General features: G+C 42.5%; 4 protein-coding genes across 4 annotated transcripts; 1 reads left to right on the forward strand and 3 right to left on the reverse strand.

Annotated features, from left to right (window-relative positions):
- Positions 1-8,712: 8,712 nt before the first annotated feature.
- LOC147444488 (uncharacterized) lies at positions 8,713-69,461 on the forward strand. Its single transcript, XM_086527088.1, has 5 exons — positions 8,713-9,322; positions 10,195-10,256; positions 10,332-12,347; positions 67,761-67,839; positions 67,932-69,461. Exons 1-5 carry the CDS (start codon positions 9,139-9,141, stop codon positions 68,717-68,719), a joined length of 3,129 nt encoding a protein of 1,042 aa, XP_086383214.1. The 5' UTR covers positions 8,713-9,138; the 3' UTR covers positions 68,720-69,461.
- Positions 46,300-46,831, reverse strand: LOC147444489 (uncharacterized). Its single transcript, XM_086527651.1, has 2 exons — positions 46,538-46,831; positions 46,300-46,443 (listed from the first exon to the last, which is right to left on the reverse strand). The coding sequence occupies exons 1-2, from the start codon at positions 46,829-46,831 to the stop codon at positions 46,300-46,302; spliced, it is 438 nt and encodes a 145-aa protein (XP_086383777.1).
- A 5,982-nt stretch (positions 69,462-75,443) lies between the features above and the next one.
- LOC147444490 (uncharacterized) lies at positions 75,444-77,619 on the reverse strand. The gene is made up of 3 exons (XM_086527869.1): positions 76,875-77,619; positions 75,855-75,959; positions 75,444-75,770 (listed from the first exon to the last, which is right to left on the reverse strand). The coding sequence occupies exons 1-3, from the start codon at positions 76,923-76,925 to the stop codon at positions 75,672-75,674; spliced, it is 255 nt and encodes an 84-aa protein (XP_086383995.1). The 5' UTR covers positions 76,926-77,619; the 3' UTR covers positions 75,444-75,671.
- A 36,793-nt stretch (positions 77,620-114,412) lies between these two features.
- On the reverse strand, positions 114,413-115,366 carry LOC147444491 (xyloglucan 6-xylosyltransferase 1-like). The gene has a single exon (XM_086528113.1). The coding sequence runs from the start codon at positions 115,208-115,210 to the stop codon at positions 114,413-114,415; it is 798 nt and encodes a 265-aa protein (XP_086384239.1). The 5' UTR covers positions 115,211-115,366.
- Between the last annotated feature and the right edge of the window lie 28,813 nt (positions 115,367-144,179).

The raw sequence follows: 144,179 nt of genomic DNA on the forward strand, positions 1-144,179 counted from the left end.
GGGTTTTGCCCCATGCATCAACCATTAGCTCTATGAATTTATTAGTAGACACCTTGAATGAATGTATCTCATCTTCACTAAGGTGTGGGCGCTCAAGAAGCCTCGCCATCTCATCTCATGCTTCCCACACACACACACTCTTCAGCCCTAGTGCTGCCTCATTTCCAAGGTAGGTTGTTATGTCACACACATGCTTCCATATATGAAAAGGAGTATGGCTTTGAGCCTCGTCATAGTTTGAAAGAAAGTCTCTTACCTTTGCACCACCCTTACATATCTTATTAGGGATATCTTTTGTGGGTGTTGGGTTCTTGCGGTTCCTTGAGAGGGTTAATGCACCGGAGTGAAAACCCACCGATGACAAGGCCGTTGCAAGCGCTCAAATGCACTCCTCTTGCAGCGACTTTGGCTCCATGTTCCATGCATGATTAATGTGGAGCATTAGCAACTTGTTCAAAATCCAAAGCCTCAAATGCAAGGAACACACATGTACTCAATTAAGGGGAATTGAAAGAATGGGATGCCAATTTGGATCCTCCTCTGCACGAGATGGTGGCTTGCTTTGGTCGCAAGTCATGATGCCATTGAACCACACGTGCCCCGCTTAGTGCACAACATGCATTTTAGGGTCTTCAAGTCTCCACCAAGGTGCCACTCTATTTTAAAGTCGCCAATTCCAGGGACATTGAGGAGTTCCCCATTGGATTGTCGATCTATTGCCTCTTGAATACCTAAACAATTGAAATACCACATCAAATTTTCATGGTCCTCCCGTGGGAGTGCCCATGCCGCTTACCACCATATGTTTTTCTCTGATTGTACCCCATAAAAATCTTGCCTTTGCCTCTTCCTGCCAAGTGACTCAGCCTCCTCTTCACATTCTAACCCATTTCCCACGAGTGCCCTGCTCATGAGTGCAAGGTTTGTCCGCTCCACCCTTTGGCCTTTGCCAACATGACATCCATCTGATTCTAACACATATATAGCTTTTCCACCTATCCCCTCTATTGTGATATCGTAATATTGGATCATATCTCGTTGTAGCACTTCTACTTCAACGTAAACATTGTTGAACCTGTTGTAAACAAATCTCTTTGAGGGAATTGGTATGTTTTCATCCACCCACTTGTACGCGCCTTGCAGGGTTGAAACGTTGTTGTTTGTGTTTTTTCTTGCCATAGTCATACTGTATGGGCTTGGTAACATTGATCGAGCCATTCCCTTGCTGCGTAGATGCCCTGTGCTGCATGCATATAATTCTAAGTACCCCTTATCACTTATACCGGCTAAGTCGCACACTATAAGCATGTCACAAGGGGGAATAATATTCTGCAAGTTCTTGAACATTAGTTTTTGAAGGGATTGTCGCAATGTAGCATGTGCGGGATCAGAGATCATATTTAGAATTTCTTTCTCATCAACCACGTACCAAAGTATGGATGCCTTCACCGACTCCTCGGTACTGTTGCAACCTACAATTGCTTTCGCAAATTCTCTACAAAAAGCAAATAGAAAAGGAGTCAATTACTAAATTCTACTAACAAATTACACTCTTACAACTTGCAACTACCTTGTTTGGCACACATGTCTCTTCTGAGCATCTCCAAGTTTAGCAAGGAGTCCCATAGCCTTGCGCTTTTGTTATCTCTTTTTGAATCCCATAGGAAGGTGAGTAAAGTGGTCGATGCACCGTTTGAGAGTTGAGTGCCGAAGACGCATGTAATTTTCTATGACCCAATCAATGATTTCTTTATCATTGTCAAGCTTCACCTTTTGCTCTGCAAGTTGCTTCCTTAACTCCGCTATTTGCACCATGAATATCCTTTGCCGTCAAGGTTGATGCCCAAAATTGTTCCTTTTAAGCTAAGCTTGCGACTTGCAGCATGTCTAGTTTTGTTTGAATTTGATTACGTGTCGAGAGATCTTGCAAGAACAAAGTGTAAAGCCTATGTCATTAGCCTAACAATCCGTGATAGCCATCACCCAAAAAGCGTAAAAGCTGTGTGATGTTGTGGAATGGTGGAGATGCACCTGTCTGAGGATCAAGGGGGTAAATCGCACCATCCGTCCAGAGGTCAATGGCTTTCCTCCCTTGCAATCGTAGCATGCCCATCGGAATAGACCCACTGTCTCGATTTCTTCACAAAGTTGCAACTCCTGCTCCAAATTGACATGTAATCTAAACTTTGAAGTCTTGTTGGTGATGTCTTGCACAACCATTGTACCTGGAGATGGAGATGAAGATGGAAATGGAGATGGAGGTGCAGCTAGAGATGGAGATGGAAATGGAGATGGAGATGATGGTGCATGTGGAGGTGGAGGTGGAGGTGGATATACCAATGGAGATGGAGCTTGCAAGGATAAGCAGGTTTGGACCTATGCACAATAGAGATGGAGATGATGGTGCATGTGGAGGTGGAGGTGGAGGTGGATATACCAATGGAGATGGAGCTTGCAAGGATAAGCAGGTTTGGACCTATGCACAATAGAGAGTTAAAGAGCTATGGTGAGCTATTACATGAGAGAGAGAGAGAGAGAGAGAGAGAGAGAGAGAGAGAGAGAGAGAGAGAGAGAGAGAGAGAGAGAGAGAGAGGTTGGAGAGAGTGAGGGAGGTAGAGGAGCTTCATATCTGCAGGCTATGACTTCTAGAGAGGGAAAAGGAGCCTAACCCAATCATAACTCCCAAACTCGTTTTAAAGAGAGGGTGTAGAGAGAGAAATATATTTGCAACACCTCCAAATGGGGGAAGGGAAAAGTGACGAGATTTTTCAAATCAGAAGTGGGGGAGTGGTATGTAGGGCTACACTAACACCCAAAAGTACATGGAGGGATGTGGAGGCCCAAAAAGCTAAGAGGAGCTAGTGACTAGATATGATTGAGACCTGACCTATTTCCTTTTTAGAAGAAATGCAAATATGTATTTTCAGGCCTAGGCCATTAGCATGGTCAAACCTTCATTAGCATGGTCAAACCTTCATTAGCATTTTAAGCACTTCTCTAAGCGTCCAATTCAAAGGGCCCAAGAAGACCCCAAACAAGTATTAATGTTAATCCCTCCCTAGGTAGAAGTCTACTCTAGCCAAGTGCATCACCTGAAAGTCAAGCAAAGCTTCGTAGTCTTGCATGGCAAATGGAACTCCCAAGACTACGATATTACAAACCGTCTTATCATAATTGTTTTTCATCCCAATAGTATACTCATGATCGCTAGCAATCTAGGTCAACCTTAACTTCTTAACTAATTAGTAGTTTAAGAAGTTATGGCTAGCTCCATCACCTACAAAGATAGTGACTCTACGGCCACTGATGGTGCCAAATATGTGCACCATGTCATGAGGATCTACGCTAGGTTGACAAATAGCTTGTGTCACATCGAACGAGCATGACACTCATCACAGTGGTACATAGTCATCTCCTTGAACTCTTTGGAACAACTGAGAGGAAGACTTTGCACCGTATGGAATTGCCGGAAGGATTTACCATCTCCCTTGGGCTCATTGCCACTAGTGCTAGCTTTTATCTTTAGACACTTTTCCTTGGTGTGTCCTCCCTCATTGCAGCTAAAGTAACGATTTTCCTTTCGTGCTTTAACATAATTCTCTTTTCTTTTTGAATGGTCACATTTTTTTAGTATAATGACCACCCTAACTCCCTTGGTCTGTCCTCTCCCCTTGCTTATCACTACAAAACCCTTTCCTTTTAAACCTTGACCCTTTTCTCTTTATCTTGAACCCTATCTTGAGCACCACGGTGCTTGATGTCACCATAAATTTGTGCATATTTGATTGCTTTGTATAAGTCTTTCGGTTGAAGAGGCTCAATGTACTCAAGATAATCATTTATGAGGCCTCTCCTGAAGCCCAACAACATCTGGAATGCGTCAATCCCTTTCAACTTGACTACTATCTCTTTATAGTCCGTGATGTACTGAGTTAGGGACTTGTTCTCCATCAAGCACTTGTCTCATAACTCCCAATTTCTCTCTTCTTTGTTGCGTGACAAGGGTTCATTTCAAAACATCGTTTCAAATTCTTTCCAAGTGGTAGGATGAGTAGTCCAAGTCACCCATCACTTGTACGCCTTGCTAGTCAACAAGAAGCTAGTCTCTATGGGTTGCATTTGGCTAGACTGCTTTTGCAGTACATGAATGTCTGACCACTTTGTTAGGAACATATTCACTGAATCTTTGTTACGCTCTCTTTCCTTGCCTCCAAAGCTAAGCAATTTAGAGTCTCTAAGTAGGGATGGGGTTGTCTATATGGACAACCCCGTAGGCACATGGGCCTGGATTTCTGTGACTACGGCTGAGGCTATGCTCACTCACACAACGGGAGCTCTCCTACTACAAGGAAGAGGAGAACCTATTAAAGCAACTATCAACACATCTAGTCTTGCCGAGATGCTCTGTAACATCGTGACTACATCAACCCAGACTTTTTCTAAGGTGGTCAAATTTGCGTTAAATATTTAAACATCCTGTAGATAGCTCCATCTTTGTCAGGACATAGGAAGGGTCAACTACGTCATAGTCATCATCATCATAATCCAAGGGGCCCTCATCGTCCCGCTCGATGATGTCAGTCTCCATAAAGTCTCGCTCATCATCCAGGGGAGGGTCATCAGGGTTGGCGGCCTCTATGGGCGCACTAGGTCCAAGGCTAGGGTTTATGGATGTGGAGGGCGTTTGTGAATCACGTGACGTGACCGGCGAGTGCATTCCGGAATGAGAGAAAACTTTGCATCTATGACATGACAGTTCGGTCGGGGTTAAGCCCACAACTGATGAGAGCAAGCCCAAAAATCCTAGAGAACTAGAGGGAGACAGGGAGACAATACGACATGCAAACGTTTTTTGATTTTTCTAGCAAATTAGATGTGAGGAGAGACAAAATAGTGGAGATTTGCAAAAACAAACGCTAACGAATGCGCAATAAAGAGGAATACCCCCCCCCCCCCCCCCCCTTCTCTCTTCTGGGAGTCGCAAACTGGTGTCGAAGTCGGTGTGTCATAATATATCCATTGAGGGAGTATGTTGTGCCAAGAACTTTGTCTTCCGTCCAAACTTCGTAGTCGAACTCCTTGCCCGTACATGTGAAACTCCTCTACATGTGAAGATCTCCTTACTTGAACTTAACACCTTGAAGCCTTTGAATAAATAAGGTTACCTTAAAGCCTTTGCATTAATCAATGTCCTCTATTAATACAAAGAAGAGAGAGAGAGAGAGAGAGAGAGAGAGAGAGAGAGAGAGAGAGAGAGAGAGAGAGAGAGAGAGACACTTTGGGCATATGCACACACACGCACAGAGAGAGACAGAGAGAGAGAGTATTCGTGGGCGTATGCACTTGGTGGCGACGATGGCTGTGACAATGATTGCAATGGATGGCACAACGATGACGTGAGAGAGGCAGTTGCATGATGGGCGTCCCACGAGGACGGATTGTAGTGGGATGGAGCGGATTGCAATGAGGCAACAATGTCGGCGACGAACAGACAACACCACCTTGCTGTGCGCAATGGATGTGTCTAATGATGGGGGGGAGCACAATGGTCACCTACGGGAAGTTGCAGTCGATTGGCGACTGTAGGTGGTGGTTAGAAGGTGAAATAGGCATAGACGATGGCGCTAATGGGCAGCGCCAAGGGCAATGGATCAGAGCATTGAGGGGAACGCACAACGGTGGGCAGCAGGAGCGTTGGAGCGGGCGAGGCTAGTGCTACATGGAGCGGCGGGAGCGCCAAACTGCAGCAAGAGGCCGGGCTAATGTGAGGGCACCGATGGGCATCATCAACATCAATGGAAGGGGACCATCAACAGTGCCAAGGGCTACGTAGGAAGGTGTCGACGGCGACGAGTGTGAGAGAGAGAGAGAGAGAGAGAGAGAGAGAGAGAGAGAGAGAGAGAGAGAGAGAGAGAGAGAGAGAGAGAGAGAGATGGCGGTGACGTGCGAACGAGTGAGAGTGCTCATTGCGTAGCCATGGTGCATGAAGCTCTATGCAATGTCTTTCTTCTCCCTAAGCTTCAAATTCTCCTTATCCTCTCAATCCCCCTTTAATCAAATCACTCGTGGGTTAAGGTGTGTGTGGGCCCATTCACACTCGGATCTACATCCTAGTCTATACCAATGTCACATCCCTGTAACCTCACACTACTCTGAGTGTGCATGAGGAGGGCGATGACCTTGGCTCACCACCCAGCTGTAGAGGAGAATGGGGAAGCCTTTCCCATTTTTGGGCCTTATAATGTGTGTCTTGCCGTTCACACTTGCCCGACCGCTCGTGCACTCTGGCACGGCGTCCTCACCCGTTGAACCTCGTATGGCACCTTGGTGTGGTGTTCTGACCACGACCTTGGCCATCCGATCGATCATCTGTCATGGAATTACAGCCTACGTGACATGCTCAATCACACAAGAGGGCCCTGTGTGTGTGTGTGTGTGTGTGTGTGTGTGTGTGTGTGTGTGTGTGTGTGTGTGTGTGTGTGAGAGAGAGAGAGAGAGAGAGAGAGAGAGAGAGAGAGAGAGAGAGAGAGAGAGAGAGAGAGAGAGAGAGAGAGAGATATGAAGGAGTACAAGCGGAAGTGCGACGCGAGAGAGAGTGCGAGAAGAAGAGCACGACGATATGGTGAACTCTCTCTACTGTAATGTGTAGAGCATAGTGAGTTCTTATAAGGTTTTTACAAAAGAATATGTGTACATACCTGGCGGCCCGCCCACTTACCTGGGCGACCACATTGGGCTTTATACCCCAACGAGAGAGAGAGAGAGAGAGAGAGAGAGAGAGAGAGAGAGAGAGAGAGAGAGAGAGAGAGAGAGAGAGAGAGAGAGAGAGAGAGAGAGAGAGAGAGAGAGAGAGAGAGAGAGAGGTGCCTCATGAGGCTAAAGAGCGAGGAGAGCTGCCTAAGCCCTTAGGCCCCTGTCAGACGCAGCCATTGGACAGGGCAGTGAAATGCACGATTTGGTGCGTTTCTTGTCACACAAGGTGGATAACGGTATATAATTTATTATGTGACTTAATTGAATGTCGAATGAGCATAGCCCATTTGATATGGCGCCCGTCTGTTGCGCATGGTGCCTACGGCTCGATACCTATTTGTGCACTTCACGCCATCGCTTTAGAGCTTGTCCGCCATGAAGCAGGGATGGATGAGGGGTCTGCCCTGGTTGATTTCACACAGCGATAGACAGATTCTTTGACGAACCACCTTTTGCCACCTTAGTCTCACACACGTCCGAGCGAACGTGTGTGACACATGCCTTAGACTCTAGAGAGACCGAAGGGCCTTAGTTGGTACCTTTTATTCTTAAGGAAATATGGTCAATAGTCTTCAACAAATAGTTTTGCTCATCAATATTCCAAAATATTTTTATTGATTTAGAAGCACCCTCCACGGTCATGAGGAAACCATGTGTCAACAAATAGTTTCGCTCATCAATATTCCAAAATATTTTTATAGATTTAGAAGCACCCTCCAAGGTCATGAGGAAACCCGCTCATCGATACTATATCAAACTCATCGCCAATATTCCAAAATATTTTTATTGATTTAGAAGCACCCTCCAAGGTCATGAGGAAACCCATGTGTCAACAAATAGTTTTGCTCATCAATATTCCAAAATATTTTTATTGATTTAGAAGCACCCTCCAAGGTCATGAGGAAACCCATGTGGGCTACTTTGTGGTAGAAAATGCGGGATGAGTAAGTTGATCTCTGTGGAGCAGATTGCCAGCCCCACGACTAGCCACTTACATTGGATTCAAACTGAACCGGCAGAAGAAACAAGCATTCGTAAATCTGCCGCCACCTAGTGTGAACAGTGTGGAGGAGGAAAAGTGAAAAAGTGAAGGGGGTTGAAAGAGGCCATCAACTCTTCCGAGGGGGATGGGAGTCGGAAGAAAAATGGAGGGACCGGCAAAAGAGTGCCTCAACTCCAACCAATTAAATTTCTCCATGGAGGATCGATGCCCCTTTCCATTTCTCTTCCACCGCCTAGTTTGAACCCACCCTTAGTGCTGTGTTATTATAGAACACTTCATGCCCTCCGTCTCATGTGAACATGAAGGGTGGATGCAATGAGCAAAGCAAGAATGGCTCATCTGAACCCACACTAAGAGCAAACGGGTACTAGCCTCTAGGTAGGATGCAAATTGCAATGCGTTAATGCCAGGTGCCAATAAAGGCAGACTCATGAGTTACTGGAAAAGGGCATGGTCACGCGAGGCTTAGTTATCAGTTATTGATAACTATGCCAACTATGCACAGACAAAGCATTTAATGAAAAACTAAGCCTTTTGCATGGTCACGCGATGCTTAGTTATTCATTTATCCTCCCAACTATGCCTTCAACTTCACAACTATGCCAAATTCAGCATAGTTACAGAGGGTAAGCTTAGTAAGTCATTTAATGCTTCTTTTTGCGTGTGACCAAGAATGAGGCTTAGTTATCTGTTCAAATAACTGATAACTAAGCCTCGCGTGACCATTGCCAAATTCGACTAGTGTGAACAACCATTTGGCAACCACAGTAAAAAATAAGGTTCAAAGTTCAAACTAAAAAGCGTTATTGCTATCATCAACGGCTCTTCAAATGTAGCAATGACGGGGCGCTGTCGGACGGTGACGTGTACCAGTAGACCAATGGATAGTTTCCACGTGGATTTATTTTTCCTCTTTAGCAGTACTATAGCCTTTATCTATCCCGACTGTCACTTTCTTGCTCTCTTCCTGCTGCCGCTCTCTCAGCAAGCAAGTTTCCGCCCATATGCTCTTCTAGCTTCTACCTCATTTGGTCTCTTTCTTCTGCTTCCTGTTTTAGATTTGGGCAGGTGTATGATCCATCCATGGATACGGAGCTCACAATCGGTATTCTGCTTCTTCTACAACATTCATCGGGCTCAATCTGCGCTCGAGCGTTCTCTGGTTTTTGTTCTGCTTCGTTGTTGCACCCTCATGATGCAAAGCTTTGGCAGACTTCCGCCCGTAATTTTTCAGAAAGCTGACAGTTTCTCTTGATGACCTGCTGGAAATCTCTCTAGCTGTACATATTCGTGGATGCTGCCCGGCACTAGACATTCCGATTTCAGCATGCGATCCTGTTGCAGTGTATAAGCCCCTCTTCATTATAAGACTCAAATTGGCAATGTTCGATCAACATCCAGTGAAACGTCGTTTGCCTATGTTCTATTCTGTTCCTTCATCCTCTCCATTGGACCAAAACGTTGCTGACAAGGGCTCATGCCCAGGAACCTTCTTCCATCTTTTTGATTGGAACTGCCATTCACATCATGGAAGACGATTCTTTGGTCACAAATCAAATCTGTTTGGTAAGAACATAACCTTCTTGCTCTTTGTTGATAGAGTAACTATTTTGTAAGCCTGCATCATACATTAACTCTGAGTATCTAGAATTTGCTGACTCTCACCCTAGTAGAAGGACGGAACATTGTTGGAAGCTCTAGCTTTCTTTTGTATTTACAGCAAAATTATTTGTGCAAAGCAATCACACGCCAAATATGCAGAAAGCTAGGCAGTTGAAAGTGTGCTCCGAGATTTAATTTTAAGCCTTGGCTTCCGAATGGTGACACTGTTCTTACATTCTTCCTACGAAGACGTATGGATTGTAGTAATTTGAAACTTGCAGGAGGATATAGCAAATGAAGAAGAAGTTCATAAAGTGACATGCATATTTGGGAAAAGAAAAATCTAGTGTAAGTGCACTATCATAGAAAAATCAAGTAGAAACGCAAATAGCGGGTCCTAGATATGCATGTTGGCATCACATGCTTAACCGATTCCCAGAAAAAACCCAGTATGATTGATCATGTTTTTGACAATGTATTATACCAAGTTTTTGATGGCTTTTCATATGGGCATTCGAAAGGTTTACAAAATAGCTCTTGTAACATTGTGTTTCTCATTGCATAGAAGAAAGTCTGACAACATAGCTATTGGTACCATTGTCTTCCTCCTTTTGAGAGGAACACTGTTTATAAGCATGAGTTTCACAAATGCAACACAGTAAAATCATCAACATAAATGGTTAGGAATGGCTCAGACTGGTCAGATTATGCATTGAAGGTGACTTCCCCCATCTCCTACTATAACTTCACATCCATCAAATCTGATTTCTACCTCGTATTTATCCAAACTTTACTTCTCCACTTCAATTCATCTGAGTAACTTTGCATCACTGCAGGAAAGAACCCCTCAGAGACAACAGATAAGGCCTGTAATCACGAGGCACTCCCAGGTGCCCTTGTAAGTATCTTTACTCTCCAAGGTGATATCATTCAATAGATGATGGCATTAATGTGATATTTCTTCTGTTTTTAGGTTGCAAATGATGAGAACAGATGTGAATTTTCTCCTGCAAATCAGACTAGTCTGGAAAATCGTTTGCTGAAAGATCAGAAACCTGAAAAGAGCAAAAAGAAGAGTCCCAATGTGGTTGCAAAGCTCATGGGCCTTGAAACTATGCCTTCACCAGATCCATGTCGAAGACAAAGGCGGCCTCTGGACTTGCAACATCCAAACCTAATGCGAACACCAGACAAAACTATTTATTTCCCAAATACAAGAGTTGCAAAGCTTATGGGTCTTGAAACTATGCCTTCACTAGAAACATGTCGAAGACAAAGGCGGCCTTTGGACTTGCAACATCCAAACCTAATGCGAACACCAGACAAAACTGCTTATTTTCCAAATAGCAGAGTTTTGTCAATCAAACAACAACGAAACCATGAAGGTGATGGAAATTTACAAGGCTGCTCAATCAGATCCGAATCAAGTAGGAAAAATCTGCTTGCCGATCTTTCTTGCAAACAGGGGGTTGAGAATGAAACCACAGATAAGCATCAGAGTCATGATGAAATACAGTCAGGCAATGACCCAGTGATCTCCTCTCAAACTAAAGACAGGGTCCATAACAAGGTACCATCAGCCACAAGGCCAGCTCAAACATCATTCAACAACTCTGAAAGTGCCCAAGGAAACATAAAAGGTGATGAAGAAAAGCCAACTGAACCTAGAAGTAAGAAAGTTGAATCTCTTTCATCGCCTGCCAGCACACAAGATGACTACAAAATGGTAAAAGGCAAGGAGTTTACAAGTGTACAAACATCACTCCCTGCAGTAAGAGCCCAAGCAGAAAAAAACAAAGCGGGTGCTGTCTCAATGGGGCAGGGGCAAGTTAAACATGTCAAGAAGGACAAGTATCGGGCTGACGGTCACAGTGGCCGTCAGCATTTTGGCTCTGCTGCCAAACGGACGCAAGGGTTCAAGAAAACGGAGCAAACTAACAACCAGCTATGTCAAATAGCAGGAGTGAAACAACAAGATACAGGACTACAGAAAGCTAAAGCCAAGATCAGTTCCTCCCCTCTCAAGGAAAGTTTCCAAAAACCTGAGAACTTCAATAACCAGAAACATTTTTCTGTTGATTCAACCGTTTCATGCATTGAGGAGGCTGGCTCCAGCTGCAGCACCAAGAGCAATTCAAGGCACAAAAGGCTTTCTAGCACTGCAAAAAGTACAAATTCTAAAGAACGGAACAAAATCAAACTTTGCAAAACAGGTACAGGTGAAATCACATCTCCTGATCTAAGATCATTGGGAGCTGATAGAGGATCTACTCATGCCTCAACAGAGGTTGCACCAAGCTGTAAAAGTACCGTCTCTTCAAAGCACGCACAAAGAAGCCATCGGCACATTTTGAAAGGATACCATGAAGGTACAATTGATACCTTGGAATCTGATGTGGATTGTGTCAGATACGAGGAAAATCACTCAAATCCTTGTGGTGTGGAAGATATGCATAGTACAGGAAATTCTGTTTTGTCAAACCTGCAGGAGAAAAGCGAGTTGTTGGGGAGTTCTCTTACATTTGAAAATGGCATTTTGGAAGGTCAATTACATGATGGAGATGTGCAAGGATCTTCAGATACTTCCATCAGTTCGACCTTTCAAGGCAGTAGTGGTAATGAAGCTGTAACAAGCACCTTGAGTGTGTCAGAAATTCCCACAAGCACTTGTCAAAGTTCTATTGAAGATGTTGGCGACATTGGCTCTTCCTATGAAAACAAGTGTCACAGGCAAACTGTCTCGTACTCTGGAAAATCAACTGCTACAATACTGAAAGAGCTATTGATGGCTTTAAATCCATCAACAAAGGAGTTCATAACAGGAAAAGTATGTACATCAGAGGAGGACAGTTCCACACTCGAGCTTAATTATTTCAGGAATGCAGATAGGGCAGATTCCCCGGGTATTGATTACTCCAAAGGATCTGTTTGGAACAGCTATGCTGTTGAAGACACCCCCTGTGAAGACCTGTTCCGGAACACATTCCAGGTTGACTTAAATTTGCTTTGCTGTTTTTATAAAAAGAATTAGGCAAAAATGTCTCTACATCCATAAGGTAGCCAATTGATAGTCGAATACGTCTGATGAGTTTTCTGAATTATTTAGTATACAAGTCTCAAACGTCCTTTTCCTTTCAAATTATACTTCTAGACAGAAAAATTTCTAGGTAGCACACCCAAACCTTTAACTCTGTTTTCACAATGTACAAGCTCTCCTACAACGGTAATATGTGCATATGAGCAACATATTTTAATTTTTGTCATGTTTGCACAACGCAGCACCCTTGGAAATTTAACAGAAATTTTAGCTCTCTATGTGATTGTTGTGGAGGGTCAGATTTAGTTCAATGGCAAAAACTAAGCATGCCCGGAGTACATACATTGTGTATGAGGTGTATGTACCAGGAAGTCTTGTGCTTCTTTACTAAATTTGAATTGAAGCTCCCAAGGACTTGCTTAGAAAAGAGACGCCGCAAGTTTCATTCATTGTTGGATGACGATCTTGAATGCATGTGCTGCAGGCATGCAACCAAGCTTGATTGATGTGCTTTGCTCTTCATAGTAAGCAATAGTTGATTGATCTACCCTCTCCTACTAACTTGCGAGTGTCCACACCAATCCACTTGCAAAACAGGACTCTAAGCTCTCAGAGCACACATGAGACTAGGTCCACACCAATTACTTGAAACAAAAGCTCTAGCCTCTAGGCTCCTTAAGAAAAATGGATAAGTCTTGAGAGTTAGTTTGATTTGTTGTTGCTCTTTCCTAAGCGCTTGGGCTGCTGTGGAGTTCACCATTCAAATTTCTTTTTTGTTGGAGGAGAAAGTGAGCCTAGTTACTAAGATCTATTGTTTGCAGATGACCTCCATCTTCTGCAAGATTTCCGATGCTCATACTAGCCGAGGGAAGTTCATGACTTATTGTCAGCTCACCTTATTGTGAAGGCAAACAAGAACATTGATCCACATATCTTGGCCGTGGCAACTGACAGATATTGTTTGAGACCCACACATGGTAGCCAAAGTGTTTCAGATGAGCTCTTTTGATTTGGGTGCTGATCGGACACACCTTCAACTCCGCTGCCATGGATTTGATCTAGTAGTAGATGCTATTGCGCCGAGGAGGCGGACTTTCCAGTTTTTGTGGCCTGCGATGTCTTTCCCTGCTTCCTTCACTCAGAGATCTCATTGATACCTTTATTGAGTCCCCTTTGGTTGTCACTTGAAATGTCGTGAAAGGGGTTGGGAACATGGGGCCCCCACCATTTGAGTCCTTGAACATGAAACCATAGCTACCCGAAACGGGGAACAGGGAACGGCAACATGCATGAAATGCCATTCCATGTTTCGGATACTCACGTTTGAAACACGGAACGGGGATTTTGAATGGGAACTTGTGATGGGAATGGGAACGGGGACCTAAAAATGGCCATTCCTTGTTACTATGCGTGAAACCAATGCTGTCCAAAGAAGGTGCTCCCTATGGTAAATGGCAGGTGGACCATGTAGCGAGTAGAGTACTTGGTGCTATCAAATCTGTGTCTCCATTTATGACCTGATGAGGCATATCGAGGAGGTTTGTCCTCACTCGAAACCATAGTCACAAGAAATAGCCATTTTTGGGTCTACTGCACCCGTTCCCCATTCCTATTTCCTATTTCGCACCTCATTTCCCCTTTCTACTATGTGGTGTGGATTAGCAGAAGTGGACCACTGAGCACGTTGAAGGAAAGTTGCAGCAGCAAAGGTCAGCTCCCGTGTCACTCGAGTAACCATGGTGTGATAGAGGTTTTTTGACCTTTAGCCAGGTTTTGCGTATCATGAGTGGATGATACAAGTTTGTGACACTTTCCCATATGAGTGATTGTGGATATATATTTAGATATAAGGACTCTTGGCTAGAGGCACACGCATGGTGCACTTTCTCATGGACGTGGGCTCTTGTTGAACAGCAGGCTCTCTTACTCGATTATCATTGCCTTTGAGTTGGCTGAACTTAAATCACTTGTCGTGGCCCAAGATGCCTACAAAGATTGCATGATTTCCTAGTGCAGAAGTCTCCATGTCTTGAAGCTCCCCATGAGAATTGTTCATGGAATGTGGGGGCTTGGTTGACCCCACTTTGTGCGACATCGTGGTAGATTTGAGGCAGGAAGAGAGGCAAAGATGCTTGGTTGGGGCTTGCATTTGTACTATGGGAGCCAATGGTTATATGTGTATGTATGACTTGTAGATGGTGGTGTGCCATTGTGGATGGGCATGGCTGAACCCAGTGGCTCACGTTGTGGTTCGATTAATCTACACGCTTCTTTCTAACCTTGTTATTCCAAGGGCAGAGTTTTGGACCCAGATTACAAATTCCTTGCCAACTATTGAGTGTTGGTGCGCTGAGAGTGATTTCTATATGCTTGAGGACCCTACTCTTTCAAACCTCGCTAGTGCGAGAGCAGAGTTTTGAACCTAGATTACAAATGCCTTGCCAACTGTTAAGCATTGGTGTGTTGGGAGAGATTTCTATATGCTTGAGGACTCTGCTCATAGGATTGGCGATGTCATATCGCTTTGTGGGCACGGGATGAAAGACAAAATCTATATGCATTCGGGAGTTTTGATTGCCTTATGATTTGTTCTAGATTCCGTTATGACAACAGGCTGATTGAAATGTATGCTAATTGTGGGTTTTGGGGCCATTAAATGAGGTTCGATGCCTGTACGCAAGGATGTAGAGATGTTGTCAAAATGCAGGTTTATAGGCCAAAAGTGTAGTGCTAAACTCGTTTTCCATGCCTGTCTTTACAGCTAGACAATTGGAGTCCGCACGAGGAAGATATGGATAGTACAAGACTTTTTGAGGGTTGATTTTATTAATCTTGTACCCACTTCTGCATGTGTGCCAAGAAATCGGATCAAGCTTAATAGGGGTTTCGTTGCTAGTGCTTGGCATGGGCTGCAACATGTGCTTTGCAGTGCTCAAATTGGGTATTAATTGCTCAACTTATGGCTGATACAATTCTCTCCACAGTTTCATCTATGAGCATTTTTTTTTTCCCCCGAGAGAAAGATCCTTCTATTTGTAACATTTAATGGCCTAATAACTTATGTGTAGCGGAAATTAGCATGAACATAGTGGGCATTTCATTAGAATAGATTCCTAATGAGAATTACAAGAGTGCTTGGGTGGAGAGAGCAACAAAAAGCATAACACCTAGTTAGATAGCATCGACAATATTTTCAAAAGAGAGAGAAATTAAGCTATTGACAACAGTTGAGGACCGGATTTTCATGGAGCCGGTCCCCCCTCCAAAAGGCTTTGTATTATGGTTTCTCCCATCAAGAGAGACATTGTACAATACAATTCTTTGTGTTCCTTCAAGACTAGCTAGTGCAATGAAGATGGAAACTTCATGCACTAAGCAAAACACTTAACAAACACAACTTGAATTATCCCCGTTCTCAGACCCAAGACCTCACACACCTTCGAAGATGGTGAGAGCTAGCAGGGTATGAGAGTAGATTGAGAGGAAGAAGGAGTATCTTACGAGAAAGATGTACATCTCCTCACATAATCACTCATATGTAGCATAGCTTAGCTTAGTAATTAGCTTGGTAGAGGAGATGAGCATGCATTGAAGCTTGGCTCTTGGTTGGATTTGCATCCACATGCCAAGAGAGTGTTGATGTAGGCTTCTATTTCACAAGCTTGGAGTAGGTGATGAGTTCTCCATTAAAACTTGGGAAGAGATAGTCTTCTCTTTCTTCACACTGAGCTTGTGTGAGTGTGTGTGTGATAATGCCTTGCAAAAATCAGCCCCCTCTCTCTCTTGGGCGAGCCCTCTTGCTAATTGCTCTTGCTGAAGCCTCATTGGCCCTCCCCAAGTCAAGCCAATTACAATTAAGCAGCATAAGTGATAGCCTTCTGACATGTGTCCCCCTTTCCCCTTTTGTGAGAGCTTTAGGTAATTAAATAATTAAACTAAACTCTCATTGGACCCCTTTGTCTCCTAGCCAATAGGAATCAGGCAAGCCATGGGGCTCCTGAATGCTCATTGGACCCCTTGGGAGACTGCCCAATAGTCTTCTAGGAGACTTAATTCTCATTGGTTTCTTTTATTAAATGTTTTTAAATTAATTAAACTAGATTTACTCTAGCTTAATTCTCATTGGTCCACTTCAAGGGTCATCCAATAGAAATTGGGCACACCTTGTGGGCATCTGGCCTAGGGAGCTGACGTGTGTGCCTCATTCCCTTTGTGTAAAGGGAGCCTGTGTGTGTGTGTGTGTGGCTTTCTCTCTCATCCCCTACCTTTAGGGCTCGCCCCCTCCCATGTAGGGATGTGCAAAGACTTTTAGGGCACACACAAAGCATCCAATTTTCCCTAGGGTTGACCTTTGGACACAACCTTTGAATTTTGGAACCTTAGCATTTTGGAAGTCTTAATGGGCTGAACCTTAGGGTCTTTTTAGCCCATTGTTGCACATGGCTCTTTTGCAGATGGCCCTCCCTTTGGATCCCTATTTTCCCTCCTTTGGATCCCTACTGTGGCCGGTCTGCTAGCTTAACCAATATTCTAGCTTTTTCTCCCCTGGCCTTCCCCACATTAAATGATCAGTTTAATATGAGAAAATCATTTAGGAGAATTAGATGTTGATTATTATGACATTACCTCTCTCTTGAAATCATAGTCGTCCTCGACTATGGTGTAGAGAAGATTAAGCATGTTCATGAGTCCTTTTCTTAGCGGGTAGAGGATCCCTATGTTACAATACGACATCATTCCACAATGGATGACTAGTCCATTTGGCGCTTGAGAGCCTGAGGTTGCCGCAAGCATGTCTGCACATTAGTCCTATTAGTCTTCCATAGTAGAGTGACAAGCTCTACTTGGTGTTTGGGAGACGTCGTCTCCGCAAACTTGATCTAAGCATGCATACTACTTCATTTTTGTGCACAAATAAAGAAAAAGAGAGTCTTATAAGACAAAAATTTTGTTCATTTTTAACATTTTGTACATTTGCTTACTCTTGGGAAGCATTGTAAGCATTGACAAGGTTTAGGTTATCCTTTAATTGTATGCCTTGCATCCATCTAGCATCTTCAAAAGGATAATTCTTAAACTTAATAAGATATCGTCGGATAGTCTTACCGCCTCTTAGTACCTTGTCTTCATGTCGGAGAATGGACTCGGGCTGCAGCACCTCTTCTTGGTCCTCGATCTCCGGTGGGTCTTCAATAGTTGGTTCTTGAGGTGGCTCTCCTTTGTAAGGCTTTAATAGGCTCACATGAAAAGCATTGTGTATGAGCCAATGATTGGGCAACTTGAGTTGATAGGCCATCTCATTGATTGGCCTAAGAATCTGAAAGGGACCATAGTACCTTTTTGCTAGTTTAGCATAGTACTTTTGGTGACCTTTAGGATTCTTGCCCGTTGTGTGCCTTAATCGAGCCTTGGGAAACTTTAACAAGACCCAATCGTTTTCTTTAAAGGCTTGGGCTCTTCTGTGCTTGTCAGCAGCAGCCTTTTGCCTTTGCTGTGAGATAGAGATAGCATCCTTAATCTTTTGGAAAGATTCTTGTAGGTCTCGGCTATACTCATCTGCAACGAAGATCTTCCCATGTACCTTAAGTAGCAAGGGACTTTTTGATCTTCCCTCAATTACCTCGAAAGGTGCTTTTCCCGTGGAAATATGTACAGTGTTATTGTAAGCATACTCCACTAAGGGTAAGTACTTCTCCCATTGGGATCTTTGATCTACTTCCGTTACATAGGCTTTTAGTAGATCGAGAATGCTTAGGTTAGCTATTTCACTTTGGCCATCAGTTTGTGGATGATAGGCCGAAGAGAAGTTTAGCCTTGTTCCTAAATTCTCAAAGAGACCCTTCCAGAAATTACTGGTCATTCTAGGATCTCTATCCGACACTATGGACATGGGCAAGCCATGGTACTTGAAAATTTGTGAAATAAAGAGGGTTGCCATTTGATGGGCTTTGATAGTCTTTTTGACAGGTATAAAATGAGCTTGTTTACTAAACTTGTCTACTATTGTCCATATTCTCGTATTCCCATGGATAGACTTAGGCAATCCAAAGATAAAATCCATGGATATGCTCTCCCATGGTGAATTAGGGATTGGCAGGGGTTGAAGCAATCCAAGTTGCTTCCCTCTATGAAATTTTGTCTTTTGGCATACCACAAATTTGGAAACATACTCTTGTATGTTCACTTTCATGGTAGGCCAATAGAAATATGTTTCAATTCCCTTTAAGGTAGACTGAATCCCTCTATGCCTTGCATAAGGTGGAGCATGAGATTCATACATTACTTTCTCACGTAGTGAGTTAGTAACGCATAGTCTATTGCCATAGAGAAGATAACCATCTTGTAAAGTAAATGGTTCTTCTTTCTTCCCTAATGCAAGGGCTGAAAGCACATCTCTAAAATCGGGATCAATAGCATACTCATCTATCATTGAAGATAGATCATTGTGAGTTGCTATCGAAACCGCATTCACTCTCGGCCGTCTTGAGAGTGCATCAGCTACTTGATTATGCTTGCCAGCAATGTGAGCAATATGAAAATGAAATTGCGAAAGGAAATTTGCCCACCTCATTTGTTTGTCGGAGAGCTTGGTCTGCGTTATGAAGTACTTAAGACTTTGGTGATCCGTTCGCAGAATGAAAGGAGTCCCCAATAAATAGTGCTTCCATGAGTCTAAGGCATGTAGAACTGCAAGGAGTTCCTTTTCGTATATGCATAGAGCTTGCTCAACAGGGTCGAGCCTTCGACTCTCATAGCCTATGGCGTGCCCTTCTTGGAGCAAAACAGCTCCAAGGCAATCACCACAAGCATCGCATTGGACCTCAAATGATTTTGAGAGATCCGGTAGTGTAAGCACAGGTTGAGAGATAAGCTTTTCTTTAAGCTTTTCGAAAGCATTGTTCTCCTTAGCAGACCATGTATACGAAACGCTTTTCTTTGTTAGGTCATGTAATGGTCCCGCAATCTGTGAGAACTTTTCTATGAAGCGTCTATAGTATGCACACATACCTATGAAGCTTCTTAGTTCATGAAGATTCCTTGGTTTAGGCCATCCTTTTATTACCTCTAACTTGGATGGATCCATTTGGATGCCATCTTGAGAGATAATGTGACCTAAATACTGAATCTCTTGCAAGAAAAATTCACTTTTCTTTCGATTAACATAAAGTTTATTCTCTCTTAAAACTTGAAATATTACCTGGAGGTGTTGCTTGTGTTCCTCCAATGAATTAGAGTAGATGATAATATCATCAAAGAACACTCCAGTGAAGGTTCGATGAGGCCTGAACAGCTTCTCCATCAAGCGGTTGAATGTGGCTGGTGCATTGGTCAAGCCAAAAGGCATGACAATGTATTCGTAAAGACCAAATGTAGTACGAAATGCGGTCTTTACAATGTCTTGATCAACTATCCTTATTTGATGATAGCCACTTTTTAGGTCAACCCTACTGAAGTAGGTCGATCCTTGTAGCTTATCAAATAGGTCTTCTACCCGTGGAACGGGAAACCTATTCTTGATAGTGATCCTATTTAGTGCTCTATAGTCGACACACATACGATATGTGCCGTCTTTCTTTTGCACTAATAGCACAGGTGAGCAAAATGGAGATGAGCTTGGCCTAACCATACCCTTCTCAACTAACTCATGCACTTGCCGCATAATCTCCTCTTGTTGAGCTTGAGAAACTCTATAAGGAGGTTTATTAGGCGGTGAACTTCCTGGAAGAAGTTCAATTGCATGGTCATCATTACCTCGTTTAGGAGGTAGCTCACAAGGGATGTCGTCAATAAAAACATCTTGAAACCCCTTGAGAAAATTGGATAACTCTAATTCCTTTTGGTTGCTTTTATTTTCTTTTGCTAAAGCATTAGGTTCATTTTGAGAGTCTTTAACAAAAATCATGTACACGGAAATAGAGCTCTTTATTGACTTGTTGAAAGCTGGTGTATGTACAAGGGGATGGTGTTACCCATTTCCTTAGCATCTATATACATGTCTTTTTCCTTGAACTTAAAGGAGATTCTCCTTTCAGGAAATTTAACATCGGCAGCCAGGCGGTCAAACCATGGTGCCCCTAGGATTACATCCTCATGCTTGAGAGGAGAGATAAAGAAGTCCTCTTTGTCCACATAGCCTTGGACATGAAGCCTCAATTTCCCAATTAAGGGAGTGACTGAAGCTTCTTGCCCCTTGAAGGCACTGTCTACGGGTAGGACATCTCTCATCTCGTAGGATTGTATTCCTAGCTTGGTGGCCAACTCTATAGATATAAAATTGTGAGTAGAACCATGGTCAAAGAGAATAAAAGCATCATGTTCTCTTACCTTTTCCCAAGCATGGCATAGAGGAGATCCTTTGTGGTGAGTTTGGTGAGTCTCCTCCTCTTGGATTTCAACCAAGGAAGCTCTAGGAGGATCTTGGCGGTTGTTCTTTTGGGGACAAGCGCGGTATGCATGCCCTTGTTCGCCGCACTTGAAACACCGGTTATCCTTACGATAACGCTCAAGCTATTCAGGAGAGAGTTTATTCTTACCTTTGTAAACTCCCTTCTCTTTAGCTTTGTTGGAGTTGCCCTTAGGAGACTTTTGGACATTGTCCTTCCCCTTAGGCTCATTGGAACCCTTGTTTTCCGGGGGCTTATTATTTCTTTTTGCCCCCGTTTGGAAATTGATTCGAGAGGCGACCATAGTGTGGTGTATTACCGCCGATATGGTACGTGGTCTTTGGGAGTTGACATACTCCGCCGTTTCTTCGGTTAAGCCCGCACAAAATTGTTGCTTTTGCTCTCCAAAATCCAACATTTTGAAGACAACGGCTTTGAGTTGTAGGTCCCAAAACTTGTCTACATATTTGTGGATAGATTCATTGGGAGAGAGCTTTAAGCTTCGCCATTCGGTGAGTACTTTGTCTTTGACATCGGTGGCCAAAAACTGCTTCATAATGGAAGCTCTTAAAGCTTTCCATGTTCGTGAGCTTCACCGTTGGCTGTAGGCTAGACCACCATTGTCTGGCGGACTTTTGAAAGTGCATAGCTACATGGCGTAGCTTAGAGGACTCCGTGAAGCCCTCATCTCCAAACGCCGCATCGAATTGTTGGATAAAGGCCAAGACTTTGTCCGTAGCACCAAAGGTACCATCATAGGTAAGGAAAGAGATGCTCTTCCCTCCCTCTTTGAATTTCTTCAACTTGGATGACCTCTTCCATGCGGCATAGGATTTCCTATGGCCTCTTCTTTTTGATGGTTCAAAGGTTGCACCATCACTTTCTTCAGAAGGTGAAGAATTTGAAGAAGGTGGAGAAGAGGGTGACCTCTTTCTCGCCTTTTTCTTGTCTTGATCTTTGTCGTCTTCACCATAGCTTTCATAAGAGAAAAAGGATGAAGAAGATGGAGAAGAGGGCGTCCTCTTTCTCGCCTTTTTCTTCTCTTGCTTTTTATCATCCCTCTTTGAATTATGGCGTGGAGAAGAGTGTGATGGTCTTCTCCGCTTTGGTGGTGATGGAGAGCGTTTAGCTCGCCGTCTTCGTGGAGCCATCTCCGCCGAGGTGGCGGGAGACTCGCTTCTTTCTCGTTCCTTCGGTGGAGGCTCTTGAGTTCTCCTTTGGGAAGGAGATGCATCATCAAGAAGTAAATTCTTGAGCCCTTCATATGGATTCTCTTCTTCTTCCGAATCGGAGAGAGACCTCTTTTGGTAGTCTCACAAGGAGGCTTCCTAGGTGTTCTCTCGTCATGGTGATGAGCTTGGAGAATCCCGTGAGCACGGAGCTGCCGTTGCACTTCACTTTGGAGAGATGGATTGCCCATGGCTTGTTGAAGCCTAGAAACAAGATAGTTAACAAGCATTGAAGCATCATTAGTAGCTTGCTCATGAGCAAAATCAAAGTTATCAACATTAATTTCACTCTCTTTACTATTGTCAGCCATTCTAACAACTTTTAGGTGTAAACTTTTTAGGTGTACTTTGGCACTTCAAGCCCTAGTTGCTACTCCTCTTTACCCCTTTAGAAAAAGCACTCAAGCTACTGTACCCGTGGCTCGAATACCATTAATTGCAAGGAATAGAAGAGAGGGTCTTTCGACACCAAAACAGCACCGGCTCCTGTCAAGCTTCTAATAGCTCAATAGTGGTTAAGCCGTAGGCAAGCCCCGTAGGACTCCACTATTAAGACCATAGCTCTCGACGGTGATGCCCCGTTAACTGCACGAAGGCAGGCGCACTGCAAAGCTGAAAAATCCCTATTCTACTTACTCACAGGCAATTAATAATACCAACCATTTGTAGCTAGCTTGAGGACCTCCCTTCTTGAGCAAGAAAAGAGAAACCTTGAGCTCTGATACCAATGTAACATTTAATGGCCTAATAACTTATGTGTAGCGGAAATTAGCATGAACATAGTGGGCATTTCATTAGAATAGATTCCTAATGATAATTACAGGAGTGCTTGGGTGGAGAGAGCAACAAAAAGCATAACACCTAGTTAGATAGCATCGACAATACTTTCAAAAGAGAGAGAAATTAAGCTATTGACAACAGTTGAGGACCTGATTTACATGGAGCCGGTCCCCCCTCCAAAAGGCTTTGTATTATGGTTTCTCCCATCAAGAGAGACATTGTACAATACAATTCTTTGTGTTCCTTCAAGACTAGCTAGTGCAATGAAGATGAAAGCTTCATGCACCAAGCAAAACACTTAACAAACACAACTTGAATTATCCCCGTTCTCAGACCCAAGACCTCACACACCTTCGAAGATGGTGAGAGCTAGCAGGGTATGAGAGTAGATTGAGAGGAAGAAGGAGTATCTTACGAGAAAGATGTATATCTCCTCACATAATCACTCATATGTAGCATAGCTTAGCTTAGTAATTAGCTTGGTAGAGGAGATGAGCATGCATTGAAGCTTGGCTCTTGGTTGGATTTGCATCCACATGCCAAGAGAGTGTTGATGTAGGCTTCTATCTCACAAGCTTGGAGTAGGTGATGAGTTCTACATTAAAGCTTGGGAAGAGATAGTCTTCTCTTTCTTCACACATGAGCTTGTGTGAGTGTGTGTGTGATAATGCCTTGCAAAAATCATCCCCCTCTCTCTCTTGGGCGAGCCCTCTTGTTAATTGCTCTTGCTGAAGCCTCATTGGCCCTCCCCAAGTCAAGCCAATTACAATTAAGCAGCATAAGTGATAGCTGACATGTGTCTCCCTTTCCCCTTTTGTGAGAGCTTTAGGTAATTAAATAATTAAACTAAACTCTCATTGGATCCCTTTGCCTCCTGGCCAATAGGAATCAGGCAAGCCATGGGGCTCCTGAATGCTCATTGACCCCTTGGGAGACTGCCCAATAGTCTTCTAGGAGACTTAATTCTCATTGGTTTCTTTTATTAAATGTTTTTAAATTAATTAAACTAGATTTACTCTAGCTTAATTCTCATTGGTCCACTTCAAGGGTCATCCAATAGAAATTGGGCACACCTTGTGGGCATCTGGCCTAGGGAGCTGACGTGTGTGCCTCATTCCCTTTGTGTAAAGGGAGCTTGTGTGTGTGTGTGTGTGGCTTTCTCTCTCATCCCCTACCTTTAGGGCTCGCCCCCTCCCATGTAGGGATGTGCAAAAACTTTTAGGGCACACACAAAGCATCCAATTTTCCCTAGGGTTGACCTTTGGACACAACCTTTGAATTTTGGAACCTTAGCATTTTGGAAGTCTTAATGGGCTGAACCTTAGGGTCTTTTTAGCCCATTGTTGCACATGGCTCTTTTGCAGATGGCCCTCCCTTTGGATCCCTATTTTCTCTCCTTTGGATCCCTATTGTGGCCGGTCTGCTAGCTTAACCAATATTCTAGCTTTTTCTCCCCTGGCCTTCCCCACATTAAATGATCAGTTTAATATGAGAAAATCATTTAGGAGAATTAGATATTGATTATTATGACATATTAGTTAATGAAACTGCCCATAGGGCTACAACCACCTTTGCGAGAGGGCTAAACAACCATGATGGAAAGACTCTCCCAATGAAAAAACATCAAATGTACAAAAAGGCTAATTCAAGAGATGGGAGGAGGGAAAAGCCACACAGGTGGACGGTAGTGCCATCTGAGTACACCTTGGACCATGGTGTAAAAAGGCCTAGGACGTCAGAGTCGAAGGAAAGCCTCTCTGCACTACCGCATGCGGTCGGAGCTGCCCTGGAGTCTCTCAAGCTGTCCTCTGAAAGTGTGGATCAGCTCTAGCCAAAGATCGCGAACAGTCTCTGCTGATGGCACAGGGCGAGCCGCAAAGATGCGGAAGCAACGGGCTCGCCAGATGAACCAGAGTGTCAGGCCACTGATGAGCTCCCAACACTCCTCCCTCTCACTGCACCACTCCTGTGGAGTAAGCTCTGTGGCAGGCTGGAGTGTAGGTCGTCCCCCTTGCATCACTATCATCCTGTTGGTGAAAGATAGCTCAAACTGAAGTGCCGAGCTCGTGAGGGTGGACCAAGCAGCTGCTCCCCAAGTGTACTGTCGAGCCGTGGAAAGAGCAGGCATCAGCCGAAAAACACGAAGCCACACCTGCTGTGCCAAAGGACAATCCCAAAGACAGTGACGCTGACTCTCCACAAGATGGTCACAAGCTGCACATGCGGCCGAGAGACCTTTATGCACTAGCCAGCTCCCAACTGTTGTAGCTTTGTATGCGACTAGCCACTGAAACACGGTGACTCGCCTCAACTGTCTGGAGTCCCACAACCTCTCCCAAAAGGTTGCCAAGAACTCAGCTGTGAGATCCTCCTCCTGTCAATGAGGTGCTGCAGCGGGGTGAGCCTCTCTCTGTGCTGCTAGTATGTGACGTCCCAGTCGAACAGTGTACTGAAAGAAAGGGACACCTGGGTGGTCTGTAGAAGAGAAAGGGTCCCTTCAAAGCCACTCTCTAGGATCTCACTGTACTCGTGCCAGTGGACAGCACTCCCAAGCCCACAGTCTCCAGTGTCCAGTCTCAAGAGCTGCTGGGTCAGGATCGATGACACAAGTCCTCCCACAGATGCCCATCACTCGGATCCTCTAAAAACAACACTCTGCCACCTGCGGAGCCTCTACTGTAACTCGCCGTAAGCGTCCCTCACCGTGTAACTCGAAAAAAAGGGAGGGAACAGTCTCTGAGCAGGCCCGAACTGAGATGAGAACCTCCAGTCGTGTTAAGGCTCCCATCCACCTGGGTGCTATTGGTTGGAGAGGTGTGAGCCACTCAGCTGGAACTGCCTCTGAGATGTCCTGGCACATGCTCTGCACCCCTCTTATGCCCTGTGCTGGAAACCCTTCAACTCCTCTGACAAACCTGAAAACTTCAACCAGTCACCTAAACAGCGTGCTGGACCCGCTGCCATGGGACCTCAGGAAACATGAGGCCGACTACCAACCAAGTGGCCTCTCTGAGTGCTAACCATGGGGTTCCAAACAAGGGGCTGTCGTAGGCGCTCCTCCGTGCAAGTAGGCTGTCGCTGCTCTAGGCCTCGCCGCAAATGCTCCCAAGATCGAAGCAAACTCACAGCGAAGCGGTCCTCCAGTCTCTTGCTCAAACCAACTCTACGCATCTCTGTGAAGATCCATCTCGTCGAAGGTCGCCAGGGGCCTCCCGCCTGAGGCACCCTAGCACGAAGCTGCTGTAGCAAGAAATCCTTCCAGGGCTCCTCACCTGGAAGGAGTCCTCTTACTATGAACTTCCCAAGAAGGGCTCTGCTGTGCTGTGCTGGGTCAATGATCCCAAGCCCTCCCTATGAACAAGGAAGAGTGATGACCTGCTAAGCCACTTTGGCCCGGGCTATCTGAGTGTCACGTCCTGACCAAAGGAAGTTCCTGATCAGCCTCTGTACCTGGCTGATACAAGAACTCGAGAAGATCCAGCAAGAAGTGATCTACCACATAGTCGCCAACAACACCTGGTTGGCCACTACTACTCTGCCAGCCAAAGAAAGTCGTGCTAAGCTCCAATGTAACAACTTCCTCCTGATAGACAGAAGGAGGGGAGCAATTTGCTGCTCGAGAGACAAGTCCAGACCAACCTAACAACCCAAGTACCGAACTGCAGTCCCTGGGGGAATCCACCTGAAACCCTCACCTGGCATCCAATCGAGCACAGGAGCACTACCAACCGAGAAAGCCACTGTCTTTATCCAGTTGATCAGTGCGCCAGATGCACAACAGAAGGTCTCAAGAGCCTGCTCACACCTGTGAAGGTTGGCCTCCTGGCCATCCAAGTACAAGGCTGAGTCGTCAGAAAACTCAGCGCCGAATAGGAAGTGCTAAGTCCCCCAAACCAACCTGCTGCGACACCAAAAACCTGCTCATCGCCTCAGCATAGAACAGAAAGAGGAAGGGGCAAGAGGGCAGCCCTGTCTGACGAAACGTGTAAGCATGAAACTGTCATAATAATCAATATCTAATTCTCCTAAATGATTTTCTCATGTTAAACTGATCATTTAATATGGGGAAGTGCTAGGGGAGAAAAAGCTAGAATATTGGTTAAGCTAGCAGACCGGCCACACTAGGGATCCAAAGGAGGGAAAATAGGGATCCAAAGGGGGGGCCATCTGCAAAAGAGCCATGTGAAACAATGGGCTAAAAAGACCCTAAGGTTCAGCCCATTAAGACTTCCAAAATGCTAAGGTTCCAAAATTCAAAGGTTATGTCCAAAGGTCAACCTTATGGAATTGGATGCTTTGTGTGTGACCAAAAAAGTCTTGCATATCCCTACATTGGAGGGGGCAAGCCTAGCAAGTAAGGGATGAGAGAGAAAGCCACACACACACACACAAGCCCCCTTTACACAAAGGGAATGAAGGACACATGTCAGATGCCTAAGCTAGTTGCTCCCAAAGTGTGCTCAATTCCTATTGGATGACCCTTGAAGTGGACCAATGAGAATTAGGCTAGAGTAAATTGAGCCTAATTAATTTTAAAACACTGAATAAAAAGAACCAATGAAAATTAAGTCTCCTGGATGATTATTGGACAGCCCGTGAAGGGGTCCAATAAGAATTGAGCAGCCCAATGGGCTACTTAATTCCTATTGGTTAGAATGGGGAAAGGTCCAATGGGGATTTAATTCATTTAAATCAATTAAGTTTAATTGATTAAGCTCTCACAAAAGGGGAAAGGGGGACACATGTCAGAAGGCTATCACTTATGCTGCTTAATAGCCATTGGCTTGACTTGGGGAGGTCCAATGGGGGAAAAGCAAGAGCAAATAGCAAGAGGGCTCGCCCAAGAGAGAGAGGGGGATGATTTTTGCAAGGCATTATCACACACACACTCGCACAATCTCATGTGTGAAGAAAGAGAAGACTATCTCTTCCCAAGCTATAATGGAGAGCTCATCACCTACTCCAAGCTTGTGAGATAGAAGCCTACATCAACACACTCTTGGCATGTGGATGCAAATCGAACCAAGAGCCAAGCTTCAATGCATGCTCATCTCCTCTACCATGCTAAGCTAAGCTAAGCTATGCTAATATGAGTGATTATGTGAGGAGATGTACATCTTTCTCGTAAGATACTCCTTCTTCCTCTCAATCTACTCTCATACCCTGCTAGCTCTCACCATCTTCGAAGGTGTGTGAGGTCTTGGGTCTGAGAACGGGGATAATTAAAGTTGTGTTTGCTAAGTGTTTTGCTTAGTGCATGAAGCTTTCATCTTCATTGCACTAGCTAGTCTTGAAGGAACACAAAGAATTGTATTGTACAATGTCTCTCTTGATGGGAGAAACCATAATACAAAGCCTTTTGGAGGGGGGACCGGCTCCATGCAAATCTGGTCCTCAACTGTGTCAATAGCTTAATTTCTCTCTCTTTTGAAAGTATTGTTGATGCTATCTAACTAGGTGTTATGCTTTTTGTTGCTCTCTCCACCCAAGCACTCTTGTAATTCTCATTAGGAATCTATTCTAATGAAATGCCCACTATGTTCATGCTAATTTCCGCTACACATAAGTTTTTAGACCATTAAACGTTACAGAAACGATCGCCTCTACGTCCTAACCAAAGTACGTGACTGTGTGCTCGTCTGTACAAAGCTAACACCCCTCTGATCCAAGCATCTGAAAAGCCCATCCTGCTTAGAGTGCCCTCCAGAAAGTCCCAGTCAACTCTGTCGTAGGCCTTCTCAATATCGAGAAGAAGAATCACCAGATCCTCATCACGGAGCGTCGCTAGGGCAGAAGCCTCCCAAAAAGTAAAGATGTTGTCAAGGATATTACGCTCCTTGACAAAGCGAGTCTGAGTCCATTTATAAGTCTTTCTAGAAGTGGCTGGATCCTCAAACTCAGAGCCTTGGCAAGAATTTTGTAGGCTGAGTTGAGGATGGTGATGGGGCACCACTGTCGAATCTCATCCAAGGTGCCACCCTCCTTGGGAATGAGGTAGATCAGACCCTCACTCATGCTGTCAGGCATCTCTCCTGTGTGCAAGATGTACTGGAAAGCACTACAGAGATCTGGGCCAAGCAAGTCCCAGTACTCCAAGAAAAAACTGGGAGCCAAACCATCCTCACCTGGATAGCTACCACGGGGGAGTGTACTAAGAGCCGTGTGCAACTCCTCAAGGTGAAGTGGCAGCTGAAGTCTCTGAGGTATCTCCTTAGTCACAAGGCAAGGCATCTATGTCCACACCTGCTCCCTGCATGCATCCTGGCGCTTTGACTGAGGCTCTGTAGATAGTAACTCACGGTAAAAGTCAGTAGCAATTGCACGCATGTCCTCTGGCTCAGAAACGACTGAGCCGTCGGGTCTCCTCAACCGACTGACCTTGGTATGCGTATGCCGAGGTCCCACTGCCTCGAAGAAAGCACCAGTCACTCTGTCACTCACCTGCGTCCACTGAGATGCCTGTCGATGGAATGCAAACTCATGGCGCCGCTCCTCTGTGCTAACAAGCTCCTGGCGAGCCTGCTGTAACTGCTCCTCCAACCACGGACTGTCTGGATGTTGCTCCTATATCCTCTGCAAGGAAGAAACGCCCCGTCTGAGACGTTGCTCCTCCTCTCTCGCTGCAGTCAGGGAAGCCAGGGACTCCTGGAGAAAGAAACGACTAAGCTGAGCTAGTCCTGAGGCCACTCTCTCGCTGCAGTCAGGGAAGCCAGGGACTCCTGGAGAAAGAAACGACTAAGCTGAGTTAGTCCTGAGGCCACTCTGTGAACAGGAGAATCTTGCATGTCGAAGCTCTCTGTCCAAAGAGCCTCCACTCGCTCTCTGAGTGCAGAGTCCAGCAAGGCCCTCTCAGGGATGCGTAGCATCGTGCTTCCCGCCTCTGCCTATCTGTCACTGTGAGGATCACTGGTGCATGGTCCGAGAAGGAAGTCCCTGCCAGAATGCCAACTGCCCCACCCAAGTCACCGAAGAAGTCACTAGTGTAGAAGCGATCTATCCGCGATAGATTCACTCCTCCCACTCTGCAGTCCGAACGAGAGAAGGCCAGGCTGTCTGGGGGCCTCACAAAACTAGAGTGCTGCCACACATCCGAAACCCTGAGTCATACAAAACCTCCCTCAAGGTGCCAACTCAACTCCCTGCACAGTAGCATGGCTACCACCAATCTTGTTAGAAGGGTCCTCCAACATGTTGAAGTCACCCCCAATGCACCACTGCTTTGCTTGCGGCAGAGACTCAACAATCTGTGACCAAAACTCTGCTTGTGCAGTCGCCACATTGGGTGCATATATGTTCAGGAAGCCCACAAGGCAACCGTGAACCTGCATAGTGATCCACTGAGCCTTGCCTGGCACAATAATCCCTCTGTCCACAATGGCCTGCTGTAGAGACTCCGCAATAGTCATACATACCCCACCCTGAATGCCTCCAGGTCCAAAAGCAGCTGACCAAAAAGTATCATATCGTCCACGCAAGAGCTGACCACATCATCTAATGCGGCTCTCGCATAGATTATGCTCCTGTAGCATAAGGAGATCAATCTCTCCTCCCACAAGGCAACGCTGAAGCTCCTGACGCAATCGACCCCTCTGACGCTGAAACTGAGGCCCACCTAATCCCTGCACGTTCCATGAGACAATCCTCATAGAGAGCGAGAGAGAACAGATGCTGCCGCAGCAGCTAGACGTGCTATCTTCGAGGCTGGCTTTGATGGGGAGTAATCCGCATCCGAGCGTCCTCTAGATAAGCGTGACTGCAAAGAGTGCCGGGCCCAAGCCCAGGTATACCGAGCCGTGCGTAAAGCAACCTCCTCTGTCTAGGAGTCCTCATGAATGTATACATAGCATAGCGGGCAGTGCGTATCAGCAAAGAAGTGAACCACAATGTGTCTACATCTTGCTGCATCTTGAGGGGTCACAACAAACTTGGCCAATGGCCACAGAGTCTGAAGCATGTCTGTAACTCCTAGGTCCCCCATGTGGTGAGAGAACTCTAGGGCCTGTGTCTGTAGCCACTCCAACACTGAGTCGAGAGTCCACTCAGTCTGGTCCCTGCCGCAAAGGGGAAAAGAGAAGCCAACCGTTGAGTCCAAGGCCTCTATCCCCCTAGTTGCAAGGAACAGAACATGAACCCTGAAGTAGATTGTCTCATGGTCTGCAGAGGAATCGCCGAGAAAGCGTGTAAAGTCGTAGTCAAAGAAGTCCCATCGGCGCCGAATGTCGAAGCTCCTCAGACCTCGAGGGACTGCTGTAAATGGAGACGTCTGTACCTGTAGAGGGGGTCGCAAGAAAGGCTGTCCCTCTCTCGGCGAGCGACTCGTGGCAAAGGTGCTGCCAAGAGATCTCCTAGCAGCCGGGGATGACCCTACCCCCTGGGTCAACTGAGGAATTGGAGCGGGAGCCGGGAGGGGGGGGTTGTAGGAGCAGGGGGAGGGGGGAGTGGGGGAGAAGAGGGGCGAGAATAATCGACAGACGTAGAGGGGCGAGGAGGAGAGGCGGCGGGAGCAGGGGGGGGGGGGGGGGGGGGGGGGGTTGATGAGGAGGGGAGGAACTCGGCGGGAGGGGGGGTTGTCCAGAGTGAAGCTGAGGTGGGGACTGGAGCAAGGTCCTCGTCTTGCTCAAGAGGACCAAATCGGTTCCCCCACTGCTGCTGGGCAGGCGCCGCTGGACCACCCTGAGTGCCAGGCTGTCGCTGTGGCCCCTGCCGTCGTCGATCGCGGACCTGCTGCCATCCCTCCTCCGCTGGAGCCCCAGGCTCGGAGGGTGGCTCTACCTGTGTGCTCTGTCTCTGTCTGTGGCTGCTGGCCAGCCCTTGCAGGCTGGGGCTGAGCCTGTGGTGTAGGTCGGGGCCTTCTCCATGGACAGGCCTTCGTGAGATGGCCCATCTGTCGACAAATGAAGCACTGATTCGGGAGGCCCGAATACTCCACGCTCTGTCTAAACCAACCCCCACTCACCCGAGGAAGAAGGATGACCTTCGGGAGAGTGTGAGTATCCCTAACCAGAACGCGAATTGAGGGAATGCCGGCCGCCTTGGCAGCTACTGAGGCTGCCGTGCGAGGTGTCTCCAGGACAGTCCTAATCACTGAGCCTATCCTGCATAAAAGTGGTAGGTACTCCCGTCGCAAACCAGGAAAGCAGACGAGATAGGAATGTCTACCTCCTCTACCAACACATATGAAGCAGGGTCAAAACCATGTCTTCACTGTCGAAAGTGGGCTCGAACTGCTCGGATGGTCAAAGGGCTCATGGAGATGACCTTGGACGCCATCTAGGAGGTCTCAAACTCGATATGGTAGTAGCCTCGTCCGAGGATTTGAACGTCCAAGATATTGCCCACCTCCGCGAGAAGGCGGGCCTGGAGAAGATCATGTAGCTCTTCTCTTCTATGTCTAGGCCGAGAATCTTGTAGATGATAGAAGTCGCCTGCAGGCGCTCTACCTCTGCGGTTAGGCTCGCTTGCGTTGTCGGTGAAAAAGCAAGTCAAATGGTGGGCTCAGCGGGGTCGGTCGAGGGGAGTTCCTCTATGGCGGAGCATGAGCCTCCATCTGTGTCTACTGCTGTGAAGAAAAGACGGAGAAACGTCGATGAAGATGTCAACTCTTGCGGGACCGAGCACGTCAAGGATTTAGCGAGGCTTGACAAGCAGAAGAGGTCGAATACAATGAAGCGGGGGGGGGGGGCAAAACGTGAAAAGCAGGGAGGAGGGCGCGGCACAGGGGGCGGTAGGCGGAGAGGGCTGCGGCGGAGGGGGGACAGCGGGCGGGCAGCGGGACGAGGGGGGACTGGCGATGGGTAGCGGGGAAGGGGTGGGCATAGGTTGTTGCTGGCGACGGCAGCGGGGATGGCAGCGTGCTGGGAAACGCACAAGGGGACGGGCCCTGAGGACTATATGACACGGGCGTGGGGGCATGGGATCTATGGTGAGAGCATCGAGCGCCGTAGATCTTGTCGGCACCGCAAAAAGTAATCTCGGGTATAAAAAGTAATCTCGGGTATCCGAGATTACTTTTTATATCCGAGATTACTTTTGGTCACATTTGGTATCAGAGTAATCTTGGGCCCATACCATCACAATAAACACGCGGGTGCTCATGGCTAGGGCATGGGAGTCGCAAAGGTGAGGTCTAGGGTTTGAGGGTCGGTCGCGAAGTAATCTCAGGTGCGAAGTAATCTCGGGTGCGAAGTAATCTCGGGTGCGAAGTAATCTCGGGTGCAAAGTAATCTCGGGTACGGGTACTTTGCCGCGCTCGAGATTACTTTGCCTAGATCTACGGCTCTCCTTCATCCCACCGTAGATCCCACCCCGTCAATGCTCGTGTTAGATAGTCTCCAGGGGGATGGGCATGCTGCTGCGCGCGAGAGGGAATAGGCAGGGGGGCAGCACGAGGGCAGTCGGGGGGGAGGGGGGGAGGCAGCGAAGGCGACAGGGGTGGGTGTGCGGGCAACAATTGCGAGCATGCTTGAAAATCGAGCCTGCGCCATCTATGAGAAAAATTAATGGGGATGGCACTGCTTTGGTCGATATCTGGGCCAAATAGAGTGCTTGGTAACGCCTTGGTTGATTTGTATGCCGAATGCAGTGCATTTGTCAAAGCAAAAGCTGTGCTCAACACAGTGCTTTAGTCGATATCTGTGGGTGCTTGGTAACGATTTGGATTAAGATGTAGGCCGAATGTTAAGCTTGGCTGTGTTAGGAGTTTTTTGAAAGAAGTGATTGCGCATATGTATATACACATGCATGTATATACACATGCATGGTACATCGAATAAAGGATTGCCCATTTTCCAGAGCCAGGTGGTTACGTGGGGGCCACATGTGTACAGGTAGGACAACATGTACATAGTGCATCGATTTTCATCGTTACCAGTATCAGTGTGTTTTTTCTATAATAAAGAGGAGTTGGTAGCGCGTAAAACTTCTCGAAGAAGCTATCTGCGGGTCGACGATATGAGGTAAGCAGGTGCATCAGATGGCATCTAGTGGCGTCAGGAGGTCGCATGGGGTCAATACTTGCACGTGGATAAGTACGGACGCAAAGTGGGTGTTTTCTTGTGATAATTATGCAGAAAGGTCATCGTGAGGACTATATTTGGGGGCCACTTCACGTGGTTTCGGGATGCATTATTGAAAAAAGTTGAGTGCCAGGTGTGTGGACGATGCAAAAAGGTAACAAAAATGCAAGTTTTTGGCCTGTTCGGGGTCCGTTTGAGGTCAACTAAAAGGCCAAAGTTTCCCAAGGGATAAAGTGAAGTGTGGACACTGAAAAACCTGAGAAAAAGATCAGCAAAACGTGGAGAGAAGAGGAGGAACAGCCGCAACTGAGTTTTTGCTGTTTTTAGACCGTGTTTTGGCCATAAACTGCTCATCCGAGGTCGGATTTGAACACTTTGATATTGTAGACTGGGGTTTTTGGCCGCTTCGGACGCAATGGCGCTATCCATTTTGCCAAATTCCTCACTTTTTTTTGCTGTTTTGACTGTGTAAGGTTCTCTTATGAGCAAAGCCTCTGTTCAAATTTGTGACTGTATCTGACATATTTCATCCATATTGTGTGAGCTATTTGCCTCATTGGTGTTGGCCCAAGCTCAATTGTACCTAAACATCAGAAATTCTCCTCTTTTGAGCTGAGTTATTTGTGTGTGTGTGTGTGTGTCTCTATGTTGAGTGGGAAAATGGATAGTCTCTCTCCTCTCACTCCATCGGTGTGTTCCTTGTCTCGGCCAGGTGGGTTGTGTAAGCCGAGTGGTGCCCCATAGTGTGTGTGTGTATCATTTCAAGAGTGTGTATCGGGTGATTATAGAGGCGTTGTGTGTGTTTCCAATCCGCTCACATTCTTTTGGTGTCCTCATGGAGGATCTTCTTCAAGTACCTTCAACTTCGGGATTACAGGTTGCAGATTACAGATTACAGGTTACAGGTATAGGTGCTTCACACAGGTACAGGTAGTTGAAGTAGAGTGATATACTGGCAAGTGGAAGTCACGTGCAGTTGCCGTGGGTATGCATCATTTGGTGCCTGTTTGAGCGCATTTTCTGGTATTGTACGTTACTTGTGGATTCTGCCATTGCACGCCTTTGTGGAGCCATACTTGGTTTTACTTGGCAGTCCCAGCCATTTTTGAGACTTGGTCCGAAAGATAGTCATTTCTGAGACTCGATTATACGAGATTTGCATAAGCTTTCGTGAGAGAGTCGATAGCGTGAGGTTTTATTGAGCTGGAGGATTCTCAAATGTGAGATCCTTTCGGTGATACAAGTGGCTGGAGTACCCTTTTCGTGACCTCGTCATAGGCTATGCACTAGTGATTCCTACTTGATGCTTGAGTTTTATTGTAGGCAGGTTACGCATACATATACAATCTATATTTTGGGTTCTTACTGCTCTATTTCTGAGGAAACTTTGGTAAAATTTTTCCAAGTTGTGATGGTTGATTTTTTGGTCTTTTGAGCCATTTATGTTGTTATGCTGTTGAAATTCTGGCAAAATCAGAGGATAAGTCAGGTGTGCCTTCTTGGGAGCTACATGGTTGGCTTTAATGGATGATCAAAACGGACCTCAATTCACTCTTTTTCATTTAACACAAAGAATCCAAATAAATGTTATGTGTCCAGGAAGATTTTTTTACAGCAACGCATAGTCTTTATGTTCGGGCCAAGAAGATTAAGAGAGATAGTGGAATGTTCTTTGCCTTTTGTAATTCCGATGATTAACTATGAAAACTCATTTGATGTGCATGTGTTCGTCCTTATCTAAAGTTCGGGCCAAGAAGATTAAGAGAGATACTGGAATGTCCTTTGCCTGTTGTAATTCCGATGATTAACTATGAAAACTCATTTGATGTGCATGTGGTTCGTCCTTATCTAAAGTTGAGCTTCATTGAAGTTTCTGGGGATTGGGTCAGTAAAAAGTTTGGGTTCTTGCACGTGTGTTAGAAGAGATTCTCAACGCATTAAAACTTGAGTAGCCATGGCTTTTTCTTATCCGGAGTTTCATGGAAGAAGTGATGAAGATATGGAAGACTTTTTGAAAAAGATGGAGGTTGCCTGCATTAGCAATCAGATCCACGATCTTGCACAGATGTTACGTCTTCTCCAAATCTGTTTGAAGAGTGATGCACGAGTTTGATCCAAAGAGGAGTTGCGTGTGGCTGATCCACCTGTAAGATTGAGTTGGGACAATCTAAGGCATGGATTGGAAGTGGAGTTTGTGAAGACAGAAGATCCTGACAAAGTGTGGCAAGAAGTACAAGATTTGGTGCAAAAGGAAGGTGAGCCAGTAGATGCGTACATACGTAAGTTTTTATTGGCATGGGAGCGGATGTGCAAGGCCTTAGCACCACAAGTACCCCCACCGGAGATGATGAAGAAGGACAGATTCTTGGCTGGTCTTTGGGAGAATATACGTTGGAGAGTGGAACTAAAGAAGCCTAGAACATATGAAGATGCATTGGAGGAGGCAAGGAACAAAGAGTGAAAGCTGAGGAAAATGAGCCAGCGAGGGGTGCAGTCTTTGCCCAGGAGGTCTGAGTTTCAGCCTATGGACTCTTTACAAGGTCGCATGCCAGGGGTTCATCATGAACCAGTGGTTTCTATTACTCCTCAAGTTATGTTAGCAGTGGTCACTACAACAATGCAAGATGATAGGCTAAGGCAAGACAGGAGGCAAGTGGTAGATTTAATGAAGAATCTCAGCCTAAACATGCTAGGTAATGTGGGAAATAATCGAGCTCGGGGGAGGTTTGCAAATCATCCAGGAGGTGAAGAAAGACTTAGGAATGGTGTTGGACAAAGCAATGGTAGAGTTTGGAGGCAGACGCCCACATGTTATAATTATGGAGAGTTGGGACACATTCATCCGCAATGTGATAAGCCACCAAGGATGGGGGGAGACATGTATCCATTACCAAGACAGGTGCTAACTAGGTTAAATGATTATGGTATTGAAATTAAGGGAGAAGAAGGAACCAGTGGATTAACCTAGGGGGAAAAGGGAAAGACAAAAGTGATAAATGTGGTCACTTTGGAGAAGGCAGCAAAGCTAGAGGATACATTAGTGATCCCTATTGGGAAGAGGACCACACAGGATAAGGAAGGAAGAAATGCCCCAGGTCCTAGTAAGAAAAAGGGAAAGAGCCATGAAGGCAAAGATGTCAAGGCCAAGAGGAAAAGAAGGGCTCGTCGCAAGTTTCATGTTTCAGATTTTCCACTAGGGGATGGGCAATTAAGCTATGACTTGAAGGAGGATCTGACAAGCGGGAAAGCAGATGTTACTCTTGGGCAGCTTATAGAGATGGTGCTTAAGCTAAAGCAACAGTGGAAGAGGATGGTTAACCCAATGGAGAAAGAACCAGAGAGAGGTTCAGTGAAGGTGTTGGCAATGGATGAGCTATCAGACATTTGTCCAATAGTAGATGTGTGGCATAAAAGAAAAAATATGGGACAAGGTTATGTTGATGGCGGAGCCTAAATATGTGTTATAACACACTCATGCGTTGAGAAGATGGGTCTTACAGTGACTTGGGAGTCAGGCTTCCGGATTAGATTGGCAAACCATTAAAAAGTAAAATGTTTGGGTGTTGTAAAGAGCTTAGTAGTGGAGGCGTATGATGTAAAGACGGTGGTTGATTTTTATGTGATGCTAGCGAGGTTGGGAGCATATCCTATTATACTGGGCAGACCATGGTTACGTGCAGTGGGAGCTGTTCAAGATTGGAGACGTGGTACGATTAGTCTCTATGGAAAGACAGGAGCCAAGAAGCTATATAATATGGACACAAGAAAAGTATTTGAGGAACTTTATGAAGATGAGGATGAGTCTACTGATGAAGACTATTCCACTGTGACCGAGGGGAATAGTGAGGGTATTACCAGCAGTGATGAGGATGTTGATGTTGCATTTCTTCTCATGGACAAAGAAATCTATAAGTCTGGTTTAGTTGCATTTGCAAATGATATTGAAGATGAAAGTGAAGGTCCTTATGAAGTGATTGAAGGGTTGATGCAAACCAAGGTTGAATTGTCAAAGAAGCAAGAATTGATGACACATGATTAGTGGAGACCGCTCAGCTATGTAAAAGGAGATATATTTGCACATGCTGGCTAGTTTTCTTGATTTGTTTATTACTTCATACGAAGAGATTAGAGGGTTCAAAGGAGAAGAGATCCATATAGAGCTGAAAGAAGGTGCTAAGCCAGTGCGACAAAGGCTAAGAAGGATGGGTCAAGAGCAAATGGAAGCCTTGCGGGAAGAGGTGGACAAGTTATTGAAGGCAGAGTTCATAGTCCCAGTAGAAACCACTAAATGGGTGAGTCTAGTAGTAGTCAGTCCAAAGAAGGATGGAAAGTGGAGGATTTGTGTAGATTTTAAACCCTTAAATGTAGCCACTAAGAAGAACCCATATCTTCTTCCATTCATTGATCAGATTTTGGATTTAGTGGCAGGTTATGAGAGGTACAGTGTGTGTGATGGTTTTTCAAGCTATTTTAACGTGAAGATTACTCTTAAAGACCGAACAAAAACAACTTTCATTATGCCATGGGGCTGTTATTGCTACACGGTATTGCCATTTGGGTTGTCAAATGGATCATCCTTCTATCAAGAGAGAGCAAATTGGGTATTGGAACCATTCAAGGGTAGTTGTGTTAAAGCTTTTATGGACGATTTTTGTGTCTATAGCAGTAGGGCTGAACATCATGAGAAGCTGCAGATGGTATTGGCTCGATATGATGAATGTGGAGGACAACTAAATCCAAAGAAATGTCATCTAGCACAGCCAAGGGTGAAGTTATTGGGCCATATGGTGTCAGAAAATGGCATTGAGGCTGATCCAGACAAGGTTAAGTCTATTATTCTTCTTCCGTCACCTACGAGTACGAAGCAATTGGCAACCTTTATACACAAAGTGAAGTACATGGCGCGGTTTATTCCATTGTCTTCACAACTCCTTTATCCATTACAACAAGTGGCAAAGCATGATCCATTGCAATGAGATGACAAGTGTGAAGAAGTGTTTCAAGAGGTGAAAGAGGTGTTAGGGGGGTTGTCAGCCATGCAGGCTCCTAATTGGGAGAAGTGTTTTATGTAAATCCATCAGTAGGGGATGATGCCATCGGAGCCATGCTATTTCAAAAGAAAGGTCAGCCATTATATGAGGCCAGTGTATTGTGCAAGCCGAGTGAAGTTGGTAGCAGAGAGAAAATTCTCGGAAGTAGAGCTAGTGATGGCCAGTGTAATATTTGCTTGTCGACGATTTCATCATTACTTGCTACCACGACCTTTTGTTTTCTTGACAAGTTATACCTTTTTGCCACAGTTAATAAATGGCACTAACATGTTAAATGTGGTCAAGAAATGGATAATTGAGCTGCAAGAGTTTGAGTTCTCTTTTTTAGTGGAAGACAGTACAAGAGCTACCCTAGCTGATTTGTTAACTTACAAGGAGAATCCTCTTCTTGTTAAGGAAGAGGTGGTGAAAAAGGTAGTTGAAGAAGTGCCACATATCAGCAATGCACATGTGTTGTTCTTTGATGGCTCATACAGAAAGAGCCATGATGCGGCTTCAGGGGGTATAACACTTTACGATCCAGAGGGGAAGCTAGTATGTAAGAGAGGGTTCAAATTGGATGTGCATAGTAACAATGAGGTTGAATATGCTACTTTGGAAGCCGGATTACACATTTGTTTGAAGCATGGGATTAGAAGGTTGAGCATAAAAGGTGATGCCTTGTTAGTTGTGAAGCAAGTGTTGGGTGTGTGGAAGAGCAAGAACACCTCATTGAAGGAAATGTGTTTCAGAATTAAAGGCATGTTAAAAAAGTTCGAAGCATGGAGCATCAGACACATTGAGCGTGCTCTAAATGGAGAGGCACATGAAGCAGCTCAAAGCATGATTGGAGAGCTATTTGTGTTGAGGACCAATTTACCTCTTTATCATGGCCGGGAAAGTTTGGCTCAAGAAGAGGAGTTTTTGCTAACATGAATCATTCCGAAGGACATTCAGAAGTCTAAGAAGTATGGTTTTGTACGTAGAGCATACAGGTAGAAATTGATTAGTGATGTCTTATACATGAAAGGGGATGATCTCTTGTTGAGATGTGTACCTTGGCGGGAGGAGCTTTATAGAGTGTTGGAAGAGAATCATGAAGGCACATTTGGCGGACATTTTGCTCTAAAGATTACCTTACATAAGATCTTGCAAGAGGGGTATGTATGGCCTAGTTTGCACAAGGATGTTCACCATTGGTGTAGGTCTTGTAATAGGTGTCAAGCATTTGGGAAGAGAGTGTTGAAGCCAAAGCTACGAAAAACCATTATGACTTTTGATGTGTTTGAAAAGTACGGGATTGATGCAATAGGCCCATTATCTATCACAAGCAGGGACAAAAGCTATATATTGGCTGCAGTGGACTATCTCTCTAGGGGCAGAGGCTATAGCAGTAAAACAAATCACTGCAAAGGATGTGGCAAAATTTGTATATGATGAAATATGTTGCAAGTTTGGGGTGCCATTAGAGCTACTTTCGGATAAGGGGCCAGGCTTTAGAGCTAAAGTGCTAGACTTTTTATGCGCGAAGATGAAGATTAGGCACCAACATACCACTTCTTATTATTCCCAATGTAATGGCTTAAATGAAAGATTCAATGGTGAGTTGGTACAAATTCTTTCAAACGTGATAGAGCACCAAAAAAAGAATTGGGATTTGGAACTGCCTAGTGCATTATGGGTTTACCGTACTTCGGTGAAGACAGGTACAGGGTTTACTCCATTTCATATTTATATGGAAAGGAAGCACTATTGCTTGTGGAAGTAGAGTTACCTGTGGTCAAGATGTTAGAGAAGTTGCTTGGGCAGTCCAATGATGCATTCAAAGAGAGGCTCTTACAATTACAAGAGGTTCAGCTGGATAGGATGAGCGCATTGGAGCATTATGGACAGATGCAAAATAGGGCTTTAGCAAAGATAAATGAAAAGGTCAAAAGTAAAGGTATCAAGAAACATGACTTGGTTTTGCGCTACAACAGTAAGCTGGATAAGACATTCCAAAAGAAGTTTCAAATTAAGTGGGAAGGCCCTTTCAAGGTAGTGGAGTGTTTCCCGAATGGTGCATATCGGTTGGCTAACCTGGATGGGATTTTACATAAGTCAAGAGTAAATGGATTGCGTCTTAAATTGTATCATGCTAGATTGATGATGGTGGAGCAAGATGAGTTGTCTGCAGAACAAGTAATGTCACAAAACGAGAGCGTACACGAGCACTTAGAAAATCTGAAAATTATAATTCTTTGAAAACATGAGAGAAAGGAGAAGATCGACACAGTATTGGGGACCAGAAGATGGGTTGGTCCCTCCCCGTAAAGAGTATTCTTTTATTCAGGGAGAATTCGTATACAAGCACGAGAATCCGAGGAAACCCCTCCGTTCTGTAATCTTAGACCCGAAGGTCGTGCTTTCCCGTAAAGGGCTTGGGCACAAGGCCGTTCCTTCCCGTAAGGGACTTAGGCGCGAAGCCGTACTTTCCCGTAAGGGACTTAGGCGTGAAGCCGTACTTCCCGTGAAGGGCCTTCCCGTAAGACGGGAGATTCCTGCAAAACAAACCACACAAACACGTGACAACAATTCGTATGGCGACTTCCGTGCTTCGTAGTTTCGTGATCTCTTGCGGCAGAGTCTTCTCTTGCTGATGTTGGTACCCCCTATGAGTGAGGGCATGCGGTGCTTTTATAGCTCCCTGGCCACGGCACGAATAGCTGCTAGCGTAGAGATCGCGGCCGTTTTGTTTTTGTTTTGTTTTGTTTTGTTTTTTTTGCGCTGTTCTACCCGAAATAGGGAGAGAGAATTCGCTGGCTGGTTTTGTTGCTTTATCTTCTAAGTGGCTGCCCACTTATTAAGTGGGCGGCCCGCATATTTTAAAATTGGTCTGAACCTGCTCAAAAACTCAATAAAACCTTATAAGTTAAAACCAATGCATTTCACAACACTTCCCAGGCGTCCCTGGATGCAACCACATGCACGAATGCAATGCAAACATAGATTCCTCGCGGGAAAGCGTCTGCCTTCCCGCGATTGTTCGTGCTTTTCGTAAAAAGCTTCATTGAACCCATCTTTATTCTTGTGCTTGCGTTCTTACGCGTATTTTCTTACTCAGTTCGGATTTCCTCTTTAGCCTACGGGATGCCCCCTTACTGATGCACCCGTCACCCATCATGTGACGCATCAGAGGCACTCGTAATCCGGCCCTTTCCACCGAACTTACGGAAACTCCTTCGCGATGTTTACCGTCACCCATCAAATGACACATCAGTGTTGTCCGTTCCTGATGGTAGTTCCTGTAGCTACAATCTTTTAACAGTTCTTAGTGCACATAATAAAATATCCTAAAAAAGAAATTAATGATTAAAAATAAGAAAATAGTCCAATTAGCAACAAGTAATGTATGTGAGGGATGAGGAGACTTGTGACGCGGCGAGTCTTATATCTCTTTTTGCTGCTGTTGAACATGAATGATCTAGTAGGTTAGGGGATGGGAAAATTATGTTAGGAGTTTTTTGAAAGAAGCGATTGCGCATATGTATATACACATGCATGGTGCATCCAATAAAAGATTGCCCATTTTCCAGAGCCAGGTGGTTACGTGGGGCCCCCATGTGTACAGGTAGGACAACATGTACATAGTGCATCGATTTTCATCGTCACCAGTATCAGTGTGTTTTTTCTATAATAATAAGGAGTTGATAGCGCGTAAAAATTCTCGAAGAAGCTATCTGCGGGTCGACGACATGAGGTAAGCAGGTGCGTCAGATGGCATCTAGTGGTGTCAGGAGGTCGAATGGGGTCAATACTTGCACGTAGATAAGTACGGACACAACGTGGGTGTTTTCTTGTGATAATTATGCAGAAAGATCATCATGAGGACTATATTTGGGGGCCACTTCACGTGGTTGCGGGATGCATTATTGGAAAAAGTTGAGTGCCAGGTGTGTGGATGATGCAAAAAGGTAACAAAAATGCTAGTTTTTGGCCTGTTAGGGATCCGTTTGAGGTCAACTAAAAGGCTTAAGGTGCCCAAGGAATAAAGTGAAGTGTGGACACTGAAAAACCTGAGAAAAAGACCAGCAAAACGTAGAGAGAAGAGGAGGAACAACTGCAATTGAGTTTTTGCCGTTTTTGGACCCTGTTTTGGCCATAAACTTCTCATCCGAGGTCAGATTTGAGCATTTTGATATTGTAGGCTGTGGTTTTTGGCCGCTCCGGACGCAATGGCGTTGTCCATTTTGCCAAATTTCTCACTTTTTCCTGCTGTTTTGACTGAGTAAGTTTCTTCTGAGCGAAGCCTTTGTTCAAATTTGTGACTGTATCTGGCATATTTCATCCATATTGTGTTAGCTATTTGCCCCATTGGTGTTGGCCCAAGCTCAACTGTATCTAAACATCAGAAATTCTCCTCTTTTGAGCTCGAGTTATTTGGGTGTGTGTGTGTGTAAGGGGGGGGGGTCTCTGTGTTGAGTGGGAAAATGGATAGTCTCTCTTCTCTCACTCCATCGGTGTGTTCCGTGTCTCGGCCAGGTGGGTTGTGTAAGCTGAGTGGTGTCCCATAGTGTGTGTGTATCGTTCCAAGAGTATGTGTCGGGTGATTATAGAGACGTTATGTGTGTTTCCAATCCGCTCACAAGTCGTGGTTGGGTCAATATGTATGCTAAATGATGTGATGCTCTCACGAACACTACAAGAGGTGCACTTGTGACGCTTTTAGTAACGGAAATACACTGTGTTTTTTTTCCTTCCCGGCGTCACTACCATCGTCGCTAAATGCGTTGCTACGAGAACTTCGCTTTAATCGTCGCTATCAACGTCGCTATAGGTGTCGCTATATGCGTTGCTGAATAGCGACACATATAGCGACGCCTATAGCGACAAATGTAATCCTTATGTAGCGACGCTTATAACGACGTTGCAGAACCTTATATAGAGACGTTTATAGCGACGTTCGAGAATAATTTTTTTTGGGTGGTAGGGCATTCAACCATCAACCATATTAAATGTTTCCATAATAAAGTATACCTAAATGAATCCACGATAAGCACAGATTCACCTTTGAAAGAAAGTTCAAGGTATAGAGCCAAAGTAGTCACTCAGAAGACAATATAGCCATTAACTTCATCATGCCTATTATTGTTTGCAGAATAAAGATACAAAACTGACAAAAGTAATTTACGAAAGTGAATTGACGAAAGTAAATCAATGACAAAATTATACACATCATAGACAAAATCACTTGATTATTAAGCTTTGCAAATGTAATAGTTATAACACAATTGTCATTATTGAGAAAATACATCGTTTTTCAATAGTTACAAAAAGACACACACACACGTTGTTGAGAAATTTGCGGTTTTGCCAGGAAAGCACCGGGCTTAATGGTTGTGAGAGTTTGTGAGAGAACTCAACAAAAACTATATGAAGGAGTTAAACCATAGATTCCATGAAGATTAGGGTTTTGAAAGAAGTACAATCAAAGAAGCCCACGTATTCTCTCTTGCACTCACACGCACAAAGAAAGAACACAAAAGAGAATGTCAAAATAACACAACGATGAAAACATCAAGGCTATGGTCATATCGTATCATGGGTAATATGAAAGGGTTAATAGATGAGTTAATGGCATTCAATCTTGGCTGACCAAATATGCTACGAATTGTTCTTTGGAATTGTAGTTTTGTGTTTACCATAATATATATATTTTTTCTAGTGATTGGGATTAATTGTGTGTACAAATCCTCTTGGTTCATAGCAAGATAACTATGCTTACATCAAAAGAAAAATTATAGTCTAAGAGAGGTAGTATGATGGGATCTGGTGTTAGAAGTATTTCATTGAGCCTTTCTGGGCCAAAGAGAAACACTATACGTTGTTGAAAGTGTATTTTACGGCTAATCCATACGTTAATTCTAATAGATCGTACAGAGTGAAAGCGATAGAAACTATTATCATGTGGATTATTCATCTAGGATAGTATGTGGGAAATGTAGATATGAGAGAAGTGAAGAGATGAGAAGTTTCCCTCCCAAGCCCTATTCTTGCCCGTAGGCAATAAGGATACTGCGGGGAGAGATGTACCTGTAGCAAAGAGAACCTAGAATTTGTAGAAAAGATGAATTACTAAGAGTGAAAGAGAGATTTGGTTAAGGATATGAGATTAGATATATATATATATGTTGGATTAGAGATGAAAAAGAAAACAACAAGAAATAAAAAAAACATCAATGTAGAACACATCTTACTTGATAAACCCTTCAACACCATTATTGATGGAGAGAGAAGAAGAGAGGAGAATTCAACGTTGATTGATACGTCAAGTCCAAGACCTTCTTTGATTAGAGTTTATCTTCCAAGGATAGCGTACAAGAATGGCTAGTCTTCCTCTAGGAGAAAGTGTAGGCTTAGGCTTATGTTAATGGCTAAGTACAATTAGGCATTACTACTCACTCCCTCAAGAATTCCTCTCATCAATGGTTTGAATGCTTGAGTTCTTTTTCAAGGAAGAAAAGGTCTCCTTTTATAGTTGAAGGTAATCCCCAAGGGTTTACACAAGAAGAGACGAGCCAGTGTGAACAGAAATTGGAAAAGTTGGAAATGAGCTGTTCCTGCATGATGTGGGCAGATTGGGGTCCAATATTTTGATCATATCTCCTCAATCGTGGCTCCAAATAAAAAAGTAAAAATATGGACAGAAAATTCAGCTCATTAGCTACGATTTTCATTTTAAAATCGTTTTCCAATTCGGATTGGAACCTTGTGTAAAAAATTCATCAAAATAGGGTCCATTTCTGGCAGCAAAAGTCTTCCCGTGGTCCCCTTAGCCTAGACTTTCATTTGATTCCAAAGGACACCTCATGCCATATGAAAGCATGACATTGCTCCTTGACAAAGTTTTGTAATCATGCTTGCAATAATGCATTAAAATAAGTGTATCTTTGAAATCATGTACCTAGTGTCCCACTAGAACTTGATTCCCTCCTAATAGCTATTTAAAAATAAATATAAGAAAAATACATAGAATATATATATATTGGAGTTTACCCTAGATATAGGATCTAGCTAGGGTGTGAGATGATAATGAGATAGTAGAAATAAAGAATCAATGCTTTTTGCCCCAAGTTAAAGAGGCGGAGCTATTGATGCTTTTCCCATAGTATTTTCTGATGGTAAAGTAAGAATGTTACCCTTGAGAAAAATAATAGGATTAGATAGAAGGCTTATTATTATACTTAAATATTCATATGTACATTGTAGGAAAGATAATTATGTATCTAAAAAATTACAAGATAGATCTTGTAGCATGCGTTCCCACTATGTACGTGTCACATCACGACAACGTCATCTCATTATACATGCTATGACAAAAGAAAACTAGTGCTATCTGGCTACGGTTAGACTGACGTCGTTTAATCAGACGTCTCATCGTGTCCAAGCGGCGTATCTGTCGGACAATCTATTTTCTTAGTTTATCATTAAAATACAACAAATGTAAAAGAGTAAAGTGAAATACTAACCTTGCCGCCGCGAGAACTAAGAATGTCCATCAAGACGTTTAAGCCCTTTCTGCCCGCGTACTCGCGCTCGCAAGGTGTGGGGTCACGTCGTGTCAACGACCACTGTTCAAAACATACAAAGAATACATTATGTTAGAATTTAAAAGTACAAATAGACGTAACTACCAAATCTAAAGGGCAATGCAAAAACACTTACAAAATCGGCCTCAAATCCACCACTCTCCAAGTAGTGTGATCTCCCTGTCTCTATTCGTGCTTTGGCTGCCTCCTTTCGTTGCTTCCACTTGTCAGGATTCTCGCGCGGTGCTTGCTTCGCATTCTTCCAATCTTCTTTGGCTAGCCAATCCGGTCTGTTCCACTGATGCTTTATTGCTTTTTGTACTTCAGAAAGCTTGTGCTTGCAGTATTCGCGCATTCGAACCTTCATCAGGTCTTTATTGAAGCTCTCATCTCGACTTGACACGTGAAACTTGTAATGCAGCATGCGCATGACTGTCTTTTAATTCATTTGGCACTTCACTCCAGGTGTTTAGTATGTAGTGTCGAAATACCTAAGAGCAAAGGCCGCGCATGCGCGAGATCACCTTCTTGTCTTCGTCATCCAAGATGATGGCGCCGTTGATGTCGACCGAGTACGGTAAGTCCTCTTGCCTCTGACACGTGAACCTAGGTGTCTCCGCAGAGGTCTCGAGTAGTGTCTCTAGTGGCGTCTTGATGGGGGTACGAACGACAGGTGTCTCCACTAGAGTCTGGGCCCCGAAGCGAAGAGTGTCAATTGGGGTGACTCCCGGAGGAGTAGCTAGTGGTGTGTAGCCAGGAACGGCCGATAGCCGCGTAAAACCTGACGTAGTTGGCGATGCCGTTGCTCGTATGGGGGCGGGCAAAGAAGGGGAAGGTAAGGAGCCTCGTCGAACACGAGGTGGTGTCGAGGCATCAGCGGCGGCATCTCCACACCAACCGCCGCCGCCACCACTAGAGCGTCGGTGCCTAGAAGAGTGTGAAGATGTCTCATCGACACCGAAGTCTTAGAGCGCGCTGAATGCTTCGAAACAGAGGGAGACGCTGAAGGAGTGGAACGACGTGATGGTGCTCCCAGAGCGATGACGCTGCTCGTATCACCTCCTCAGCTGGGGTGACAAAGAAGAAAGAAACTCATCATCATCCATACCTGCATTAAGATTAAATGTTCGTGTGTTTAATGCAAGTATGGATGATGATAAGTTTCTTTCTTCTTTGTCATCCTAGCAGAAGAGGTGGCACGAGGAGCGTCATCGCTCTGGGAGCACCATTACGTCGTATCACTCCTTCAGCGTCTCCCTCTGTTTCGTAGCATTCAGCGCGCTCTGAGACTTCGGTGTCGATGAGACGATCTTCACACTCTTCTAGGAACCGACGCTCTAGTGGTGGCGGCGGTGGTTGCTATGGGGATGCCGCCGTTGATGCCTCGACACCCCCTCGTGTTCGACGAGGCTCCTTACCTTCCCCTTCTTTGCCCGCCCCCATACGAGCGACGGCATCGCCAACTTCGCCAGGTTTTTCGCGGCTATCGACCGTTCTTGGCTATACACCACTAGCTGCTCCTCCAGGACTCACCCCAGTCGACACTTCGGGGTCCAGACTCCAATGGAGACACCTGTCGTTCGTACCTCCATCGAGACGCCACTACAGACACCACTCGAGACCCCTGTAGAGAAACCAGGGTCACGCGTTAGAGGCGAGAGGACTTATCGTACTCGATCGACATCAACAGTGATCTCGCGCATGTGCGGCCTTTGCTCTCAAGTGTTTCGACACTACATACTAAACACCTGGAGTGAAGTGCCAAATGAATTAAAAGATAGAGTTATCAGCATGCTGCATGACGAGTTTCTCGTGTCAAGTCGAGATGAGTGCTTCAATGAAGACTTGATGAAGGTTCGAATGCGCGACTACTGCAAGCACAAGCGTTTTGAAGTACAAAAAGCAATAAAGCATGGGTGGAACAGACTAGATTGGCTGGCCAAAGAAGATTGGAAGAATGCGAAGCGAGCACCGCGCAAGAATCCTGACAAGTGGAAGCAACAAAAGGAGGCAGCCAAAGCGCGAGTAGAGATAGGGAGCTCACACTACTTGGGGAGCGGCGCGGGTGGGCATCATTTGAGGCCTGTAAGTGTTTTTGCATTGCCCTTTAGGTTTGGTAGTTACGTCTATTTGTACTTTTAAATTCTAACATAATGTACTCTTTGTATGTTTTGAAGAGTGGTCGATGACAGGACGTAACTCCACACCGTACGAGCGCGAGTACGCGGGCAGAAAGGGCTTAAACGCCTTAATGGATATTCTCAGTTCTCGCGGTGGCATGGTCAGCATTTCACTTTACTCTTTTACATTTGTTGTATTTTAATGATAAGCTAAGAAAATTGATTGTTTTGTAATTATATGTTTATACTTACTGAAAGTCTTATTGTTTTTTTCTACAGAATCCGTCAGATACGCCGCTTGAACGCGATGAGACGTCTGATTAGACGACGTCAGTCTAGCCGTAGCCAAATAACACTAGTTTTCTTTTGTCATAGCATGTATAATGAAATGACGTTGTTTATAACATGTATAATGAGATGACGCTTTTTATAAATTTGTATATATGTGTGGCTTTATTTTTGGTGGGGCTTTTAGCTTGCTTTAGTGTAGTGACAACTGTCGGGTTACTTTAAGTGCCCATGAGTGAATTTTTTGAAGAGAGACTTGTATATAACTTAAACTCATGTACAAGCTTAAAAAAGTTCTGCCAAACTCCAGAAATTTGCAAGTTTGAGCTCGTTGTGGCTCCTTGATGGTTTCTGTTGCATTTTTTGCCTTCGCCTTGTCTACTCTACGTGTAGTTGTGTCGGGACAGCTCCCTGCTCGCATCAATTTTGCATGTAGTGGCTTGTAGATTCAAATTTGGTCATCTTCAGCTTTCTCGCCAATTATTTTTCAAGATATCTCTCAAGCTTTAAAGTGCCCCATTTGGAGTTGTGCTCTTTAGGTTACGACTAGTTCTCTGCAGTTATGGCTATGGCGGCAAATTGTGTGCAGGCAGATTGAGAGGTCATGTATCTATGAATTTTGGAATTGATGTTGAAGTTGTGGGTTTGTGATGTTCAATTGTGAAAGGAGAGGCACTTGTCTTCATATGCATTGGTCGGCGTGTGCTGTAAATCCGTGCTTTGACAGGGTTTTGCTCCTATGTGACATAGTCTCTTGGGTGGGTAACGGCCAGTAAATTCTTGTTGGACTTTGGTGTTTTAAAGGGATTTTCCAAAGCTTTTGGTATTCTTGTAGTGCTCTTTCAACGCTCTTGGGTGACATCGCGATAGAGGTGTTCCAGTTTGCTTTTTTACCAATAGTGTTTTGGTGCCCGCCACCGAGGAGTTGCTTCAAGTTACCTTCAATCTTGTTGGTTCATACATAAAAGTGCAGCCATGGTCAAGTTTAGTGATGCGTTGTTGAGGATGAATGATATGATCAGTAAGTTGAAGCTAAGAAGCATAGCAGGGTTAGACCTGCACTACATGAGGTTTTGCTCTCTAGAGCAGGAGCTAGAGGTTCTTGGCACTACAAGAGGTTTTGCTCTCTAAAGCATGAGCTTGTTTGGGCATTGAGGTTGCTTGCACTGACTTGTTGGGTGTGAAGAGCATTGTTAATTTCTTGAAGCAAGGAAGATGGTTGGAAGATGTCAATCAATCTTCTACTTCTTCATGCATTTCACATACGAGCTCCTCTGTCACTAGTGATGATTGTTGCAATGATGATGAGGTTGAGTTAGATGCAGAAGATGAGGTTCTCTCTCTTGAAGATGTAGATATTGATGAGGAGTTATGTGTAAGCAATATTGTCAAAGAAAAGACCTTAGAGGGCATGCATGACAAAGAGAGCAATGACATGGCTGATTTGGTTTCTTATACAAATGCTTGTGAAGATGAGGTCTTTCATACTTCTATGTATTTAGATCACATGCTTATCGGTTCTCCTGCTTGTGGTGCAAATGAAATGCATGTTGACATTCTGGGTGATGTTTTTGCTCCTCCATCTTATGAGTTGATATGGTATCCAGATGAGTTGTGGGCATCTGGACCCATTTGGGATGTTGAGAGTGATGTTATTGGTTGCACTGAGTTTCTTGCTAGTTATGAATTTTATTGTGAGAAAGAGGTTGATTTAAGTGATGTGGAATGTGATGGTAGTCTTGATCGGGGCTTTGATGATCCACAAGTTAAAATGGATGAGGAGATGCAAGTCAGGGTGTCTCATGCATTGTCAAGGGTGAAAAAGCTTATGAAAACCTTACATGCATGTGTGGATGTTGAAGAGGATTGTAACTTGGAAAGTTGGGACAACCATGATGACATGGATATCATGGATGTTTTGTCTTGGTTTGATGTGAGTGATACATGTCATGATGGTGAGAATGTTGATCCATGGCCTTTTGGTTTGTATGACATGAGCCGGGATGGTTGGAGCTCACTTGTGATTGATGATTGTCCTTATGACTTTGAAGGATGCCATTATGTGTGCACGATGGATGCAAGGGATAATGCTTTTCCATTTGATCGTGGTAAGGGTATATGGTGTTGACTCATTTGTACATGATGTATCTTTGTATATAATCTTTTGCATAGTCTACTGCTGAGCATGAATGCTCTAGCAGACTGGGGGTTTCAATCTATGTTGCGCGCATTTTGAGAACCCCGTTTTTTATAAATTTGTACACATGGACATGACGCACGATGTCAAAAGGGTGTGTGGGCTTTATTTTTGTGGGTTTTTTAGCTTGCTTTAGCAAACATATGTACATGCATTGCAAGTCGCTAGTCTAGTGACAGCTGTCGACGCTTTTAGCGACGCCAGGGAGTAAAAAAACACTGTATTTCCGTCGCTAAAACCGTCACAAGTGCACATAACCTCTTGTGATGGGCAATCTCTTTGGAATGTCATCATTTGGAATGCATTGAATGCAATATATGTCCTACATGGCTGTCGCAAGAAAATTAAGTATTTTATATAATCAAATTCTAAGAGAAGGAATCTCTCCAATTGCTTTCATCTATGCTTGCACCTTAATGGGAAGTTGCCTTATTAAAGCCGCTGCGATGGACGAGAGAATTAACGAAGAAATTGCCGATTGGGGCTTATTTAAGAAACATGTTGTGTCTAGCAATGCTTTAATGATTTGTATGCCGGAGATGTTGGCGAAACATGTTGTGCTAGGCAATGCTTTGGTCGATATGTAATTCAAGTGTGGGGAGGGGAGAGGCGCCCACAGGTAATTCTAGTGTGGAATATGGGGGGTGGCCGCCCGCCATAACAAGGCTGCCCACCATGACAATATGGCTTCCCGTAGGGTTTAAAAAAAATAAAGGGGGTTTTAATGTGAACCAGAGAAGGGTATAGCGGGCTGTAGCAAGTTGAGCGCAAGGGGAAGGAGAAAAACAGTCGGAGAAGGCAATGAGAAGCTTGGACAGTGGCGAGCAAGAAGCGAAAATTTGCTAACAGATTGGGGCGAAGCCTTTTGGCGGCATTTCGATGGATTGGATGCACCTCCACCCGCTGTCCGCCATGTCATCAACGCCCTTTCCCATGCCACGTCAGTCACGGCGGCGTGGCTGTTGTGGAGGGGGAAAGGGGGGGGAGGGAGGCGGTTTAAAAGAGGAATTTTTATTTGGGTTTTCCTTACGTGTTGTGTGGGAAGAGATAAGGAGAAGAAAACCGCAAGCAAAAGAAGATCTTGAAGCTCGTTATCTCTCTTGGGAGTATCCATCAAGGAGATCTCTCTCTCTCTCTCTCTCTCTCTCTCTCTCTCTCTCTCTCTCTCTCTCTCTCTCTCTCTTCCGAGCTTCGAGGCGGTGTTCTCAAGGTGTGAGCAGGGCAAGCAAACAGGGAAAAAATCTTCGCCCTCTTTTCCTCGTTCTTTCTTAGGCTCTCAATGAAGGTGATTTTGTGGTAAGTGGTGAAGGGGGAAACTGCAAAGGGGAGCTTTCATCAAGTAAGGAGGATTCTTAAAGCGAGCTCTCTCTTTCGGAAGCTCTCATCAAATGGGGAAATGGATCCAGAAGAAGAAGAAGAGAATCTCTCTCTTTGTTTTCCTCGGGGATTCTGCAAAGAGCAAGAGCTCGGGGAAATTCAAACAATCACATCAGAATTCTTGGTTTGTCTTAGCAATCATAGACTGCTTTAACCTTGGGGATTTCTAATAAGAGATTAGTGAGTCGATAGGCATACCGATGACGGCGTATTCTATTGATTTGTAATAGGGATACCAAAAATCAAACATTTGAAGTATCTGTTGGTTCAAGGCATCAATTATGTGTCATTTTTCAGTTTCTTGTTGCTTTTAGCCTTAAATTGTGTTTTCAATCGTGATCATGTCTCTCAAGTTCTCTCTAATCTTCATTAGATGCTCTTCTTAACCCTAAAATTGTCATTGTTATCCTAAAATGGGGCCATGAATGCCTCACTCCTTTCGTGCGTCAATCTTATGTTCGTTGTATATGACGTGTCTTACATGCAATGGTTCGTCCTGCTAATGATGATTGACGGGTCACAAGCCATGCAAGCCACTCTGGATGAACATGTTGCAGAAATTGAAGAACTGCTTTAACTAGTCAAAGAGAAATGTTCTCTACCTCATCAGAGCATTGGCAAGTACATATTTCAGCTGAATGAAAGAGATCTTTGTTGAAGATATGGGGTATGGAAGTGGAGGTGGAAGCCACTAGATAATGCTGTTGTTATCCAACTAGTTATCGATACCTTTGATTTTCATACTGGAGCAATTACAATTACTGGCCGAACACTACAAATGACCATTGCGGCATAAGCGCACCTTTACAGCTTGTCGTTTGACTCAAAACTACAACCTTGTTCAATAGATGAGATCGATAATTTTTTGAAGAAAACACGGAAGAAGGGTCCAGACAAGCGGTAGCGGTAGCATTTGAGAGAAGCCTGAGCTCAATTGCAGAAGAGGGAGATGGAAGGAAAGTAACATTTGAGAGAAGCCTGAGCTCAATTGCAGAAGAGGGAGATGGAAGGAAAGTAGGTGGATTGAGAGTAACTATCCATGTGGATATGAAATGCTATCGCTTCCAGTTGTTTGGAGCCTTCTTTCGTATTGTCTTCTTCAAAAAATTGCTAATCCCATATGCTCAACAAGGTTGTGGTTTTGAATGAAACGATAAGCTGAAAAGGTGTGCTAATGCTGCAGCGGTCATCATTAGTGTTCTGCCATTGATTGTAATTGCTCCAGTATCAGAATCAAAGGTATCGATGAATTGTTGGAGAACAACATCAAAAGAGATTCTAGTGCCACCACCCTTGCAGACTCCATATCTTCGGCAAAGATCTTTCATTTAGCTCAAATATGTACTTGCCAATGTTATGATGAGGTACAAATCATTGCTCCTTGACTGGTTGAAGCAATTCTTCAAGTTTTGCTTGCGACAACATTTGTCTCTTTTTTCCCATAGTTGAGCTCTACAACAAACTTTACGTGGAGAACGAAAACTCACTCGAAGATGATGGCGATGCGAACAAAGAGTAGGTGGGTGTGTCGAGATGTGCAACGATAGATGGTGAGGGTGAAGGTGATGCAAGAGTAGTTGAAGATGGTGTAGGCGACGCAGGAGAAAGTTCTCGTAGAAAGACTAAAAGCACGCAAGAGGCGAAAGAATAAACACAGTGTTGCGTACCCTCCTTATAGAAATCCTAATTCAGGCCATGAAAGCCCCACTCCTTTCATGCCTCGATCTTATGTTCGTTGTATATGACGTGTCTTGCATGCATCGATCTTTCCTGCTCATGATGATTGAAGGGTCACAGGCCATGCAGGCCACTCTGGATGAACATGCAACAGAACTTGAAGAACTACTTTAACAAGTCAAAAAGCAATGTTTTGTACCTGTTGCTAAATGGACTATTTTCTTATTTTCTCAGTAATTTCTTTTTATTGAAATTAGGATATTTAAAGATATGCACTTGAATTGTAAGGTTAGGAACTATAGATCTACTAGAATTATTAAAAGCCATCAGGAACCGGAAACTTTGATGTGTTATATGATGGGTGACATTAAGCATCGGAAAGGGGTTTTACCGTTAGTTCGGTAGGAGAGACCGGAAATGAGTTTTCCTGATGCGTCACGTGATGGGGTGACGGGAGCATCGGAAAGGGAATATCTTGTTGGTCTGGCAGGAAATCCGAACCGGAGAGAGGAATACGCGTAAAGACGTAAGCACAAGAATAAAGATGGGTTTTGAGAAGATTTTCTTAAAAAGCGGAATATTTTAACAAGTGTTCCGGGAGGAGCAGACGCTTTCCCGCAAGGAATCTATGTCTGCATTGCATTTGTGCATGTGGTTGCATCCAGGGACGCCTGAGAAGTGCTGTGAAAAGCATTGTTTTTAACTTATAAGGTTTTATTGAGTTTTTGGGCCAAGTTCAAACCAATTTCAAAATATGCCGGCCGTCCACTTAATAAGTGGGTAGCCACTTAGAAAATAAAGCAACAAAACCAGCCAACGAATTCTCTCTCCTTATTTCGGGTAGAATAGAATAGAAAAAAATAAAAGTAAAAAGTTGCCGTGATCTCTACGCGGCCAGCCTCTGCTCAGCTATTCCTGCTGTGGCCAGGGAGCTATAAAAACACCAGATGCCCTCACTTAGAGAAGGAGTTGATAGCACCAGCAAGGGAAGACTCTGCCGCTAGGAGACGCAAGAGATCGCGAGACTACGAAGCACGAAAGTCGCTTATCTTGCGAAACAGCGACAAGTATCTATTGTGGATTCGCCATACGAATTGTTGTCCTGTGTTTGTGTGTGTATTTGCAGGTGCTTCATCGCGAAGGAGAAGCAAGAAGGCTTCGGCCTACGCTTGGGAATTACGGGAACGGAATTCAGAAATTGCGTGCGGAGTTTCTTCTCCGAGTACAGACAGAAAAAGGATTAAGAGCTCGCCTCTTGGATTTCCCTTACGGGAAGGATTCAGAGAATTAGAACGGAGGGGTTTTCTCCGCTTCTTGTGCTTGTAAAAAGATTCTCCCTAATAAAGGATTCTCTTTAAGGGGAGGGACCAGCCAATCTTCTGGTCCCAAATACTGTGTCGAACTTCTCCCTCAACTCTGTTTAGTTGAAATATTATTTATGTTCATCTTGTTAATTATTCGTGTGCGCTCCCGTTTGTGACAGTACGTCATCAGAGCATTGGCAAGTACATATTTCAGCTAAATGAAAGATCTGTGCTGAAGATATGGGGTTTAGAAGTGGTAATGGAAGCCAATAGAATCTCTTTGGATGCTGTTGTCATCCAACAGGTTATCGATACCTTCGATTCTGATATAGGAGCAGTTACAATCAATGTAGACTCGGTGATATAAAATGGGGTCAAGTTTATTTCGACCTGCTTGGTATATACACCAAGAGTCTTAAGTCTGGGAAAAATTTGGAGGGAACACTACAGATCACCACTGTAGCATTAGCACACGTTTTGAGCTTACCATTTGATTCAAAACCACAACCTTGTTGAGCAAATGAGATTAGCAATTTTTTGAAAAAGACAACAAGGTAGAAGATACAATCACAAAGAGAGTAATTCCAACCCCATAAAATAGTCCTGTCCAGACTTGCATAGTCCCATAAACTAACGATCAAGGGTGGCAACCCATCCATGGACTCTATTCCTCCTGCTTCACACCTATTCCTTGACCCCTCCCATCCCTCCTTACATCTTTGACTACTGAGTCTTGGTACATGCACATTGGTCCTTGGGTAAAACTTTTTTTGAGAGCACTCCCCAGCGAGTTCTGTCCCCCCCTTTGGATGCATCTTGATTCTCTACTCTCTTGGCTGTGCCTAAAGGATGATCAACTTTGATGTTGGTTGTAGGGGAGAGCGTTTCGATTACACCGTCACATGATATCTTGGTGCACCAATTCCTTTTTAGGGTTGAGGCACTCTGACACCTTTGTGGGATTCCCCTTTCTATGTGGAGTGGATTAGTAGAACTGTCCCATGTCACTTGAGTAACCATGGTGTGATAGACTTGCTAAAAGCCTTTTGACCTTTAGCCAGGTTTTGCGTATCATGATTCATGGGTGGATGATACAAGTTTGTGACACATTGCTATATGGCTGATTGTTGACACTCGTAGTCTCCCTTTCTATATATATAGATATGGGGACGCTTGGCTAGAGGCACACGCATGATGCACTTTCTCATGGACATGGGCTCTTGTTGAACAACGGGCCCTCTTACTTGATTATCATTGCCTCGGAGTCGGTTGAACTTGAATCACTTGTCACGGTCCAAGCCGCCTGCAAAGATTGCAGCATTTCTTGCTGCAGAAGTCTCCATGTCTTCAAGTTCCCCATGAGAATTGTTCATAGAACGTGTAGGGGCTTGGTTGACCGCACTTTGTGTGATATCGTGGTAGATTAAGGCAAGAAGAGCTGTAAAGATGCTTGGTTGGGGTTTGTATTTGTACTATGGGAGCCGAGGGTTATATGTGTATTTATGACTTGTAGATGGTGGCTTGCCATTGTGGATGGAGGAGTTTTGTGCGATGTGAATGGGTGAACCCAATGGGGCTCATGTTGTACTTTCATGATGAGCAAACTGGTTTGATAAATCTATATGCTTCTTCCTAACCTTCATTAGTGCAAGAGCAGAATTTCGGTCCCAGATTACAAATGCCCTGCCAAGTATTGAGCATTGGTGTGTTGAGAGTGATTTCTATATGCTTGAAGACCCTACTCTTTCGAACCTCACTACTGCGAGAGCAAAGTTTTATGTTTTGAACCCAGATTACAAATGCCTTGCCAGCTATTGAGAATTGGCGTATTGGGAGTGATTTTTATATTCTTGAGGACCTTGCTCATAGGATTGGTAGCAGCCACACTATGGTGAATGGTAGTGAGCTCAAGGATTATGAGATCTTTATATACTTCTTTGTGGTAGTTAGATGTATAACACCATGAGGCTTTTGTGAACCAGCAAGCAAGCTTAAAATTCTTTTGTTTGGATTGCCGTTTTGGGCAACTGACCTTTTGCACATTGACATATTAAAGCCGGTGACCTCCTTGGGGATCAAAGGGGTCCCGCTTCCATATTGGAGAGTTCCTCCTTTTTGGCCTGCCCCAAAGGGGGAAGGCCTTAGTGATGGTTTTCCTTTTTGCTAATGAAAAAGAGAAGATTATTTTTTTTAAAATTTAACATTTTATTTTTAGATGTTTTTTGGCCTGCCCCAAAGGGCAGAGGCCTTAGTGATGCTTCCCCTTTTTGGCCTACCCCAAAGGGGTGAGGCCATAGCGATGACTCCCTCTTTTTTGCTAATGAAAAAAGAAAGTTAATTTTCAAAAAATTGTACAATTTTTCTATTGGATGACAGAAATAGAAGATCCTAATTATGAAGACTCCTACAAGATATTGATGCCTTTATTGCTGGGTGTAATTGGGTGATAGTCTCAATAAATATAACACTCATCCGGATAAACTACAATCAAATTCTATTGGTAGATCAAGATAGGGAAGATCCGTCAATAAGTTCGCTTTAAATAAGTACTCATTTGTACGATATAATTTGGGACTAGAATTATTATGCATTTCTTGAATGGGAGAAATCCAAGGAGATATAGGATTTCATCTCTACACGTTAGTCATCTGGTACAATGTCTAGTGAGGACGGACATCTTTTGTATGACTTGATAGCTCTAAAAAGCTGCAGCTTGCAATCTAGAGGCAAGGCCTACACAACACCTTTTCTCTCTCTAAATCTATTTTCTGAGGTTGGAGTTTAAGGCTTCTCATTGTTCTCAGTGCTCTCTCTCTCTCTCTCTCTCTCTCTCTCTCTCTCTCTCTCTCTCTCTCTCCTCACATATCCTGCCGCTTGCGAATCAAGGAAGCTCACAAATTGGGGGCGGAGGTATTGTATTGAGGTAGGAGGCATCTCTTACAAGCTCCTGGAAAATCAGGGATCTAACTAGCAGCAAACCTGAGGCTCATTGGAACACTCTCTCTCTCTCTCTCATGTCAATCTCTTCCTCTCTCCACAGTCCGCTGTTCACCCATTTGATATGGAAGATGCTCAAGCCCTTGTTTGCATCAAGATAAAGCGGCTAATGGCGTGGAGTATATGGGAAAAGGCAAGCCCTTTAGCTCGGTGAAGAAGTTTTGAAGTGATTCGCATGAGATGCCGAGTGCATCAAGTGAGCGGAATATGCAATTTAGGGTTGGGGGCTTGTTATGCAAGGAGATGACAAGCCAATGTAGGGCATTGGTTTGATAGTATTGGTGCAAGCAAGAGTTCTAGAAAGTGTCCAAAGGCTATTGTGATACAGGAGATTGCGGGCTGAACTTGGCGAACAATCGGAGCCAACCAAAGGAGAGCGTATGGGACTCGATGGATTGTGCAGCAGGATCCGCAGCATACGAGAGCAGATAGTAGTCGAGATGTATGGGAGGGCACAACCAGAGCGGCTTGAAGCAGTTTCGGGACATGCAAGAGAGTACAGAATGATTAGGGCAAGTCGATTCTTGACATTGAAGAGTTCAAACGGGACAAGTGACTCGTCACAAAGAAGGAGACTTGAGGCTTGATGTGGGATATAGACTCATCGTACTGCCACCGAAGATAGAATTCTCCACCTTTTCCTTTGACTTTGGGAGTTAAGGAAAGCTCCATTGATAGAGAAGGACATCATATGCCTGCATTCACCCCATACTCCTTGAAGGTCTGATGGTCTCCTCGCCTCAACGTGCCAAGCCTCAAGATAGAGCATTGTAACATTTGATGGGCCCACTCTCTCTCTCTCTCTCTCTCTCTCTCTCTCTCTCTCTCTCTCTCTCTCTCTCTCTCTCTCTCTCTCTCTAGTCCTTCTCTTTTGGAAGTGGTTCACGGCGAAGAACATGTACGTCATCCGGTTATGGTTTACCTTCACCACATGCACTTTAAAGACCGAGGAGGTGTACTTAGATCAACACTATCTCTACAACAACCTAGCTCTACACTAACTTAGGATACATTTGGTATCTTTTTTGGCAGTGATATGGAAGGTTGGATCTAGCCAATGCTCTACTCAATGAACTGCAATAGCAATGGAGGCAAGCCGTGTCTCTACAATTCAGTGCTGCATCAGTTGAACATTGGCATGCCAATACATGCAAACAAGACCTGGTTATAATCATAAGCTGATCTCTCTCTCTCTCTCTCTCTCTCTCTCTCCCCCCCCCCCCCCCCCCCCCAAACATTCAACCCTTTTGTGTGTAGGTAACTATTGGGCCACATTCTGGCAGGGCCATGTGGAGGGCCTTGCTCACTTCATAAAGGATGAAACTTTAATAGCAATAGATGGCTTGATGCAAGCATATAATCATGTGCTACTACTCAAGCTCTTCGCTTATCGACAATCCCGTTCTCGTTCCACCCTCATTCCACACGACCTTAATGTGATCAATTATCTCTTCTCCCTTACCTTTGCACATTGATAGCATTGTTGCCTTGAATTTGTTGATGGCTTTATTGGTACTTGCAAGTAGTTGTTTAATACTACGGTGGTCGACTTGATCAGCTGTAGCACCACCTTGGAAGTGGTGAGAGAAGATGGTCAAAAAGAGAGAGAGAGAGAGAGAGAGAGAGAGAGAGAGAGAGAGAGAGAGAGAGAGAGAGAGAGAGAGAGAGAGAGAGAGAGAGAGAGAGAGAGAGAGAGAGAGAAAATACACGGGGAAGAGCAACATCAAGAAGTCATGAATGCAGTAGATTTTGTCCATCGATAAGTGCAAGTTAGTGAATTGTATGGCGAAGAGTAGGGTGGCTATTGTGACGATTGAAGTTGCTTTCCATTTAAGTGAATGTCGATCATGAATGCTAATCATTCATGGTGTTGTGTTGATAATGTATATAGGTGGAGCTATCAAGCTGCTTACCTATGTTAGCCTCCATAGTGTGTTATGGTATATAGCCGTTTTATGGCTATTATGTGCTATTGAGACATGGTATCAAATTCACTATTTTGTAACAGATTGGTCTCATAGGTCATACCCTAAACCCTAAACGGCTATATACCAATAGCACATAATAGCCATAAAACAGCTATATACCATCGTCAATTGCACTCTGTATGTCGAGAGAGTATGGCTCGAATCCTCTGCTGTAATCTCCGTCGATGCTGTGTAGCCCCTCTCTCAATCGTGGCCGTCTAGATCTCTGTAGCTCCAGTGTCCGGTTGATGAGAGCGCTGGTAGTGGTCGAATGAGTGTGGGCCGAGCTCTGTAGTGATGGCTCCTCCTCCTCTGGCTGTCCCATATCTAGTGAAAAAAATCTGTAGTTGTCTCAAATCTGTAATTTGTCTCTGGGATTGTCTCTCTCTAGCTCTCCCCAGTAAAGTGTCTCTATATCTGTGTAACTCAAGTAGATATAGCCCAAGACATCTCTGATTCTCATAACTCATGACTTTAGAGAAAGAACCGAAACCTTCTCTGAATAAGCAGTGGAAATGGCCCCGTATCTCATTGTACACTGTGCAATGACATATGTAATGTAGCTCTGTCTTTGGCTCTAGCTGGCATAAGCGGCATATGTGCGTATCTGACCAATGGCACACTGCAAACCATGAGACATATGTGTGTCCATGTAGCTGGGTCGAATCACAAACCCATCTCGTGTGAGGTGGAGAAGATGCTCTTTAAAGAAATCCATCCTCGTGCTCAACTCTTGTGGCGGCTCTATCCTGTCCTCCTGGTATCCAGCTGGATTAGGTCCTGACGAATGAGTAGTAATCTCCACCCGTGTAAGAGACATCGAGGGTGGCTGAAGAGAGTTCTGGAAAGAGGGCAGCCTGTCCATAGTGAAGCCCTGCGTCTGAAACCATAATGTCATGAGAGAGAGAGAGAGAGAGAGAGAGAGAGAGAGAGAGAGAGAGAGAGAGAGAGAGAGAGAGAGAGAGAGAGATGTCTCCATGGCCTAACCTGTGTCGCATTCTTCCTCCTCTTTGGCCGCGAGTAGCGTTGCTCCTCCAACCCATCCATCCTTCTTATTGTTGTTGCCGTGGGGACTGCTGGGTTTGATGGGTGGTTTCAGAGGGTGTGGTGGTTTAAGCTATTGGGATTCAGGCCAACTGGCCGGACATCCCACTTACTACTAACCCATCTACTAACTTAACTATTATACACTTATTCTTTAATACAACAGAATAAGGAGCTGCCAACAGGATAACGTTGCAGTGCGCTCCACTCAAAGCAGGTCTCTCTCTCTCTCTCTCTCTCTCTCTCTCTCTCTCTCTCTCTCTCTCTCTCTCTCTTTGCTCTCGTACTTGCACTCGCACACGCTTTCCGCGGCATCTTCAACTGGTATCAAAGCAGGGTTTGTGATTGCCGTTTTCGTGTCCGCGCGCGCGCACTTTCAAAAGTGCAAACAGGTTTCCGATTTCGGGATCAACAAATTTAGCGTTCCGAGATCATTTCCATCGGGTGTCCTTTGGTTTTACCCCCCTTTTAAAGCTGTTCGTACAGTCGAAAGCTTCATCCGAGCTACGCTTCAGGAGTTGTGTTTTTCAACTCCACTTTTGTTACAGCTACAGCTTACAGGTACAGGTACAGGTACAGGTACAGGTGCAGGTTATTCAGAGACTATTTTGGGATGGTATATAGCCGTTTTATGGCTATTATGTGCTATTGAGACCATGGTTTTTTCTAACGTCAACCATGCGTCATACGCGGGCGGGTATGGAAGCCTGCCACAAGCCTGATTCAGACCCCTTGAAGATTCCATACGTGGGATACCATACCGTACCCTAAAAAACACTAAAGAGCACAAAAACCACAGAATTGAAGTTTAAACTTTAAAACACTAGAGAGCATTGAAGCAACACAAAACCACAGAATACATTAAAACTTTAAAGTTTAAACATCATAGACAATTAAATTTTGCCGGATTATTAAGTTCGTTGTCCCACATGTGGAAAAGGCAATCATACGTCAATCATGCTCGTACGCGTCCGGAAGCATGGTTGGCCAATCGGGCGCGTGAGAAAGAAACTATGATTGAGACGGTGTTTATGGGCTGATTAGGAGCACTTTTCGGCATCGACATTGGCTCGGGTTTGTCAGGCATCCATCTCCTCGCAGGTTCTTGCATATATATACAGGTAATCCAGGTTTCTTATTACAGGTTGCAATGTTTAGCATCATCACAGATTTCAGTGGGAGTACTTGATGCGGATATGCCTTGTTTTGGCACTTTTGATAGTGCTTGAGCTCTTTTGAGAGCGGTTTTACTTCCCACAGGGATTTGTTTATTGCTTGCACATTTTGTTTGGCGCTATATTGCACCTTGCAGTATTGTTGACAGTGGATGTACGTTGAGTTGCGGAAACTGCCATATGTACCTTTTGTGGAGCCGATTTGGCTTGTTTCTGGCAGTCCCGACCGTTTCTGAGATTCAGTTCGAAGGCCCTTTCTGAAACTGGGCTGGTTTGTTGTCTGCATAACCTTTTGTGAGGGTCGATAGCGTGAGGTTTTCTTGAGCCGGGGGATTCTCAAAAGTTGAGATCCTTTCAGTGATACAGGTTGCTGGAGTACCCCTTTTTCGTGGCCTCGGCATAGGACATGTATAGAGAGGGCTAGGTGCATTTGACGCCGTGTTGGCAGTCTTGGGTCAGTTTTGACTTTTTATGCACAGTTAGTGGTTGATGCGCTTGACTATGCTTTGAGAGCATTACTTTTGATGCGTCATTGATCTCTTGTAACAGTTTTGGATTGAGATTCTGTCAGTTTTTCTGGGAAAACTCTGTGAATTTTTCCCAGAATTATCAGTGTTTATTGCCATATTATCTTTAGCTTGCAGCCATGTCATCGAGCGGTGAAAAGGATATTTACAATATCCGAAATTTGATGGGATGAGTTTTGCTATTTGGAAAGAACAGATTCAAGATGTTCTTATACAAAAAGGCTAGCTGGATCCTATCATGGAGCGTCCAGAGGGCGAGTATACAGATGTTGAGTGGGAGAGACTTGATGCTAAGGCCAAATCTACCCTCCGTTTGCATTTGGCCGAATCTGTGTACTTTACTATAGTTGGAGAAAGGATCGCTAGAGATGTATGGGTTAAGTTGTGTTCCAGTTATGAGAACAAAAGTGCCACTAATAAGGTTTTCTTGATGAAGAAGCTGTTTGACCTTCGTATGAAAGAAGAGGACACTATTTCTACTGATATTAATGAGTTGAATATCATTTTCACTCAGTTGACCACTCAGGGTTTGGTCTTCGATGAGGAAATCAAATGTATATTCTTGCCATACAGTCTACCCTCGTCTTAAGATACGTTCTGTACTACGATTAGCAACTCAGCACCTGGTTCCGGTCTAGTGTACAATGACGTCCTTGGGAGTCTGTTTACTGAGGAGATTCTCAAGAAATCTCTCGAAGGCAAGACGATGGTGATGCGTATGTTGCTAGTGATAGACAGAGTGGTCGCACTCAAAGCCGTGCCAAAAGCAAGGAACGTGGGGGCTCACGCAGTAAGTCTCGGGGCTCTATGCGTAATGTCGAGTGCTATCATTGCCATAAAATAGGACATGTGAAGAAGGATTGCAGGAAATGGCAGCAAAGCAAGAAGGATAAACAATCTTGTGAAACTTCTAAGTCTGATGATTCAAACAAGGGCAAAGCAAAGTTAGAGGAGATCAATGTGCTAGAGTCTTCAAATTATCCTATTGTAGAGACTCTTCCAGCGGTTGTTATACCACTTACCTATGACGTATTGGTCTTCACAATAGATCTACCTGTCGAGGCTCTTGTTACAGAATATGCGCAGTATTCATAGAATTGGATAGTAGATTCTGGTGCGAGTTTCCATGTGACACCACATAGAGAGTGGATCTCTACTTATTCTCACTCTTGTGGCAAAGTGAGACTTGGTGATGCTTATGAACTAGACACTGAGGGTGTCGGAAACGTCAAATTGCATCTAAGGAATGGCACGCACTTTACTTTATGTAATGTCAGACATGTGCCCAAGTTGACTAAAAGCTTGATTTCTGTTGGTCAGCTTGATGATTTGGGCTACAACACCACATTTGGCAATGGTTCGTGGATAGTACGCAAAGGTAATCTTGTTGTACTCAGAGGTCAGAAGCATTGTACCTTGTATTCTATACATGTGTCAGATGTTGGTCATGATTACATATCTATAGTCAAGCTGCTGTCTACTGAGTTGTGGCATTGCCGGTTAGGTCATATAAGCCCAAAAGGAGGAGAACTCTGACTTGTTTTGGCTACTTACCTGTCTTGTCTTATGTTGACTTTCCTGTTTGTGAGCACTGTATCTATGGAAAACAGACTAGGTCCGTGCACTTACCATTGGGTCAGAAGCGAGCTGAACCTCTAGATTTAGTACATAGTGATGTTTGTGGTCCTATGTCAACCAAATCTCTAGGGGTAGCCAGCTATTTTGTGAAATTCATAGATGACTCTACTCGAAAGGTGTGGGCATATCCTTTGAAACATAAGGATCAAGTTCTTCCTTTGTTCCAAATTTTTTGGCACTCGTTGAGAATCAATCTGGCAAGAAACTCAAGAGGTTGCGGACTGATAACGGTGGAGAGTATGTCTCCAAGGAGGTTGACAATTTCTGTGCTAAAAGGGGGATTGAAAGGCAGTTTATTGCACCATACACACCGGCTCAGAATGGAGTTACTGAGCGCATGAATCGTACGATTTAGGAAAGAGTCATAGCCATGCTTTCTAGGGAAAATCTCACACAAGGTTTTTGGGCAGAAGCCGTCTTGATCGCAGTGCACATTATAAATGGTTCGCATAGTACGCCATTGAATTATGAGATTCCAGAAGAGTTATGGTCTAAACGTAAGCCCCACTATGACCATCTACGTGTTTTTGATTGTGAAGCTTATGCTCACGTGCCTAAACAACTTCGACAGAAGTCAGAGCCAAAGTCACACAAATGTATTTTCATTGGATATGGTGCAGATGGAGAGATGGGATATCGTCTCTAACACCCGGAATCTCGTCGAGTCATCCTTAGTTCAGATGTGATCTTCAATGAGTCGAAGATGTATAAACAACCTATCAAGGAAATAGAGATTCAGAGAGTCACTTTTGAGGATGTTGCCTCAGAGACAGTGAAATCAACTCAGCGGGTTAGTGATGTACCTTCCACTAGCAATGCTCCAAAGGGAGCAGATAGCAATGGTCAAGGAGTGAGACGGTCTACTAGAGTCTCTTGTCTACCTGCGCGTTTCGAGTCAGGTCTTCATTACATCATGTTGACCGATTGCGGTGAGCCAAGCTGCTACCAAGAAGCCATGGGATGATTTGAAGTGGGAGCAGGCTATGGAATGTGAGTGTAACTCGATTCTGGCTAATGACACTTGAGACTTGGTAGAACTGCCAAATGATGCGAAAGCTTTACCTTGAAAATGGGTTTACAAGAAGAAATTTACCTCAGGTGATCCAAATCCAAAGTACAAGGCTAGACTTGTAGCCAAAGGGTTCAAACAGCAAAAGGGAGTTGATTTTGATGAAATCTTCTCGCCTGTGGTCAAGATGACAACGCTTAGAACCGTACTTGGTCTTGCAGCGATTGAGGACATGGAACTTGTCCAAATGGATGTGAAGACAACATTTTCTTCATGGGGATCTCGACGAGGATGCTTACATGCAGCAACCTGAGGGTTTGTTCAAGAGAATGCATCTCGTGAGGAGCTAGTATGTAAGCTCAAAAAGGCACTATATGGCTTAAAGCAGGGTTCAAGGCAGTGGTATCATAAATTTGATGCATGTATGAGGTCTCAAGGATGTAAAAGGAGCGAAGAGGATCACTGCTTGTACATAAGAAAGCTAGATGATGGCTCGATGATCATTTTAGTTTTGTATGTTGATGACATGCTTATAGCTGGGAAATCTATTGCGGAAATTGCCAACTTGAAGAAAACACTTAGCAATAATTTTGCAGATTTGGGGGATGCTACACACTTTCTTTGCATACGAATCAAAAGAGATCGCAATCGTTGTATTCACAGGAAACATACATTGAGAAAGTTTTGCAACGTTTCAATATGCAGGGGGGAAAAGCATTGAGTACCCCAATGAAGGCATTCTTGAAACTCAACAAGGAAGATGCACCCAAATCTGATGCTGAGTGAACTGAAATGGCTAAGGTACCATATTCTTCGGTAGTGGGTAGTCTCATGTATGCTATGGTAGCCACAAGGCCAGACATTGCTTTTGCAGTGGGAGTGGTGAACCGATATATGGCAAATCCTGGCAGCAAGCAGTGGGAAGCAGTGAAGCACATTCTTAGTTACCTCAAAGGTACGGTTGGCAGGTGTTTACGCTTCGGGAATAGTGATGCATCTATCGTGGGTTATGCAGATGCAGACTATGCGGGTTGTGTCGACACTAGGAGATCGACTTCTAGCTATGTCTTCATATTTGCTGGAGCAGTAGTATCTTGGAGGTCATGTCTTCAAGATTGTACGTCGTCTTCCACTACGGAAGCGGAGTACGTTGCATTGTCGGATGCAAGTAAAGAGGCTTTATGGTTATCTCGGTTGGTCAAAAATCTTGGCATTGATGAAACTCTAGTGATATATTGTGATAGTCAACTGTCAGAGTGCTCTTGCATTGGCAAGGAATCCCATGTTTCACTCCAAATCGAAACACATTGAAGTCACCCAGCAGATGCTTTGACGAAAGGCTTAGCTTTGGAGCGGTTTACACATTGCAGTGAGTTGATGGGTATAGGTTGAAGCCACTAGATTGCTTCACGGTTGTACATACCAGGTCACTTGGGTTGCGTTGGTCTTCAAGTGGGAGTTTGTTGGGATTCAGGCCCACTGGCCGGACATCCCACTTACTACTAACCCATCTACTAACTTAACTGTTATACACTTATTCTTTAATACAACAGAATAAGGAGCTGCAACAACAGGATAACGTTGCTGTGAGCTCCACCCAAAGCAGGTCTCTCTCTGTCTCTCTCTCTCTCTTTCTCTCCCTCTCCCTCTCCCTCTCTCTCTCTCTCTCTCTCTCTCTCTCTCTGGAGCTCTCTCTGTAGCTCTCTCTAACACAACTGGCACAACTTGGCCTCGCTAAAGAGGGTTTTGGTCCTCTCTAAAGAGGCAATGAAAGCGTTCACATATCTCATAGTATGCTATACAGTGGTAAATATGCTATACATTGGCGTATACAGTGGAGCTCTGTCTGTAGCTCTCTCTGACACAACTGGCACAACCTGGCCTCAATTGAGATGCCTCAAATGGCACATTGCAAGACAAGTGAGTGTCCATGTAGGTAGGCCTAGATAAGAACCCATCTTGAGAGAGAGAGAGAGAGAGAGAGAGAGAGAGAGAGAGAGAGAGAGAGAGAGATTTGTTTTGCTTGACTTTGTTGGCAGCTTAATAGCAATCTGGAATTAGTACTTCCGTCTAAAAGCGAGCCTGTAGGTGCTCCAGAAAGCTACTCACTAATTCAAGGTAAGCTTCTTGGAATTGTTCTAGAAATTTTTCTATACAAGAATGTGGTCTTATAAGTTTCTTCTTTATGTCAATGTTGGATGTGCTATCAGAAAAGGCAGCTTGTGAGAAAGAAATCAGTAGAAGCTTCTTCTGCAAGTCATTTCATCCTGGGGAAAGTCATACCCTTATGTCTAGTATAGACCTATCAAGTTATATTCAAAACTCCTTGGAGAAAGCTATGGAAAGTGAGGAAAGCTATGTTCAGTATATATTGAGCAGTGCAGACTTGTCACATGCTAGCATAATTTCAGCTAGAATGTTGTGTTCGGGGCTTCTAATTGAACCTCGATTATTTGATGTGGTTGAAGCAAGTTGTCAGTCTCAATGGAAATGGGGGATTCAACATGACTGTGATGAGGATAATCATTCCAGATCCTCGGATGATGAGTTCGTTGGCTTTTCTTACACTAGAGCTGCACACATTAACAGAAAGCTGGTGTTTGACTGCATTGAAGAGGCTTTAAGGCAGGATATGGGCATCACCGATCAAGAGTCGATGCAGACTACTTTTCCTGTTATTGATCCGCCGGCATATGATCTTTGCTCTAAGCGTGTGCAGAGACAAATTGATGATTGGCAGGATATGGCCTGTGGACTAAATGTAGATGATATGGTTGAGAAAGAGATGAACTCTGGTCTTGGAAAGTGGCACGACTTTTCCAGTGAGATGTATCATATCTCAGTAGAGATAGAGCTTAGCATACTTAGAGATTTAATTGATGAGCTAGTGCCCATCTTGAGCACTGGTGTCCCAAGCGTTTCTACAATGATGACGTACAAATGGCAAGGGGCTGTGAAGGCAGCAAACAAAGACAAGTACTTCTGGGTTGGCTTATAACAAAACAATATTTTTGAGGCTAGATGAGGAGCTCCATTCCAAGTTCCCATTGTGGAAACGGCAAAATGCAAGGACCTGTAAGAGCCAACAACAGACCTAAGGAGCTCTCAGAGACCGGCAGGCATCTGCCAGAGCCACCTTTTTGACTGGCAAAAGTGGAATTGTGCATTACCCAATAAAAGAAAAATTCAAGGATATTTCATCAACACGATCTGTGCGAAAATGGTTGTGAAAAGAGATGCACAATGATGCACAAAGCTGTCCATGGCAACAACATACTGACACCCAGAGAACTTGAAGAAAAGGAGAGTGAAATTAACAAGCAATAAGTCATGTTGGACATGAGCAAGATTGCCCCATTTTTCGATGCTCCATCGCATTCCTGCACACAAAGTTAGCTGTGACTCAGCAAGCCAATTCGGATTGCAAAGCAGGTGGAAAGAAGACACAGAGTGCGAGTCGTAGAATCAAGGGTGTGCAGTTTGACTCCAGGTCCACTTCGGAGAAAGGAGGGTGGGCATGCAGTTTTAACTCTGCCTCATGCTCTTGCCTAAAATTGATGCTTGTGAGCAGGGTTGTCCTCCTAATGCTCTTGCCCCTTACTTATGCTTGTAAGCAGAGTTGTGCTGGTATGCATGATATGTAAAGAAAATTTAGAGCTTTCACAATTGCTTAGCCCCCTGTGCTTGAGATGTGAAGGCTCATTTTTGCAGATGCATATAATCGCTTTTTATTCAGCATGTTCCTTTTGCAAGTATTGATTCTCCATTGCTCACTAAAAGTGTCTCTCTAATCAGATTATTCAAAGGCTTATTTGGTTGATGTCCCTATGCGATGTGTCTCAAAGCTATTTAGGGTCGAAAGAAAGAGATGTAGACACCTTTTAGGAAACGACATGAAGAGAGAGAGAGAGACCCCCCCCCCCCCCCCCATATGTAACACGGGGTCCAATTGAAGGGATCAAGGGTTGCAGTGAAAAGTTGGATCAAGATTCAATGAGGACCGCGGATTTTTTCGGCGCCGTGCAGTTGTAATCTCGGTACAGTCATAACTTTCAACGGCGGCGGGGCCGCGGCGTCTTTTATTTGTGCATTGAAGTCAAGCTCAAAGTAGATTCCTTCATTTATGTTCATGTAAGTATGCGCAACATTCACTCTTCCTACTTTAAAGAGTCTTACTTTTGGTCCACATTAAAGTTTTGCAGAGACGCACACTATATGTAATCTTGGCACATTTTGTGTAATCTCGACACACACAAGAGAAAAATTTTTCCTTCTCTGTCACGTTCTCTCTCACATGCACACACACACATACTCACACGCAAGAAACACATTCACACCCACGCATACAACGAAGTGTGCTTCTCATCCAATCACCTTCAATCACAACCAAGTGATGGATTGGGATCAAGAAAACGTGGAAGGTGATCATATGCTTGAAGAGTTCTTTGATGAGGATTCAAGCAATGCAAGCAGTGAAAGTATTGATGACGACTTCGAGGTATTCTATGAAGAAGGTAATGTTCTTGGAGAAAACGGACCTCTTGATGGTCAAATGGTTAAGGCATTTGCGGATCCAAATCTCTATGTGTTCACAACATATTTTTCCTTTGATAGAGAGGCTTATAAGTACTTGATAAGAGTGCTTCAAAGTGGCTTCTCTACAACATTGGAGACTCTTAAAACCTATGACTCTAGAGACATGTTGGATTTGAAGAAGTGGCGCAAGATGAAGGATGAACTTCATGTTGGGCATGATGAGGATAGTAGGCTTTGTTTATATTTGGGAGATTCGCAGACGGTGAGATTTCCATGTGTTGAAGATTGGAAGGATATTATAAAAATTTCCCACATTGTTGAAGTATCAAAACACCGAGGGTTTAATAAAACCCTAATTTTTATCAAGTCCAAATGGTGCATTGAAATTAGGAAGCATGGTATATCTACCATATACATCAAAGTGTACATAAATGCCTGTTGGTGTAGCAATGCAACTAACGCTTCAACTTCAAGATCATGGTGTCAAAGAATGGACCTGAATAAAGAGCCTCCAAATGTAATTACTACAAACTCCTCCGATCTAAAGAGGCACCTAAAGACCGTCATGATCGAACACAAGACAAGGCTAGTGATGGTCCGCTCTTCCAAAAAAATTGGCGCATCAAAAATTGTGATCGATTATATATGTCATCGAGGTTGTGCGTATCAACGAAGGAGAGATAAAAAGAGAACAAGGATATCAAAGAAATGTGGTTGTCCGTTTAAAATACAAGGGGTGATAACTACCAATGGGAGTAATGATGTTAATGTTTATTAGTCATAATGGTCATGTCCCAGGTTCAAGAAGTGATATATATCACTTGCCCGTCCATCTATCCGTTATTAAGTGTTGCATGGAAGACATCTTTGATGTCGGGAATGCTCGATATGTTACCTCCATGTCTTTGTCAAAAGAAAGATTTCATATGAAGCGAGCGTCCCTTCTTGACTGTACTATCTACAAGTTCTATATGATACTGCAAGAAACCAATATCTTGTTTTATTTAATGCATTATCGAGGTAGCACTTTGACTTGCTTCTTTAATAAATAGCTTTATACAAAGGATACCCTCTAAGTGATAAGTTGATATAGGTCGCGTATCAAATGATGATTGGGTTTCTTTGTATACGGAGGCTATGAAATTATACAAAACCAACACGATAATAGCTTTGTCATAAGTCACAGAGAGTAATTCAAACTTTTTTCTTTCTTACATTCAAATTTTTATGCACGTGGTTTATTGCCAACCATAAAATCCAAAAGTAGTTAAGGACAAAGATAAACCTTTTACCTTGATCATTCAAGATGATTGGATGCTGCAAATGGCGGAGCGATTCTCTACAAATAACTCATGGACTATTGAAAACACATTTAAAACAAATGTATACGGTTTACCATTGTATGTTGCAGTGTTGCCAAACCAACAAGGTATTGGCCTACCAATTTGGTTCATGTTGTGTACGATAGATCCTGGCTGTCATCATGATATCATTGCTTTAAAGTTGACAGTTATTGGAGTCTTTGATAGGATGGGCCACATTCCTTCGTCAGTTATTGTGATTGATAAGTCACAACAAGAACTAGAGGCTATATCGAAGGTCGTGGATGAAGACCCGCATAGTTGGAGTATTGACGCCAGTGAAAAAAAATATCAGGTTGCAGGTCGTGTTCTACTTTGCTGGTTCCATACCAAAAAGGCATGGGTGGAGAATCACTTTATCTCAGATATTATACTGCTAAGTTACTTAATTGTAAGTATTTGATCTAAGAAAAAAAAAGTGACCTCAACATATGCATGTTTGTTTTGAAATGTAGGTTCTAAAAGAGTTAAGGACGATGTTTATACTGATTTGTCAAACTTAATGCATTGTACGACAAAATCGGATTTTGAAGGCAGATTTTAAGAGCTTTTGGTGAGGTATTCACCATACCCAAATATAGTTCGTTGTGGCACTAATGGATAGTGTGGGAGTGATTGCATGTGGAGAACGCAATGACCAAGGTTTGGAAAAATGTTTAAACATAGCAATGTTGACACCAAAAAATTGATGGAGCGCTTATGGAAATATATTAAATATACTCTTTTGGATGTTTGGATTAAACGGTTTACCATTGTATGTTGCAGTGTTGCCAAACCAACAAGGTATTGGCCTACCAATTTGGTTCATGTTGTGTACGATAGATCCTGGCTGTCATCATGATATCATTGCTTTAAAGTTGACAGTTATTGGAGTCTTTGATAGGATGGGCCACATTCCTTCGTCAGTTATTGTGATTGATAAGTCACAACAAGAACTAGAGGCTATATCGAAGGTCGTGGATGAAGACCCGCATAGTTGGAGTATTGACGCCAGTGAAAAAAAATATCAGGTTGCAGGTCGTGTTCTACTTTGCTGGTTCCATACCAAAAAGGCATGGGTGGAGAATCACTTTATCTCAGATATTATACTGCTAAGTTACTTAATTGTAAGTATTTGATCTAAGAAAAAAAAAGTGACCTCAACATATGCATGTTTGTTTTGAAATGTAGGTTCTAAAAGAGTTAAGGACGATGTTTATACTGATTTGTCAAACTTAATGCATTGTACGACAAAATCGGATTTTGAAGGCAGATTTTAAGAGCTTTTGGTGAGGTATTCACCATACCCAAATATAGTTCGTTGTGGCACTAATGGATAGTGTGGGAGTGATTGCATGTGGAGAACGCAATGACCAAGGTTTGGAAAAATGTTTAAACATAGCAATGTTGACACCAAAAAATTGATGGAGCGCTTATGGAAATATATTAAATATACTCTTTTGGATGTTTGGATTAATCGATCTATCTTGGAGCTCTTGCATGCGCTTGTGGGTGATTCGAAGTCTGGAAGTCATAGCGGTGGTACCTTTTTGAGGTTCTTCCAACGAAAGCAAGAAATATATATTTTTTCTCTTTCGTGATTGCGGCAAATTATAAGTTGAAGGTTTGGACTCACGTATAATTAATGGTTTGCATGGTAGCTGACTCTGGGCGATATGGCGTTCGGGGGGAAGGGACTAAGATACAGACATCAAAAATGGTTGAAGGGGAGAGAATCTTGCAAAGGTTTCAAACCACACCATCTACCTTTCAGGTTATAAATGAAGGGTCACTTATCTTCAAGATTCAAAGTACCACAAATGAGAGTATATGGTATCATGTCAGCTTGCAAAGCAATTATTGTGATTGTCTGGATTGGAGCAACCAATGTAAGCATCTTAATGGTGTTCAAATGATAGTATTGACTCACTTTCCTCGTTTGAATGAATTTCTACATGGTACACATGAAGACGCATCTAACATCTACAAAGATGTCATGCATTGTGATTTTGAAGCGTACAATAGTGACAATGATATACAAGAGAGGAAAGATGATGTGGTGGATCTCATCAACCACCTCAAGGGTGCACTGTCAACTATACAGAAAGAGGTGTATTCTAAGGATCCCAAAGAGATTGATATCATAAGGCAATATTTACAAAACATGAAAGGGACACTCTTAACATTTGTGAAGCTTAAGGACATCAAAGAAAATGTCATACAAACTCTAGTGGGTCAAGTGATTCGCGTTTATAATGAAGTTGAGAGTTTTGGGAGGGTGGATCTCTTCTTACCAATTTGGTGGTGCAGATGATGTTGAGTATTGCTTTACACTTACCCGAGAAAATGGAAAACAACTACTAGGTATCAAAGCTTCCATTGTCAGAATGCTACTTTTGTATTCCTCTAGTCGAAGCCACGTAATGACGTATTTATGACAAATCTATTTCACACTTTTTTTAATACAAGCGATAAATTTTGACGAGTTTTATTCAATTTTGATTTAAACCAAACATTATTTGTGTGCCCTGTAAATTTGTCCCTTTTTGCCAACATTTCTGAACTCTACAAAAACCCTAACCTCTGCAAATTGTGGTGAGATTACTTTTATGGCAAACAGTTCTAAATTTCTAACTCTCTGGAAAAAAAGTAATCTTGACACATTGTGTGAGATTACTTTAATGACAAAGGTTCCAAAATTCAAACTCTCTGCCATGAAAGTAATCTCGACATAATGTGTCGAGATTACTTTTTTGGCGGAGAGTTTCAGTTAGCAACTCTCTGGAAAAAAAGTAATCTTGATACATTGTGACGAGATTACTTTTTTCCAAGGAGTTCTAAATTTCTAACTCTCTGGAAAAAAAATAATCTCGACACATTTGTGCTGAGATTACTTACAGGCAAGGAGTTCTAAAATCCTAACTCTATGGAAAAGGTAACTTCGGCACATTGTGTTGAGATTACTTTAATGGAAAACAATTCTAAATCTTTAGCTCTCTTTCATAAAAGTAATCTCGACACAATGTGCAGAGATTACTTTGTTTCCGGAGAGTTTCAATAGCAACTCTCTGAAAAAAAGTAATCTTGACAGATTGTGCCGAGATTATTTTTATGGCAGGGAGTTCTAAACTCCTAACTCTCTGGAAAAAAGGTAATCTTAGCACTTTGTGTCGAGATTACTTTTTTTATCGAGAGTTGTCTGACAAAACTTTGAAATTTTTTGACAAGTTGGATGCATTTGTATGTTCGATATACTTTATTTTCATGGAAATTTCCACTCTTTCCAACTCTCTACATATACAAATTCATAGAGATGATGTCTAAACTTGACTGATTAAATCTGGAGATTACTTTTATGGTAGATAGTTCTAAATTTCTAACACTATGGAAAAAAAGTAAGTTGTTTCCGAAGTTAAGTGACAAGTTGGATACATTTGTATGCTCGATTTGTATTCAAATTCATAGAGATGATATCATTTGTAGTCCAATTAATGAAACTTTTAAATGATTCATTTGTACATAATCTAACCTTTGTCGATTTTCTTTCAACCAACCAAAAGAAGCCCAAGCACAAAGAAACAAACTCTATTATAATCAACAATTAAGAAATCCTCTACTCAAGGGACAAGATCACTTTATGCACATAAAGAATATAGCAATCAAACGAACTTTATTTCCATACCCGATCTACTTGTTACACATTCATTCGAAGGTTTCAAAATGTAGAGGTATAGAAGATCTCTTGATAGTAACATCAACACGGAGTGACAAAGTAATCCAAAGCAAGGAGTGAGTAATGCACACACTCAACTTTATATTGTATGCAACAAGAAAGACTTCAACATGTAGAGGTAAAGAAGATTTATTGATAGTAACATTGACATGGAGTGACAATTTCCTTCAAAGATATCATTTGATACAAAAATGTTGATCACATTTCGATGAAGTCTCGAAATAGTTCAACACAAAAATAAGAGGTATACGTGTCAAGTACGTCCAAAGCTAAATCCCAATGCAAAAAATGGTGGATTACTTTGATGTAATCTCAAAATAGTTCAACACTAAAATTGTGGCTTAACCAATCGCAACTTCACCCAACTGCTTGTGCAACCACTCATTGAGCTTCTTTCTCGTAAAATCAACCTCTTCATGCTGGAACCAATTCTTTTTTAACTGCCAAAAAATATATGTATCAAAAAACGATATAGGTCTCTTGCAAACTTGACAATAAATGCTTCATTCAAGACATGCAATTACCGAATTAAGTTGAGGTTGCTTGTCTTTGAACGTGGTTTTGATTAACAATCTCATTGTAGTCATTATATAATATCCACAATCAGCTGAATTTGGTTGTTGGGGACACTGCAAACAACAACATATCAGTAAATTATCAATGAAAATGTCAGTACTCAATCAAAAAAAAATGTACTAATGCTATCAACCTTTGCAATAAAGAATTCGCATGATTCACGAAGATCTTCTAGCTCCTCTTTGACTTGTAGATTTGAACAATATATAATTAAATGCCTTAGTACCCTTCAACCAAATGCATGCGTTTAATTGAAAGTTATCAAACTGCTCAATTATTTTGAAAGAGTAAAAGCAATGCTTACTTACACACACTCGGTAACAGTCTCTCCATGGTGACAATTGAGAGTGAGTCAAAAAGAAAAGTCGATGATAGTCGTTGAGAATAAGGAGGTATGTGTCCCATATGGGTATTGTAAACTTTCTTCGTACTACTGTAACTCGATGTGAAACATTCCCAAATCTTGTCATGCATTGGCGTTTAGATCTAGGAGACACTTTTCCTGGTGGACTCTCATCAGTTTTAGGTCGCCCTGATTTATGCTTTGGAATATGGATATTAGTGTTTTTGTGGACATTCTTTAGATGTCTAATGAGAAGACATCACCTTTCGTATGAGACCTTTCTATCAATACACATTTGTGACACATGACACTGACGGACCACTTTTCCATTTACCTCCACAACCTAAATAAATGGAGACACAACCTGAATAAATGGAGACACAAGATACATAAAATAATTGAAGTTTATTGATCATACAACTCATACGATCTCTACACATACATAAGCACAACCTGTGACATGTCTCATTAATGACTTTCAAGTTTAGACAAGGCGCACTATCAAACATTGTACAACATAAATGAGAACCCATTCATAAATTGAATCATTAGCCTTTCAATAAGGAGAACATCAATGAAGCCATTGGTCGTATTCGAAAATTAAAAGTATTCGATGAGGACATACCTCAGTCTCCCTCATGTTGATATCCCGGTCCACTTCGCCTTTGCTTGCCATTCACACCCTACACACCCATGTGATCGTTCGAAAGCTATTTCTCCACTTGCGAAGAAGGTGTATATACTTCTATTACATTCTTGGAGCCATAAACCAACATTTGACTGTTCTCTGGAATGTCGGTTTTGTAGGCAAACTCTACAATGCTTGTTCTCTGCTGGCGAATAGACTGTGTGAACAATCAACCTCCAGCGGGCGGACTTTGCTTGTTTTATGGTAGACAGACTTCTCTAAGCTGCACACAATAGCTCACTGGACACAGCTACCTTCAACTTGCTCTTTGGCGGATAGATTGTGTGAAGCGGGCATGTCTTCCTAAGCTACACACATCCCTGCACTGAACACTCTGTTATGCAGGCAGCTCTCTGTTGCCAACGGCTCCCTTGAGACTCCTATCCATAGTAGGGCCATCGAGCAGTCTCGGCATCAACCAGCTTCTGTATGCACAGACCACTCCCTCTCTGTGTTACGCAGTCCATGCCACTCCCACTCTGTTGTGCATCGCAGAACACTCCCTCTCTGTTACGCAGTCCGGTTTTGCTGCTCTGAGCCTGCGCAATGCAATATGCAGAGAATGGGATAGCGCATTATGCAGTATGCGGCGCGACGTAGTATGCAGAGAGTCAGAGACACAGAAGCGAGCCTTAATTTGTAGGCCGCAGGGATTTTGCCAGTTTTTTTCCACTGCGCAAAGTGAAAAGTACCCTTTAAAGTAAACGGACACGATAGATCTTACTTGGACCCTTGATCCCTTCAAATGGACCTCGTGTCATATATAGACGAGGCCCCCCCCCCTGCCTCCCCGCCCCCCCACGCCCCCCCCAAACTTCTCTCTCTCTCTCTCTCTCTCCTCCTCTTCTTCTTCTTCTTCTCCTCGTGTGTGTGTGTGTGTGTGTGTGTGTGTGTGTGAATAAAAAGAGGAAAATGGTATAACCTTTCTTTCACCAAGTGTGGTCGGTTGGTTATGCCATTTCCCTCTTCAATAATAAGCCTTGAGTTCAACTCTGGTTGGATAGATGTTTGAGGTCTCTTGGGATAGTTTCTCACGATGATAAAAAATTCTCTTCTCTTCTCTCTCTCTCTCTCTCACACACACACACTCTCTCTCTCTGTCTCTCTCTCTCTCTCTCTCTCTCACTCACACACACACACACACACACACACACACACACATGCAGGTCCTTGAGATTTCTCACAAGTTCCTACGAAAGGCAAGTTACAAAAGACCTTGCATAGTTGCATCTAAGACAAATAAGTGGTGCGCACGTGACCAATTCCTTGTGAAAATCAACGTATCAAATGGTTATAGCTGTGTTTTGAAACGAAACACACACTTTTCAAAACATATTTGGAATATTTTAGAGGTGAATTGACTATATTTGAAGGTTTTAAACTATTTTGTCCTAATTTTTTTAGAGGATTTCACATAAAATTCTCATGTCTGAGCAAAAATTTTCGAGCAATCCCGTTATCGAGTGAGACTATTAGGTCTATCATTATATGGATTGGGCATAACATAGCATATGCATTATTGCAAAAAGCAATCAACTACCAAAAGAAATACTTTTCTAGCAAACTTGTTATCAAGCAAAACCACCAAAGTAGTGCATACACAATACGGCTTGTAGTGTGAATTTCTTGACTAAAAATGAAAATTCCCTGTTGTGATTCAATCAGTCATGATTTCTCAAGGTTGGAAATTGGGAATTCTACATATAAATCTTGCTAAACACCTTAGATATTGGTACAAGCCTTCGTGGTATCATCAGTTTAATCTTCAAAATCAAGACCACAAAAATGAAAGAAAGTAGTGCACTAAAATTATTATGGCATAGGTGCTGCATAGTGAAGCATATGATTAACTACAAAAGAGGCTTCAAGATTGGAAGTAAACTATCAGTAGACCAACAATACAAAACCATCACCCTAAATTGTTAGTAGAACAACAATTATAACAAACCAAAGCCTGCTTCTACAAAAGGTATAATACAATATTCTCACATTTTAAACATTCGATCTCTATGCCTAAGAAAACAACTCTCTATTCCAAATAAAACTACACTCAGAGGTCACTTCAAAGCATTCCCTTTGTTTGCCAAAATGAAACATAAAAATGTCTAATGATAGAGTACCATCAACATTTTTTGCAATATTACATTTTAGCACGATAGCTGCTCAATGCCTAACTATGGCTATATGCACATTGTCGGTCCTCCCAATGCTTGATACAACTCAATCTTTGTCAAAGCTGATTGGTGCACAAACTCATGAGCTAAAGTCTCCAACCCAAGAATTTAGAAGAACACATAGAAAGGTGCTTGTTGACGAGCTTTTGAGTTAGAATCTCTAATTTCAATTGTCTCAATTCAATTCATGTCATGTGAAGTATTCCATTTTCAATTCAGTTATCTATTTATCTTTTTTTGTGTGGTTTTTTATAGTCTCTGTTCATCTCTTTGATCTGACATCTAGTATCTGACTTTGGAACTCTAACCCTAGAATAGCTGTCAAGGGACCAGCTCATTCCATTTTGGCGATCACAGTGGTGAGCTAAATCTCTTGACAGAAAAATACTCCACCCAATCATTTTCATCAATGTCCTTCAACATATTGTTCAAACTTCAGAGCACATGTTTTTCTTTATTATTTTTTATTTTTTTGGTTTTTTTTCTCCTATCATAGCATTTTTATTAAGTTTTCTTGCAAGTTTAATTTCTTTTCACACATTTTCAATATTTTTAACACATTTTCAGTAATTTTTTAAATGTGTTTTTACAGGACGATTGGGATCATCGTGGCTCTCCAAACGGCTACGAACATGATCAATGGCTCATGGACAAACTCCCTTGTCCTTGCGCGAAGTGTAAACGGACAATCCCTCGTTTGAGGCGCATTGCTTTGGAGTATGTGGAGAACAAAGGGCTTTGGCATGCTCAAAAAAGCGCTCGAGTAGATGGGAGCGTAGCCCCCCCCTTGCTTAAGGATGCCCCCCATTGGTCTCTATTTATTGGTGGTGCTTTGGCACGCAAGGCCAAAAGATAGTGACAAGAGCTATTAGGCAAAGGCATGGTGCGTGGTGACCCTCCCACTTCTCATGGACACTTTGAGCTTGAGGATGAGCACATGTTGGACATGATTGATGAGTCATTGGCTCAAGAAGGCAACATGTGCGAGGAGGATTGCAGACTGTGCACTCAACGGCCAACAACAACAGAGGATAGGTTGTTGTCAAGTGCTCGAATACCTCTTTACAATGGTGCACATCACTCAGTGCTCCGGGCATCATTTTGAAGTACTCAAATTGAAAGAAAAATTTGGTTGGAGCAATGTAAGTGTAGATGCACTCCTTGGGTAAGTTCTATAAATAGCTTTTTATACATAGCATCCTCTTATTGGCCTCCCCTTGGATTTGTATTAACACTCTTTTTTGCTGTTGTTTGATGGGAAAAATGCTTCCTAAAGATCACCACATGTCTTCTGATTGTCGGCGAGCGAGATCTTATATCATTGCACTTGGCATGGAATATGAGCGCTGTCAACGATTGTATACTATACCGCAATGAGTATGCACATGCTACCTCCTGTCCCGTATCCTGGGAAGCATGCTACAAGACCAGAGTGGACTGGGTGCACCTATCTCGCAAGGTATTGAGGCATTTTTCACTTATCCCTATTCAACACATGTTAAAAGCAGGTCAACCACCACTCAATTGATGGAATGATGCGTGTCCTGATCGATTCACCTACATGGAGGCACATAGAGACTCAATGGCCAGAGTTTTGGCTAGAGCCTCGACACTTGAGGCTTGAGTTGGCAAGTGAGATGATGTCAATCCCTTTGGCACAAAGTCCACATCATGGAGTACTTGGCATGTGGTGATCATCAACTACAATATTCTAACATGGGAGACAACCAAGAAGAGAAATATACTTCTTTCTTTGCTTGTGGAAGGATTGTTAATGTGTCACTTCCAAAGGACAGGAGAGAGGCAATTGTGAGGGCAATCCTTATGTGGAGTATACACGGTTATCCTGGGCTTGGAGAGATATCCGGTATGTTATGTTCATTCTACTCTCTTGCTATCATTTGAAGTTTGAAGCTTTTCCCTAATGTGATATGAGTACAAGATTATCCACATATGGCCACAATGCTTGCCCTGTTTGTGGGCCATTGTTGGTGATGGAGCAGCAAGATGCCTTTCACAAGGTAACCTATCTAGACAACCATCGTTTCCTGCCCCAAAATCATAGCAAATACAAGGCTCCAAAAAATGGGAAGAATCCACTAAAGTGTACGATGCAGATTGGGCAACTATTTGGAAAGATTACTACAATAGATCTCCAACCCCGACTACTCCACAAAAAGGTATGTCAACGTACTATATAATTTTAAGGCTTCCATACTGGAAGAAGTTCAGAATACAACACCTCTTTGATGCATCCAATTTTATGCGGTACGTTTGTGGCACCAAAGCATAAGCCAAACATCCAAAAACTAGCATATGCTATCATGCCATACTTCATATGGATTCATAGACTGCAAAGCTTGTGTAGGAGACCTATGAAGTACATAAGTGGCACACATGCTGGCCTCAAGCCAAAACGAATGTGGAAAAGCTTGACTTTTGACCATACATCGGGCCATTTTTGTAAGTGACCCGTTTTTCCTCTCAGCAACACCATTTTGCTGAGGTGTATAAGGCAATGTACATTGGTGTTTTATCCCACGAATAGCAAGAAATGCATTAAATTCATGAGACATATACTTGTCAAAGTCGACGATGCAGAAGCGTAGAGACCAAGGGCAAAGAGAGAGAGAGAGAGAGAGAGAGAGAGAGAGAGAGAGAGAAGAGAGAGAGAGAGAGAGAGAGAGAGAGAGAGAGAGAGAGAGAGAGAGAGAGAGAGAGAGAGAATGCGAGAGAGAGTCTCTTGAACCAATCAACCTTTGCAATGAATAACTGAATGTGTATACAATGGAGGCAAGGGATTGCTTATATAGCAATCCTAGTAAATTTGCCTACCCAAGGCTTTGACAAATAAGTAAAATAAATACCTAAAAGACAAACTAAATAATGGGATTACATTGGCAGTTCACTTGAGATGCCTACACTTTAACACCCTCTCTGCAACTCATAGTGGACATCAATAGTGAGACCAAGTCAATGAAGAAGCTACCATGGACACCCCAGTAGTGGCTGGAATACTGAATTCACCTCGGTGTTTCTCTCCTCAACTTTGTACCTGAAAGTAATGCCATCTTGAGCATTGCTTGTCTTTGTAGAAACTTTGAACTATAGACCACACTACGTCCAATAATCCCCATTCGTGAACTGTGAACACATCATGTCCAAAATATAAAACTCCAAGATAACGAACCATTGGAACACATCCTCTCCATAATTTAGCCAAAAAAATGGATTGGTGCACTCATCCATAGTGTTTTAGACGTCTGATTGGTTCCTTGCGAGATTCATGTGCATTGAACTCCAAGCTACGGGTCCAAACACCAATAACTTGAACTCCAACACAAGGGTCCAAATTGATTGTAGGGAGCATTTCTTGTCCCTCTCTACCACTCATAAGCCTCTCTCTGGCTAAAGCTAGTGGTGACATCTGTTATTTCACTAGAAATCTGACGTCGTGCCATGCCGATCTCCATTGTAAAATCTTTATTACCATTATCTCTCTCCAGCTTGCCTTTATCCTTGTCTATATGTGAGTTACAGCTTTTGCCTTTGGATTCAAACTCAAGCCAAACAAAGCGTTGAATCACAATCATGAATGTGGTCGTACCTCCCGGGTATTCAGGTAGCTAACTAAGTACTGGTACTACCATCCATGTCCAATTGACCTTTGCCGTTGTTCTCTAGCAAACTCTACCATTTGCTTTTGACTTCACAAACTTGAGCCAAACAATTTTCCGGGTTCCTTGAGGACTAGGCCGGTGCATAGCCACTAAGTAGATGGTTGAAGATCCATTATCCATAGCCACTTGTTGCTTTTGGTTATTGTCTTTGCGGGTGCTCGAGCAAGGGGAGGCCGTTTTGAAGTTGCAAGGTCTAGAAAACTGTACTCCTTCTCGCACTCCAAGGGCCGCACAATTCCTCCAAGCCGCACCAAAATCCCCAAGCAATTCCACTCCTCTCTAGTACTTCCAAGCCGCTCCAAAAAATCTGCTATCCTTGTCTTCAACTCCAAACTGCTTACCTCTCCCAAGCCGCTCCACACCCTCTCTTTTGATTCCTACTCCTAGGCCATGTCTGCTCCTCATTAATCTCCCAACACTTGTGATGCCCAATCCCATGTCAAAACACTTCTAAGAAAAAGAGCTCCCTCTCTTAATCAAAGGCCAAGGCCTTGCTGCCTGCAGCGTTCTGAAGCGCTGGTAGCACGCAGGCCAGTAGTGGGGAGAAAGGAGGGACTATAGGCATGCGTTTGAAAATGCTGGTGCACCAAGGGTTGGTGCAGTGTAATCAACAGAGACCTGCATGGGTGGTGTTGCCTGGGGCATGTCAACAAGCAAATGGGAGGGGACGGAGCACCAGGTGGCGGGGATACGGGCGTCTCAAAATGCATAGGAGCAGAGGGGATGGGATGTGACACTCAGCGGAGCTACTGATCTAGAGAGAGAGAGAGAGAGAGAGAGAGAGAGAGAGAGAGAGAGAGAGAGAGAGAGAGAGAGAGAGTCTCTTGAACCAATCAACCTTAGCAATGAATAATTGAATGTGTATACAATGGAGGCAAGGGGTTGCTCATATAGCAATCCCAGTAAATTTCCCTACCCAAGACTTTGACAAATAAGTAAAAAAAAAACCTAAAAGCCAAACTAATTAATGGGATCACATTGGGCAGTTCCCTTGAGATGTCTATACTTCAACAATACTCCCCCCCTTGATTGGAAGGAGGGTGCCCATAGTACATTTTGAGACATTTTTAGCCATAGCCAAATTTTTTTTGAAGCACATAAATACTTTGGACTTTGATTTTAACGAATACACCCATGTATGCCTGGACTAATCATCAATGAAAGTCACGAACTAAAGGTAATTTCCCAAGGCCGGAGTTTTCATGGGCCCACGAATATCGCTATGCACAAGCTGCAACCTGCATGTGGCCCTAACTGAACCATCCTTTGGAAACTTTGAATGTGGCATCTTACCCAAAATACAACCTTCACAAACATGTTTGACACGTGCTTCAAGAGGTGGCAAAGTAGCAACCATATCAGATTTCTACAAACGCAGCAAGCTGGAAAAATTCAGATGCCCAAAACATGCATGCCAAAGTTTTGCATATGAAATAGAATCCACAACTGCATTTGAAAAATTCTTCCCACACTTGTCATACAAAGTGAGCTTATATAGCCCACAACATAAAATGCATGATGCAAGAATCTCATCACCAAAATTGAGATAATGAATTGTACATTTGTCATCCACAAATTTCACAATAAGACCAAGTCTAGCAAGTGGAGATACAAACAAAAGATTCTTCTTGATCCGAGGACATAAAGTGCATCAACAAGTGTGAAAGAACTGCCATTCGTAGTAGTCAGCACAATCTTTCCAACTCCCTTAACATGATAAGAGGCATTGTTGGCACAAGTGACTGAATTCCCATTAAGGACATCTTTGAGAGAGGTAAACAAGTCATTGTTGGGATTAGGGTTGCAGAGAAACACACACAGCTTGGAGAAGATGAAGGAAGCTCAAGGCACACAATAGAGAGTGTATTACTTAGTGTGCAATGGAAAGATAGATAGCCCTAGAGTGATGGGCGTATATACAATGCTCGGGGGAAAAAACCTCCTAAAGAGGGAAAAAATGCCCCGGCGGTCCTAGTGTGTTCACATCACTACCACATGTATATGGTAACAGTCATGATGAGAGATAATTTACTTTGTAGCACCAGTGCCAAAGTACCACACTTAAGCATCTGCAGCAACTGATAACATGCAACATGGACAATAGGATCATGAGTGCACTCTGCACTAAAAGCCCATTCTGCATCAACATCAGCATCACGATCTCCTTTCACAAAAGACTTAACAATAGCTGCATTTATAGTGGAACCACTATTAGTAGTGGAACCAACCTCTTTCTTCTTATCCTCTTTGGCCTTCAACTTAGGACACTGCTTGATCAAGTGATCATTAACTTTAGAATAATGGCAACACATCTTCTTTTTTCCCTTATCACCAAAATTCCCATATGAGTTGATGCCTGTAGAAGCATTAGGAACATATGATTTACCACTTAAGAAGAACCATGAGAAGTGGCTACATTATTGTTACCACCTTTTCTTTGACCAGCAATAAAGGCTTGTTCAACTGTACGCTGTCTAGTCCTGTTTTTTCTGGACAATGACTCTTGCAATATCAATGTGCATAATGTATCAAACTTGAAAACTTCAGGATTTCCTTGTGTCATAAGTCTCCAAGTACTTGCAAAAGTCTGATAAGAATCTGGCAAGGCATCAAGAACAGTCTGCACAAGGGAACTGTCTGAAATGACTTCACTTGTAGAAATAAGTTGCTCATTGATATCCTTGACATCAGCAAGGAAAGTTTCCATGTCATCTTTCTCATACATAATCTTGGACTCTAGCTCTTTATACAACAATGAAACTATTACCTCATTACAACTTGCATAAAGACTAGCCAGAATATCCCAAGCCTATTTTGCAGATTTTGCTGAATGAATGTGGAGAGTAATAGTGCGCTTCACAAACAACACAATCAATTCATGAGAGTGCGTATCTTTTACATCCCAACAAGCTTGCTTAGTTGTAGGCAAAACAGCTCTGGAAGCAACAATCTTGCCAACAAAACCTGCAACATCCTAAACATCGCCTACATTCTCAGAACCAGGACGTTTATCAATGCCCTACACAATGTTCCAAACTCCCTTTGACACAAGGACACGTTGCATCATGTAAGCCCACATAGGGTAATTGTCCCCATCGAATTTGTCCTCAACAACAAACATCTTGAACACACCTGTGTTGTTGTTGGCCATGGCAAATGAAAGGCATACGGAATAGGAACATGCTCATCACCACCCAGCCATGCCCTACATAGACCCTTGGCTTGCTAAATATAGGGACCCCCTTGACTGCATGTCCGTCCTGGCCCTTGGCCGTGCCTGGTCCTACCTTGGCATGACATTACTGCCCCCTTGGAGAAGCGTTTTTTGTTCTCGAAAACAAGAGTGATGATACACCAATGTTTTCTATAGTGGCATCCTTCATGGATCCAACTGTTTGGTTGATCGGAACACGGTTCAATAGGAGGTTCAATGAAACCAAGAGTAACATCTTGATTTTTTCCATTGTTTTCCATTTGCAACCAGCTTGCGTTATCGATTCCTATCCAATCATAGTGTGTAGACTCCATTTAGAACACACATGAGTATGCAAAATGAGTTATCACACAAAGAAGAGTACCTCTTTCCATGAAAGTAACTTGCTAACATAACTCATCAACCAAGTTTAAGTCCTTGACTTGTTTTCCAATTTCAGCAGTAAACAACCCCACCATAACTAGTGTTCAAGGTTGAGGACCTGACTTATCATGAAGAGACTACACTTAGTCGCAAACATGCGTTAACTGATAGTAAGTAAACTCCAAGTAGAGCAATAAATGCTTATTAATTGGAGTGCTTGGTGCTAATGTACGCACTTTGCATATCTTTTAGCCCAAGATTACACTTTGTAATCTGCCTATCCCCTTGGATAACTGACAGTACTGAGGCGTGTTTCCCCCATGGTTTACAGAAAGTCTTCCCAGATGACTAGTAAATGGAAATCACAATATCGTATAACATTGCTGAGGAATTAACAATGTCCGGGATAACCATCGTGGTTAACTTGAAAAATCCACAAACACCCAAACCGAGCCATGACCTCTGTTGGTGATTAGTAGACTCAAAAGTAATCTCATAGAGATACTGCACACAGAGTGCAAAATGATTCATAAGCAACAACTTGATGAATACGAATGCCGTTCCAAACCAATCTTTGCTAATCACTAGGGCCCATAACACCTAGTGTGCATGCATGTAGCAAAAAATAGATTTCAACCTATATATCCATGATTAGCTTTGCCAATACTTATGGTGAATGTGATGCTCGTAGCACACATTAAAGAGGAACGTAAATAGTTCGAAAAAGAATCTAAATACTGTCTGCTATAATCATTTGCAAGCCTTGCTCGTTTGAACCATATAGAAGGTGAAACATTAATCACTTCTAGGGACAAACAATGAAACTTTTTCATTAACAACTTAGAGGCTTGCTATATGTATAAACAACCATCTGTAATGTTGTTTAGCAGTACTTGTACCTGAACAAGTCATTCTAAGTATCCGACAATTTTTGGCCACGAAATTGCTCTTGATACGTCGTGCTGAAAATGGTCTAGAAAACAGATGTGACCAGCACCTAGGGACTTTGTTGTGACACATATTTAAAATAGTGGGCGCCACTGTCAGTCCCAGAGACTCATATTTGCCACATGTGCAATATGTCTCAACTAAGGATGTCTGAAAAAAGAACATCCTACAAGTACAAGATGTACTTGTGTGTGGAGGTAACTCTAAACACTCTGCGACAAGAGTGAGAGGGACCCTCATTCATTGCTCCACACTGGCTAATCCGAACTCCTTGAGTCCTTAGACCATGTTCTATCCCATGTGACAACATGTGCCAAATCGAATCCGACAAGTGGATCCAACATAATGTACATTGGACACTACAACCCAAAATACTTGTTCCGACCTGCCCTTGGCATGGCCTTGGGGATTGAACTGAAAGTTCAGTTACCCGTATTCAAATGCACACGAGCACGTCTCCCACCTGCAAAAAAACCAAGCAACATTGCACTGGAAACCCTGGGTGTTGCCTTCGCAATCCAAACCCGCTGGGTAGAATCTACGTAGTCAATCCCTTGGTAAGACCCTTTGTAGAAACTGCTCAACTAGCAGGTAACGGTAACCAACATAGTTAACCGTGTACAAAATGATGAGAATAAACTTGAAAAGTTGAATTTTCCTGCTACCGCGTGGTAGATTGAGAAATTCTTTCCTTGAAAGTATAACGGGAATAGATCAAACTATGATCCTCAATGCCTATGGGGTGATTTAGTAAGCCGCTGGGTCTTACTGAAAAACAATGCGTCCATAGACACTCGTAGTGCTATAGAGAGAGCAGGAGATCCACACAAGTGGAAAGCTTAGCTCTTATGGATAGCCATGCTGTCGCAACGGTATGTTGCATCTAAAATTCGTGGTAGAAATCACCTGAGTTGAGTTTATGGTTATCAAAAACTCAACTCGAGTGTCGCACTAAAACCATGTCGTGCAAAAATGACACCATAAACATACGTAATGACAAGACTCTTGCTTGTCCATTAACCTCGTTGTGTAGTCCAGTGGGTAGATCTGTTCGATCTTAAGAACAATCACCCAAGGAATGCCAACAGTTGGGTCATACCCGAGATTTGACAATGGCTCTTAGCCAGCGTGTGTGGCTCATAGCCCTTATGGCAATTAGAGTTCAATCGCGACGAACCGATGAAGACTAATGTAGAGGGCGTCTTGCCCAATTTCTAGTTGAGAGTTAGAGCACCTTGGCTCATGCTGACTCCCAAACAAAACATGTATCAAAAACTGCATTAAAAGTTTTCATTATTCATGGAGAGAAATAAGAAAGAGAGAGAGAAAATACTGGGTTGAGGAACTTACCTTAAGTGACAACTTTGTATATGTTGTGCCCAATATATGTGCTCTGATGCATCTTATGCCTGACTTGCAGCTTATCCTATAAGCATGCAAGAATCTGCCTGTATAACGCTCTCATCGAGAGAGGGAACAAAAAACACAAGCCATAGCTTGACCCACTTACCATGTATGGGGTCGTGACTTTACAAAAATGACTTAATATGGCACTTTGCCTGTGAAATAAGTCCTAGATTTGGGTTCCATTTAATGTCCTTGACAAGTTTCTGGTGTCGTAGTGGAAGCATGTTTGAGGCGGTAGAATTAAATCCACCTAGCTAGCATGGAGAGAAATAAGAAAGAGAGAGAGAAAATACTGGGTTGAGGAACTTTCCTTAAGTGATGACTTTATATATGTTGTGCCCAATCTATGTTCTCTGACGCATCTTATGCCTGACTTGCAGCTTATCCTATAAGCATGCAACAATCTGCCTGTATAACGCTCTCATCGAGAGAGGGAACAAAAAACACAAGCCATAGCTTGATCCACTTACCATGTATGGGGTCGTGAATTTACAAAAATGACTTAATATGGCACTTTGCCTGTGAAATAAGTCCTAGATTTAGGTCCCATTTAATGTCCTTAACAAGTTTCTGGTGTTGTAGCGGAAGCGTGTTTGAGGCGGTAGAATTAAATCCACCTAGCTAGCATGCTATGCAAGATAATGGTATAAATCCACTTAAGCCCTGGGCAAAAATAATGGCCTCAAACGTGTATGCTCATAGCATAGACCGACCGTGGGGAGTTGCAATGCAAGATGCATAAATATAAGCCTTGCTTCACATAAGTTCGTCAAATGGATTGAGCTATGAAATGTTAGCTATTATCAAATCCTGCTTAATCATAGCAACCTTTGCTCGACAAGTTGGCATAGTGAAAATTCATGTGGTGGTCGACATGGAATTCAACTCATAGCTGTGGATGTCCATTATGCTTCATGTACCTATATTGCTTACTCCCTAGCAAGCTACAATGGCTTCGACATACTTATGTATCCAATGCATAAAGAGATAGGGATCCATGTCGCTGGAACCTCCGGTATATACCTCTTTTAGAATCGACCTTGTCGAGTAAGATACCATACTAAAAAAATAAAATCACCAATAAACTATTGCATAAACAAAGCATACCTGAGTAATGCAATATTGGGTGCAGACACTTCAAAATGCCTGTCGGCTTCTTGAAGTATAAGAACGAGTCGGCCCTGCCAAATATCTTTACTATACAAGCCATAAGACTGACCAGTACTTAACGTATTGCAACTAAATAACTGACCAATTATTGCTCAGAGTCGGCCCTGCAGAATACCAATTATTGCTAACAATTCGTGATTCCCGTCGTTTCGAGTAAAATCCCAATGTTTCACAACATGTCATTCCTGTCGTGCTCCATGCAAGCTCCATGGATTAGGTAGAACGATGTTTGCAAGCATATTTGCCAAAACTGCCCCAAGTTTGCCACCTGATGCCTCATTCTCGTCTCGTAGCTTCCCAACCTTGTCAGGGGCATAGCTTGTGCATTCAAAGTTCCTTGAATTTCAATGCCGAATTGACATGCAAACATGCCATGAAAACCTTTGTGTGGTTCTAGTGCAACAACTGCGGAAAAAGTGATATGAGTGCTTTCGGCAAGTTACTTTTGGCAATTTGCTTTGCTTCACGGGATCAATGTGTCGAAAATCCTTGAATCAATGAGCATTATTGTCTTTGCCAAGCCACAACCTTAGATTTTGCAGCATCAACAATTCATGGCGCTGGTGGCATGTAATCCAGGCATGCAAGGTTGCATGCCATGCTACATGGGTCCCTGCCCTTATCCGATGTGGGTGCCCCAAAATAGGGAACCTGTTTTAAACTTGAAATGAAAAATAACAAAAAAAATAATACCTCGCTATTCACAGCGATGGCGACGGGTAGCTGCGCAGCATTTGCAGACGAAGGGAAACGGATTGTGATGCTCGATGGGGTACGGCCTTATGACATGAATCGTCTGGCATGGCGGAGAGCACCGTTCAAGCCCGCCCTCGTGGCGATTGGTGCAGGTCGAAACTCTTTCCTCCCTCGCTGCAAGCAGCCTTGCACACGGGCCTTGACCTTTGACTTCCTCATCGTCTGCTAAGCGGCCTTGCCCGTGCAGTTTTGCTGCGTCTTCTTCTTCTCCTCATGCAAGACATGCAACAGCCCCCCAAACGTGCGGACCTCACCCTCCATAACCCGCAAGAGAGAGAGAGAGGTTTCCTTGTTATTCGATCGATCGATCGAGAGAGAGACAGAGAGAGAGACAAGAGACAGATCATGCAATCGATCTCCTTCCCCCATCCTCCGTGGCTCCTCCTCCCTGAGCTCTGATACCAGTGAAAGGCATAGGGAACTGGAACATGCTCACCACCACCCAGCCATGCCCTATATAGACCCTTGGCCTGCTAAATATAGGGACCCTCTTGACTGCATGTCCATCCTGGCCCTTGGCCGTGTCTGATCCTACCCTTGGCATGACAGCGAATGCCTGCACCTGATGTGAAAATTGCCCGGAAAGAGGAGCATCAAAGCAGAAACATTACGTGCTATATATCACAAAGCGTAGATGATTGTAAGGGACCTGTTATGCAGTAAACGACATGGACAAAAATTTTGCGCAAAATGACGAAATAGCTTGTGTAGTACTGCTTGTAGTGGAAATGAAGGCCAAAATGAGGCCAAATCAAAAATCTGAGCAGACATAGCTCTGCGAGCTGACTCAAAAATTTTGTTGACTTGCTGACGCTCACCAAAGCTCATAGAAATTGGAGAAAGTGAGCAAGTGTGTGCTGGAGGTGCTAGCAATTAAGCCCGGGAGGATGCAACTTGCTCTGATACCAATTGTTAGAATTAGGGTGGCAAGAAAACACACTCGACTTGGAGAAGATGAAGGAAGGTCAAGCCTACACAACAGAGAGTGTATTACTTATTGTGCAATAGAAAGATTAGATAGCCCTAGAGTGATGGGCGTATATACAATGCACGGGGGGAAAACCCCCCTAGTGAGGGAAAAAATGCATCGCCAGTCATAAGTGTGTTCACACACATCACTACCACATGTATATGGTAACACTTAGATGGTGATATAGAAAACTAGAGCTAGTAGGAATGAATACCAGGGGCTGGTTATCCTTCAATATAGGGTGTTGTGGTTCATGGAGAACGGCCTCCTTATATGGTAATATGGGTGGGTGGTCAATAAGTGTGTGTATGTTTGTGGCATGTATGATATTGACTATGCCAACCCACATGATATTCACTATGCCAACCCACCATCCACAACAACCAACCACTGCAGCCCCACTGACCATCGCCCATTGATCGCCGGCCACTGACTTACCGGCCATCGGACATAGTACTAACGGTATGTACATATGCACTTAGTATCTTTGGGATCTTGAATTTTCTCCATACCATCCATGATAAAAAATAAGACCTCATTAGTGGGCAAGCTAGAATCCACCAAATATATATGCACAGTTGGTTTCTCCATATCTGGGGATCTTACAAACCATGCAACATACATTACGGTGGGCAAAATTGATAGGTGGGCATTGTAAGTACACACAGACACACACACACACACACACACACACACACACACACACACACACACACACCTATATAATCCCTCCCTATCACTAGTATATGCACACACATACTCTCATTGTTAAGCATACACACACTTCCAATCACTTTATCTCAAACCACACATATACACATATAAATAACGGTGCATACGCATACATAGTCCCTCCATACGGATACATATGTACATATCCACATTGACACATGCTTAGACATACAAGTACATAACTAGTATTAAAAACCATATATATGCATAACAAGCACATACCTACACACTCATCTTTGAAAAGTCAAAGAAAAATCATAATTGATGGCCTATAACAATCCCACTTGGAGGGGTGCTCTAGAGCGTTTTGAATTGCTAGGCAACCCCACAAGAACCATGTGCAATTACAAAAATCTACCTTAAACCTCTTTATGGGCCAGAACATTACCACCGCCAATGATGAGGACATGCATCATAGACCATGCCAATAAGTGGTCCCATTCATGTTCAATTTGCTTAAACCATACTAAGACATCCACCATCCTAATGAGTGGAAATCCTATCATCAACCAAAGTAATTGCAACCGCCTACAAAGGCAATAATCCCACTTTCATTGCTATGGAAATTCTTGTAATTTAAAACCCACCAATAGTTATATTTATCACCTCTATCTAGATGTTGGATCCAAGTGAGCTAAGCTAGAGCATTTAGCCCATGTGAATGCACTATGTATTTCCATGTGAAGCCAAGGAGTCAACCATAAGCACACCTACTTACTCTGACTAAGAAAATGAGGATTTATATTAACCACACCTCATTCATCCTCTCCTTCACCTATAAAAGGAGGCTATTGGGACACACTTGGGAGACATCATTTGACAAAGCACAAGACATTGAGAGTTCACACTTAAGGGCATCTGCACTTTGGGATGCACATTATAAGAGGCATTGAGGTCTAGAGAATTATAAGCAACACACCCTATTTGTGAGAGGTAAAGTAGTGGAGATGCACTTAATGTGCATCTCCACTTTGGTATGTGCATTACAAGAGTCATTGAGGTCTAGGGAATTATAAGAAACACACCCTATTTGCGAGAGGTATTATAAGCAACACACCGAGGGTTCAATTACACACTACACACTTTGAACTTGGAGCACTAGCTATGCATCACATTAGTTAAGCAATTATTAGCATCACTTTCTCCACCACTCCAATGACATGCTATGCAAGTGTGCATTCTCAACACCTTGTGCTATTTCAAATGATATCCCCCAAAAGTGTGCCGATAGCACTTAAGTGTATCTTAACTTTGGGATGCACATTATGAGCCTGGGGATCCACTTCAAAATATGCAAATGTAGCATGTGAGTTTACTTGGAGGGGTTTTTGTATTTCCAAGAGTTACAAAACTACATGTACAAGGGGGGACTAAACTATGATTTTTTAAAGAAAAAATTATAGATATATGAAAGGAAAGGGGTCTTTCAATTCATGGTGAAATGCAAGGATTTTAATTACGCGATGATGCATTTTGTTAAATGTTAATTATTGTTATTATTATCACTATTTTTTTCATGTTAATAACATATCTAATGTCATGACCTACGAAAACCGGTAGAAAACGTAGAACCGGCGGGACAACCAACAATCCCGACAAGCCCGACGGGTTTAACATGAAACCCGGCGGGCCCGGCGGGACAAGCAAGAATCCCGCCGGGCCCGTCATGTACCCCCTCCATATTTGGCGGCTCTATATAACCCCTTTATAGACATCACATCACATCACCTCTTCTCTAAATTTGGTCATCCTTTAAAATTTAGAAGAAAAACTAAAAGGTAAAAACATGAATAGTCTTTAAAAAAAATAAAACTTAATGTAACTCTGATCATGGATCATTAGTTCTTTTTTGGACTGAACTAATTCTTGAAAGGAGGTAGAAAGGTGAATCTTTGGGTCGGTATCTCTACATTTGGGATGGACTGATCTCATGTTTGGTTCACCATTATATTTGCTAAATTGATTAGAAATTCTATCATGGGTCATTGGTTCTTTTTTGGACTGAACTGATTCTTGAAAAGAGATAGAAAGGTGAATCTTTGGGTCGATATCTCTACTTTTGGGATGGACTGATCACATGTTTGATTCACCGCTGTATTTGCTTGCTATTCCGATTAGATGGGTCATTAGTTCTTTTTTGGACTGGACTGATTCATGAAAGGAGGTAGGAAGGTGAATCTTTGGGTCGATATCTCTACTTTTGGGATGGACTGATCACATATTTGATTCACCGTTGTATTTGCTTGCTCATGTTTGAGTAGATTGAGGTTTATTCCCTTCAGGCTTCACTACTACGCTTGTGTGTGATATTGATTATAACACTAATGTTGGGTTTGAATAATACTTGAAAGAAGAGATAGCATACTGAGCTATGTTTATTGGTATTGCAGGCATCCAATAAGTATGTCTTCCACCGGGAATGTGAGCGGTGATTTTGGTGTCTCAAGCCTGGCTTCCTTGAGGAGACCTCCTACCTGGATGCCAGGTCCTGCTTTGTAGGGCACCACTACGCAGGGCAAGCGAAAGGCAGGTGGAAAAAGTACAAGACCCGAGTGGAATTTTGCCACAAATTTAAATAAGTATCAAGATTGGAAATGTAACTTTTGTGGCGAAGAGAAATCTGGAGGAGCACCAAGAATAAGGGATCATTTGCTAGGTGGCAATACCAGAATCCAAGGAGGAAAGTGCAAGGGCTTAGGTGCAGAAGAAGCAGCTATGCACTTAAACGCTTTAATTGGTAAGCTAATTTCCACGAGCAAAAGATAAAAAATCTCTACTTTCGACCATCACACCCCGGTATCGATAAGATCAAACCAGTACGAGGGATCATTGGGTGTAACTCCCACCAATGGAAGCACTCAAAGTAGGGAACCAACTTCTCATATCGGTGGAACTACACCTCCAAACCATGGATCTCCTGACTTTCAGGTAGGATCGTCAAAAAGTAGATAGGTTAGCTTACATAAGAGCTTCAAAACGATTGCCTTAGAAGAAGCACAACTTGCACTAGCTAAAGCCGTCTATTTCACTGGGGGATCATTGGCCATTGTCACCCGTGATGCATGGAAGTCATCTTGGAAATGCATTGGGGAGTATGGTACTGGATTTACCCCTCCAACATATCACCATATGAGAAACCAACTGTTGGATAAATGTTACACAAGCACACAACAGGATATTCAAAGGGTAATATTAAATGCAACATAACAATCTGGATACACCATAGTTAGTGATGGTTGGTCCAAAGTTCAAAGGCGGACATTGATCAACATCATGCTTGTATGTCCTCGTGGTGAATGTTTTATCAAAGTTGTGGATAGCTCTGGTCAAATAAAGTCTGGCAATTTTATAGCTGACATCATTGGCGACGCAGTTGAGGAACTTGGAAAAGAAAATGTTGTCCAAGTAATCATGGACAATGCCAAAAATTGCAGGGCTGTAGGTAGGATACTTGAAAGTCGCTTCTCTCACCTATATAGTGCTGGTTGCAGTACACACAGCTTGAACTTGGTATTGCAAGATTGGTACAAGAGTAATGACACAGAGTGGTTCAAATGGATAGTAGACAATGATCGCTTAATAGTCAAGTTTGTTTTGAAGCGTCAGAGGGTTCTTGACATGTACCGTCAGAGGATGTCTACTATGTTAAAATTGTCGTGCGAAACTAGATTTTGCACCAACTACTATACGGTAGAATCACTAATAAAAAATAAGAATGCTGTGATGGAGACATTTGTTTGTGCCACTTTTCAGAATAGGAGGCCAGTCAAAGGGAGAAGATAAAAAGCAAAATAGGGGTGATCAGAGATCTACTAGCTGATCGCCACTTCTGGGATGATATGGTGGATGTGCACAATGTCATGATTCCAATTATGCTCGCATTACGCCAACTGGATTCTGCCTTGCCTAACATAGGTAAGGTGTGGATGGATTGGTGGAGTGTTCAAGAAAGCCTTGCAAATCCAGAGGAGCCCCAGGAGCCAATTGTGAAGCCTTGGAAGACACCATTCACTCAAAAGAGGAGAGAAATTTTGAGAAAGTATGTGCATGGTCGATGGGTTGGAGCACATAGTCCACTACACAGCGTAGCTTTCTTATTGGATCCAGAGTATTGGGCAATGGAAATAGACAAACTTGATGAGGATGTGCTGGAAGACTTTTATGATGTGATAGGCAGATTTTATGCTGATCCTGATGAGCATGCATCAGCTGTTACTGATCTTACGAAGTTTAAACTCAAAGAGGGTAAGTTTGATACAGAATTTGTGTAGAAACTTGCCATGGAGCAACCAGCGTGGAAGTGGTGGATGATGAATGGTGGTAGTGCACCCACCCTTAAACGCCTAGCTGTTAGAATACTAGCCCAATGTGCATCCAATTCAAGTTCTGAGAGAAACTGGAGTACATATAAATATGTACATTCCACCATCAGAAACCGCCTTCTAAATTCAAGAGCTGAAAAATTGGTGTATATGTACTGTAACCATCGGCTATTGGCAAGAGTGCAAGCTGAGAACTACAAAGAGGAGATGCCGCGCTGGACTTATGATGTAACCAATGATGAGGTGGACAAAGACACTGAGCTGCAAGGGGAATCTCATGAAGTAGAAACTACATGTACTTTAGAAGAGATTGAAGAGAATTTGGAAATTGAACCAACTTTGAACCGTCACAGCAAGCGACGATGGTTTAATTAATAGATTATCGAATCCATTGAGTGACTTCTGTTTAAGTTCAGAAAACTGTTTATCTTATAAGCTTTTTTTAATATTTAGTTTAAGGTTTAGACATTTGCTTAATAATAAACGAAGCCCTTAAAACCTTTACAAGGCCACAAATCACTATTAAAGCTTCATAATATACAAAGCCCTAACAAATCTTTGCATTATCACATATCATAATTGAAGCTGAAGTGAAAACAATTCACAATTCACTAATAATTTCTCGCAAGACAACGAGTAAATGTTTTCAGATGTTACAAAAACTATCCAAGTGATAGTGAAATATTTGTGAGAATATCTTCATTCTCCTGTTCACGCTGACCTTTAAGCTTATTATAGTCTTCAGACATTTTGAACATTGCATATAGCTTTTTGGATATCTCATACTCACATATAGCACAATGAAAGCTATTCATCATGCTTTGCATCAAGCATGATATATGGTACATATGTCCGCATGGCAAGCTGAAGTGACCACACCACTCATGAAAGAATGATCTACATATGGGGCAAGGACCACCGTTCTCACCAAAAGCTGGAGGGGCCTCAATAGATGTTGGGTGCTCAATCAATGTGGCAGCATTTTGTTTTTTTATAGTCGCCTCTAACTCTTTTACGTGGCGAGATAGCACCTTCACATCCCTTTGCAAGTCTCTATTTAGGGTTGCTTCAGAATGAGAGCCTTGTGTAGCTTGTGATGCTTGCCTGAGTTGAGTTTGAAGATCCTCCTTAACTTGGTGCACTTCCATTGATGCACCTTCTAGTGCCAATGACATCTCTTGCCGTGTGACGGTGATTGCACTGCTGCGAATGTCCTCAACCGTCATATGAGGTGTCCTTGAGCTGAAGTCCACTGCTTCACCCAAGACATAATGCATGTATAACATCTTGGAAAACCACAATGGACAATCCATATGATGCATAGGATGACCCATAACATCGAGATATATGTTCTCTCCATTGTCTCGTATGTCTGCATTAATGCATTGTGATAGCTTGAGTCCGCCTTTCTTGATGTTGTCATCTGCAACGCCTGGCCATATGGATTTGACAATTTCACGGTCAATCCTAGAGTTCACCTCTTTCCATTGTGTACCCACTGGGAGCAACGAGCTGCAATTCGAGCGTTGTCATTCACTCCACCGCCTTGACACATGGATCTGAGACGCTCAAAAGCGCGCTTAGCCCTTTGATTCTCATTATCCATATCCTGATTAAACACTATACTTTAGTTACGGCATACAAACTAAATGATAATCAATTGCTATAAGAGTAACCACCATTTTACGACAATCAATTGCTATAAGAGTAACCACGACAATCAATTGATATTAGAATAACCACCATCTTACGACAATCAATTGATATAAGAGTAACCACCATTTTTTAAATCAATGAATGACAATCAATGATTCCACATGGCTTATTGCTTGAAACTTAAGAGAAAATACAAAACTCATAGAAAATCTGTTGTCTATTGAGATATAACAAAGTGTTTTTATTACTCATACATCATCCATGGCGCATAAAACCCAAATTTTAAAAGTGCTTTTATAAGTCAAAAGTCTCAGAAAACCCTGCTTCATAAAGTACATCATATATCCATCAAAAAAATGCTACCCTCATTTCAGAGGGAGGGCGTAAGCATCGTTCTGGGCTGGGCTTCAAATCTTTCTAATTCTTTGTCCAAAAGTGCCAAGGTCTTTCTCTCTGTGGTTTTCTTCCTCACCCAACCTTCCACAACAATCCTAGATATGGCTTGTACCTCCACTAAAACCTTATGTTTGAACCAATCTGTGCTGTAGTAGTCAGAGAACTCTCCACAAAACTTACAGAATTGCCATATCACCCATCCTATGGCGTACACATCTATGGCCTTGGTCCATGGGCACGGGTGATTGCCATCTAGTAACTCAGGAGCTCGCCAAGGATGAAGCTTTTGCCAGTTTTCATCGGTATTGTTGGTCTTTTGTGTCTCTAAGCCAACACGTAGAGCCAATCCCCAATCAATTATTCCAATACGGGGAGTGAGATCCTTGGTAAAGTCCAACATGATGTTCCATGGATGGAGATCATTGTGGATCACTCCCTCGTCATGTGCGATTCGCAATGCCTTCACCAAGGCATGGATCAACGAGGGAGCATGATTGCACAGGCTCTTGATACGTGTTTTCTGGTCTTCAGGGATCTTCCCTTTCCCCTCTTGATGCACTACAAGCATTGTGAAAGAGCCATGTGGATGGGGCACTGTCTTCATAAGATCACCTAAAGTTCCCCCATTGAAGTAGGGGAATATCAGAAACCATGGCAACGTTACAGAGTGGGAAATACTCCTCACAATCCCTCTATGGTTGAGATCTACCCTACTTTCTGATGCAAAGCTTTTCCACTGATGCTTGGCCTGTCCTTTGAACTCCTTGGCACAATAAGTATTCGTTGCAGGAAGGAAACTGATCCCTTTGATTTGGACTTGCCACCCTGTGCCATAAGCCCCTGACCCAAGTTTCTTGATCTTCTTAATGGACTTATTTGGAATGACCAGAGCCATACTACATTCAGAATTGTATATACTGCTCTCCAGGTGACTGGCAGAAGCAGTAGAAACCGATGTTCCCTCAATGGCAGCCTCCTCAATAAACGGTTCTCCAACTTGGCTGCTCCCCACAACTTTGGTGATAGCCATTCGCATTTTCTTGCTTAGGACAAACTGTGTGTCTATGAGGGATGCTCGCCTTGACCTCTTCTTTTCGGCTCTCCATCTAGTGTTCCAATGCTCTAGCTTACCCTTGTCTACTTCTTGAAGGCATTCCTCTTTCAAATCAGAGGCCACCTTGGGCAAATTGCCCACCCAATTGCTCAGTAATGAGATTATTGATTCGGTTGTTTTGTCTAGATATAACAACAATATTTTGCGGGCAATCTCACTGTATAATTATTGCAATCTAAACTCATCTACAACAATCTGCGCTATATCGTCGGGATCTAGTGCACTGACGATCGTAATCAACAATTGTCTAATTTTCTTTTTGAACTCTATCATTGAAGTAGCAGAAGGATCCATTTTGCCTGCAATGGTATTATTGCGAACAACACATTGTGAAATATAACTATGTGCCACTGCATTTGGATCTTTCTACGTGAAAGAAAAAGTGCAATATAGACCATAGATCTCGTATGCTTTTGTAGTGACACACCTAATCGCAATTGCAACCATGTGCCAATGCCTCATTAGGGCCAAAAACGACTCAAAAAGGGTTGTGTAAGGAATTGGTTTAATTACTAATTAGTAGAGCCATTTGTGGTCAAAGCGGCTCAAAATTTATCCGTTTTGGTCATTTAAAGCATATCTACGCAATCTAAAGCGTATCTAGGTACATATTTCTAAATATTCAAAAAGATATCGTTTTCTTCACATTCCTTTGTGGCTCACCTCGAAATTTGTTTTCATTTACTTCACATGGCGGCAAATAGTTGTTTCCACTTTTGAATCTCTCTTTTTTCTCTCACCTTTCGCGAGCTTTTTCTCTTCTTCTCTGATGCACCTTGTTCTGCTGCTCCTTCATTACTTACAATGACTAATACATCTTCCATTAGTGATAACCGCAAGTTTCACTTGAACATTAAGCTAAGCCAGGAATATGCTACTACGCGGAGTGTCTATCAAAGACCAGTTACAACTGCAAATGAAGCACAACAACTTTGCAACGAGGGAAAGAAAAACATTGATATATGGACAGATGGGAGCTTGTATCCACCGGATCCTAGCACCGGAAGGTATCCATCTTTTCACACACCTCATGATTTGATGAGATTTGTTGGTGATGGGGTTGATGGCTTACTAGGATATAGTTCTAGGTTATCTCATTTACACATTGATTAGTTTTGTCTTCAAATGCAACAAGAATTTTAGAACTTGAAAACCAAATAGCATCTCTAAAACAAGAAAATCACCAACTTCGGACTTTAAAAGAAACTCCAATAGGATTAAGAGCATGAGTAAAACGAATGAGAGATGTAGTAAACTTAACAGAAGGTTCTGGGCAAAGAAAAAAAAGATTAAAGATTACTAGAGAACATGTGACTAGTCTTTTAGGATTTGATATGTCCAATGGTCAAGAAAGGGTGAGATTTTTGAATGAGGTAATGAACAAAAGTGATATTCTTAAACTTTTGAAACTTCCTGAAAATCAAACTCAGAAAAAATTGGTATTTCAAAGTTTACTGAAAGATATGGGTTTACTGGTCCAACCTTCTCAAATGCAAGAAGTTTGTGATATAGTGGGGGTGAGTAGAAGGGGTTACTGGGCCATCTCTAAAACCTGGTTTCAGGTTTTAAATTATTTTAAAGCTTTTGGGTTGCCTAGGCCTCATAATGTTGGGAAAGTTAGGACTCTATTAATCGAAGAAATACCCGAACATTTTGGAGAGTACTATCATATAGAAGGAACGATGCCATATGAAAAACAGAAAAAAAAATCTTCTTTTGAGTATAATGTTTTTAATAACATGTGGATGAGTATAAAAAATGTTCAATCTGCTATGGTGAGATACTATAATATGCAAGAAGTAGATTGTGAAGGAAAACTTATATTTGTTCTGAAATTGGATGAAGCTCAAATTCAAAAATGTCAAAAAATGGAAAGAGTATCCATATCCCTTATGAATAGAGCATTGGACTATAGCCAGGGTAAGCTTGATTCCCCATACCACAAAACTCAATTAGAAATGGAACTTTGGTGGATCGGAGCAGCTCAAATACCAGTAGAAAATCACGATACATTGAAATGGCTATTTTTGCAGACCGATATCCCTTCTATTATACAAGACCAAAATGCAGGTGAAAAACTCTGTGTAGATGGCATGGGTAACTTTTTTGTAGAATGGCACTTGAGTGCCGACCTAAAAGCATTAAAGTGCATGTTTGGTGTATGTGGAGGTACTAATACCAAGTATCCATGTCTATATTGCATGGCAAGCACTGGAACAAAAGGATGGCTTGCAGAACACGAAGTTGGAAAAGCACCATCGAGGAATAGTGTTAACGTCATCGACTACCCATCGTCTTCTATGATTTGGGATCCAATTCTAACAATAGATTAAAAAAATGTACATATATGCACAATGCATGCAGAGATTAGAATCTTGGACAAATTGCTTCGACTCCATCTTAACTATGCATATTCTATTAAGCCAACTAAATTTGCAGACGAGTGCATAGAAAAATGCGAGGCTTTGCTCTCTCAAATGGGTTTTCATGGTGGTCAAGTGCATCTAAAAAAAGATCCCACTCTTTCAAAAGGAACCGGTGATGTTTTGCAAGATGTTTCAATGGGTGGAGCAAAAGCTAGAAGATTTTTGAGTAACCATGACAACAAACAAGTTGATGCTATGTGGAACTGCTGGAAGGATCTTTGTGTTATAACAACCAATGTCAAAAGTAGACCAGATGTAGCCAACAAACGCATGGAAGTGTGGAAGAAGCTCGACAATTTTTTGAAAGTTTTGAGACAACAAGTTAGCTCTGCTACTTATGAAGATGACTTTAAAAAGACAATAAAGCTTTTAATAACTGCTATTACAGATGCTTAGGGAGCAAAAGACATCACATATTACTTGGTGAGTATTCAATTACTTTCTAAAGTCTGGATAGTATTTTACTTTGCATCCTATTGAGTTGAACTAACTTTTTTTTTATTTTTAGCATATTCTGTACCTGCATGGACCATATTTTGCAAAACAAGGACCCCTTGCAACATGGAATACTCAGGGAATGGAAAAATCTCACTATCAAGCGAGGACTTCTTTTTTCAAATGTACGAGAAAGGGAGGTGGACAAAGAAGGAGCAATGCACTAAAGGAATTATTCAATTGGTTCTATAGGAGGCAATTACAACGGATGAGATCAAACAACCATGCTGCTCAACCACAGATCTGAGATTAATGCTTCACTTTGAAACTTTGTACTGAATCTTTCTAAAGAGATCCAAATTCAAAAAAGATATTTTGGTGCAAAAATTGTCAAATTTACATCAGTTTTTGATTTTTTTTATATCTCCAGGCATGTCACCCCTATATCTCAAAAACTTTCTTCTTTTATAGCCCCCAAGAAGGTTGACATTTGTCTCCTCAGCTGCTGCTGCTGCATAGCTAGAGTAGCAAAGAAAGTATCCTGCTCTTGAGTCATTGAATCCTGTAGCATATCCAAACATTCGAAGTGCTGCTGCTCTCTCAAGTAGCATAATCTTTTTTGCATTGATTTGAAGGGGAGTGTACCCTAAAAACCGTGACAATATCTTCAATGCAAACATTGGCAACTAAGGATCTTCAGAATACTACATGTGGAAAGCACAGAAGGTGGCACTATCCAATGTAGGCATGTAGTGCATGAGAGAGGAGGCATCCCTTCTTGAAGAGCCCTCTATTGCTTTCCCTCTCGAGCCTTTATCTCTCCCAAGAAAATTGTCTTTGTCAAGGAGTTCAATCTGCAAAACAAGACAATGAGTAATTAAAACTAACTTGAAAAAAAAGAAAGATTTCAGTAGGGAGATCACCTTTTGCAATTCATCTTCGGCAATGACTTTTTCTTGAAGGAGATTGCATGATCCGGTCATCTCTCTTATGTCAACTTCCTTTCCAATTTTTTTCAGCTTAAAGTCTCTGCCAAAAGATTGGATGCCAAGCTCAACAAGACTCTTCTCAAAATCCTCATCTTTGAGGGAAGGTTTTTCCTCTTCCACTCTTCTCATGCATAGAGCGAGTGCATCAGGAGCAGGCAAAAAATCTTTATTGGATGTATGAAGATCAAGTGCCAAAAACTCCTCTTTTGACTCTTCTTCTGTGTCAATAAAATTTTGGCCACCTCAGAAGCTTCAGAAATGGTTGCAATACAGTAGTCCTCCCTCATATTAAGCAAACACTGGATATGATGGAGAGGAATATACTCTTTCCCATTGATAAAGAAGTAGGGAAGGTTTGGAATAGTAAGGGAAGCTTCAGATACCTCTACCTCATCTGTTGGCTCATCAATGACATTACTAGCTCTAAATTGAGCAACATCAAAATTTGCACTCTCCTGCTCCTCAGCTGCAACATCAACTTCCTCCTCTTCTAGAATTTCACTTTTCTCAAGCTGCAAAACTGTGGAAACATTTTTATTTGTTGCCTCATCTGTATCTTTCACTTCATCAGCTTTGCCTTGCATGTCAACTTTAAGGAACAAAAAGAAAAGAAAAGCAACTTCTTTTGGAATAAGGTTACAAGGTTTTAAATGTAATTGACAAGAAATGGTAGGTGGACAAACAAAGGAAGTCTTCTTAGAAAATCTTCCAAACCTCCTTGTTACTTTGCTCTTCTCAATTGAGTTTGTAGTATATTCGGTTAGATGACAATAAGCCTTCCCATCTAAAACCAAACACTTGCCTTCAACTGCTTCTTCAAACTCTTTGAATTCTTCTGCCAAGAAGTCTTTCAAATGGTCTAACAAAGCTCCAAGATCAGTCACAAGGTTGAATATATCATATGCTTTGGTGTACACCTCCATGTCACCACCATCCATCATAGCCACCAATAGTTTCTCACTTGGACTCTCCTCCAAAATCTCCTCCCGACCTTCAATCATGGTAGAGGAAAGGTCAACAGGTGAAGCTAGGTACAAGGTACGGAAATACGCCCAACGTTTGCAAATGTACTAGTGCTAATGTACTAGTGCCAATGTACCACAACAAAACGAACAACCCCAGACCACGCGATACGTGCTGGATCTAGGATTTGGAAGTGCCTCCCTGCGCGTCGTGCGGGACAAAGCCACACCAAACCGTACAACACCAAACGACGCGATAGGCGCTGGACCTAGCCTTTGAAATTGCTTCCCTGCACGTCGTGAGGGACAAAGCCACACCAAACCGGAAAACAACACCAAACGACGTGATAGGCGTTGGACCCAGCCTTTGGAACTTCTTCCCTGCGCGTCGTACGAGACAAAGCAAACAAGAAGCGATAGGGGCCACCGATGTGCAATTTGCAAAGATGAGATCGTGTGAGACGAAAGGATTATACAAAAATAGATAATATCTTGCGTCGTATGCGACAAGTTAACGTACAACATTTTTAAAATTCGAGACCAAGCTTTATATAACATCTGAAATATGACCGTTGGTGACACGTGTCAGCCATGCACACGTGCCACATGGCATGCGCACAACGGTCGTCGTACGGACGGTCTTATGTATATAAAGCCTTGTCACGTGCTCATTTTGTGCTTTCTCCCATACTCGACATTCGCGTCGTGTCGTCCTCAACTACCCGCACTTCAAGTCATCCGCACCTTCTACTTTATACCGCTTCCCATACTCTAAGCGTCCCTTACGACGCGATAGGCGCAAGTTCCATAGTCTCGGTGAACCTCTCATCGCGTCGTACGGGGGTTGCTGCTCGGCAATTTAAACATTTTCACAACTCGCATATGAGGCTCTATACCATGTCCTTAGGTGTTTGTGTGCCCTCTATCGCATTGTGAAAGTCTTTTTTTTCGGAATACTCATGGCTTCCCATACGACGCGATAGGCGTATGTTGCAACGGCCAGGTGAGGCTCTCATCGCATCGTGCGAGGGATCTGCTCGGCTTAAAGATTTCACCTCGCATACGATACGATACGATGTTCTAAGGTGTGGTTGCGCCCTCTATCGCGTCGTACAGGGTGTTTTGTGAGATTCTTTTTGGATGTTCCGGTGATCACATACGACGCGATACGGACCTATTCCAAAGCTTGGGTCACCCTTCTATCGCGTTGTGTTGTCACCCTTCTCCTCACACACGGCGCGAAAGAAACATCTTGAAGGTTGTGGCCTACGCGTCTGTCGCGTGGTGTGATTTTTTACCCAAATGGCGAGGACTAAGCAAACTGCAAGGAAGGTCTACCAAGCCCCAACTGATCCAGAAATAGTTGATGCTGAGAAAGATGCAGAGAAAGCACCCCCTCCACTACCTCGTCAAAGGCCCAATGCCAGCAAAAGATTGAATTATCAGGTGAAGTCCCTAAGAGAAATAAGAATAGCATAAAAGTCTACTTGTCTACTGATTCCAAAGCTCTCTTTCACGAGAGTTGTCAAGGAGATATTTGATAGACTTGTAAGCATGATGAATATCAAAACTTTTGTTTTGGTAAGGTGGCAGTCTCAAGCTGTGATGTGCCTTCAGGAAGCTGCTGAGGATTTTCTCATAGACTTTATGAATGATAGCTACATTGCAGCTGCATTTGCTCACATGGTCACACTTATGAGCAAAGATTTTATGCTTGTGTCAAGACTAAGGTACAAGTTTGATAAGGCCCTTGAGCTCATTCCTAGTGAGGATCTTAGAGCCTTCCAAATTTTAAACATCCCTCCTTCCAGGCAGCAGAAAGATTCTGGGGTTGTCATTGAGGATGTTACACATGAGTACGAGACAAGAAAGTCCCAGGATATTAAAGCAGGAAAGGAAGTTGAGAGGGAGCAAGACATGATATCCGAGGATGCTATCCTTAAAGAGCAAGCTGAAATTTTAAGAGCATCCAACTCTCTTCTTTATGAAAAAGTCACAGGCCAAATGGTGGTGGATGTCTCCTTGTTTGGAGATACTGAGGCATATTTGGACATATTCCCTCAAGACACAAGTATGCTTGTAAATCCCAACATTGAGCTTGGTGACACTGTGCTCTATATCTCTCTCAGGTGTGTTGCTTTGCTAATTATTAGTGCATGTGCATGGCAGACAGGCACAAGGGTCTCATTGGGGCTTGTGTTTACTTTTCTAGGTGTCTTATGAGGGATCTTCCAGAGGCTCTAGCTATGCAAATTGCCATACTTGACCCTCTAGTGACACAGTGCCTTTTCAACAAGCAAGGAACCCTTTCAAGTTTTTTTAATGATTTTAACATGCTGACCTGCAATTACATATTATACCCCTATGTTGAAGGGTAATTCTTAACTCCTTACATGTTATTTTTAACATTTTGTGGTATTCTTAGCTAATTTGTTTTTTATTTTGTAGAGGACATTGGAGTCTTATTATCTTCAATCTTTTGGAGAAAGATATTATATTTATGAATTCATTGTCAAGTATCCATGGGAAAAGTAAACTGTAAGTATGAAGCATAATCTATGCTTGATGATGGCCCATTGTTTTCTATTAGTAGCTTTTTGATTCAATGTCTTCTTGCAGTGCTGCCAAACTTATTGTTGGTCACCTGAGTACCACAAACAAGGATTACAATATAGAAGCTTTCAAGTACTACAATCAAAAAGTGCCTTTACAGACAGATTCAACATCTTGTGGATGGAGGGTGCTTGCAAATGCATGGAGATATCTTGAGTCAAGGTGCCGGATGACTACACTCACTGTAAGTGTGGTTCATGTATTTATTTTGATGTTTTATGTGTGTATGTCATGTCCTTTAGTTCCTTTTTCTATTTTTTTGAGTTGCATGACTATCCAGAGTCTTGGGTCACGTGGGTGAGAGAGAAGGCTGTTTCTATGGTTTTGGAAAGATCAATAAATCCAAATGATCCAGATTCTCCTTTGCCACCAAAGAAAGGTTTGGATGCAAAGAAAATGGATCAAAAGAAGAAAAGTCCTGCAAAGATCCATACAAAGAAAAAGGATCACAAGAAGAGTCCTACCAAGGTGAAGAGTCCTGCCAAGGGGAAGAGTCCCAAGAAGAAGAAGATCCCTGTCAAGGGGCAGAGTACCACTAAGAAGACTGCCAAGGGAAAGAGTCCCACTAAGAGCCTTGCAAAAAAAAAGAGCAGATACAAAGGGCCATCCATTCCACTCACCATTGAAATTCAAGGTTCAAAATCATCGTACACTTAAGAACAATAAGGGGGAGGCACCTAGCTCACCTTTCAAGCTACCATTCATGTTGTCAAATAAAGCTGCCAAATCACCCAAGGCAGCCAGTCCTAAGGAGCCCAAAGCACCAACCCCTGCCAAGTCACCCGTGCCAAGCCCTAAGGGGTCCAAAGCACCAACCCTTGCCAAGTCACCACCACCACCCACTTCTGAACTTTCACCCCCTTCTGAACACAAAAGGAAAAGGGTCTCTGAGGATGCAGAATCCTCTCAAGCAAAAAGAAAAGTGGAATTTCATGATTGAATAGTCCACAAAAGCTATGTACACTTTTGTTCATTTTGTCCATATGAACATATATATATACCCTTTGGTGATTCATAATTTTGTACTTCAAATACTTAAAACCAACTGTCGATTCTTAAATGTGTATCATGATGTCATGTAAGTTTAAAACAACATAAGTAGAGAAACGATAAATATATTTGCAAAATGATTACAATATTGAACTTGTTTTTTCAAGTCCTTGCAAGTGGCTCAAATACAACTCTTTTTGGGGGAAGGCATGTGATGCAAGAGGTTGAATTCTCCATCCTTGTGCTCACCACAATTTCATCCACTTTGAATCTATTCTCGGGAGATGTTTCATCAAGAAAATCAAGAGATTCTCTAACATCATTTAGTCTCCAATTTGTTGTTACTATCAGGCTTCTATACTCGGTGTGTGGATGTACTGTGACCTTTAGTTCAAACTCTGGACAATTTTCCTCAGAGTCGAGAGGAACCCAACTACCTAATTTGCTTCTCCATCTCCTATAGCCGTAGCCCAGAACTAATGATTGACGACATAGTTGATATGAGATAGACATAGAATTTGGACTTACTCTACAACTAATATTGTCACCAATATGGAAAGTTTCTTTGGTGCTCCATCCGTCTCCAAGAACATTATCAAGTTCAGTCATAGAAAGTCTTCTATTAAGCCACATCATCTTTGTCCTCTGCAAATCCATTGTTTTGAAACATGCCACAAAGACATGTATAGGCAAGAACCATTGAACTTTAATCCTTCTTGATATCCTGCCCGGAGACATAGCTTTAAGGATGTCTTCTTTGATCTTGGGTTTCAAGCTTGATATAGTACATGCATCAGGAGCTTCCCAATCAAGTGAACTTATGGTGGGAACGGGTAACTGATGTAGTTCTCCATATGCACCTTCTCGTGATGGAACTTTGTATTCTGCAAAATAGACAAACAAATCCATTGTTTTGTAAAAGGAAGGTGGCTTGTCAGCATACATAGCATCTGCAATCCCTTTATGCATTGCTTTGAACGTCCCACTCAGACTCTTCACAGGCTGCCATTCCACAGATGTTGAAGGAAATATATATGGAATGGAATCAAAAAATGAGAAAAAAATGGGATAATGAAAAAAATTCACTGTATCAAATAGTTTTTTTTTTGTACTTACAGTAAGAATGCAGTGTGGGATGTTCTTCCCAGTCTAACACCATATCCTTGGCCATGTACACATGTTGAACCTTAGCTAGCCAGCCATTGTCGGTCACTTTGAAAGCAAGAACACGACCTTTCCAATGGTTTTTTACTTTATCGCGTTTAGTTCTCTTCACTCTGTGTACACCTTTGCATGAAGGAAGCATTGTTACCCACTCATTCACACGAAAAGATATGGACTTCCAAAGACCATCCTCTCTAACGTTATGAAAGTCACAAGAAGTTATGTTATGTGAAGGGCGACGTGCAAAAGACGCCATGGAAACTCAGAGATTAAAGAAGAAAGAAAGTATAGACGGAAAGACTTAAAACCTCTCACAAACTAGAGAGCGAGAAAGGTATACGTTTGAAAAAAGTAGGTGATTTGTCATTAATGCTCTTGTTTTGAGAGCCTTCTGACATAGATTTCGTATCTTTTGACAACGCTTTTGTGAAATATAAAATAGAATAAAAGACGAGACTTCATTGCTTTGAGCCGCAAATTTAATGAGCTCTCTCGCCGAAAGCACCTAAATATAGCAGTTTCAGCCTTGTGATCAAGACATTTAGCGGTTCTCCGTCAAAATAGGACCACCAAAACCCACAATAAAGGAGACAAGAGTGCCATACTTTTGTATACGTGTCAAATAACTATTGGACTATTCCTTAATCCTTAGATTAACAAACAGCCCTTTTTGAGTCGTTTTTGGCCCTAATGTCACCGTACGACAACTTACAAACATATGCTCCCGTCATTCTAGCAACAACACACCTAGTCTCAATTGCAACCATGTGCCGAAGCATGAATGACTGGGAGAAACATAAAACATATATAGTCACCCTACGCTTTTGCAATGACACACCTAGCCGCAATTGCAACCATGTGCCAGTGCATGCACGCACAGTGACTTCTTTCAAACAGATGCTCTTGTCATTCTAGCAGCAACACACCTAGTCGCAATTGCAACCATGTGCCGAAGCATGAATGACTGGGAGAAACATAAAACATAGTCACCCTACGCTTTTGCAATGACACACCTAGCCGCAATTGCAACCATTTGCCAGTGCATGCACGCATGGTGACTTCTTTCAAACAGATGCTACCGTCAATCTAGCAGCAACACACCTAGTCGCAATTGCAACCATGTGGCAGTGCATCCACGCATGGTGAATTCTTTCAAACAGATGCTCCTGTCATTCTAACAGCAACACACCTAGTTGCAATTGCAACCATGTGCCGAAGCATGAATGACTGGGAGCAACATAAAACATAGTCATCCTACGCTTTTGCAATGACACACCTAGTCGCAATTGCAACCATATGCCAGTGCATCCACGCATGATGTCTTCTTTCAAGATTCAAGCATATGAAGCATTATGAAATTATTTGAGCACACATTCATGCATTAGATGCTACTGTCAATCTAGCAACAACACACCTAGTCGCAATTGCAACCATGTGCCGAAGCATGAATGACGGGAAGCAACATAAAACATAGTCATCTTGCGTTTTTGCAATGACACACCTAGCCGCAATTGCAACCATGTGCCAGTGCATCTACGCACGGTGACTTCTTTCAAACAGATGCTCCTGTCATTCTAGCAGCAACACACCTAGTCGCCATTGCAACCATGTGCCAAATCATGAATGACTGGGAGCAGCATAAAACATAATCACCCTACGCTTTTGCAATGACACACCTAGCCGCAATTGCAACCATGTGCCAGTGCATTCACGCACGGTTACTTCTTTCAAACAAATGCTCCTGTCATTCTAGCAGCCACACACCTAGTCGCAATTGCAACCATGTGCCGAAGCATGAATGACTGGGAGCAATATAAAACATAATTATCGTACGCTTTTGCAATGACACACCTAGCCGCAATTGCAACCATGTGCCAGTGCATCCACGTACGATGATTTGATAAAAGAAATTTTAAACCTTTAAGTTTTAACCCAAAAAACTCAAAAAAACATCAATAAAATAAGGAATTAAGGGTTAAAAAATTACTGCTACACTGCTTTGAGAATGTGGAAAGCTGCCACAAAGTTTGGTGAAGACTTTTCAATGTACCTCTTTTGTGAAAAAGACAAGCACCGGCGTCGCCTTTATATAGCCACGGCGGGCCCGGCGGGCTACGAGCCGGTCTCCATGTCTCCTTGGAGGTCAAAAAAGATGAATGTCAATTAACAAAATATTTGTTATTTTGCATTTCTATTGTTATTAACCTGAAATTATAGCGTGATCACGTCATTTTGAAATCCCTGACTGAAATCTAAATGCAGAGGGTTTTCTAAATACCTCTTGAATACTCGTGTTATAAGTATTTTTGAAAGGTGGACCCCCTGAGATTATGAGAGGCATTGAGATATAAGGTATTATAAGAGGCACACCCTAGTTGTGAGAGGTGAAGTAAAGGAGAGAGTGAGGGTTCACTTATGCACTACACTCTTGGGACTTGGAGCAATTAGCTATGTATCACCTTGGAAAATCAATCATTAGCATCACTCTCTCCACCAGTTAAACTACATGCGATGCACTAATTATGTAGTATCACCTTGGTGGAGCAATTATTAGCATCTCTCTCTCTCTCTCTCTCTCTCTCTCTCTCTCTCTCTCTCTCTCTCTCTCAGTACAATGATATGCCATGCACCATATGTCAATCTTGTCATTGTATTTGATGTTTACTTGTTGAATACTGTAGTTGGAGAGGGGGAATGGGAAACACGCTCAGAACACACACAAATGTCCCTATATAGTTCAGGGTATTCACAACACCCCTATCCTCCCGTAAACACTTAAAAAAAATAAATCAGTTTCCACTAGAAAACTTTCACACATCCTCATCAAGACCACCACTTATCTCACACACACACACACACACACACCATGCAATTCTTCTCAATTTTCCACTGCACACCACCTCTCGCTCTCTCTCTCTCTCTCTCTCTCTCTCTCTCTCTCTCTCTCTCTCTCTCTCTCTCTCTCTCCCCACAACATCAATGGCCCTAGAGACACAAACATGCACCGCAAACACAGGAGAGCAGCAAAAAAGAAGATGGGAGAGGAAAATGACACGAGAACTGGCGGTAATGGCTTAGTTTGGTTAAAAAACACAAGGAAAAATTAAAAAATTTCCCTCTAATTTGTGGAAATTCATAAAATACGCCTCCAATTTCAAAAATGACCAAAATACCCTTGCATCTATTTTGGTTGGAATGTTCAAGATTTTCTAATCTTGATTCCTTTTTGACAATTAAGATCCATTTTTGAGTGCTTAGCATGTAATTACCTCGCAAAAAGAGCAATTACATCAAAAAATAATAAAGAAATTCATCTCCAAAACCTAAGTAACATACCCAAATTCTAGTTTTAGCATCTTGTATTGATAGACAATCAGTCTTCTTATGAAAAGCTACAAATTCTTTTATCTTTCAAGAAATTTAATCTCACGACCAGGGGTACTTTGGGAATTTTGGAAAAATTGAAGGGCATTTTGGGAATTTGTGGCAAACTATTGGGGGTGTTTTGGAAAGTTTTGAAATTTGATGGGTATTTTGGGAATTTCCGCAAATTAGAGGGGTATTTTGGTAATTTTCCCAAAAACCAATATATCACCAAAAACGGGCTCCGCCCTCTCCGGTGTGGCTCTATATCCATATATCAACTCGATCTGCAGAAGGCAATGAGCATGTACTAGTGTTGCCGCCTGCAGATTGCGAAGCAGAAGATGCCGTTTCCTATATGTGTGCACATGTTCCTACTCACCCTCGATAACCTCATAGCAGACTAATTATATTCCCTTAACCTAGGCAGAGGTTCTCTCCTAGCTCATGCTCATTGATCAGAGCCACAACGAGTAATTGCGCTTCCGTGGCATTGTTGGTGTGGATCGTACTGTGGTTGACATTGAAGGAAGTTTTGGAGAGATTCTCACAATAATTCTCACATTATGACTTAATTCCACATCATGAGCTTCTGCTCGAGAGGCACGGCATACCTAGCTAGTTACGATTGGGGGCAGGGGGGCCGGCGGTCCCTTGCCCCCAATCGTAACTAGCTAGGTATGCGGTGCCTCGACCCAAGCAGAAGCTCATGATGTTATGCATTGTATGAAAAACACTGAAAAAGTCTCCCTTTTCCTACAAGAGAAAATTTGCAAATCTTCTTTTGTATAATTATAGAGATACAAGGATGATGTGCTAATGGATTGGTTTCACAATCCCTCTTTTGGGAGCTTCCTCAAGCGACACAAGCTGCTCGCGGGCTAGCTTTCCCAATTAGTTCTCAAAGAATGATACAACACAGACTACAAAACAAATAACACAAAAGGTTGGTAGCGATTGAACGATCCTTGGACCAGATGTATTTGCACTATGCCCCGCTTTTCCTCTTCATGGAGCATGTTTGTAGTGCAGAGTGTTTAGTCTGGCTTCCCCTCATCTTTGAGGACTCTTATGTATTAACAAGACACCACCCGGCTCGTGTAGTCTATTGGTGATTGTTTTTAAAGTGAAAATGATGAGACAATAAGGATTTAAAATATACTAACTGAGCCCAATTCATGACTAAAATGCCCAAGTTTTTACCTTGAAAATTAAGGTCCAATGAAATCACAATCATGATTTGTCATTTCCAACCCAGAAATTTACACCACAAATTGGGATATGCGACCACTAGGTGGCAATTATATGTAACTGGACTTGAGACAAGTTATAAGTTGATGTAACATTAATGGAGGCCGCGTATGCCCTAGGTTAATACAAATCTTTTTGCAAGTGCTCAGCTAAAGCATTCCAATCCATAGTTAGAGAAGGCCAGAGTTAGGTGTGTGTGTGTGTGTGTGTAATTAGTGTTTCCCCAAAGGTAGTAAAGAAATCCAATTAAGGAGTGGCATAAAAGGGCTCTTGATGATCAATATCTGGGCATTTCTATATATAATTAGGGTACTTCATGAATTCCCTTTTGCAAGAAAGAAATTCTTGCACATACACACCTATAAATTTGAAGTACTTCATCACTTCCCTTTTGCAAGCAATCCCTGAGTATTTGTCCTCTCAACCTCAGATGACCCTAAGCCCATGTGCTTAAACCCATATCTTTCCAGCACCTGGTTGTCTGCAAAGTTGAAGGCCCTCTCCATCTGCTCCAAGCACCTTCCTTCCTCATAGTTCCCTTGCTTCGCACATGGCTTGCACCCGACAAAGTGCGTTATGAATGGCCACTGGTCATCTCCATATCCAGGCCGAGAGCTCTCCATTAACTCTTCATATCTGTCCACAAGCACATCCCAATAGCCATGCAAGCAGTAGGAACTCTCCAAAAACACCTTACTCCCCCATGTCATCTTCTGTGTATTTAGGAGATAGACCAAAGCAGATTGATCATCTGCTTCATATAGAGGTCTATCAGAGAGGGCCTCGGCGAGAACTTTCCCTGCTGCCTCCCTGACCTTGCTGTTTAATCCCATGGATGCCCATGAATCGATCAAGTCAAGAGACCATTGGCAATTGCGAAGAATAAAGATGCCTGCATTCAGCCCGATCCATGACTTTGTGAGATAAACCATGTGCTCCCACCCATGGATAACAAGGTTATAGTCCTTGTACTTGGCCATGGGGAGCTCAAATGTCATGTCTGTGAACATGGCATCACTGTCCATCCACCAAAGCCACTCGATTTCCGGATGCGTGATCATCAGAGTGCGGAGAAGCGGTAGCTTTGACCAATAGTCTATCATGTCTCCATCCAACTGCACCATGTTGTAGAAGATCTCAATGTTGTGTAAACGGCAATAGTCCATCTTGTTCTTCATGAACTTGAGCAGGACATGGTCACCGTGAACATTATCGCATGCTTTTGGACGGGAACTCGAGACAAGGAGGATGCTATCAGCACTGTGGGCGTCTTGTTGCGGATATTGGGCAGACCAGGCCTGCCTTTGCTGGTCCCAATCTGTGATATTTGGTGTTAACCACAAGGGAGTGCCTGTGTGTGAAGCCTCTGTTGTCCCTTGACTATCGTTGCTGGTAGGCACACCATCTCCTACGCTCTTGAGGGAGGCCTGTCTTTCTATATTCTTCCCACTTAAGAGCCCTGGCTCAGAGGGGTTGCCATTAATGTGTAAATTCACCTTCGATTCTGCTTCTCCAATATTGCTCAGGGGCTCGAGTCTTGTTGCATCCTCAGCCACTAAAGCATCAAGGAGCCGGGGATTTGGCGGTAGCGCTGACTCCGCATCTAAAGCTTGGCCAAATATCAGTGGAGATGGCGCAGGGGGGCTGGTTTCTACATGCGACATTCGCTGCGCCGAGCTGCCTATTGAGTTCTGATATTGCATGATACTGAGGGCAGAATTGTCATAAATATGCTTGGAATGAGGAGTACTGGTGTGCTGCATTATGAGCTGCTGGGCAGCAGCATTAAAGTGGAAGGTAGAGCTATGCATGAGAGAGGACAAAGGGCGGGCTGAGTCATGGATGCAAGTTTTGAGGAGGAACAGGACGACAAGGAAGAGCAAGAGGGGGAGCTTGATGTTGTGCAGGAGAGCCGCCTTACGCAGGAAAAAATATTGAGGGAGCTTGCCTTCATTATGTTGATGATGATGATGATGAGCTCTGGGAGGAGAATTAGCTGACCACCTCATGCTATGCAGGTTCAAAGAAGCTGGTGGCTGATTAACCTGCAGCTATAACTAATACATACACAACCACCCTAATTGCCGTCTAATCAGAACACTTGCTTAGATCTTCTAACCCTCCTTATAAAAGTGATACATTGTCGTTACTGCCTCGTATGTAGCCATCGCTCCATTGCATCATTAGGTTGGAACCTTCTTTCTATATTTTTATGCTATTTTGCAAAACCTAATTTATAGCTTGTTTATCCATGATCATGGGCCGTCTTGACTTGCTAGTCATATTCCATAAAATACTATCTTGCTTGTGGAGCTGCTAAAAGTTTACATTTACTATACTTGAAAAACTAGAAGAGTGAAATTTGAGACTAGAATGGCGTTGTTTTAATAAGGCCCCTGTCAGACTGGGACACCCGCCCCGCCTTGGTTTTCGGAGGTCCAACCAGGTTGCTATCACACACAGCTTCACGACATCAGAAGCGACATTTTTAAAAGCCAATCAGGCTACGGCAGGTGGTGAGCCCCCCATGTTTGACGCTGCAGAGCAAGGCTCAACACCCGTCAACAATTTTCCCGCGTGCCTTTTTGCAGATGGCCATGGAGCCTCGAAACTTGGTCGAGGGTGTTTGCCCGCCCCTCTGACAAGGTGTCCGGGCCAACTTTGCCTTTTTGCTCAGTGAATGCAAGCTCGCCACCTAAGTAGGGCCGCCTCTTGCCTGCCCCAGTGCGACACATGCCTAAGGCGTTTGGAGACGAAGGTTGGCATTGCCTTTCACTTAGATTATATATATATATATATATATATATATATATATATATAGATAGATAGAGAGAGAGAGAGAGAGAGAGAGAGAGAGAGAGAGAGAGAAGAAGAAGAAGAAGAAGAAGAAGAAGAAGAAGAAGAGAGACCATAGATTAAAGAGAAGAAGAATAGAACATACCTTCCAAAAAATTTGAAGGGTGCTCCGTTGTACACGGGTTGAAACTCCCTCGGCATAACCATACCTTTTTGTCGAAAGGCAAGGCCAATAAAAAAGGAGTGGAATAAGGGCAGTGCTCGAACATAATTTTTTTCTAAACACTTGGAAGACCTACATCTACAAAATTCTGGAGGTAAATTGGCTAAAATCTAAGGTTTTAAGGATCAATTCCTCCAAAATTTGAAGGTTTTCTCACTTAATTCTTATTCAAAATTTAGAGACAAATTTCAAAGTTTATAGGTGGAATTACACTAAACATATGTTTTTTTCGACCAATGGATAAGGTGTTCACATATATATCTTACAAAGTAAAGCATTAAGAGGAAGGGATCTTACATATCTCCATGTATTGACCCCTTCAAGGTCCTTGTGAAGGTCCTCCATGTTTCTTGTTGCATTCATATTGCATAGAGCCCTCTTAAAAATCATGATTTGTTGAGCATCACATGGAACAAAGCCTAATTGATGAGCATACGAATATTACAAAGGGGCAATTTATAAGTTCCCAGTAGAGGCTATAGAGTCAATAGACAAGAAGGCCTGCTCTGTGTGATGAGAGCAAGGGAGGGTATGCTAGGTCTCCTAGAGGGTACGCCAACCCTAGCGAGCTCCCATTACTAGGTGAGGGGTCCCACACGTGGCAAAAAACTGGAAAAAAACTAAAGTTTGTCCTAACTTTCTGAAACTTGAGTGTAAATTGGAAAAAAAATTGTTCATACTTGATTAAATTTGATTCATAGGCTTATATTGATGTGATAAACATGTGTACATGCTCACTTGACCAAAAAGATGCAAAAAGTTGCCAGTTGTAAATAATCGCGATTATTTACATCTGCCCCATTTTTCAACTTTTTTGACTAAGCTAGCATACCACTAGTTTTACCATGTTGTAATAAGCCCACAAACCAAATTCGGTAAGATTTGGATCATTGGATTGAAAATTCATGTGACCAAAATTACAAAGTTAGTCTGCGGACACAAAACTGATGACCATTTGACCAAAAATAGTCCAAACTTCATGAAACTTGGCTAGAGACCTTAAGTTGAAGTGCTTAACAGATCTGTGTCAAGATTGGGACAAAAACCTTACAAAAATTACCAAGAGTAAATAATCGCGATTACTTATATTTGCTTCAAAAATTGACAATCTTGCATATGTGAGCATACCACAAGGTCAAGCATATCAAGTAGACCATACAAATCAATTTTGGTGAAATTTGGATCACAAAAGTGAGACTTAAGCCAGATTCTTGAAACCGAGTCTACGGACACAAAACAGTTGATAAAGTTGAACAGGTTTTGTCCAAACTTGTTGAAACTTGCCCAGGGACCTTAACAGGTTGTAAACTTGGCAAATCAAGCCAAAAAGGATAAAAAATTGACAAAAGTAAATAATCGCGATTATTTACTACTGCTACACAGAGCCACCCATTTTGACTTTTGAGCTTGTACAATGTTAGACCAACGTAATACAAGGCCATCGGGAAAGTTTGGGTTCAATCGGATCCAAATTGGTACATGTTCACTCAGTTTTTGAGTTGTAGATTAGTCCTTTGATTTTTGCCAAAGTCGAGTTTGGAAATTGCAACTAATGACTCAATTAGCTTGATTTGCAGTGATACACAGAGACCAATCATAATAGCTAGCAAAAACTATACTGTCTTTATAGAAGAATAGCTAACTTGATCAAATTTCTAAAGGAATCAAGTTGCAGACGAGGAATCTATAGCTCAGACAGAAAGTGCAATCCAGTCAAGTGGAAGAAATTGACAACAAGTCAATCCAAAGGTAAGTACTCTATGCAGGGTTTCATAAGTCTTTATGAACCTTAGATCTGGTCGTGTACTAGGAAATCAGGACATACTTGGAGAAAACTCCAGTAGAGTATCCACTGAAGAAAGCGTGAATCAAGGCAATTCCTTGCACACGATTCTAAAAGAAGTCTCAGACACTTTTTCAAATTCAACATCTGAAATGTCTTCCTATTCGACTCACTCGAAAACTGGAACGACAATGTGCTATAAGCATATACTCTCTTTTTATAAGACTAATTGCCATGGAGCTCAGGTTTACCTGGATCCTAACGAAGAGTATGCCATTCACATTGATGACCATGGCATTGAGTTCAAAGAAGAGATTAGGGCAAACAAACAAGGAAAAATATACATGGATCGAAACGAAACTCAGTATTTACAAGTCGAAGACCATGACGTGATATACAAATGGGGGTTAGAAGTAAACACCATATTTCCAGATATGGCCGCAAAAGAAGGACCACCAACTTTAGACTTGAGGGATACAATCAAGTTGATTTGAAGCCTTTGAAATGGCTTAGTACGGATAATCCTAGGATCGTAGTCTATTGTTGGGAGGATAGAAATGTCAAAGATCTTTTGTGGACTTCGCATGCCAAATCAGGACAATTGATGGCCATGAAGATCATCTATATCTTCAAGATCAAGGATAAGGGATCAACAGACCTACCAACCTACATGTTTAAGGATTGGTATAACAACAACTTTGTTATGATGACTCCTAAGGAGGTAGAACAAACCAAATACCAAGGGTATTCCATAAAGGATTGGATATTGGGACAGGGACCAGAAACAATTCCAAGAGATGAATACTGTGAGATATTATCTGAGAGTAATGTTAAGGCACCAGAAACCATCTCATCACGAAGAAAACCGGGTGACACTAAGGCCAGTCCAGGGCTACATGAGTCACTATTTCCAACATACTGGTTTGAAGGACTCGAAACAGGATCAACTTCCAGGAGACCGAGAGTTGAACCAAATAGACGTGTCAGATCAGTTGATTTTCAGAAATGGGTCTGAAAATACAGTGGATCAGGGGATCCATACAAAAACTTAGCAAGATTTAAGCAAGTGTTAACACTACAACAAAAAAAGGTGTCATCGACGCAGATATAGACGCCCCGCGTCGATATCTGAGTCGATATCTACGTCCCTGTGAAACTGTCGCTATTTGCGTCGATATCTGCGTGGAAAGGCTTTATTTGCGATGCAGATATGGACGCAGTTATAGATGCAAATAGTGATGTAGATATGGACGCAGATAGCGACGCAGATATGGATGGATATATAGACGCATATATCGATGACCATAACAGAAATTTTTTGTCTTGGGCAGAGGGCATGTAGCCTAGCATGTGCCCAGTGAAAAGATGGACACAGCCACCACAACCAGACTTCCTACCCTCTGCCCAAGAAAGCGAGCAGCACCAAAATCAACCGTGCTCCCACAAAAATTTCGGCAGAGTTCCCTTCGTTTTTACATAAAGTTTTCAAAAAAAATATATCATGTATACGCCTCCTACGTGCTATCCATGTAGGATCTCACATGAGATTTAAGGCCAATGACCATAACGAACCATAACCATAACTTAAAAGCATAACCATAACTTAAAATCATAACCGACCAATATAACCACTTTGATCATAACCAGAAACAAAATTAACAATAACCATAAGCATAACCAGAAAGTTAAACATAACCATAAACAAAACCTGAACCATAACTATGTCTATACAAGAATAGGAGAAATAACGATGTCTATACAATGACAATGACAATAACCATAACCATAAGAAAAACAATAACTATCTGAACAATAATCATAACCATATATATATGTCTATACAAAAGGAGACACAGAAGCGTGTCTGTGTCTCACAAATCATATATATGAAATCCGGTCCACTGATGACTAGGCGTCACAACCTGCACATAGGACAACTCACAAAATTAGTATTGATATTACTTCACATATACTTACTTAATTAAATCAACTCACACATATTAACATCTCACCTCAAGCGATCAGCGAGACTGTAAGGCCGCCCAGTCTATAGGCTCTCCTGAAGCATCAAGATCATTCAATCCTTCATAGATACCTCTGCAATATCCATCTGACTCCTCCTGACGTGTCGGGGCTCGATGCATCGCAAGATTCTGCGTTTATACAAAAATTAGAGTAATAAGAATACATGATTCATCGCGTTTTAAAAAACGCCATAGTTAAGATTGGATTAGAAACTCACAAACTCATAGCAAAAGGTGTCGAAGCCTCCGCTGCCAAGATAAGATGTCCCCCTAGTCATATGTCGTATCTGCACGGCCTCACGCTGCTGTCCGAACCGCGTGGCCGCTGTCTGCTCATCCTTCCTGCAGCCACGTCTCGTGTGGGATGCCCGAAGGCTAAAGACTACCTAATGGACTACGGATGGTTTCGGTAGGCATAGAATCAGTTTCCGAAGACCATCTGCATTTTTCCGTAGAAAAACACAACCGGATTTGACCTACGGCTTGTGTATTTGATGTTTCTTCTGTCCGTTTGACCTACGGCTTGCCATACACGCTCTTAACATTGCCTTAAGACTACCTAATGGACTACGGATGGTTTCGGTAGGCATAGAAGCCATTTCCAAGTCCGTTTGCGTTTTTCCATAGAAAAACGCAACCGGATTTGACCTACGGCGTAGAAGCCGTTTATGAAGTCCGTTTGCGTTTTTCCGTAGAAAAACCCAACCGGACTTCAAAAACGGCTTGTATTTTGGGCGTTTCTTCTATCCGTTTGACCTACGGCTTGTTATATGCCCCCGCCCAACCTTTTTTGAGGAGGAAGCTTGTCGCTAAGAGCAAGGACGGCGCTGTTGTTGCTCCCTAGAGGACTTTCATGTGTAAAGGTGAGAGTTGAGCTTCAAATGTATTTTAAGCTGGTCAAATGAAGTCATAGGCTGCATCAAACGATCCAGATCACTTTGGCTCGACATGCACAACGCCCGGTCAGACTACCACACATGGAGGAGATTGATGAGATCCGCCAACGACAGATGCTGGATCTCCTATGATCTACCTATCCTAGCTAGCTGTTTTAGCCGTTTAGTCCATACCCAGCAGTTTAGGATTCCATAATATTTTATTTTGTCATTTTGTCATCTTTTTACTCTGACTTTGTATCGGATCCACCACATTGTAACTTTCTTGTCTCATAGGTCACTTTGGCCTTTTGAAGACGTTAATATAACATTTCATTTCATTTCTCTCTTTAATTTTAATTTCCTACGCATATATTAATTCTCTCTCTCTCTTTGATTACCTACACACACACATTTCTCTCTCTCTCTCTCTCTCTCTCTCTCTCTCTCTCTCTCTCTCTCTTTCCTACACACACACACTTGTCTCTCTCTCTCTCTCTCTCTCTCTCTCTCTTTCCTACACACACACACACACACACACACACACACACACACACACACACACATACCGCTCTCTCTCTTTCCTCCACACACACACACACACACACACACACCCGCTCTCTCTCTCTCTCTCTCTCTCTCTCTCTCTCTCTCTCCTACACACACACTGCTCTCTCTCTTTCCTATACACACACACACACACACACACACCGCTCTCTCTCTCTCTCTCTCTCTCTCTCTCTCTCTCTCTCTCTCTCTCTCTCCTACACACACACACACACGATGTAGAGAGAGAGAGAGAGAGAGAGAGAGAGAGAGAGAGAGAGAGAGAGAGAGAGAGAGAGGGGTTTGGGGGGGGGGGGGGGGGGGGGGGGGGGGGGGGGGGGGAGAGTGACATAATACCTGCGCAGCAGGTTTCGGCCAAGATTTGAGCAGGCGAAAATGGCCCCTGCGCGCGCGGGTTTCCCTTTTTTCCTCCAAAATTTTTTGCGTCGCAAACAGCGTTGATATACCCGTGGGAATTTGCGTCGATATACGCGTGGCAAATAATGCCTTTCCACGTGTATATCGATGCGCATTGAGATGCGTATATCGACGTGCTCTAATTACGTCGATATACGCGTGGAAAGGCATGACCGTCGATATAAGATGCGTCGATATCTTCATGTTATGTTGTAGTGTAAGAGCGGAACGCATATTCAATTTCCATACTGAATTTGAGGGGTTTGGAATGACATTAGAAGGAAAAGCATTAACATGGTTCCAAAACATTCCGCCGAGACCAATCATGGACTTAAACACATTAGCTCAAGGATTTGTAGCTGCTTGTTCCAAAACGGGGATCAAACACACTACGGTAGCTCAAATCTACAACTTTAAACAGAAACATGGTGAGTCTGTTAGGGATTGCGCAACTTGAATGAAACAATACATTGCCAGATGTCCAAGGCTAGAGATACATGTAGAAGAATGACTAGTATGAGGGTCTGCTAAACAAATAAATTCATGATATACTGTATAGCAAGAAGCATACAACCCTAGAAGAGTGTGTGTCAGATGCTATTGATATAAGAGACAATTTTGATATTTTCAACAAAGAAGATGTCCCTAAGAATAACCAAAGTGAGAAAACAACATCCACCAAACCAGCACAAGTGGAAACGGTTGCTACAGCACCACTGTCAGCCATAGAAGACATGCTCAAACGAATGAATGACATGATGAATAACATGCAAAAAGCACCTATGAGAGGACCAGGAGAAGGGATACCTCAACATGGCCAACCAATTAGACCACAAAAATGGTGTGCAATCGAGGGAAAATGGACCAACCATGAAACCAATGAGTTCTACTACCGACCAAAGTATGATGGAAATGTTCAGTACGTTCCCATGAGGCCACAAGGACAACCTATGTATAGATACCAGCCTAACATGGCACAAGCTCAAAGACCTCCGATGGGTATGGAAAGACCTCAACCTGTGTTGGGTCAACAACCTCCGTATCGAGGACATAATGCAATGCATGTAAAGTACATGCACCCAGAGGGAGTCATAGATGAACAAGTACTACTGCCTGTTACACCATATGCTGAGCCTAGTCCATCTACATTAATGGTAGAAGGAGATTGGTATAATTCACATCCACCACTAATCAAAGAACCTGTGACTTATGCTTCACCAGAGCTTGCATCAATGTTTTATGTAGCTAATCAAGGTGTTAGACCTCCTATGGTAAGACCCATGGTTAAGCCAAGAACGGGAAACTGTCATAATTGTGGTGCAGATGATCATTGGAAAAATGAATGCCCAGAGTCTGACAAGAACGTCAAGCCGGTTGAAGCTTAATGCATACAATGTTGCAAAAAGGGAGGACACTTCCCAGAAGATTGTCCAAAAAATCCTTTAAACAAGTGTAAAACAATAGTAAATGTAGTCCAAGTGATACCTAGTAGCTCATCTGAGAGTGAGCCTATTGTTCCAATCAAGGTAATCACTAGAGCCCAGCCTAAGAAAAAGAAACATAACTACTCTTATGATTCGGAGAATACCAAAATTACTGCTCAAAAGACCAAAAGAAGCAAAAGCAAAAGGCATTAGATAAGAAGGCAGAAACAAAAGGCTAGAATCGAGGAGAAAGCAAAGAAAATATTCCAGGAAAAGGTAAAAGAAATTGGAAGTGAAATCAAGGAAACAACCGTGAAATTTGGAGGATCAATTTTGGTTGACAAAATTTTTGAGCCTATTAATGCAGCCTTGGAAGCCTACCAAGCAGGACTTAAAGTAGGCCAAAACATGAAAAACAAATGGAAAAACTATCCTTATCCAAACATGGAAGCAACTAAGCTTGAAGCTGATCAAAATTTGGTAAGAATAACGCAAGAAATGCTGGAAAAACAAAAACACAAGCTCGCAAGTATGGCAAAACCCGAGGAGCTTGTGGTAAGAGACACTGAAGAAAAATCCAAAGTGGTGGTAGAACCCCACCTTGAAACAAAAGAGCCAGAACTTATAGTGCCGGATAGCGAAGATACCTTAGACGGAATTCCATTCGTAGGGACGACTGACTAGGACACTTATGGAAAAAGGTTCGAGAGATCAATGATGGGAACTTAACTCTAAAGTCATCTCCTATAGAGGAAGTTTGGTTAGACAACCTACCGGACATGGATGTACAATCCTTGTATAGGGATTGCGGATCTGAAGCTTCAGGAATGTCTAAACCATTGACCTTGAAAACATTACCCTCTTACTTGGGAGATAACGAAGATGAATCCATAGTGTGTAAGACCACTTAAGTAAAAAGAGCGAAACAGACCCTAGAAGTAGACAACATTCATTCAATCATGTCTACACCCATCGAATACACTCTTACTTTGAGAGAACTGTCAAAACTTAGACCATATTTATGGAATGATCTATAGAAAACCCTAGAGAAGGTGGGGATAACGGGGATAATCTCAAAAAATTTGGAAAAATTGAAAAATGAAATGGACAACAAAGAGATTTGATATGTTCCAATGAACAAAGTTGGAGAATATTACGAAGGGGAAGAAGGAAACACCACCCTTCTAGTGAAATATAATGACATAGAAACCATTGCAATACTGGATAGTGGGGCAGGCATAGCCATATCCACCAAAAGCAGTATGGGAATCCTAGGGACAACCAGCCATTAGACAAACTCAAATGAAATTGCAATTGGCTGAATGACACATTGAAAGACCATATTTAGGGCTACTTGAAAAAGTAATAGTCAATTCCTCTGAGATTGAATATCAACACACTTTTGTCATAGTAGACTTCGGGAAAAAACTCAACTATGAAATCATATTGGGAAGACCATTCATGTGATATGTAGAGCTTTCCAAGATTGGGGAAACAATTATCCATACTTGAAGCAAGTGAGATCTCTAACAAGGGGTGATCTAAAAGATTACACTATAGATATGTTATGAAAACGCCCATACAAGAATTTGATTCAGCCTCCTCGACTCAAACTAAGCTTCCATCATGGTTGAACAAAGACACTCCTGTTTGGATGTGCAGAGCTTCAGAAAACGGGAGCTTAAAAAGAGAAGAATGTATCTTAGAAAGGGATTGCACAGACGAAGCCTATGTACCTAAACCCTTTCCAAAACATTTGTGTGAGCCATTTGAATGGACTCAAATTTTAGCAACAATGGATGTACGTGTGAATATGTCTATGCCTACTCAATTTTGCAATGAGGACGACTACGACATAATTCCCATACAAATTATTTCAACCCTCCACATTGAAGATGAAATTGCGGAACCCAAGGAGTTCATGAAATCTCAACAAGTCTTTTCAGACCTCTACTACAATGCAACAGATGAGTTAGAAGAACACTCAGCTACCTCAGAAGATTCGGGGTCAGAAAAAGAATATGTGAGAGCTAAGCTACTCATGAAAGGAGGGGAGGAAATTTTTTTGACTTTCCTAACCAGAAATTGAGAAGACAAAAAGGGTCTAGACAAAAAAGAGACACCATAAATGTGAAAGCTAGACCTATGCCATCTGTCTCCAGTAGAGCATAGTTCCTGATGCAGATAGATGCGCATGATTGTGTCAAGGACAAAATCATTGGCAGATATCCTTTAAACGACAATCCAAGAATGTCAAAAACATCGAGAAAAATAAGGAAGGATACTCAAGCAAAGCCAAAAAAACAGGAAAAGGAGTCAAACATGACACGGGTTGAGCGGAAAATAAAATATCAAGAGTTGAAAAAAGCTCTAAAGGAGACATATACAACCAAAACGGAAACCACAGAAGAGGATGGTAAAGATGTAATGAGTGTTCCATCCCATTACAAAAAATATACTCTCCAAGGCCAAAAAATCATAGTAGAATAACCTGTTAGAGAACTACGAAAACAGAGCGAGTCCTAGGAAGGGCCTGAAAACGTGAAAAAGATAGATTTGGTTGAACCAAGAGAAGAGCATAGGCCTGCCTACATTGCAAATGACCTAACAGAAGAAGAAGAAGATATTTTACTAAGCTTACTAAAAGAATACCGAGATATCTTCGCTTGGTCTTACAAGGATCTCAAGGGTGTTGATCCAAAAATCTGCCAACATACCATACCCATGAGAGATGATGAAAAACCAAGTAGACAAAGACCATACACATACAATGAAACATTTGCCAGGAAGATCAAAGAAGAGATTGAAAAACTGAAGAAAGCCGAATTCATTTATGAAATTGAACACACAGATTGGGTGTCTCCAATTGTGCTAGTACCCAAGAAGAATGGAAAAGTACGAGTGTGTGTCAACCTCAAGAAAGTGAATGCAGCTACCGTTAGAGACAACTTTCCTCTTCCAACAATCACTGAGTATGTGTTAGAACGAGTTGCAGGAAAAGAAGATTACAACTTCTTAGATGGATTTTTGGGATACAATCAACCTTTAATTGACCCAAAAGATCAGCATAAAACTACTTTTGCAATGGAATGCGGTTTTTTTGCCTATCGGGTTATGCCTCTTGGGTTAACTAATGCTCCTGCCACCTTTCAAAGATTGATGAGCCATGATTTTAAAGAATATCTTAGGAAATTCTTGGAATTATATATGGATGATCTATGCATACATTCATCAATCCGGGCTGATCATTTTGAACATCTCAAACAGGTATTTGAAAAATGTAGACTTTATAGGATTTTCTTAAATCTTGAGAAGTGCACATTCATGGGTAGACAAGGAAAAATTCTTGGATATATAGTGTATAAAAATGGCATAGCTACTGATATGGATAAAATTCATGTTATTTACTGATTTGCTTAGACCAACAATAGTCAAGGGGGTTCAATTTTTCATGGGACATTGTGGATATTACAGACGATTCATTTACATGTACGCTATAATTGCAAAATCCATGTATAGCTTGATTACACACTTTGAATGGAGTGATGAGTTTGAAGAATCCTTCATGAAACTAAGCAAGCTCTCACTTCAGCTCCAATATTGAAAGCACTAGATTGAAATAAGATATTTCACATACATGTAGATGCTTCCAATTTTGCCATAGGATGTATACTAGCTCAACTAGGAGACAGAAAAATTGATTTTCCTAATTCTTATGCTAGCCGACAGTTGAACATGGCAGAAAAGAATTATACCACCACCGAAAGATAAGGATTAGGGATGATCTATGCCGTAAAAAAGTATAGACATTACCTATTAGCAAACAAATTTGTGTTCTTCGTGGACCACCAAGATTTATTGTACTTGGTCAACAAGACATGCAGCACAGGAAGAATAGTGAGATGGTTCATCATTCTTCTGGAATTTGATTTGACTTGGTTATAAAAAAGGGCACTACTCATCAAAGAGCAGATCATTTGTCAAGGATTTTTTTAGGGGAATCACCTAAAGGAGTATATGATGATCTACCAGATGCATATTTGTTCTCCGTGGAAATGATACCTTGATGGTCGGAAAATATGATATCATTGATGAACATGGCTCAAGTGGATTCACAAATACCGCTCCCTATTACAATCAGATTAATCAAGCAATTGGCTATGTATCAATTACTAGCTAGTAGGCTATACAAAAGAAACCAAGATGGAATATTGCTCTTATGCATTAATCCTGAAAAGAAAACCCAATACCTAAGTCAAGCACATATTACCATAGTAGGACTTCACTTTGCTGAAGACCAAACTATGCAAAGGATCTTGAGACTTAGAGTATTTTGGCCAACTATGAGGAGTGATGTTCGCTCTTTCGTAAAGGATTGTCCTCAATGTAAAAAAAAAACACCCATACCTCATGTAACATTGTTTCAAATGCCTCCTGTTCCTAAGTAGAGTAACTATCTAGTCACTTACTTAACGAGCCAAACATTTCTTGAGGATATGAGTAAACACCGTCAAAGAGAATTTGAAACTGAAGCGAGAGACATGCTCTCATTGGAAACCAATTGTACCGGAGAGGTAAGGATCAACATTTGTGTCTTTGTGCAAATGAAGACGAATATATTCCGATTATAGAATAAGCACATGCTGGATCAGTTGGAGGTCCCTTTTGTAGTGAGATTACTGCAAGAGCAATCTTAATGGTGGCAGACATATGGTGCCAACACTTTTTGCAGATGCCAAAGAATATGCTCGCTCGTCAACGAGCAAAAATTCCAACAAGAGTAGATAGCATGCCCTTAAGACCAATGATGGGGGCTAGAGCTTTCGCAAAATGGGGTATAGACTTTGTTGGGCCAATACAACCACCTGCTTATAGAACCCAAGCTCAATATATTATTGTAGCTACGGACTATTTGACTAAGTGGATTGAGGCTAAAGCAACGCAGAAGAATGATGCTAGAACCACTGCCGCATTCTTATATGAGTATGTGTTCACAAGATATGGACTGCCAATAGAAATTGTCAGTGATAGGAGAACTCATTTCCTCAATGAGGTAATTGAGCATTTTCTTAATGAATTTATGGTCATCCATAACAAATCAGCTCCCTATCACCCACAAGTAAACGAAAAAACTGAGCATACGAATAAGATTCTTAGCTCGGTATTGGCTGAAGAAGTTAGTTCAGGACGGACAAAAATTTCCATGCTACTGTATGGGCTTATCGAGTTTCATTCAAAACAGCTTTAAATGCTACACCCTTTAACCTTGTTTACGGTCTTGATGCCATACTACCAATAGAATTTCTATTGCCAACACTAAGGGTAGCAAAGGATCTCGAGTGGACTGGACATGAATTATTAGAAAGACTTGAAGATTTAGAGAAGCTAGATGAGCAAAGGCTAACTACTGTAGCTCACATCTGTGCACAAAAGTGGAAACAAAAACGATTTTTTGATTCCCATCTAATTACCAAAATCTTCAAAAAAGGGGACTTAGTTTTTGTAACATTTAATGGCCTAAAAACTTGTGTGTAGCGGAAATTAGCATGAACATAGTGGGCATTTCATTGGAATAGATTCCTAATGAGAATTACAAGAGTGCTTGGGTGGAGAGAGCAACAAAAAGCATAACACCTAGTTAGATAGCATGAACAATACTTTTAAAAGAGAGAGAAATTAAGCTATTGACAACAATTGAGGACCGGATTTGCATGGAGCCGGTCCCCCCTCCAAAAGGCTTTGTATTATGGTTTCTCCCATCAAGAGAGACATTGTACAATACAATTCTTTGTGTTCCTTCAAGAATAGCTAGTGCAATGAAGAAGCACACTAAGAAAAACACTTAGCAAACACAACACCAATTATCCCTGGTCTCAGACCCAAGACCTCACAGACCTTCGAAGATGGTGAGAGCTAGCAGGGTATGAGAGTAGATTGAGAGGAAGAAGGAGTATCTTACGAGAAAGATGTACATCTCCTCACATAATCACTCATATTAGCATAGATTATCTTAGTAATTAGCATGGTGGAAGAAATGAGCATGCATTGAAGCTTGGCTCTTGGTTGGATTTGCATCACAAAGCCAAGAGTTGTTGGTGTAGGCCTCCCTTCCTACAAGCTTGGAGTAGGTGGTAAGCTTTCCATTAAAGCTTGAGAAGGAGAGAGAGTCTTCTTTACTTCACACATCAGATTGTGTGAGTGTGTGTGTGTTAATGCCTTGCAAAAATCAGCCCCCTCTCTGTCTTGGGCGAGCCCCCTTGCTATTTGCTCTTGCCGTCCTCCCATTGGACCTCCCTAGAGCTAGCCAATGACAATTAAGCAGCATAAGTGATAGCCTTCTGACATGTGTCCCCCTTTCCCCTTTTGTGAGAGCTTAAGGTAATTTAATAATTCAACTAAACTGTCATTGGACCCCTTTGCCTCCTGGCCAATAGGAATCAGGCAAGCCATTGGGCTGCTAAATGCTCATTGGACCACTTGGGAGACTGTCCATTAGTCTTCTAGAGGACTTAATTCTCATTGGTTCTTTTATTAAGTGTTTTTAAATTAATTAAACTAGATTTACTCTAGCCTAATTCTCATTGTCCACCTCCAAGGCCATCCAATAGGAATTGGGTACACCTTGTGGGCATCTGGCCTAGGGAGCTGACATGTGTCCCTCATTCCCTTTGTATAAAGGGAGCTTGTGTGTGTGTGTGTGTGTGGCTTTCTCTCTCATCCCCTACATGCTAGGCTCGCCCCCTCCTATGTAGGGATGTGCAAAGAATGTTTTGGACACACACAAAGCATTCAATTCCCCTATGGTTGACCTTTGGACACAACCTTTGAATTTTGGAACCTTAGCATTTTGGAAGTCTTAATGGGCTGAACCTTAGGGTCTTTTTAGCCCATTGTTGCACATGGCTCTTTTGCAAATGGCCCCCCCTTTGTATCCCTATTTTCCCTCCTTTGGATCCCTACTGTGGCCGGTCTACTAGCTTGACCAATATTCTAGCTTTTTCTCCCCTGGCACTTCCCCATATTAAATGATCAGTTTAACATGAGAAAATCATTTAGGAGAATTAGATATTGATTATTATGACATTACCTCTCTCTTTAAATCATAGTCATCCTCGACTATGGTGTAGAGAAGATAAAGCCTATTCATGAGTCCTTTTCTTAGCGGGTAGAGGATCCCTATGTTTACCCTACGACATCATTCCACAATGGATGACTAGTCCATTTGGTGCTTGAGAGCCTGAGGCTGCCGCAAGCATGTCTGCACATTAGTCCTATCAGTCTTCCATAGTAGAGTGACAAGCTCTACTTGGTGTTTGGGAGACGTCGTCTCCGCAAACTTGATCTAAGCATGCATACTACTTCATTTTTGTGCATAATAAAGAAAAAGAGAGTCTTATAAGACAAAAAAAACTTTGTTCATTTTTAACATTTTGTACATTTGCTTACTCTTGGGAAGCATTGTAAGCATTGACAAGGTTTAGATTATCCTTTAATTGTATGCCTTGCATCCATCTAGCATCTTCAAAAGGATAATTCTCAAACTTAATAAGATATCGTCGGATAGTCTTACCCCCTCTTAATACCTTGTCTTCATGTCGGAGAATGGGTGGACTCGGGCTGCATCACCTCCTCTTGGTCCTCGATCTCCGGTGGGTCTTCAGTAGTTGGTTCTTGAGGTGGCTCTCCTTTGTAAGGCTTTAATAGTCTCACATGGAAAGCATTGTGTATGAGCCAATGATTGGGCAACTTGAGTTGATAGGCCATCTCATTGATTGGCCTAAGAATCTGAAAGGGACCATAGTACCTTTTTGCTAGTTTAGCATAGTACTTTTGGTGACCCGTAGGATTCTTGCCCGTTGTGTGCCTTAATCGAGCCTTGGGAAACTTTAACAAGACCCAATCGAGTCTACTATCGTCCATATTCCTGTATTCCCATGGATAGACTTAGGCAATCCAAAGATAAAATCCATGGATATGCTCTCCCATGGTGAATTAGGGATCGGCAAGGGTTGAAGCAATCCAAGTTGCTTCCTTCTATCAAATTTTGTCTTTCGGCATACCACACATTTAGAAACATACTCTTGTATGTTCACTTTCATGGTCTAAGGCATGTAGAACTGCAAGGAGTTCCTTTTCATATATGCCTAGAGCTTGCTCAATAGGGTCGAGCCTTCGAATCTCATAGCCTATGGCGTGCCCTTCTTGGAGCAAAATAGCTCCAAGGCAATAACCACAAGCATCACATTGGACCTCAAATGGTTTTGAGACATCCGATAGTGTAAGCACAGGTTGAGAGATAAGCTTTTCTTTAAGATTTTCGAAATCATTGTTCTCCTTAGCAGACCATGTATACCTAACGCTTTTCTTTGTTAGGTCATGTAATGGTCCCGCAATTTGTGAGAACTTTTCTATGAAGCGTCTATAATATGCACACATACCTATAAAGCTTCTTAGTTCATGAAGATTCCTTGGTTTAGGCCATCCTTTTATTACCTCCAACTTTGATGGATCCATTTGGATGCCATCTTGAGTGATAATGTGACCTAAATACTGAATCTCTTGCAAGAAAAATTCACTTTTCTTTTGATTAACATAAAGTTTATTCTCTCTTAAAACTTGAAATATTACCTGTAGGTGTTTCTTGTGTTCGTCTAATGAATTAGAGTAGATGATAATATCATCAAAGAACACTGCAGTGAAGGTTCGATGAGGCCTGAACAGCTTCTCGATCAAGCGGTTGAATGTGGCTGGTGCATTGGTCAAGCCAAAAGGCATGACAATGTATTCGTAAAGACGAAATGTGGTGCGGAATGCGGTCTTTACGATGTCTTGATCAACTATCCTTATTTGATGATAGACACTTTTTAGGTCAATCCTACTGAAGTAGGTCAATCCTTGTAGCTTATCAAATAGGTCTTCTACCCGTGGAATGGGAAACCTATTCTTGATAGCGATCCTATTTAGTGCTCTATAGTTGGCACACATACGATATGTGCCATCTTTCTTTTGCACTAATAGCACAGGTGAGCAAAATGGAGATGAGCTAGGCCTAACCATGCCCTTCTCAACTAACTCATGCACTTGCCGCATAATCTCCTCTTGTTGAGCTTGAGAAACTCTATAAGGACGTTTGGTAGGCGGTGAACTTCTTGGAAGAAGTTCAATTGCATGGTCATCATTACCTCGTTTAGGAGGTAGCTCACAAGGGATGTCGTCAATAAAAACATCTTGAAACCCCTTGAGAAAATTGGATAGCTCTAATTCCTTTCTATTGCTTTTAGTTTCTTTTGCTAAAGCATTAGGTTCATTTTGAGTATCTTTAACAAAAATCATGTACACGGAAATAGAGCTCTTTATTGACTTGTTGAAAGCTGGTGTATGTACAATGGGGATAGTGTTACCCATTTCCTTAGCATCTATATACATGTCTTTTTCCCTGAACTTAAAGGAGATTCTCCTTTCAGGGAATTTAACATTGGCAGCCAGGCGGTCAAACCATGGTGCCCCTAGGATTACATCCTCATGATTGAGAGGAGAGATAAAGAAGTCCTCTTTGTCCACATAGCCTTGGACATGATGCCTCAATTTCCCGATTAAGGGAGTGACTGAAGCTTCTTGCCCCTTGAAGGCACTGTCTGCGGGCGGGTAGGACATCTCCCATCTCGTAAGCTTGTATGCCTAGCTTGGTGGCCAACTCTATAGATATAAAATTGTGAGTAGAACCACGGTCAAAGAGAATAAAAGCATCATGTTCTCTTACCTTTCCCCAAGCATGGCATAGAGGAGATCCTTTGTTGTGAGTTTGGTGAGTCTCCTCCTCTTGGATTTCAACCAAGGACGCTCTTGGAGGATCTTGGCAGTTGTTCTTTTGGGGACAAGTGCGGTACGCATGCCCTTGTTCGCCGCACTTGAAACACCGGTTATCCTTGCGATAACGCTCAAGATCTTCAGGAGAGAGTTTGTTTTTACCTTTGTAAACTCCCTTCTCTTTCGCTTTGTTGGAGTTGCCCTTAGGAGACTTTTGGACATTGTCCTTCCCCTTGGCTCGTTGGAACCCTTTGTTTCCGTGGGCTTATTATTTTTTTTAGCCCCCGTTTGGAAATTGATTCGAGAGGCCACCATAGTATGGTGTATTACCGCGGATATGGTACGTGGCCTTTGGGAGTTGACATACTTCGCCATTTCTTCAGTTAAGCCCCCACAAAATTGTTGCTTTTTCTCTCCAAAATCCAACTTTTTGAAGACAGTGGCTTTCAATTGTAGGTCCCAAAACTTGTCTACATAGTTGTGGATGGATTTATAGGGAGAGAGCTTTAAGCTTCGCCATTCGGTGAGTACTTTGTCTTTGGCATCGGTGGCCAAAAACTGCTTCATAATGGAAGCTCTTAAAGCTTTCCATGTTCATGGAGCTTTACCGTTGGCTCGTAGGCTAGACCACCATTGTCTGGCAGACTTTTGAAAGTGCATAGCTACATGGAGTAGCTTAGAGGACTCCGTGAAGCCCTCATCTCCAAACGCCGCATCAAATTGCTGGATAAAGGCCAAGACTTTGTCCGTAGCACCAAAGGTGACATCATAGGTAAGGAAAGAGATGCTCTTCCCTCCCTCTTTGAACTTCTTCAGCTTGGATGACCTCTTCCATTCGGCATAGGATTTCCTATGGCCTCTTATTTTTGATGGTTCATAGGTTGCACCATCACTTTCTTCAGAAGGTGAAGAATTTGAAGAAGGTGGAGAAGAGGGTGACCTCTTTCTTGCCTTTTTCTTGTCTTGATCTTCGTCGTCTTCACCATCACTTTCATAAGAGGAAGAGGATGAAAAAGATGGAGAAGACGGTGTCCTCTTTCTCGCCTCTTTCTTCTCTTGCTTTTTATCATCCCTCTTTGAATTATGGTGTGGAGAAGAGTGTGATGGTTTTCTCCGCTTTGGAGGTGGCGGGAGACTCACTTCTTTCTCCTTCGATGGAGGCTCTTGAGTTCTCCTTTGGGAAGAAGATGCATCATCAAGAAGTAAATTCTTGAGCCCTTCGTATGGATTCTCTTCATCTTCCCAAATCGGAGAGAGACCTCTTTTGGGAGTCTCACAAGGAGGCTTCCTAGGTGTTTTCTCGTCATGGTGATGAGCTTGGAGAATCCCGTGAGCACGGAGGTGCCGTTGCACTTCACTTTGGAGAGATGGATTGCCCATGGCTTGTTGAAGCCTAGAAACAAGATAGTTAACAAGCATCGGAGCATCATTAGTAGCTTGCTCATTAGCAAAATCAAAGTTATCAACATTAATTTCACTCTCTTTACTATTGTCAGCCATTCTAACAACTTTTAGGTGTAAACTTTTTAGGTGTACTTTGGCACTTCAAGCCCTAGTTGCTACTCCTCTTTACCCCTTTAGAAAAAGCACTCAAGCTACTGTACCCGTGGCTCGAATACCATTAATTGCAAGGAATAGAAGAGAGGGTCTTTCCACACCAAAACAGCACCGGCTCCTGGCAAGCTTCTAATATCTCAATAGTGGTTAACAAGCCCTGCAGGACTCCACTATTAAGACCATAGCTCTCGACGATGATGCCTGGTTAACTGCACGAAGGCAGGCGCACTGTAAGGCTGAAAAATCCCTATTCTACTTACTCCCAGGCAATTAATAATACCAGCCATTTATAGCTAGCTTGAGGATCTCCCTTCTTGAGCAAGAAAACAGAAACCTTGTGCTCTGATACCAATGTAACATTTAATGGCCTAAAAACTTGTGTGTAGCGGAAATTAGCATGAACATAGTGGGCATTTCATTAGAATATATTCCTAATGAGAATTACAAGAGTGCTTGGGTGGAGAGAGAAAAAAAAAGCATAACACCTAGTTAGATAGCATGAACAATACTTTCAAAAGAGAGAGAAATTAAGCTATTGACAACAGTTGAGGACCGGATTTGCATGGAGCCGGTCCCCCCTCCAAAAGGCTTTGTATTATGGTGTCTCCCATCAAGAGAGACATTGTACAATACAATTCTTTGTGTTCCTTCAAGACTAGCTAGTGCAATGAAGATGAAAGCTTCATGAACTAAGCAAAACACTTAGCAAACACAACATCAATATCCCTGGTCTCAGACCCAAGACCTCACACACCTTCGAAGATGGTGAGAGCTAGCAGGGTATGAGAGTAGATTGAGAGGAAGGAGTATTTTATGAGAAAGATGTACATCTCCTCACATAATCACTCATATTAGCATAGCTTAGCTTAGTAATTAGCATGGTGGAGGAAATGAGCATGCATTGAAGCTTGGCTCTTGGTTGGATTTGCATCACAAAGCCAAGAGTTGTTGGTGTAGGCCTCCCTTCTCACAAGCTTGGAGTAGGTGGTAAGCTTTCCATTAAAGCTTGAGAAGGAGAGAGAGTCTTCTTTACTTCACACATAAGATTGTGTGAGTGTGTGTGTGTTAATGCCTTGCAAAAATCAGCCCCCTCTCTGTCTTGGGCGAGCCCCCTTGCTATTTGCTCTTGCCGTCCTCCCATTGGACCTCCCTAGAGCTAGCCAATGACAATTAAGCAGCATAAGTGATAGCCTTCTGACATGTGTCCCCCTTTCCCCTTTTGTGAGAGCTTAAGGTAATTTAATAATTCAACTAAACTGTCATTGGACCCCTTTGCCTCATGGCCAATAGGAATCAGGCAAGCCATTGGGCTACTGAATGCTCATTGGACCACTTGGGAGACTTTCCAATAGTCTTCTAGAGGACTTAATTCTCATTGGTTCTTTTATTAAGTGTTTTTAAATTAATTAAACTAGATTTACTCTAGCCTAATTCTCATTGGTGCACCTCCAAGGCCATCCAATAGGAATTGGGTACACCTTGTGGGCATCTGGCCTAGGGAGCTGACATGTGTCCCTCATTCCCTTTGTGTAAAGGGAGCTTGTGTGTGTGTGTGTGTGTGTGTGTGTGTGTGTGTGTGTGTGTGTGGACTTCTCTCTCATCCCCTACATGCTAGGCTCACCCCCTCCTATGTAGGGATGTGCAAAGACTTTTTTGGACACACACAAAGCATCCAATTCCCCTATGGTTGACCTTTGGACACAACCTTTGAATTTTGGAACCTTAGCATTTTGGAAGTCTTAATGGGATGAACCTTAGGGTCTTTTTAGCCCATTGTTGTACATGGCTCTTTTGCAGATGGCCCCCCCTTTGGATCCCTACTTTCCCTCCTTTGGATCCCTACTGTGGCCAGTCTGCTAGCTTGACCAATATTCTAGATTTTTCTCCCTTGGCACTTCCCCATATTAAATGATTAGTTTAACATGAGAAAATCATTTAGGAGAATTAGATATTGATTATTATGACAGTTTTAGTCTATTCCCTTAAGCAACACATTCCCAAGTTTAACAAAAAGGAAAATGGACCGTTTATCATTGAAGATGTATCTCCTAGTGGAGAAGTCAAGTTGTCCACCCTAGATGGTGAACCAATGGCTAATTGGATTAGCGGATGTCGTTTAAAGAAGTACAATTTGCCGCTAATCAATGAATTTCTAGAAAGAATGGATGCAGCCAAGAAAAGGAGATAAAACGACAGCATGTTATTGATGAACCCCAAGAAGAAGCTTGGATTCTGATACTCAAAAGAAAAGATGCTCTTAAGAATCATCAACCTATTCCCATCAACACCCTGGAAATAGATGACCCACAATGGGAATTGTCAAAAGATGCAGTGTCAAACAAATGAGGAATGGTTAGATGTAATGGACCTTTGCATCAAAGTACAACTCAACAATCATAGCACAAATTATTTGGTCGATACAGGAGCTAGAGTAAATGCAGCCAGTTATTCCATGTACAAGAAAGCAACAACTCAGTCATTGACAGCAGCAGGAATAGCGACAATAAAAGGATGCAACAAGAACCCAACACCAACATTGGGAGTAGTCAACTTGAATGTGATAGTACATGGATGTTCATACCCTCATAAGTTTGTATGCTTACCAGATGAACACATGAATGAGGCGATGATTCTTGGAATTCCATGGATGCGGACATACAAGGCAGTACCAGATTGGGATACGAATCATCTCAAGCTATCACCTAAAGGCGGGCAACTCATTATTCCAATTGCACCAAGAAAGGAGGAATGGAAAGGAAGCAATCAGCAGACCAAAACACAAAGTAATCAATCTTCTCCATCCTATCGATAAGCAAATGCTACAGATAGCATGCAAGGAGTCAGGAAAATTTGGGTACCGAAAGCACAGCTTAAGGACAAGCCGATTCAAATTTGGGTGCCCAAAACATCATCGACAATACCAAAGACGGTTTCAAAGGTCAAAACACAGAGACAAGCATCTTCGAATAGGGAACCTAGCACTAAATGGATGTGGAAGAAAAAGGAACACTTATCTTCTCTACAAACTGCAAAATCAATCAAGCAATGGAGAGTTAAACCTCAGAAACCTCAACCACACCATTTTGACCAAGACAAACCGAGATATCAATTGCGAGTAAAAGCTCAGCACCATTCATTATTGCTACCAAAAGCTCAAAAAATCAGTGTGCTAAAGCATCCTGATAATACAATCAAGTAAAGAGCACACAAGCCACAAGAATTGCTCTTTGGAAGACAGCAACAACAAGCCTCGACATCAGAAACCCTTGAGTTAATCACTCAAGACCCACCTGTTGCACAACATAATGGTTTGAACTGCATTGATCTTCAAAGCATAGTAGAGCCAACCAAGGCTATGCATAGACACGATTGTTCAGCCCATGCAAACAGTCGTCCCGGAGTACGCCATCTAGGAGGGGTGAAAGATACTAAGTAATTAAGGACAATGTCTGAAGAGGGAGGAAAAACATTTGATGTTAATGCACGTTTTTTTGCAAAATTACCTAATAATACCCTTATAGATCATCAACAAGTAAAATTTAACTGATAATATCTCCCCGATGAGTGTAAATAGTGTATATACTATCAAAAAATCATCAAAAAATAGTCCTTTTTAATTATTTTTCATCATTTTTCTCGATATTGAGACTTTAAAATCGAGAAATCCAACAAGAAACAATAAAGTTATGTTTTTCAATGGATTTTATTAATTATTAAATTTTTACTTTGCTTTTTTAGTGTATTTTGTTATTTTCTTTGATTTTTTAATAAACAGGTCAAAAATTAATAATAAGTAGCAAAGGAGCTTAGATGGAGAGACTGAAGACATGGTGTGATCAGAAAGTCAAGGCGGACAAACACAAAAAAAAATTCAATCAAATCGGAAGATGGAAGCGGGAAGATTAAATTAGGCGACCAAACCTACTTTTGCAAAATTCTTGCAGAATGAGCTACAGGAATCCGATTAGGGAAATTTTTGAGTCTAACATAGATTTCATGGCCTAGTAGGACTAACGGGGGAATCTGGGAAAAAATGGTTTGGGAAGTCTGGGTATAGATATCCTAGGTAGGCTAAAACCACCTCATTTCCACTTGTTGCCTTTGGAGAGAGAGCTTTTCGACTTCTTCGCGTGTACTTTCGGTAGTCTACAATTGTCCGTTTTCAACGCCGTCTCACACGAGACATGAGGGGTAAGTTCTTTACTCATCAATGATCCATTTTGTAGGGCCGGTAGCTAGTCAAAACCCCTAGTTAAAACCCTAGAATCCAAGCAGTGCACGAAGACCACCGACCAGAAATCGACAGTAGCGGCCCGTCAGCTCAACCAAATCGGATGAAATTTGAACTGTAGCATACCCCAACATATTAGAACACTTCTATATCAACAATTGACCATTCGGCAAGGCTTGACAGGTCCCAAGTAGAAAATCTAGGTTTTTGACAAATGCCAGAATTGTATTGTGACTCCACAGACAACTTACCTACGAGGTCTATACACAATGCATATGATTGGTTTTGTGAAATCAATCAAGCAAAGCCCTCGAAAATCAGAGAACGGCTCGAAGGCTACAAAGTTTCACATTCGATATACGAGCTCAAACTGACTCCAAATGGGCCAAAATTGGATGAGTTGCTTCACGACTATGTTGCGGACAAGTCTATAGCCTCAAAAGCGACTAACCAACTCAACTGGTAGTGTAGTCACAAAAATAAGATATTTCAGAGTCGACAAAGCATAAAGTGATGCCGGAAAGACCAAACTTTACCAAATTCAATTTAGGACTTGTTTTAGGTGTATAGAATGTGTTTAGGTCAAAATTTTTAGGTTTTGCATGAAAAATATGACTTTTGTAAATAATCATGATTATTTACTTTTGCACTATTTTGCAACTTTGTCATCATAGATCCAAAGTACATGATCCCCTAAGGCCACTAGACAAGTTTGAATAAATTTGGATCTCAAAATCTCAAAATTTCTTGACATCTACTGTTCCAGAGACCTAAAGCCTAAATCTGGCACCATTTTCACCCAATGCACTCAAATGAGCCCATATTTCACTCAGAGTATGTATTTGGTATATATTTCAAGCCTATAATGCCAAATTTGCAAAAAGTTGAAAAATTTACTCAGCTAATATAAATAATCGCGATTATTTACTTTTGTAACAAATTTTTGTTTTGAGTCAAGAATGCCACTTGAAGAGCATAACACCACAGTGTTCACAGGAAGATTCAAGAGCGAGGAAGGACATCAGGTATAGCTGCAACTTCTATTTAAAGAAGTGTATGATGTTGCTACAAAGCCCGAGACCAAAGAAGCCAACCGAAGGCTGGGACTTAGAGATTTCTTTGAACAAGAGCCGTGTGGAGTGGACTTCCAAAAAGCTTATGAGCTTTTTTCCACAATCAAAGAAGATGGAACCGCTCAAATCTCTGACCAGCAAGGGAACAAAGTTGAAGTGGAGATTACCAAAGAGATAGTGGTAGAAGCACTCAAACTGCCACCATAGGGAATGACAATGAGGGCAAGGGATAGAAAGACGGCAGGAACCTTCACCAAGGAAACCGCCGCTGCTACATTTGCCGACCTCATCCAAAAACAGGTGGAAGAGCCCGCAAGGTTGTGCCACCAGCACTTCCACTTCCTCGCCAAAAGACCGCCAAGGTATATGACACCTAATCATGAGGTTGCCACAACCTTTACACAAATTCTCAAATCAACAACTAGGCAACCAATTGACCATGCATAGTATGATTTGTCTACATTCAAAAGGACAAAGAAAGAGGGAAAAATTACATACCTGGGAGCACCAGAGGTTCTAACCAGGATTGCCTACCATGCTATTGGCATGGCCGACAACTTGCCGCTTGCTCAAGATCAAAACACTTGGATAGTGTCAGCACACCCTTCCCCTCGAGCTACAAGATCTGCCAAGAGAACATACAAGTCAGATGAAGAGTCTGCTGAGAGCTCCCAAGAACGGCATAGTAGTGAAAGCTCAAATAACGAGGAAAAAAGAGAACGACGGGAAGAAATGAAGAGAAAAGCCGTGGCAGTGCACCAGGAGGAACCTGTACAAAAACAAGCCCGATTTGAAAGAGAAAAGCACTCTTACGAACACAGCCACAAAGCACAAGGTAAGGACCCGGCAAAATGGGTACCCATTGAGCTTAAAGGTGCAAGAACAAGACATAATACCAGGAAACAGGCAGAAGATCCCACGTAATTACTGGAAAAGATGTATCAAGAAGCAGAAGATTTAAAGATGAAATAAGCCCAAGAAGCGGAACAGAAAGCTAAAGAGGTGGCGTAGCAGCAAAAGCAAGCAGAGGAAGCAACAAAACAAGGAGAAGCACAACATGATCAAGGTGATGTGTCTCTCCAAATTTCTTCACCTGTTTCAGAACAACATGACCACCCCATGCTGAGCCCACCACCTTCACCAGCGGATAAAGCCAAAGAAACTGAACCCACCAAGGAGATAGAGCCTGAACAAAGAGAAGCACCTGAATCTGCACAACAGGAAGCTCAATCTACAGAAGAGCTACAAAAAGAGCAAGACAAAGAGCCAAAAAGGGCAGCAAGTCCTGCACCAATAGAGGACAACACAAAGTTTTAGGAACCAAGAGAACAGGAGACCGAGGAAACACCTTCCACCTCAACAAAACAAGAAACGGCCGAGGCATCCATGGAGCCTCAGAATGACAAAGCGGAAAAAGATCAGCAACAGCCACAAGGGCAACAACAACCAGTTACCATGATGCAGCCAAGGGATACACAAGAGACTGCAGAAACATCACGGCAACTAGCACAAAATGAAGATTGTAAATCAAACGACAAAGTTATCCTGCAAGTTAACGAGTATGCCAAGCAAATGTAGAACATGACTGAATGACTTTGCTCAGTAGCAGTTAGCCGTAGCACAAGGGCCAAAGAATTAGAGATAGTGATTGACACACTCCAAGAGGAGTTAGACGACCGATTAAACGTCATCACCAATCTACAAAGGCAAGTGCAGGAGTTGAAAGAGAAATCTGAACAACATCATCTCGCAAGGGATAAACAACGGAAAGAGATGGAGGAGCTCGGTGATTTGCTTACGAAATTGCCAGATGCATGCAAAGCAAAAGATGAACAACTGACAGAAGTTACAAACAAACGTCTAACTACAACCCTGTCAGTTTTCAGAAGATTGAGGTACAATTAGATGTAGCAAATACTTCCCTACAGTACTCAGAGCAAAGAATAAATGTTCACGCAATTTTCTTACGGCAAATATGAGAGAATCCAGCCGTAGCCTTGATCAAAGGAACATACAAGGTCTACAAAGCATTAGAGAATAAGAATAAAGACCTCGAGATGGAGTTAAGATTGGAGCAGTCTCAACGCAGAGACCTGGCTTTAATGCGGGTGCAAAGAGAATACAAGCTGTTGAAAGAAATAGCTGAACTTAAAAGGGTTAACCAACTCTTGAGAGAGGGACGACCAGAAACACAAGAAGAGGCAAGCACTTCAGAGCAGCCACAAATAGAGATCCCCTCAGTTTCATTCGCTGAGATGGAGACATAGCCAGCAGAAGAGCTAAGTGGCGAGGAGGAATTTCAAGTACACCTAACTGAAATGGATACAATGCCAATGGTCCAACTTTAAAAGACTGAGGAAGATGCATTGAAGGAGAAAATTACACAAGAGGTAGATGAGCAATTGAAGGCAGTAATGGATTGGGAGTTGAGAGTTCTTCACTCCGTCAACATTACATAACTCATTCCCAATCAAATCAACACGCAATGGCACCAACAATCCTTGCCCTATCCTCTGATTAAGGTGGAGTTGCTACAAGTAAAAGAGAGGCTATACAAAGACATGCAGGAAGAAGGCATAGATCAAGACCACTCAAAGTGGAGGTTGAGCTGGCTGAACAAGAATCCAAGGTATTTGATTTTGTTCACAAGAGAACCTGCAGCCCTACAAAAGGATCCTACTTTTTGTCCTATATCAAGAGTAAGGACCTAGATAGCACATGAGGCACTAACAAAGAAGCGGCCAACTTGGCTGAAGTACCCCAGATTGCCTGATCCAACAAAGGGACCACCGACAGAAGAGTACATGGTGAAAACCCTAATGGGTGCCATGTCCTTCTTCAAAAGTCTACCAGATTTATCTTGCGCTATGCTATATAAAATCTGTCTAATGCTGCTCACCTGCATCAAAGTATTCCATGAGCCAGAGCAAGCAGGCGCCCCTTGGATGTCATTCCTCGAGGGTAATAAAGGATTATGCTACGACCTTAGTGGCCAACCTTTCGAAGAAGTCCTCTATGGCTTCTATGCGAGATGCATGTTTTTACCTTCTCACAATATGCTGGCATTTGAGGAAGCATTGTACACAGGGTTCTTCACTTGGCGAACGAAAATATTTGGGATCAGCAACCTGACATCACGATTTATAGGCTACTCAGCAGTGGAGCTGAAAAACAGAGTCACTATGCAGTTCTTGCAAGTGTCAGATAAAGAGAGGAAAATCAGATACCAAAAGGCACTAAATGCGCTTAAAGACCGCCTCGCCAGCTGTCAACCTGAAGACTACTTCAACCCATAAAGTCGTGTCAAGGGACAACACAAGCGAGGAGGGGGGAAATGTTAGCAGCAAGCTAACATGGATACCATTTTTCGGCGCTCTTATATTAAATACAC

This window comes from Adiantum capillus-veneris, chromosome 13 (genome assembly GCF_014529385.1).
Source record: "Adiantum capillus-veneris isolate H3 chromosome 13, ASM1452938v2, whole genome shotgun sequence".
Classification (NCBI taxonomy): Eukaryota; Viridiplantae; Streptophyta; class Polypodiopsida; order Polypodiales; family Pteridaceae; genus Adiantum; species Adiantum capillus-veneris.

What these genes read in the sequence shown, in the direction of transcription:
- LOC147444488 (XM_086527088.1), top strand. Translation starts at nt 9,139, where the DNA reads ATGTTCGATCAACATCCAGTGAAACGTCGTTTGCCTATGTTCTATTCT. An exon ending in TGTTCCGGAACACATTCCAG is followed by an intron (nt 12,348 to 67,760) that starts GTTGACTTAAAT and finishes CTTTGTTGGCAG; the next exon opens with CTTAATAGCAATCTGGAATT. An exon ending in AAGCTACTCACTAATTCAAG is followed by an intron (nt 67,840 to 67,931) that starts GTAAGCTTCTTG and finishes ATGTGCTATCAG; the next exon opens with AAAAGGCAGCTTGTGAGAAA.
- LOC147444489 (XM_086527651.1), bottom strand. Translation starts at nt 46,831, where the DNA reads ATGCGCATGCTGCATTACAAGTTTCACGTGTCAAGTCGAGATGAGAGC. An exon ending in GTGGATTTGAGGCCGATTTT is followed by an intron (nt 46,444 to 46,537) that starts GTAAGTGTTTTT and finishes TGTTTTGAACAG; the next exon opens with TGGTCGTTGACACGACGTGA.
- LOC147444490 (XM_086527869.1), bottom strand. Translation starts at nt 76,925, where the DNA reads ATGGCAAGCAAAGGCGAAGTGGACCGGGATATCAACATGAGGGAGACT. An exon ending in TCAACATGAGGGAGACTGAG is followed by an intron (nt 75,960 to 76,874) that starts GTATGTCCTCAT and finishes TGTTGTTTGCAG; the next exon opens with TGTCCCCAACAACCAAATTC. An exon ending in AGCAACCTCAACTTAATTCG is followed by an intron (nt 75,771 to 75,854) that starts GTAATTGCATGT and finishes ATTTTTTGGCAG; the next exon opens with TTAAAAAAGAATTGGTTCCA.
- LOC147444491 (XM_086528113.1), bottom strand. Translation starts at nt 115,210, where the DNA reads ATGAAGAACAAGATGGACTATTGCCGTTTACACAACATTGAGATCTTC.